We start from the raw sequence: 144,179 nt of genomic DNA on the forward strand, positions 1-144,179 counted from the left end.
ATTCAAGCTACAATTTATGATTCTATAATTATACTAAGCCTGAGGTATTTATAGGAGAGATTTTCTTATAAGGGAGTTAGTACCTTTTAGAAAAAGGTGTAACCTCTGCACCACTGAGTGAAACTATCCTGATTTGCATTTGTAAAGATCACAGTTTTGTCATTTACATGTCAAAGTCCCCTCATAGACCTAGGAGCAGGGGGGTCAACTGCCAACATTCTCAGGCTTGTAAAACTGCCAGAAACTGGAACCCCACGTCAGAAATTGACAGGGGCATTAACTGACAAAAATTCTTCTTTTCATGCAGTTTAACTCTCACCCCAACCGGTCAAGGCAAATGTCCACCCACATTGAGTGGGGTTCTGCTAGAATTTCGTCCAGTTAATGAGGGAGTCTGAATGTTCAGGATAATTGTAAACCAGTATTGGGGGTTATTTTATAAACTGCCGTCAAATAAGAGGTAAGGGAATCTGCAGTGGAGAATCCTGCAGGGGGCGCTGGATGTCAACAGATTTCTTTTTAAAAATCAATCCCACTGTGTCCATTGAATGTCGTTTCTGCCACGAACCAGTAACAATTTTTCATGTTTTCCTGGACTGTAAAAGACTTGAGTCTCTTTTTAAAACCTTAAAAACTGTGTTTTGAAACTGTAGTGAGAGTTGGTCTGAAACGGCTTTTATTTTTGGTGCTGGTTATTGTCGTGTTCTTTTTTCCTTAGGTAGAGAGGGTAGAGTCGGTCTGGTTCAAAAAAGTATTTATTTAGAAGCAATGAACAGCTACTACATAGCTATGGGCACTCAACGTACAACCCCAAGCTGCCTAATACCGACGGGGAAGTCAAGAGTCGCCCCGAGCGGACGACAGGTGCAATATTTATAATAATAGGTAGAACTTCAGCAGGAGGGGGAGTCACGTGGCTAGTGCACAGGCTGGTCCCAGCCTCAAGGCACTGGAATTCGCCGATGATGAGGAGCCGCTCCCAGTTTCGTCCCTCCTTTGACAGTAGCTGGGAAAATCTTCACATTCTGACAGTGTTTGGTTTGGTGTTTTAAAACAAGCCTTGAATCGGCTGACAGCTTGTGAGCTTTCAGTATGGCATGCGCATTTTCTAGACAAAACAACGCCTTTCCTATCTGTCCTTCAGACCCTAGTGGCCGCTGCTTGAATTCTTTCTAAGGGTATGTCACAGTTTTTAAGAAAACAGTGCATTCATGTATGTGTGATGTTTGAAATAAAGCTAATGGAGTTTATGCTGTAATATAGTAAGTTAGGTATGAGAACAAGTCAAAGTACAGTGTATTGTCTGCCACAGATGTACAGTCTTCTCAAACAGGCATTATCAGACAGGTGCAAGACTGAACTGCGATGTGACGCACACACACACACACAACAATCAACTTCAAGATTAAAACCAGCCAGCAACGGCTACTATCAGTCACTATGTGAAGGCCGCACATTTTCCCACATATTCAGCCCAAACTGCCCCTGCCCCCTGTCTAACACACTGCACTTGTTTAGAGTTCAGTTTCATTGCCATCTTCACAGACACATATTCAAAGGAAAACATAGATTTTAGTCTTAACAAATATTCAAAGAAAAACATAGATTTTAGTCTTAACATTATAAAAAAGAAATGTCAAGAAGTGGCAGCTGTTAAATTTTGTAGTGGGACAGGCCAAACTGTCAATTGAAAAAGCAAGAAAAAACAGGTAGAAAATGTTTCAGGTAAGGAGCTGCTCACAATGTTTAGTTCTTTGGTGAAAGCCAGAGTCAGAAAGAATTTTATATTTTAGTCTTTGATGAAAACTGAAGAAGAGTTTCTGTCTCTGTGCTGTTTCACCAAAGTTGTTTATACTGTGCTGTGTTTCTGTGGGTCCTTTTTAAAACTTTTGATGAATTTGAATTTCAATGTTGGGGCTTACGGACACTTGGATGACTCCACAAGAGCAGTATGGAGGCATTTCATGTTTATTTCAGTTTTTTTTTAAGTTTGAACAATCTGTCACTATACAGTATATTTCAATTGTATTGGATTTCGTTTTGTGGACTCAAACATGTTCAAGGCAGGCCAGAACAACCATCAGGCCATCAGGAAATGTTCCAGTCCTCCCAATGTGCAGTATAGTTGTAGTGTATGAATGTGTGTGTGAATGGGTGGATGGCAAAACTATACTGTAAAGTGATTTGAGTCTTCATCAAGACGTAAAAACGCTATATATAGAGAGAACATTTACAATATTCAACTTCACACATTTGGTAAGATTTTGTAAATTGTTTTGGGGAAGATGTAAAAGAAACTCTTATTTGGTTATTTTCATTCAGTCTGTCGACATGCTTATGTGGCATACTGTAGACCTACAATACATTGATACAGAATAAATTAATATTTATTTGATGTCAGTACAGGTTAGCTGCATTTTTTATTGTACTTCTACGTGAGTTTTTGTAGTGATGAGACTAGACAGGATAAGCCATTGGCTGCAGTACCAACTTTGGTCACTATAGGTGGTCGGCGATGTAGCCCAGTCACGGGTAGAAGTTGAAGTGAAGAAGAAAGTTGTTCGTCGTTGCTGCTTTGCTAAAGACGTAGGTAGGTCAGTGGTGAGCGTAGATTGTATATAGTGCAAAGCGAGTGTTGCTTAGAAACTATCAGACATGGACAACCGATGTCTGCACCGGGCTTCGTCAGAAAATCAGGAGCATCCTGTCTATACTGGCGGCTTTCTGGAGAACTCATACGTCGACAACAGGCACACGTCAGTGGCTCCTGAACCGACTCAGTGTTCTCCTTCGCTGGGACAACTACAGCCGGATCACGCCGCTCCTCTATGGACTCCTTCACCAAGATTTGTTGCTCGCAATTTTTTTGCACCGTCTACCACAGGAGAGGGTTTGGGAGGGTATCGCTTGGACCTTCCATATGCATTTGACCCCTCCGTCCCTCCGCCTTCCTTCGGCTGCCCTCCACCTAGACACTTGGTGAACATAGTGCCTTCCGCCACGTTAAACGCGTTTACCAGCCTCCCGCAGCTTAGAGTTGGCCCTCCGGCCAACTCTGATGGTTTCCAGTCAGTGTTAGTTTCCGATGAGAATCGGCAGCAGGAATATGAAGATTACCGTGACCGGGGCCGGGTCATGGTCCTGAGAATGAAAACGAAAACCGCCCTTCAGAGGAAGCAGGATACACAGTGGCTCAGGCGGTTCTGTCAGAGCAGGGCTAAACTGTCGAATGTCACACAGATCCAGCAGCAGCATCGGTCCCACCGCTGTGACCATGTCCTGAGAGAGTCTTTGTACGGAGCAGTTCAGCTAGTCTCAGCGATTGAAGAAATGCAGCATTCTTTGAAAGATAACGTGGAGAATGACTGTGTATGGACAGACTCACAATTGACTGTTTTAAAAATGAAAAGAGAGTTCCAGGACATAGTGAAACTCCTCAGTGACATAGACTGTTTAAAGAAATTTAAAGCTAAACTGAGTCGTGTTGCTCAGAGGAGAGCCCGGGGCCTGAGGGCTAGTAACCTGATGCAGCAGGAGGAGAGAGACCGGCGGGAAGACATTTCTGAGAAAGAGGCTGCTATAGATATATGGAGGATGAAGCAGATAAATCAAGTACAGGAAAAGATGAAGGTAAGATAACGTGTCAACATAACATTCAAAGATGTAGTCACCTCAACTCTACAGCAAGCTTGTGAGCAAAGATAGTTAAAGGCGGATGTCACCTCTTCATATCATTGCAAATGTATCTGTAATTGTACATAGTATGATCATATTGTGGCGACCTTGTGTGAGAATGAAGAGGCGTGCACAGAGAACTTTCTTCCAACACTGGATCCCATCACAGACACCACATCCCATAGTCCCGGTGGCTGCACAAATGAACTCGAACACAACACTAACCAACCAACAAACACAAATACACAAAACCCACATGAACCAATTATGAACATCAACCAAATATCAGCCAAAACAGCTACACACCAAAAAAACAGTCCCATGAGCCCCTGCAACATGCAAATCAGAGCGACAGGCTCACCGATCGCTATAGTATGAAAGATGTTTAAATATTGAATCCCCCTCTCATAAGCCTCACAGTGGTTTTGTCCAGTGGTGTTGTGGTCCCTGGAGAAGTTGGTATAATCTTAAGGTATGCCTCAAATTTTTTTAAAGCGGCCAGTCCAGCAAAGGATAAACGTTGCCTGTTATAAACAGGGACATTTAAAGATCCCATATTTTACACCATTTTACTAAGTTTATATAGATCTCTGAGATCCCCTGAACATGTCTCTGAAGTTTCCTACTTAAAATACCCTTCAGATGCTGCATTCAAGGATGTCTGAATTTCCTATTTCAGCTCTTCTCCGAATAGGCTGTTTCTGTGTTTGGCGATTTTAATGCAAATGAGAAAATTACTTTTCACCTTCCCTAGCAACTAAAAATGTTATCTGGCGACTTTACCCTATTTTCTCCATTTTCGTTGTTGAGCAACAGCGAAATCACGTTCAATGATTTGTAAATGCCGTCACTTTTGCCTTTCTTAGCATTTGAGTGTTCCCAATGTTAGATCTGTAATTGTACTTCCGTGTGGTCACAGCGGCTCACCTATGTAGAATGAGCCACTTTAACTACACGGGAGTACATCTACAGATATAACACACATCTCAGCGATGTGATTGGAGGGCAGTGTGCATTGCAGTCGGACACGGACCTGAAACCCATGATCCTATGATGCCTATCGCCGTGCTTGTGGCACTGTGCACTCAGTAGCTATGTCTGAAAAGTCCATTCATCCCCATGCACTATATAGAGAATGACTAGAGGTTGTTTACTATATAGGGGATGAATGGACATCAGACATAGCCCGTTTGTATGAACAGAGAAAATTGGGCATATGGGAAAACATACATATACTAATTATTTTAGGCTACTGTCCTGTAACTACGTCTAAGGTACCGACATGGCTCAGTAACCTTCATGCATGGGTTTGCAAAGAGAAAGAGTGGGAGTCTGTGCCGGAGTTTAAAGGATGGCTAAAGCCATTCTTAGGAGATGCCTCACGTGTCTGATCTGCAACAGGTAAAAAAACCTTCCCATGACGGACTACTCCTCAAGGATAAAAACAAAATGTTTATAGAGTTCAACGAATTCTCAACGAGACTGAAAGCTTTACATAAGTAAAATAAAATGAAAAATCGCACCAAAAACTGTTGGCGTACTTAGTCAATCGCCCAACCCTATTGTGATTCTCCACAAGCTTGTAAATGCAGTGTATAATACTGTTGCAAAACACAACAATACAGGTGTATTATAGGCCGACACACCTTCATTACTAGCTGCAGAGCCTTATTTGGTTTAAATACAGCCCCTCAGCTCGACTCTGCAGCTGGTCAGTACACCTTTGAGGTACTAGAAACTTAGCAGCTAGGTGCTAATCAAATTACTTTACCCGACACACAAACCACAAACATGTCACTTTCGCCGCTGACAGATTTGTCTGAGACCAGCTAGACAGCCCTCTTGTCTGTACTTATATTGTCCATGAGGCTAAAGTTCACGAGAGGTTTTAAGTCCTGGGGCTCATTTTTGGGCTCTTACAGTAGGTCCTGCATCCGTGTAGCAGCCAATAATTTAGTAACTTGCCAATAACGTAATAACATTTCTGAACCAATAACGTAATACATTTCTGCCCATAAATTAATAAGTTATTACATAATGTAATAAGATATTACATTATTGGCTGGTTGTTACATTATTGACCGGGTTTTATAAATAAATGAGCCAATAATGTAATAATATATTAATAACACTTAATTTAAGTTTGATTTATTGGCTATAGGTGTCACAATTCCATGACACTTACCCTTACTGTTGTCTCTTTCGCTCTCTCTCTTTTATTTTCTAGGCATTAAGACTGTTTGTTTAACTTGATGGTTAGAATTATCTGTCCACTCTAGTTCCACATGAAGTGGCAGCACATGTGTTTTCAAACACAGACAATTACACATATGTTGTATTATATGAAATATATGCCTCTTTAAAGATGTTGTGTTCTCAAATAATTATCCATAATTGACCACTAGATGGCCATTAATTGAGAGGTTATCCATTCATGTGACTGACATTACACTTTCCTCAGTTGTCTGCAGACTTCCCTGCACACATGTTAAAAGGTAATCAATGATCTATTTTACTTTACTAAGTAAATACAGTGATTTAGTTGAAATTTCTGCACATGCATTCACATAACTTATATATTTAGTGCAAGAGGATATACAAATATTTGAGAACGTATTAATAAGAACTGATTAGTAGGCTAACTGTAGGATAATTATTAGCATTATTAGCTATTTCTGACAGTTTGATAATTCTAGTAACATGTAAAATACTTACCTGAGCTTGAAGTCTTAGTTCTTACAGAGAAATTGATGAAAATCCCAATTAACCATTGTATAAGAGCCAGGTGTTGAAATATTGTTGTTTATTTTGTATTTGTCATTTCTACACATCGATAACAATATAGAGAATTGCTAAATAGAAAGAGATTGGTAAGATGTTTATATAAGATATCTATGTATTGCCCTTTAACTGAAACCCTCTTTTGTACATAGGCATATGTTAGGTCATGTAATATCCTTAGTGTAGAGTTCAAAGAAGGGAATAATGTAGCTTAAAGGGTTGTAGAATGTTTGGTGGCACTTTCGAGTTTGGGGGTAAAACTGAATACACATACTCTTATTAGAAAAGAGGGCATGCACCGTCTGTAGTTTATCAAGACAAGGAGTTGACACTACAGTAGGGATAAAAAAAAAAGAAAGATTAGGCTTAGTCTTTTAACACCATTGCATGTATTTTACAGATCTGGAAAAATGAGAATACTGCAAACAATCTTTGTCCGCTCCTGTATCATTTGGGGATGTATCATCAAGGAGGAGTTCACATCCGGAGGAGAAATCCTTGTTTACTTTCGTTTTCGGAGCAGCTCCACATGAGTTTCTGACACACACACACACACACACACACACACACACACAAACACACCCTCTCTTTGTCGCTCTCTTTTCCTATTTACCATTGTAAATGTAGCTGATAGTGTAATTCACCTATACTGAGAGGTAATATTATAATAAGGACATGAAGAATGTTTGCTTGAACCAGGTCACGTTAAGTTTTTCACAACTAGTCAATACATCGCACCCAATACAGATCAACTTCCGTCGGTGACCCTTCACAATAAAACTCCCAAACACATACACTGCTTATGATGACAGGAAACACAAATTCAGTGACCAACCTTCCACAATAAGGCAACTAAAATAGCTTACGTAAATTACTTTTAAATAGCCAAACGTTACACTATAATAACTAACTTGATATAGATGATGATAATAATAAACATTTTAGTTCATTAGCTATATATTGCTTGTTGTGTCTTTTTCCTTCTATAGTATCGATAATCGTGAAACCATGATATTTCCTCTAAGATTTCGTATTGTGACATCCCTACTCTTATATGAGAAGAGTTAAAGAACGAGCCTGAAGCTCCTCTGACAGAATACTTAGTTCACAGTGTCATACATGAGGCCAAGGTCACAAAGAAATTCAGGACTTTGAACACGATCTGATAAATATATTAAAATAATTTCTGTACATTTGCTTCTCTTTGTTGGACCTCATCCCATCAGAACGAGCATTCTTTAAGTGCTGCACAAGCGCTTCCAGTGATGTCTAAACAGCACGAACAGTCTGCAGGCTACTGGCTACCCAGTGTACATCCAAGACTCTGCTCATGCAAAGACGTTTTGAGCCTACTTCAGCTACTGCAACTACGAGTTCATGCAAATTTTAGTTTGACATGCTATGCAGAGAATATGGCTTCTGCATAGGGGTGTGCGATATATATCGTCTACAATAATATCCTAATTGTTGTTTTAATGAGGTGCTAGCTCACGTTATTGAGATAATGATGATCCATGCGCCAGGCATTCATGCTCTGCATGTCAATATATTTGGCCGATCAGATGGAGCCCTGCTGCTCTAGATGATAAATGAGAGACATTCAGATCATTGACGTGTTTTTACGTTTTTAAGTTGGAATTTTCCACCAGCTGACGTTATTGTGACTTTAATTACTATATATATATATACTCACATTAGCCTTTTTAATGCCTCCGGGCCGGCTACAGACAGTGGCCGGAGGCATTATTTCTTCGGATTGTCCGTCCATCCGCACGTAAGTCTGTCTGTCCCATTCTCATAAATTCAATATCTCAAGAATGCCTTGAGGGAATTTCTTCAAATTTGGTACAAATATTCACTTGGACTCAAGGATGAAGTGATTTGATTTTGGTGGTCAAAGTTCAAGGTTAAGTGGCCTCACAAAGCACATTTTTTGCCTTGTGAACCCCATTAAAGAGTCATTTTACATTTGGCACAAACATTTATTTGGACTCAAGGAATAAATGATTTGATTTTAATAGCCAAAGGTCAAGGTCATGGTGGCCTCATAAAATGTGTTTGTTTTTCTTAAATGTGATATCTTAAGATGAGCCAAAAGGAACGTCTTAAAATTTAGTGCAAACATTCACATGGACTCAAAAAATGAACTGATTTAGATTTTGGTGGTCGAAGGTCAAAAGGTGTAGGTCACATGACCTTTAGTTTTTTTTAATGCAATATATCAGGAAAACCCAAAGGGAATTTCTTCCCATGTGGCAAAAACTTCCACTTGGACTCAAGGATGACCTGATTAGAATTTGGTGATAAAAGACCAAAGGTCAAGGTCACTGCGACCTCACAAAGCACATTTTTTACCTTGTGTAAAATTTTTTAAAAAAAAAGAATATATATCTTGCTGATCTCCAATCAGTTACATATCTGAAGTGCAGTAAACTAAAGGAGAACAAATATCTGCCTCTACCACTTTAAAAATATTTAGTTAAATCAAAGTCGTAATATACGTAATAAACATGTGAAGTGTAATCCATCAATGGCAGGGATCAACATGTAACTGTTAAACATTGCCTCCTTCTTTGGATCCCCATCTTGTTAGGCACACTGAGTTATGAGGGTGTACTCAGGAAGTTTGATCTCCCTCTGGGCTTCAGTCATTGCTGCCTTCTTCTTCCAACTAGGGGAGAAGTGCCTCACAAGCTTCTTGCACAGCCCCTCAAACACGTTTTGCCTTGTGACTGTAATATTTCAGGAACATCTCAAGGGAATTATTTTTCAAATTTGGCACACATGTTAACTTGGACTCACTGATAAACCGATTCGATTTTGGTGGTCAAAGGTCAAGGTCACTGTGGCCTCAAAAACATGTTTTTGGCCTCTTGAATGTGAATCCCAACCATGACTTGAGGGAATTTCGTCAAATTTTTATCAGTTGTCACTTGGACTTACAGATAAAATGATTGCATTTCATTGGTCAAAGGTAAATGTCACAGTGACCTTATATGAATCTAATAAAAAAAAAAGCTGGAATATGTACATAGAAACTGCACTGGTTGGCGGGGGCATACAACCGCTGTGCAGTAATTCTAGTTCTGTCACAAAGATGATGAGGAGAATACAGGTTACTGTGTTTGTGTATCAGGAGCAGGAACTGAAGCTGACCGCAGACCTGGTCCTCTGTGAGGTGAGGAAAAAACAGGCAGATGTCAAGAGGATGCAGGACATTCTGAGATCTCTGGAGAAACTGCGCAGGCTAAGGAAAGAGGCAGCATCCAGGAAAGGTAAGGGGAACATCTATCCTGTCTTCATCCCCTCCAGTCCCTTCATCAGTCTGTTGTGATGGAGAGACAGAGAGTCAAAGTGTTACATTTCAGAGGGAGAAAATAGTTTTGTGTCGTCTCAGACTGCATTACTTGTGGAAAAATATATTTAATCATGAAATCTCATAGATAAAGTGTCTCAAAAGGCAGTCGTCTAATTGCACAGAAAAACAGAGACATCCCTGTGGAGCAGCCTGAAAAGTGTGTCTGTGTGTTTAAGGTATCATCTCAGAGCAAGAATGTGATAAGGCATTCAGCAGTCGACTGGAGTGGCTGAGGAGTGTGATGAAAAGACGGACAGTGGTTTACTCAGCAGAGGAAAAAGCTCTGATGGTGATGCTGGAAGGAGAGCAGGAGGAGGAGAGGAGGAGAAAGCAGGAGGGACGAGTGAAGGAGGAGAGCGAGACACAGTTAAAGAACAAACAGAGAGTGCATACCATTCTATTTGGAGGTAATATTTTACCAACGGCATGATTGAGTCACATGTGTGTGGTTATGGTTAATAATTTTTTTATTGTTTGATTCCTAGATGATGATGTTGATGCAGTCCTGCAGCCATTCAGAAAATATTATACCCAGGCTCAACGCTCACTGCACGCTTTATTACAAGTCAGGTGAGGCACATTAAATTGTTAATCCAATCTAATGCTGTTGTGTCATACTGCAGTAGGGTTAATTTTGTTTATGAATACTAAGAAATATATAATTGTCAATGACCATTTTTCCATGATTAAGAGCAGCAACACAACATGAACACACTGACAATAGTGTTAGACATAACCTAGCTTACACTGGCTGTAAGAGCTCAGAAAACATACACCGGAGGGAAAAATGCAAAAATACAGGACCTTTGGTCCCAATTTAATTATAATGACAGAACCTTGATTGTGTAGTTTTGTCAGAAGAAAAACCCTGAAGCAACAAAATCATTGGGAAACAAAACATAAAGAAACACCTTAAAGGGGTAGTTCACAGAAAATGTTAAGTCACTCATTATCTACTCACCACTATGGTGATGGAGGGGTGGGTGAAGTGTTTAAATCCACAAAACACTTTTGGAGTATTAGGGGTAAACGGCGTTGCAGCCAAATCCAATACAATTGAAGTAACTGGTGAGTGAAAAATAACAGAAAATAAACATAAAATGCTTCCACACTGCTGACCCCCTGTGGGGTCATCCAAGTGTCTGTAAGCCCCGACATTCAAATTTGTCTCCTCTCATATCTTTCTTCTGGAGCCACGTTCACATACCACACACCGCACACACTGCATACACTGCATACAAGCTCTCGCCCAAGGGTACGCGGTAGCATTGCTACTTCCACTAGAGGACATTTAGGCTTAAACATGGTCGTTTTGAGTCAAATCTGAATGTCTGGGCTTAAGGACACTTTTTATGTTTGAAGAATCGCTCACCAGTTGGGTGAACTATCTCTTTAAGGTACCACACAGAAACTGAGGAAATGCATTATTGGATTTGTTGTGATTTGAAGACGCAATTTGGTCAATATTGATCAAATTTCAGTCAGTGGGGCGGGGCCGTGTGTCTCCGGACTGAGTTAAACACGTCTTCTACGTCCTCAGATAAACTACAGCAGTGGTTGGCCTCACTAGATAATTTTGATAATTCAAAAATTTTTATTTCACCATATTGGATTGACGGACATTCACGAGTGCTGATATCCGTCTCCTTGGAAATTCAAAAAAGGCCTTTTTGCATTGATTACCCTTACCATCCCCTCCCATCTCTCTCTCCCCCAAACAGTCTGTCTGTCCCATTCTTGTGAACACAATATCTCAAGAATGCCTTAAAGGAATTCATTCAAATTTGGTACAAACTAGGGGTGCATGATATTAGGAAAACATGCGATAAAGATGTTGAATATTGCGTTGTTGAGTTTGAGTTTGTTGAGTTTTCACATTTAACATATTACAGAAATATACCCCACATCCCCTCCCAACTTCAAACCCAAGTTTCATGCCTGAGGGAATATCACATGGAGGTCTGGTTCATTACAAACAGATATATACATTAGAAAGAGAAGAAAAAATTTATAAAATAGAAAAGACATTGAATTAGAGAATAATTCGTTCATACAAAGTCTATTACTAGCAGAGGTCAAATGAGGGACAGATGATACACAAAACATAGCCCAAAACAAACAGACTTTAAAGTAAGAAAAATAAATAATTAATAACAGTAGTAATAGTAGTCATACTTTTATAATAATACCAAAGAAACATGACAAGGGAGTGCATTGCTAGCTTGACCTAAGGTTCTGAAAGTATTTCAGGAAAGGTCCCCACACCCTTTGGAACTTATTATTGGAGCTATAAACTGAGTAGCGGATCTTTTCAAGTTGAAGACATACCATGATGTCCCTCAACCACTGAGCGTCAGTGGATGGAACAGCATCCCTCCACCTAAGAAGAAGTATCGCTCCGCCTGGCTAGCAGGGAGGCAAAGGACAATGTGCGAGCCTTGGTTGGGGTCAGACATGTGTCGACATCTCCGGTTGTGCCGAAAAGTGCGACCAGAGGGTTAAGGGCCAGTTAAAGTTAAAAGTTGAGTTAAAAGATTAGGGACAGAGTTTGAAAAATGTCCCTCCAATATTTTCCTAGACTAGGACAAGTCCAGAACATGTGTATAAGGGAGGCCTCACCTGTTTTACATCTTTCACAGTAGGGGTTTGCATTAGGGTAGAAACGAGACAATTTGGCTTTGGACTGTGCACCACCTTTAACTGTAGTAGATAGGGATGCACCGATATGGAAATTCTTGGCTGATACCGATATTTAAAACAATAATCTAGCCGATACCGATATTTGTTTATTACTTGAATAATATGAAAAACAGAAAAAGTGACAAGTGTAACTTTCGATGCCATGTTGAAATCCTTGGTGGTATTACCCCCTCTTGAAATGTCGGCTGAACATGTCTTGCAAATTGCCAAACGGCGATCTTTCTCTGAGACAGTGAAGATATCCCACACAGCCGACCCTGCCGACATTGTCTCTGCTGTTTGTATGTAGTACCTGTTGTGCATGTGCACACCGGACCCGCATTTCTCTGCGCCGGTCAGCCCGCGATTCTCCGCTTGTTGTTGTATGTAACCCGTTCAATGTCGGGTGTCGGGGGTAAATGACGTATTCTCCAAGCAAGCCTTTAGCCCCCTCTCTCTCTTTTGATCTATATGACTGCTTGTGTGGCTGTAGTGGATGGGGAGAGGGGGACATTTAATTATGTGATTGGGAAAATTAAAACTCCAGGACAACAGAAGGGGAATACAAAGTATGGGATGCATATTTGATCATTTATATCATATAAAATATGTCATTTATATCGTTTAAAATCATTTTTCAGTCTGTTTCCTGGCGCGATACGCTCGCTCGCACGCCGAAACCATCGGTGAAGGGCGCTGGCGCGGCGCGGGCACATCGCAGCCCATGTGAACCGCACAAAGGTTTAACAGTGGGGTGGATGGGAGGCGCCTGGCTTTCCTTGGCGCTGCGCGGCGCGGCGCGGCGCGGCGCTTCAGCGCCCGGTGTAGACCCGGCGTCAGTGTACCATAATCTGGCTGCCAGATTGGCAGGCTGCAGAAAACATACCAATGAACATCGGCCAATGTTATCGGTGAAAGTCAAGTTTATTACCGATACGCCGATGGCAGTAAACGAGGCGAATATCGGCCGCTACCGATATACGGCCGATACATCGGTGCACCAATAGTAGTAGACAGTGACGGGCACAGAGGGATGTTGAATTAACCAGTTTGAGGATTGTGTCCCATACGTCTTTTGATATTGAAGAATTAAGGTCCTGCTCCCAGACGGTTAAAATTTATTTTTAGAGGAGCACTTCTTATATTTGTCAGCTTGTCGTATATAACTGAAATAAGACCTTTGCGCAATGGATGTAACCTAAGCAACACTGCAGCGGCGTTTGATTCAGGTGCCTCAGGGAAACTTGGCATCCTAGAGTTAAGAAAATGTCTGGTCTGCAGATATCTGAAGAAGTTAGTGTTCGGAAGGCCAAATTTTTCAGAAAGTTGCTTGAATGTTGCAAATCTTTTATTAATAAAAATATCCTTAAAACATGTGATAACCTTCCTCTGCCCCCCCCCCACCCCCACCCCACGAAACGCTGAGTCAAGTTATGACGGTTGGAAAAAGTGATAGGATAGAATAGGACTTGAGAGAGAAAAGAACATGAAAGCCAAAGTGTTTCCTGAACTGAGCCCACACTCTCGCAACTGGGTCCCCAAATAAGTTGTCTGGAGGAAGGGGGAGTGAGAATCCAACCAATGCTAAAATAGAAAGTCCCAGCTCGCTGTGAAAGTGTGACTAAAACATGATGGCTCATATTGTACATATTTCATATTTTATTATTTATTTTTGTTATTTTATATATTTTGTAAATCTTATATGCTTATATTTCTAATCTTGCATGGAGCTATTGGAACAAACACAATTTCCCCCTGGGATCAATAAAGTATTTCTGATTCTGATTGTGATTCTGATGCTAACTGCCCAGTAGTAAAAACTTGGGCAGCGACATACCTCCGTCACCCTTAGATTTTTGAAGATGGACTTTGTTCAACCGGGGGCGTTTGCCCTTCCAGATATAGGATGATATGAGTCTAGTGAGTGAAAAATTATTTAGGAATGAAAACTGGTATAGATTGGAAGACATTCAGAAATTTTGGAAGAATATTAATCTTAATAGATTGTTGATAGGGCCGACAACTGCGCCAGGCACTGTTTCACGTGGTGTAATAGGGAATGAAAATCTTCCCTAAAAAGACTCTTTTGTTTTCTTGTGACCGTAATGCCAAGGTAAGTGAAGGCTTTCTCCGCTATCTTAAAGGGAAGGGTGGTGTACTTCAACGCGAGAGACTCATCATTCACATGGAAAAGTTCACATTTATTCAGATTTAGTTTATATCCTGAAAACTGGCTGAATTGGGCGAGTATTGACAGCAACGAGGTAACTGGGCTAGATATGAAGAGCAAAAGATCGTACGCATAGAGGGACACTTTATGTTCAACTCCACTCCTCCAAATCCCTGAAATGTCTTGGTTACTGCGGAATGCGATTGCTAGCGGCTCTATGACCAAATCAAAAAGTAATGGGCTTAAGGGGCAGCCCTGACGAGTGCCTCGCTGGAGGTTGAAAGGCTGCGACTGCTGGGAGTTTGTGAGGATTGAAGCCTTAGGGCACATATTTAATAATTTTATCCAAGTGATGAAATTAGACCCAAAGTGGAATTTTTCCAAGATTGCAAAGAAGTACTTCCACTCCACACGGTCAAATGCCTTTTCAGCATCCAGGGAGTCCTCAACCTCTGAATTGCATCAGAGGTTGAGGACAGAATATCAAACAGGCGGCCTGTATTAAAGTATGAGTAGCGGTTTTTGACAAAGCCAGTTTGATCTTCTGATACAATTAATGGTTATACGTTCTCCAAACTGCAGGCCAAAACTTTAGCCAAATAAGAGGAGCACTCATTTGGGTCTTTGCAATGAGTGATACTTGCTTCTTAAAATGATGGTGGAAGTTTAGCTTGTTTAAATTAATCTGACAGCTAAACTTTGTGATGGAAATTTGACCTGGTAGTCCAGGCAAAGTAGCGTTTTACGACAGACTAATTGTAAAAAAAATATTTTGCAGCTTAGATCATTTCTATGAGGTGTCCAGAACAACATACTAAAAGTCCTAAGAAATCCTAGTTGAGGAAATATGTTAAATTCTCATCAATCCGAGATGTGTGCCAATAAGGCCAGGCAACAATACACCCCAATGGGGCTATTTTTTTCCTTTACTCCTATCAAAATGAAACTTTACACAATGAAAGTACCCATGAAAAGTAAATTTTTTTGTATTACAAGTTTCTTTTGAAATGAATTTGAATATGCACATGAGCTCCACACTTATTGAATATGTCCTAATTTGCATAGGCAGAAACACCATTCATATGTATGACAAATACATCGGCCCAATCTTCATCCAATCATCCTACTGCCAATGGGTGATGGCAATGCTGCTTTTAGACTGGCCTCTAACCTGAAAACTGCCTGGCTTGGTAGTACCTGCCAGGGGTATAACCCCCGCCGGCATAGTCTTCAGGGTCACGGAGGCACACAAGCCTCCCCACCACGACAAGGTAGCAACAACAGGGGAGGGTTTTTTTTGGTGTTTTTTATTTTATTTTATTCATTTATTTATTTTTTAAGTTTTTTTTAATGTTTTTTGTTTTTTTTTTAATCCAGCCTGGATCCTCGACCCCTTCTCTGTGGCTCTTGGTTCTGGCACCCCCTATATCAGTTCCTGGTTAGTTCTTCCCCTCTGGGTCATATTCATCTGATAAATCAGGCAACTGTGAGTTTGTGTAGCTAGTACCACGACATTCTCCGCAAATGGCAGTGCAAGGGAGTCCATGTTTTTTGCATGTGCATCTCTTTGTGCTGCAGTCTTTCTTGCAACTACAGCGGACTACATCTAGTATTTCTGGTGGTGCCGCAGGCTGATCGGTCATTATTGGCATAAATCTCCCATCCAAAACATGCCACCCCCAGTCTTTTGGGTCCATACGTTCACTTCCCCCTTTCCACTCCATCATTTGGTAAAAGACCTGAAGACTATGGAACTTTGCAGCTGTTGACGTTGGAGGGAGAGTTTGAGGTTCCACTGGAGATGAGTTCTGAGTTACTTTATCACAGAATCGCCTGTATCTCAGCATATCCAGTGATTCATCTTTTTCGCCCCCATACAGTGATACTAGAGCTTTTTCACCTGCTGCAATGATGATGCCTTTTCCCACATTTTCCTGTGACTGGCTGAACACCTTAGCTTGTTCGAGAAAGCTAGTGTCATTCTTTACTTTTTTCAGTACCATTCCCTTTCCTATGCCAAATGGACGAGACGTAGAATCACAGCCTAAAATGGCATGGATAAAGAGGAGATTGTCACACACCTTGGGACCAAGTAACTCCTTCGTCTGCTTTATGCACCATATCCGTCTTGTTTTTGTTGCTTTCTTTGGTTCTGGTGCCAGAAACATCTCCTGTGCATTCAGATCAGCATGATGCAACAAGAGTACTAACAAGTCTGTGTCATCACCTACTAAGACTGTGTCTTTTGTTCTGGCAGAGGCAATGGCAGTTTGGACAATGAGCACATCTGCATCGTGCTTTGCATGGTCTGTGATACACCCAGCCCTCTCAAGTTTATCACTGAGATAAACCAAGAACCGTTGTTTGTTTTCCTTATTGTTAAGGAACTGGTCCTTTTTGGATTGGATGATCATGTTGTGGTGGCAGTTTCTGTTTAATAATGATACTCTATTGTATAATAATACACACATCACATTGTCTCTCGGAAAGTTCAACTAAAACACCTGCAGGTGGGCTCACCCCACACAGCCACCTAGTGTGACGTGTATAGAATGAGCACAGAGCACAGGAGAATCACTTCACTTATACAATCAGAAGCCCCTCCCTGCGAGGAGCCAAAAGGTATTCTTCAGTCTCTTGATGTCTGACCAGGTTGGGCAGAGTTCCTGTCTCAGATCTCTGTCCCAGACCCCTGGTGTGACCTCTATCTTCATTTACAACATCAAAAGACCCCAGTCCTGTATACAATGCAGAGTTCCCCTCACCCATCTCTATCAGACACACTAAGTAACACCCCTGCAGTGAAGCATTTGCTAAGACACATGTGGGGGCCATAAACACTTATAGTCCCCTCTGCAACTTTTGTAAGTCACAGAAACACATTTGTTATCTACTTCTTCTAAATACATATCTGTTCTTCTATTAAACATTACACAAATGCAAAATCTGCCATTACAATGTCACCAGAGAAGTGTACAGTCACACCGGGAGTAACACCTGTTCGACGCAGTTGAGTGGCGTCTTTTATTGTTGGTTCTTCTTTGTAGCCATCAAAGACTATGACAGTAGCCGTACCATATTTCTGTGTGACATATCTGACATACATTTCACACACACTGTCATAAGTGGACCCTTGTGGCCATGGTAGACGATGTAGTAATGCACCCCCATCAAGGACATGCTGGACATCACTGCTGGGTTGTCTTTGCTGCTGCTCAATAGATTTCCAGAGGACATCGGCAAGAATTGCCTTGTTTGCCTGTAGGAGGAGGTAGGATGATTCAAACAAAGCAGGCGGGTGACTGCAGAGTTCATACTTGAACAGTGATGGCAAATCTTCACAACGGTCTCTCACTGCTACAAGCCGCTGGAATAACAGCTGTGGATCCACTACCACTGTCTCTCCTTTGATCTTGACAGTTGATCTAGATGCAAGTGTCACTGCTTGGTCAGCTTTCCTGAAGGTGAATTCCTCCACTGGTTTCCCTACCATAGAATCCAAAATCTTGCACCCAATTTCCCTTGATTTCTCAACATTGACTCCCTGCTGGGCTGTCATACCATTAGCAATGGTGTGCAGGGAAGGGTTCTCAGTGAATGGGTCTTTCTCTTTGAGTTAGGTGACCAGGGCAAGAGTGTCACTGACATCTCTAGTCTGCCTGGCCTTGGACAGGTCTTTATGTTGGTCGCTGGTCTCATATGAGACACCCGTGAAGAACTGCATAGCATTGTTGATGTTTCCACATGCTGGCATTGAGAGGACCCACACCAAGCGTTGAGTCTCTGTAAATCCTTTTCCTCTTGTTAAGCCTCCATGTGTTTTTACACTTCTCATGAGCACCTGCTCAATAATGAGATCAGTGGACAGTCCAGCCCAATACCTGTTGCTCCGCCTCACTACGTGAAATCCCTCCTCAAATTTCTTGTGGACATCTGGATGTGTTTCAGGTAGGCCTGTCATCATTTGCAGGTATACATAGGCTGACTTTGCATATAGTCTGTGTCCAGAAGCGGCAAAGTAGGGTAGCATATCATGAACACACTGAAGGTGCAATCTCCAGTTGCCTGTCCTCTCAGCTTTGATGAAGTTTCTCAGAATATCAATCATGTCCATGTACTGCAGCCAAAGCTGTGCTGTCCTCATGTGCATTGTTTCCTTCTTGTTGTTGAGTGCACTCTGGATTCTCTCCAAAACCTCAGCAGAACAAAGTTCTTCCATCGGCATATTAGAGGACATGACTTGGTCATATAGCTCACTTGCAATACTCAAGTCAGTTGTGACTGTTTCTTGGGTATCGGGAACTTCCTCATCTGGCTCAGTATCAGCGGCAGGCGTCATCTCAACTGGAGGTTGTTCTACTGTGTCTTTGGTTGGTAGTGGCACATTGTAAGCATCAGCCAGCAACATGGTGTTAAGTGCGGCATCCACTAGCATGTGACCACGAACTGCCCTGGACACAGCCTTGCCAGACATCATGTGGCACACTGTATTTCCAGCATACACCACCTCTAGTAGCTCCTCCAGTCCAGACCTTGCCATTAAATGTCCAATGCTACCCAAGAAGCTCATTTGCATGTGAAATCCCCCAAGCCTGAGGACTATTCGCTTGAGTTCATTGTTGCTTGGCTGAGACTGGATAATGGTCAAGGCTTTCCAGAAAAGGGGTTGGTCGAACGTCAGAACAGGGGTCACATCATACTGCAGAGCTTGAGTTTCCACAAACCTCAATGTTGAGTATATGCAGGATTCATCACTGGGATCATGATCAATCATTGGAAGGAATGTTACTGAAGCTCTCCCAGGGACTTCACCTAGATGCAGCATCTGCATCATACCAGACCATGATGGCCTTTGAGAGTGAAGGAGTAGGGCTGTCTTCCACAAAACATCCAGCTGTGATGTTTTGTTATCTGCTGGCAACAGAGCCAGTGGCTGATACACAATAGGTTCACGTATAGGAGGAATCTTAAAGTACTGAATGTTTATGCGACCAACCGCAGCAATATCTGCAGCAGTCACTTGGATCTTTGGAACAGGTTTGTTTTGTTGCATTCCTGGTGTAATATACCCATTCCATGGAACGTCCCAGTACCATCAATGGTTGCCACATTGTGGTCGACGTTATCTGCAACATATTGTATATGATGCTCTTCTGTGAATCCAGGGATCTCAGTCCCTTGTGCCACTGCTGCACTCTGTTCATATTTCATCACATCTGCATAGGAACAGGCAAAACCATGCTCATGGAGTGTGTTTACCAAAAAGCGTGACGCAAAATGGTGATGCATCTGGACCCCTAGGCCAAGCTGAAGAGGTGCAATCATCGTCCTTGGTCTTATTGCTTGCATGATGGACTGTCCGATTGATGCAACCTTTGTATCAATGTTTTTACCAGCAAACATATTCCTCAGTAGAACTTGTAGTGACTCTGGAACATAGCTTGCAGCAGCTGCAATGTCACTTGAGTCTGGGTAAGAATCGTTTAGGACTTCCAGAATTTGACATCACTTCCAATTAACTTTGCAGCGGTTTTAATTATATTCAGCTTCTCGTCTTCTGGATTCTTAGATTTTTGTTGCTTGTGAAATTCACGAAGAATTGAGTGGGCTGTGTCTCGCAAAGTGACCACACATTGATTTTCCAGGCCAGTCATTATTACTCTATCTCCAAATTGTTCCTTTATTTTAATTTTCATCCACTTTGCACAATATGGTTCACAACCTGTGTCTTGCAAGTACTCTGTCATCTTTACCATAAGGTCTTGAATAGTAATTTGTTCATCATCGTATTCTCCTAAAAAGTTTGCCACCTTTTAGGAATGCTGTTCTCTCATAATCTTCAGGTCTTCCGACTTTGAATCTTTTGGGTTTGTTGCCAGGGTTTGCAGAGAATTGACTCGGAATATTCTTCATATTTCGAAAGTTAGTGTTGCATATGTTGTGGTACATTGCATCGGCTGCATGAAGGTCATGGACAGATGATATTCTCCCCAAAACTGTATCAGACCATTCATCGTTCCTTAAGTGGCAAACCTGCACAATCCTTTCCTGGAAGTCTCCTGTTCTTACTGGGTAGATATCAATTTTCTCTCTCTGCTTATTTTTATTATCTATTTCAGTTGGTTGTCCACAGAACAAGCAATGCTCTTGAAAATTGAAGTTCTGTTCTGAGTGGAGATTATGTTTGATTTGTGGTTGTTGCAAAGATGGTATTACATTATCACGTACAATATTTTCTGCTTTACAATAGCTGCGGCGGCATTCGATGTGTACTCTGTCTCCAGGAATTGTCACTAAGCTACTTCCACGTTGAGCACTGGCACGGTTCACACCATTGCTGCCTTTTGCTCGTAGAACAACTGATGTGTTTTCATCACTGAATGACTCGTTACATATTTTACACTTCTTCATTTCTCCCTGTTTACATACATTACACACTGCATAAACAAAACAGAAAAGAAAACAGTGTTGTCTAGCAATGAAATTAGGCCCAATAGAATTTGCTAGTGCTAGCAAGCTAACGTTAGTTCGTTTCAGTAGGCTAGGCGATGCTACTTCAAGATGAAAAGTAGTTTTGGCCTTAAGCAAAATGTGTCTACAGTAAAATGTCTAGTTAGAAAGGAGTTGGTAACTTAAAATGTTCCGATTGGGTTACTGGCACACATCTTGGATTGATGAGAATTAAACATATTTCCTCAACTAGGATTTCTTAGGACTTTTAGTATGTTGTTCTGGACACCTCATAGAAATGATCTATGCTGAAAAAAATTCTTTTACAATTAGTTCTATTTTTGGCTCCAAAATGAGTTACTTTGCCTGGACTATGGTGAGACGTCGGAAATTAACAGGTTAGAGAGAATAATAGTCTTTTAAGTATACTTTATTCCTTGCAAGGAAGGTCAGACAATCATACAGCATGTGAAGAGCATTCTGCAGAGGGAATGACAAAGAAACAGTTGCAGGCGTGTGCTTTTTATGCAGATGCAGTGAAGAGATGTGTGTGTGTGTGTGTGAAGAGTTGAACTGTGTGTGTGTGTGAGAACTGTGTGTGTATGTATGTGAACTGTGTGTGTGTGTGTATGCATGTGAACTATGTGTGTGAACTGAGTGAATAGTAAAATCCCAGGAGATAAGACACAGACAAATGCTGAAGGCCTCCTGGCCAAGCCAAGACCCAGACACAGGTTGAAGGCCTCTTCGAGGTCTTGGTGGGGGGAGACGAGCACAGTCTCAGATTTGTGGCCCTGATGTCATCTTAGCAGTTACACAAGCAGAAATAGTATGCATAAGCAGAGATAATATATAGTGTGATATAATGGTAACATTTTCCATTACAACTTAGTTGAGGGGAAATCAGGAAAGAAAATAATTTAAAGAATTCTACAGGAAATCCATCGGGTCCCAGGTTCGGAGGCTGGACTGGTACCGGCTGGGTGGGGCTGAGAGAAGACTGCGATTCCAAGATGACATCATACAGAGAGAAAGTAAAAGAAAAAGTCCGCAGAGTGACTGTTTTCATACTTTGAGGGTACCTACTGACCCCTTTCAAGTAATAACAGATAGTAAAAGCCCAGAAATTGTTGGGCTTTAAGAAATCCTCCATCAAATTGTTTGTCATTGTGGAGTTCAGATGAGTCTGGAGTAGAAATTCCTGAATGTGTCATTAATTTCGGTGTGGTCAGAGGAGATGCTTCCATCCTCCCTTGCAATTTTTGTGGTGAACTGTTTTGCCCTAAATCCTCTCAGCTGATTAGCCAACAGTTTAGCAGATTTTTCATCATGGACGTAAAATAGACCCTTGCTCCTCAGAAGCTGGCGTTCAATTGGGTGTGTAGAGACGAGGTCAAATTCGGTTGGTAATTCCACTCGCTTTTTGTATAACTCTGGGTCTTTAGCATGAGCATAGTGCAGGTCTATTTCTTTAATTTGCTTTGTCAAATCAAGACGCTTATTATTGGCCTTCCTTTAGGTAGGAAATAATAAAAAAGGCTTTCAAAGTATCCCAAACAATCAAGCTGGAGGTTTCATGAGAAATGTTCGTGAGAAAAATTGTATCTGCTCTTCTATGAATTTCACAAAATCACTGTCCGGCAGTAGGGCAGAGTTAAAGTGCCAGTGTCTATTTGCTTTAGGAAGATCAGGGAAGCTCATTGCTAGTACTACAGGGCCATGGTCTGATATCACTATACTCTGATATTCGCAGGAGTAGGCAAATGTGAGCAAATCATTATCAATTAAGTAATCAATCCTGGAGAAGGTATGATGAACATGAGAGAAAAAGGAATACTCTCCTGCTTGGATGGAGTTAGCGCCACACGTCACAAATGCCATAATTGGATAGGAAGGACTTCAAGTTGCAGTGTATAGAATTTAATGACATAAAGTCACCACTTTATGTCAGTAAACTCTATACGTAACTTCACCAAGTTGTGTGTTGCAGCTGAACACCCCTCACCTCATTCTCCCCTTCCAAACATGACAGAGAACCTGTGGTAACCTCCAGTTGTCATAAAAACTCAAACGGTGTTTAGTTTGTCCAGTCTGGGCTACTACAAGATACATGGCGGCCTCCATAGAGAGGACCCCCCCTGATGTAAATATAAAGTATTTCAGTATAAAGGGTCCATTCTAGGGTAAACAAAACAACAATTTGTATAATTTAGCTGAAACACACTCGTGGAAACATCACTAGGATTATTTTATGTAAAATTTCTTTCAATAGATCCCGTTCTCCTAAATCTTACACACTGGACCTTTTTAATAAGTGAGGCAGATTTACTCAGAGTTCCAGGGTTAGGCGATGAAAGATCTAGCACTGGATCCAACCAGCAATTAAGATCACAGAATGAGAGAGTATGCGTTCAGATCAGGCATTAAAGAGAAGAGATGTTCAAAAAAGCGCACGTCGTCTGCATTGGGGGCGTACACCTTAGCGGGGAACCACCCTTGTATTATACAGTTTCCCCAAAACAATAACAAAACAACCGTTTATGTCCAATATCACACTGGGATGTTCAAAGGGAACATTTTGATTAATGAGGATTGAGACCCCCTTAGCCTTGGCCTGAAAGGTAGAGTGAAAGTGCTTCTAAGTCATAGAATGGATACATAAGGCAAGTATTAAATCTGGAGCAAACCATGGAAGACCAAGGCTTGTAAAGACCACCAGGACGGGGGAAAACACCCTAACATCCCGCAACAAGACAGCTGCCAAAAAAACCAGCAGCAAGCTCTTTAAACTCCCCATCGTATAGCAAAAATAAATCTTCCTGTCTCTCTACACATCATCTTCAGCTCTGTTGTTGTCATAATAAAAAAAAAACAACCCTAGGTTAACATTTCAGCTTTGCTGGGAACATAGCCTTACCAGGGAGGGAAAACTGCCATTTCACTGAGTCTGAAAGAGTATATACAATACAGTAGGAACATAAAGTTGACATTCACAGAATACAGTTAAACTCAACACTATTCACCGTCCGAGAGACGGGTGTGTGACCGTGATCCTCGCCCGTGAACTGGACTTGGTCAAATTTAGTTTCAAGCACATTGAAGGAGGTCCTGAAGTCTGCGGCCAGCGCCTCGCGGTGCTGGTCCAGTAGCGTGGAGATAGCCTCAACTGTTCAGCTAGCTAGCTGCCGCTCTTCGAAGTAATTTCGAGGCGCACATCTATAGTGTAGCCGAAAAGCTTTAAATAGGGAACACTTTGGTTGTGAAATGAAGGGATAAAGGGGTGAAACATGAAAGAAGGCAGGAGCACCCACTTGTTGCTTCTACTCCATGCGACTGGAATCTGGAAATCCCAACAACATGGTTTTATTGAAAGAAATCCACCTGGCTATGGACGCAGGGACCCCGGACAGCTCCACAGCCCAAGGGATGCACAGGTCCACTAAGGGCCTGATTTTATCCCAAATAGACTCCTAATTGCGTGTGCATTATAACAGATTGCATAATTGTTTTTTTTGGCGTTTTGGGGGGGATCTACTAAAACAAATTGCGTGAATGATAACAGGTGCAAACATGGTAGAGGCGGTAGCATTTAAATGAGCGTTTTGCGTGCGTTACTGGTTTCTGCCATGGATCATTACGAAGAGCAGTTACCGCAAGCGCAATGCGAAATTTAATGCCATGGAATTTGAGGTGTTAGTGGAAGAGGCAAACAAACGTGTTGTTGAGCTACAGCAAAGAAATATTACTATAACTCAAAGAAACGCGATATGGGAGAGTATCTGCTTGAAAGTAAAATGCTGTAGCTAAAACAAAAAGAACAACCAATGAAATTAAGAGAAGATAGCACTACATAAGAAGAAGAACAAAATGAAAAAATAGCTCATAATAAAACCTTGGCAAATCTTCTTCCATGCCATCTCCTCACCACAATAACTGCAGCCATCTGTGCGCAACGTTGTGCAGATTAGCACCTACCTTTCAAACATATTAAAAATAGACGCAGTCACAATCACCGCAATTATATTATTTATCTACTTATTTATCTGCACACTCGGGTAGAAATGCCCGATTTGCATATTCGTTAAGGCAAACGTACTAAATGAACAGTGTGTTATTTTGCACGCAATCCTCAGTGCGCACCGTTAGTAGATCAGCTTGCATGTTTTTTTTGCGGGTGAAATGAAGTTTGCACACGTTTTTACACGTGCAAACCATTAGTAAATCAGGCCCTACGTCCACTTACATATTTGGACCTTGAAAAAGTTATGTTTTACCATTTTTATTGGCTCTTGTAGGTGTTGATATCTGGATGTCAATTGGATAGTCTTTCTTAAACGTAACATTCCATAGCTTCCTCAGACTAGACAGGTGAGTGTCCAGCTAGACCTAATCAGTCTTTCCTTCGGGCACTCAGTTATTATTTTGGTAGGTGTTTCAGGGTCTCGGTCGGCGATGTTGCATTTCAAGATGCCTCGAGCCCGGCACGCTCCAGAAGATAGGTAGGTAAAGTTTTGATTAGGCAGGATCTGGGGATGTTTGCTGTTGTTAAGACCAGACTTAACGCTGATGTTTTCTGGTTGTTTGTGTGACATCCGTTTGTCACTGGAAGTAGTGAGTTGTTTGTGGCTGGGGAGCTAATTTGGCTAACAGAGTGATTTAGCTGTAGCATTAGCGCCGTTGCTAGCTGTGAGCTAGTTTTGCTGTGTGTTTTTTAATGGGTCAGTATGACAGCCTTTGATTTGAATGATTTTGTGACCAATCCCTCTCTGACTCAGTTTGATAAGTTTAAGAGTGATTTGCAGGAGATTGCAGTGTATTATATATTCCTGTTTCGAGTTTGCTCGCTAAAGGGGAAATCAAAGCTGTTCTATTAAAAAGTTTGTGTAGTAAGGGTGTTCTCAGTTTACTGGCACCTCTAGAGTCTCCAGGCTTGGAGGCCGCGGCTGTGGGAGGCGACCAAGCAGCAGCCTGTTAGTTTCACTCCGGCTGGGCAGAGCAGTGGGGTGGAAGCAAAGCCGCGCACATTGCCGCATTTCGGTCCCTTTCCTGTGGAGTCATCTCCTGGCTCCAGGTTTGATGCTCGATTAAAGGTGCGCCTGGCTCGTCTTCAGTTAGAGAAGGAAGAACAAGAGCAGGAGTGAGAGATTCAACTCCGGAGAGAGTTAGAGTTAGAGACTGGTTTTAAGATTCGTGAGTTAGGGCTGCAGTCAAATTCTGTTGCATCTCTGCTGGTACGCAGTTAACCAGCAGAGATCAGGTTCTAATGCTGCATTTGATGACAGTAAAAATATGTCTTTGGTCCCTATGTTCCGTGTGTCATATCGCAATTGCTTTGCATTGGCCAAGACGTGACAAGATGTGTGGGCCATACTACTTAAGTGTAAGTTGGTAGGTAAAGCTCAGGAAGCTTGCTATTCACTTTCAGTGGAAGATAGTCTTGTCTATAAAAAGGTTAAAAGCGCCATTATGCGAGCGTATGAGCCATTGCCAGCGGCTTACAGACACAGTTTTCCAGAGATAAAAGGATTATTTTTGATCGTTGGTGTAGGGCATGTAAGGCTAAAGATTTGGCCTCTGTGGTTGAGCTGATGATGTTGGAGGAATAAAAAAATTGTGTGCCTGAGCGTACTGTCATCAGAAAGTGACCACCCTGCAGCAGGCCGCTACTCTGGTGGATGAGTTTGCTCTCACGCACAGAAAAGTTTTTTCTATGCTTGATTCTCCTCAATGTGACTCTTACCAGAAAACCGGTGGCACAATCCAATGTCATAATCCTGGTCACTTGATTGCAGACTGCGCAGCCTGGAGGCAGAAGCACCAGGTGACAGTCCTTCATCCTTTCCAGTGCTCTGCCCTTTAGTGTATAGTCTGCCTGTGATGTGAGTGCAGTGGTGAGAGGTATTGAAATGTTTTTTTCTCGTGCACCTCTTCACCGTATTTATGTGCCGGCCAAACTGGTTTCTTCCCAGTGGCCATCCGCTCATGTTTTACTGTTGATGGTGTGGATTTCATCATGGGAAACAATATAGCAGGAGGTAAAGTTTATCCTGCCCCTGATGTTTTATGGATATTCTGACTCAAAATATGATGATCTGCCTCAGAGTTTTCCAGATGTATTTAAAGTTAGCGTTCTGACTAGAGCCCAGGTCCGTAAAAAGGCACAGGATGTTGATTTATCTGAATCTCTGTTTGCTTCTGTTTTGTTTTATCTCCCGCTGTTGGTTGGTAGGTGAACGGCACCTCAACAGACCCTAAAGGTGAAACCGAATCCATTACTGCTACTTCAGTGTCACTGCAACTGACCCGTGAGGTGCTCACCAGCGCCCAGAAAAGTGATCCATCTTGTGTTTTGCCGCTGCTGGTTTAGGACCTAATGAGTTTATTAAGAAGCAGTTTTTTCTTGTTGACAATGATGTGTTGATGCGCAAGTGGGTTGCACAGTCAAGTAAGGCAGCAGTTGATTGAGGTGAGGACTGGGATACAGTTTACCAGATAGTTATTCCTGTTGGTTGTCGCCAGCAAGTGCTAGCATTAGCACATGAGCATCTATGGTCTGGTCATCTAGGTGTCATTAAGAATGAAAGCTGATGTTGAGAGTTTCTGTAAGATCTGCAGCGCTTGCCAAGTTGTGGGCAAACCAAACCAGGTAGTGCCTCCAGCCCCTTTGCACCCTGTCCCTGCTGTTTGTGAGCAATTTGAGCATGTCATTGTTGACTGTGTTGGTCCGTTGCCCAGAACCAAGTCTGTAAATGTGTGTTTCTGCTCATTTTCCTGAGGCCACAACGATTGTAGTTAGCTGTTCCATTTGTGTGGACCAATGAGTGTTGTCATGCCTTTAATGCTGCTAAGTCTCTCCTCTGCAGTGCTCCAGTGTTGTCTGCTCCCAGCTTCTCGCTCCCATTAAGCTTGAAGTTGATGCTAGTGCTTCTGGAGCCGGTGCTGTGCTGTTGCAAAAGGGTGAGGGAGATGTGTGCCATCCTGTGTGCTACTCCTCTGAAGTTCATGCGCCAACAGCTGAACTATTCCACCATTCTCTCTGCTTTCTCTCCCCAGTGTCCATTCAGGTGCCACCCTTTTACCTGCAGCTGCAGTGTGTCAGTGTACACGGCTGGGCTCAATCACCAATCAAGGCCATGGTGGTTAAGAGGCAGAGAGAAGCAGACAGCCAGCCCCAGTGGGCCAAGTGGCAGCATTCAAGCTGTGTTTGTGTTGAATTTGGTGATATCCTCTGCTTAGGTCGTATGTGCTGGTGTTGATAGCGTGACCATTTAGTTTGTTTTAGGTTGTGGTTTTGAGTTCAAGTGTTACTGCTGCTAATCAGTGTTGATTTCCCTTTTTAGAAAGTTGTTTTTAGTTCATTATTATTGTTGGACCCTTGGACTTTACTCGAGGAACGTAACAACCGTCAAGGAATTTTATGCTTTTCCTGCCTTGCCTAGCCAACGTAATGTGGGTGCTGAACAAAACATACGGTCCAAGTCTTATTTTGATAACTTCAACCTGAGCTCTAGTGAACAGGGGCATGCATAGACCTTTTTGTAGTTGTAGTAGGTCATAGATATATTTTAGTGAAAAATGCAATGCTCTAGGTTTAATCCTAGTGGAAGTACACGTTCTTTATGCCATCTACCGTAATGAACGGCTTTCCATCCCTATTATTTGCAATATTTTTCTCCAAGAAAGGTTGCTGAACCATTCCCATAATGTGCTCGTCTTAGTATTCCAATTAGAATTATCTACATGCTCTTTTCCCAGTGTCTTCAATTTGTTCAATACTTTCTTGAGTCTTCCACCTCTATACAGGACCCCAAACATTAGCACGTGTGCTGCTCCTCCTCCTACGCTCTGTGCTGTGTAACTCTATTCCAGCCACACGATTGGTTCGGCACAGCGCTATGCTCATTATCATTGGCTGTTCGTGTTGTCTGTCAAAACATGGATTGGATGAGTTCTATCGACGTTTTATCGAAATGTCTATCGAAGAAAAGTTACATCGCAATAATTATCTATATATCGTTTTATTGCCCAGCCCTACTTGCAATCAAAGATTGATTCAGTATGGGCTAAATACGTATTGGCTTAACCTGTATGGTGGGTGCTTGTCATCAATTAGTGTAACAACACATAATCAATTAAACATGCTTAGCTGAATGAGTGCATTTCCTTTCGAGAGGGACTGTCTCTATGCCTGTTGTTAATTAGACATTTGTCAGAGGCTATGACTGTATTTAAGGTCATACACAGTGTCAAATGCTTGTCAAAGGTTTTTCTACAACCGTTTGTGTGAGAGAGCAAGAGAGAGAGAGGAAAAGAGCGAGCAGGACTACTGATGAATGCGAGTGCTGCTCTGAAAAAAGAATACAATTTTGATCATTATGTGATGATCAGTGTTGATATTGTGGCATCATGAGAGAGAGAGGGGGAGGGAGGTAGGTCTTACTTTCCCTCAGGTTCTGGTTCTATCATAAATAAGTTACGCAAATCTTTTATATAATCAACCGCTCATAGTGATGAATTTGACCCCGGACAAACATGATCACTAGAAGTTTCCACAGTAGAATTTAGTCTGGAGGAGGAAAAGCGAGATTTGAAGGAACCGCCGCGCAATTCTCTTATTGTCGGAAAAACCCTACAATGATCTGAATATCTTTAATTTATTATTTAGGGCAGCAGGACTCCATTTGATTGGCCCAATATATTGACATGCAGAACGTGAGTTCAAGCAGTCTTTTACGCTATGTATATTGCGGATGTTGATATTGAGGTGACGATAAACCTTCGATATATCGTGCATCGAAGAGTTAAGGATAAACTGATTCAAATTTGGGATCAAAGGTCAAGGTCACTCTGTGAAGATTCTCAGTCATCCAGGTCATGGTATCTTCAGAAGTTGTACAAGTGCACGTAGGCAACTGGACTTGTTTGGGTTTCTTGAAGACGTGTCACCTCTCATTCAAGAGGCTTCTTCAGTTCTAATTTCACCAATGGGAGTTTCAGGTATGTAACCTCTGTGGGTCTGTTTCTGTGTTGAGAGTAGTAGGCAGGTCGTTGATAGTGCAAAGTCATTGTAATATACATGTTACATGTAAACATGTGGATTGCACTTTTTAAACATGGTGTGAACTTTACTAGACAGTCTTTAAATAAAAATATAAAAAAATAAATACCTTACTGATCTCCAGTCAGTAACATATCAGAAAAACTAAATTGCAGAAAAATAAAGGAGAACAAATATCTGCCTCTACCACTTTGATAATAGTTTGTTAAATCAAAGTCGTAATAAACATAATATTAACATCTAATTAAATCTTAAAAGAAACCCTACATTAACATTAATATTAGGGCTGGGGCGACGTTATCGACATAATCGATTATGTAAATACATCGATTTACGTAACGTGCGTCGTAAGAAGAAGGAAGATGGCTGCGCCTGGGCAAAGCATGGATTCACTACAAGAGAAAGCTGAAGGGAATAATTGTTCTCTTCATGGAGATCCTCTCTCAGGCCAGCTGCATTGTTTTCCCCTGTGTGATCGTCTGGAAAGTAGGTAGTTTGAAGGCAGTGAGTGTTGAGGTCGAACTCTTCATTAATGAAAGGCACCGTAAGACTGATCGGGCTCCGCTGTACAGCTTGACCACATGCCAGTTGTAGTAGTGAAAAAATACTGTTTTCAGTTCCGCTGTGACCCTCTGCTTGCATTTTTATATGTAGCTCCGATATGGCAACCTGGCTAAAATATGTGCGGTAGGGCATGCTGTATCGCTTATCCAGTATATTAATGAAAGCCGTAAACCCTTTCCCTATGAACTCTGTTATTGCCTGAGCAATTTCCCTGTGCCATTTTGAACTGCGTTCATAGTTTCATAGACAGTTTCTGTGCTTGCGTTGTCGTTGTGTGTACCACTGAGAAGCTCTGTCTACTCCGTCTTGAATCGACATTTATCAAATCTACACTTATTTTTCGTACTTGACCAGGTAATATCCTAGCTTACAAAGGCAATCCCTGTAGCAAGGTGTCAGATCTCACCGACCAGATCTCGGGAACTTGAGTTTCAGACAGTTTGCGCTGCTACCTCTAACTGACTTAGTTAGAGGTAGCAGCTAGAATAAGTAATATTCTATTGTACAAACTAGGGCTGAACGATTTGGGAAAATAATCTAATTGCGATTTTTTTCCCCCAATATTGCGATTGCGATTTAATATGCGATTTTTTAATTTTATCCTCTTTTTTTCCCCAACAAAACGTAATGAATGATTTAAATATGACCAACACAATATTAGATACATTTAGTGTAAAATATTCTTTCCCACATTTTACATTTTTATTTAACTGCTCATTACAGAAACAAGAACAACAAATCGGTGGCTTTGCCACTGTGCATTTAAGTAATTTAAACAAAGTCATTGTAAGTATAAACACAAGGCATGCACTTTTTAAACACTGTGTGCAAAATTTACCATCTTAAGAAAAAAATTATTTAAAATTATAGGTGTCTTACTGCTCCCAAGTCAGTAACATTTCACACAACTGAAACATAGAATTTGCCTCTACTACTTTGAAAATATTTTGTAAAATAAAAGTAAATAAAGTTATAAATAAAAAACGGAGAAATGCACTTTGTAAATTAGACAATAAAAAAACAATTTGAATATTATAATATAGATCAACCTCACTTATCTGAAATACACAACAATAACACACCTCACAGACTAAATTTCACAATGAGTATGGCACTGCCAGCCATAATGATCCAACAGTTTTTTTCTCAGTGGCTCACAGGTTTTTTGCTAAGAAAACCAGCATATTAACTTTTGCTGGCTTCAACGATGAGCAAGTGCAAGTCACAATATTCCCTCCTGTGCTAAAAAGACGCTCTGAGGGAGCACTTGTGGCAGGTACACAAAGATACTTGCGGGCCATGGTGGACAATTGTGTGTAGCTGATCTCGTGCACCCTCCACCAAGCCAAGGGATCATCTTCTCCATCAATGGCAGGAGTCATCAGGTAACTGTTTACCTCTGCCTCTGCGACATCTTCAGGTTTTACAGGCAAAGACGGAGAGGCCGCACTGGTCTTGAAAAAACTGCCAAGAGACCTCTTCGCCTTTTCCCCCAAGGGCTGTGCACTTTGAGGAACAGTTTCAGTGCGAGACCTCTTATCCTATTAGATGAAAAAAACAGCCATTAGTTTTCCAGTTAGATTTTACAGAAAAACTGTGTTTTTGTGAAATACATAATTATCATTTACCCGATATGTACGTTTTGCTAAGTCTACCATCTCTGTCTTCAGTCGGGTCTTGATGGCAGGGATGTTGTCATTACTGATGAACTGTGTTTTGAACCTAGGGTCCAGGAAACAGGCAACATCCAAAAGCTCCTGGATGTTTGGGTCTCCATATTTGTTATTGAGGTATGCTAGGACTTTGGTTTTTATTGATTTAGTCAGGTCAGTGTCCTCAGCATCTTCAGCCAGGACTGATGTGGCAAAAAGGTGGAGAACTGGCTTCAGGTAGGAGATGCTCACATATTCCTCTCCAGAAAGAGCATCTGTAAATTCCAGTAGAGGATGCAGTGCCTTGTGAATTGACTCCAACGCGTCAATATCCTGCCAGGTTGGGATGAGGGAGCGTGCATATCGATCACCAGACAATACCTGAGAAATGGCTTTGGCCTGTTCAAGCACTCTGGCAATCATCATTTCTTTAGATCCCCATCTTGTTGAGCACTCAGTTATGAGGTTGTGCTCAGGGAGTTTGAGATCCCTCTGTGCCTCCGTCAGTGCTGCCTTCTTCTTCCAACTGTGGGAAAAGTGCCCCACCAGCTTCCTGCACAGTGCTGTTGCCCTTGACACTCTGTCATCTTTGAGTGCATTTTCTGAAAGAAATAAAAAGTAGTGTATTACAAACAATTTGACTTTTGTGATACAAGGCTATCACCATTACACACTCACATTCTCTGTCATTCTGAAATACACACATCCACACCCCTGTCCTCTCTCTATCTCACACACACACAACACATAAACAGTTTGTGTGTGTGTGTTTATTTCGAGCATGTAAAAAATAAAAAAAATAAAAATAAATGCAGGTGGGCATTCCACCACAGACAGACATATAAGCACATAAAATCAAAACACATAATATTTCAATTTACATATTCGAAAAGGAATGGGGGGAGTATGAATTTCTTTCATCCCACCCACTTTCCACAACTCAACATAATTTATATATTTGTATATTCAGCTTCCTGATTACTAATCAACACATTAGATTTTTATACTATAGGCCTACACTGATTTCTGTAAATTGGTGAATCTCTCTCTCTCTTGCACACACACACACACACACACACACACACGACATGATAACTTACCAATGGCAAGATGTAATCTGTGCCCAAAACACTGGAGCCTCGTCCATTCATTAAGCCGTGCAGCCAGCACCATATTTGACGCGTTGTCCGTCGTGATGCAGACGTGTTTCTCCTCGTGGAGATCCCAGCTGGCAAGCCCCTCTCTCAGGCCGGCTGCAATATTTTCCCCTGTGTGGTCGTCTGGGAAGTACGCAGCTTGTAGGCAGCGAGCTTTGAGGTTGAAATCTTCATCAATAAAATGGACTGTAAGACTCTGGTAAGGCTCAGATGTGCGGCTTGACCACATATCAGTAGTAGTAGCAAAAAACTCCACCGTTTTAAGCTCCGCGGCGACTTTCTCTTTGCACTTTTTGTACAGCTCCAGAATGGCAGTCTGACTGAAGTATGTACGGGAGGGTATACTGTACCGTTTATCAAGCGTAGTTATCAATGCCGTGAACCCAGGCTTGGTCACCGTGCTGAGAGGCACCATATCTTTAGCTATGAACTCGGTTATCGCCCGAGTGATTTCCCCGTGCCGTTTTGAATTGCGGTCATATGGAGTGACACTATCAAACATTTCGGTCAGTGATCCCTGTCTTGAGATACAGTGCCTTGCATAAGTATTCACCCCCCTTGGACTTTTTCCCATTATGTACTGTTACTAACTGGAATTCAAATAGACTTAAATAAACTTTTTCCCGTTTGATCAACAAAACATGCATAGTACTTTGGAGGTGCAAAATAAATTTTATTGTGACACAAACAATAATGAGAACAAAAAAGTTGACATCTGTTGGGTGCATAAGTATTCACCCCCCTGTGTCAATACTTGGTAGAACCCCCTTTCGCTGCAATTACAGCTGCAAGTCTTTTGGGGTATGTCTCTACCAGCTTTGCACATCTAGAGATGGAAATGTTTGTCCATTCTTCTTGGCAAAAAAGATGAAGCTCAGTCAGATTGGATGGAGACCGTCTGTGAACCGCAATCTTCAAGTCTTGCCATAGATTCTCTATTGGATTGAGGTCTGGGCTTTGACTGGGCCATTTTAAGACATTAACATTCTTTAATCCAAACCATTCCTTTGTAGCTCTGGCTGTATGTTTAGGGTCATTGTCCTGCTGGAAGATGAACCTCCGCCCCAGTCTCAAGTCTTTTGCAGACTGCATCAGATTTTCTTCAAGGATTTCCCTGTATTTGGCTCCATCCATCTTTCCCTCTATTCTGACCAGTTTCCCTGTACCTGCTGAAGAGAAGCATCCCCACAGCATGATGCTACCACCACCATATTTCACTGTTGGGATGGTGTGCTCAGGGTGATGGGCAGTGTTGGGTTTTCGCCACACATAGCGTTTTGCATTGAGGCCAAAAAGTTCAATTTTGGTCTCATCTGACCAGAGCACCTTCTTCCACATGTTTGCTGTGTCTCCCACATGGCTTCTGGCAAACTCCAAACGGGATTTTTTATGGATCCCTTTCAACAATGGCTTTCTTCTTGCCACTCTTCCATAAAGGCCAGATTTGTGGAGTAGACGACTAATAGTTGTCCTGTGGACAGATTCTCCCACCTCAGCTGTGGATCTCTGCAACTCCTCCAGAGTAACCATGGGCCTCCTGGTTGCTTCTCTGATTAATTTTCTCCTTGTCCGACTCTTCAGTTTGGGTGGACGGCCTCCTCTTGGTAGGTTTGCGGTTGTGCCATATTCTTTCCATTTTCTTATGATGGATTTTATGGTGCTCAGAGAGATGTTCAAAGCTCTGGATATTTTTTTATAACCTAACCCTGCTTCATATTTCTCCACAACTTTATCCCTGACCTGTTTGGTGAGCTCCTTGGTCTTCATGATGCTGTTTGTTCAGTAATGATCTCCAACAAACTCTGAGTCCGTCACAGAACAGGTGTATTTATACTGAGATTAAATTGCAGACAGGTGGACCCTATTTACTAATTATGTGACTTGCAAATGTGACTTGTGAATGCAATTGGTCGCACCAGATCTTTGTTAGGGGTTTCACAGTAAAGGGGGTGAATACATATGCACTCAACACTTTTCAGATTTTTATTTGTAAATAATTGTGAAATCCATGTAATATTTCCCCCCACTTCCAAATGATGCACTATTTTGTGTTGGTCCATTACATAAACTCACGATGAAATAAATTTTAATCTGTGGTTATACCATGACAAAATGTAGAAAAGTCCAAAGGGGGTGAATACTTATGCAAGGCACTGTATTTGGCTTGTCTGGCGCACTGGTGCTCTCCATTTTGGCCATACAACTTTCGTACATGGTTTTATGGTATTTTTTTAAGTGCTGAAACAAGTTTGTAGTGTTCCCCCGTGAAGTAGCAACGGTAGCACGGCATGCTCTGCACAACACCTGACACTGCGCAGCATCATCTTTTTTTAAGCCAAAATAATTCCACACCACCGACGTGCTGTTCCTCTTCTTGACTAAAGTCTCCGTTGAGTCAGTTTCTGACTGTTCCGTTGAGCCAGAGGCCATTGTAACAGGTTAAAGGGCAGCATGAAATGTTGATGCAGCCCAGTGCCCTACTCTCTTTCGCACGTTGTAATCGCGCACGTTGCGGTTAGAAAATCGCGTTTTATCATATCGCGATTTTATCGCAAATGCAATTAATCGTTCAGCCCTAGTACAAACTCAACCACTGTAGTAAAGCGTTAGATCTCATTGATCGGATCCCAGGATCGTAAATTTAGACAGTCTGTGCTGCTACCTGCCCCGACTGCTGCCACTAGCACCACTTCCGGCTAGCTAACCTCCGTCTCAATCCACCAACTACCAAGTATTCGCTTCTTTCTTGTACTCGAACAGGTAAGATCTCGGAATATAAACGCAATATTTGTAGCAAGACGTCAGATCTCACCGACCAGATCTCAGGATCTTAAGTTACAGCCTACATTACCTGCTCCGGCCGTTATCAAAAGCCTCCACTCAACGTCACTTCCGCCTGCTTAATGCGACAATCACATCCAGTCTACCTTGTATTTCTATACTTGACTACTAAGCTAACAAACCATCATGCCATCCCTGCCTTGCGACTGTATCTCACTTCAGAAAGCAAATAAAAAGATTGTTGACCTTAAGGATGACATCCGGCGGCTTTTGTATGAGCTGCGGAACAGAGACTCCATCTTGAGCAGCTTCATTGATGAGCAGACCAAAATACTCGAGGCAAACATCCCTGACACAGTTCTTTGGGAGCCCTCCACCTGTCCCCGGCTTTCATCCTGCTCCACTCCAAATCACCAGTTCCCTTGGGCTGAGGCCGTAGTCCGCGGGCGGAAGTGTGGCTCTGGTGAGGCTGTCTCACCACCCCCACTCAATCTTTCTAACCGCTTCACCGCCTTGTCTGATGACCCTCTGACACATCCAGAATATCTTTCTGAAGCATTTGATCTCCCCTCTCGGGATCATTCTTTGAAAACAGCACCTTTTGGCCTTGAGCTCATCCTCCCCCCAGTGGATATCAGTGTTCCTGTAACTAAGAGATCTACGTGAAAACAAACTCAGCGGCCCCAACCACGAGCAACATCCTCACACCATCCTAGGATGCTGAAAGAGGCTGTGCTCCGATGCTCTGGATCTCTTCGTCGCCCAGAATCGTGAAATAATCCTTCGTCCAAGTCAGAGGTCGCTCCCTCCTCATTTAGCTCACCTACACATTCACCACTTCATCAGTGAGTGGCAGTTTAGGCAGTCCTGCCAAGCGAACACACAGGAGGTTTCTCCTCGTCCTCCAATGACACGGCTGGTCAGCAGTCTGAGTTCACCAACAAGGATTTTGAACAGCTCTTCAACTTCTTGAAAACTTGTGGCAAATCTGTCTTTATCTACGGTCCTATCCCCACACTGGACCGCAGAGTTGGGTACTTTAGCAGAATCCTCAGTCTTAATAGCTGCTTCACTTGCTGCCCCATTATCACAGATACATTTTATAGTTTTGAGGCCACTATGGTCAAAATTTGCAGCAGCACTCAGTTCCGTTTTACTGCTCCTTGACCTCAGTGTTGCATTTTACACTATTGATCATAAAATTCTGATCAATAGACTAACGCAATGCGTCGGCATATCTGGAACTGCCATTAGTTGGTTCAAGTCATATCTCTCAGATAGACAAATGTCAGTTTCCATTGGAGATAACACCTCATCCTTGGCCACACTGCGGAGTGCCACAAGGTTCCATTCTTGGTCCCATACTATTTTCGCTCTACATGCTCCCATTAGGAAACGTCATCAGCCGTTTTAATGGGATATCATATCATTCCTATGCCGATGACCCAAATATACTTGTGCTTGGACTGTAATATGTTTTTTGTTTTTTTTAGGAGAGAGTGGGATGTGTTTACGGTTGCAGCGGATCATCCTGATGGTTCTCTGGTTCCTCAGAGCTGGATCCTCCCAGACCCCCCGTCACACCACGACTGGGCCTCCACTCTGCACACATAGTGAGACAGACTCACTGTATGTACTGTCAATAAGAGACAGAATTAAACTCACAGGTGTCAATCAAAGCTCCCACTCCTTATCCTTATACCTCCTATGGAGGACATGAAATTAAGACAAATCTACTTGCATCAGACTGGACCAGCACACTAAAACTGTATAAATATATACTAAGAATAATTCCAATTACTGTTAGATAAAGAGAGGCCTTGGTTTTCTTGAAATAATGACAAAATTGACAAAATAATGAACTTGTGACTTAAGATTTCATCTTTGAGTTTTCCATTTTGTACCAAATTTCTGTATTTCAGACCTAAAAAGTGATGATGTGATAACTGCAGTTAACTCACTGCAGCATGGTGAGGAGAAAAACAATGTTCATGTGACAACATGCACATATGTAATAAGGTCTAATGATGGCTCTGGACTACCTGATGAAATGCAGTATTAACGGAACCCAAGTGGAGACCAACTAATAGTGTCATTCTATTGTGATAGATTCTCTCATACAAAGCTAAAGCCATTCATATATAATTTTTATTTCACAAATGAACAGTTTAACTTTGGTTGTACCTCCCTAGTTCTTGTTAGTGTATTTAAACTCATCTTTACCGCCCTAATAAAATTGTATTGTAATTTTTAATGTCAGGTTGTCATTCACAGAATTGGAACAGTAATTAGTAGGTTATTTGTTTACTAGGGGGGTGTTAACCGGCATGGTTCCTGCCTTCAATTTATCCAGTAATCTGCCTTCCCTCCCTACTAAAATTGTTTTTTTTATAACTTTGTAACAAGTCTTTAAGTTACTAGTAAACACACCTTGCAGCAGTTTGTCTTAATTAAGGCGGGGTTCTCTCATGTTTACAATTACCTGACGACTCAGAAGTCTTTTAGCATATAAATTCTGACACAATGAACAATGGGCAAAATAGATAGAGAGCATGACCTGAAATGGGCAGTTAAAGTTTGTTGTTATAATTAGCCATTGCAATGAGATGTCTATAGGTCTATGCTTCATTACCTTGCATGCAACAGACTGTTCTTTTCTTCCCTGTGTGTGTGCCTGTGTGAACATGAGCAAAATAAAGATGGTTAAAGACTGACCAAGCTCCTTTATCCTCTTTTTTTCTTGTTTGGGTGTTGTAAAGAAATAACTGGATTTGCCAGTCTGCTCGCAGCGGATGTACCTGAGACGGCGTCGAGGGTCAACCAGGTGCCTTGTAGGAGTAACCTATTATTAGATAATAAAATAATGTTTAGCATTTATATATAGGCTTTTTGTCTCAGGATTTTGGAGGGGGCGGCAACCCAGCGCCCCGTATTAACCAGCCACCACTGCTTGGGAAGGTATCTCCAGATGATCAACTTTTGGAGCTGATCGGGGGGAGGGCTACACTGCTACAGTAGAGAACCGTATGTTTCGCTGCAAGAATACGCAGTCAAAGCAGTATCGACTGAGTTTATGCTGAATCCTGCCTGCCTGCTAAAGACTGAAATCTTGATGGATGGCCTCAAAACTCTGTCAAAGCAAGTCTTTGACCCCGATTAAAAATATCATGGAAAGATGTATAGAAAAATTCACCAAGAGTTAGGAAAAGAAAACTGGTGTAAAAGAAAATTGGACTGCAAGGACACTAGCTTTTTTTTAACCAACTCTATAACAGTGATAAGGCTAGTGCTTTATGCCTACAATGCAAGAAAGGTTTCCTGTCCAAAACAGGATCCCAATGAGAGTGGGGACAGGTTTAGGGGTTCGACAACTACGAAAGAAAGTTATTCCGGCCAGAGAATTGGTTCAATTTCCATATGCAGTGAATGTGTGTGATTCTAAAAATTAACAAAGAAAAGAACATCTTCCAACCCAACTGTTTACTATCATAAATTTCCAACCTGTCAATCTATCCGAGGATAGAGGAGGATAGATTGAAAATCAGCCAGAGTTTCCTTTTCAGAATCATGGAGTAGTCTATCCCATTTTTTAAAAATGGGAACTACTATCCCCGTCTTCCACTCGCAGTGTCCCCAACCTCCATGCATCATTGAAGAGGTGTGTCAGCCACGAAAGCACAACAACATCCAAAGCCTCCAGCATCTCAGGGCAAATCTCATCGACAACTGGCACCTTGCCACCAAGGATATGGGAAACGCCTCCTCTGAGTCTTCAGATTATCCCTCATCCTCAAAGGATATGTAGGGCGGGTTCAGGATCACCTCAGAGGGCTCCTTTCGCCACTCAACAATGTTCCTCTTATGGGTCAGCAGTTCTACTCCCCTATCATACTGCCAAGCCCTGCTTTCCCTTTATGAGCCATGGATGGTTTGCCAGAGCTTTGTTTGATGCAAACTGAAAGTCCTTCTCCATGGCCTCCTATGTACTGGACACTCTTCCCCCAAGTGTCCGGTACATATAACTGCAGATCTGATGATGCGACCACAAAGCCTATCATAGATTGTTCACCTTAGGTGTATAAAACACACTTATATATATACACTTATGAACTACCTTATATCCGAACAGGGTGTTTGTTTGGGCCAAACCATGACTAGCACAGAAGTTCAATTACAGAATACTACTCAGGTTCTAACGCAAGCCGTGTCCCAATCACGGCCTTCCAGGTCTCAACATCATTGACCATTCTCCTATCGGAGAAAATGTATATGATTTATTAATAATCAGTCTTAACCTTCTGGCCAAATGTACTGGTCAAAAGTTTGGGGTGACAGTTGAATGCCAATCGGGTTCACCACATATATCCAGAATAAACGGGACGGGAGGCTGATGATTCCAGAAATAGACAATTTATTCAAGTCTGACACATAATTTAAAAAGACTGATCAAACAGCACAGCATCATGTGCAAAGCAGGGAGTACTGGCATGTACTTGATATAAATAACAGATTAAAAAGAGAGAAGTTAAAGGTTCAAGACCCAATTTAACAAGGCTAAATTATAATGCGTAAAACGAGCACAGCACACTTTAAGAATCCTAACACTGGTGTGATTGCACCAGTGGATTATCACTGCAAGCGATATTATACAATGAAATAACAGAAGAGGGCCTCTAGTTTACAGAGCCAATAACTCACCAATATTCAAGCCATTACACCAGGATTGCACAGTACCCGTCAACCATATTTGCTGTAGTTTACCGAGTTTTTATCAAACCTAGTCCTAAAGACTGATAAAATTATTATTGTTGGTGACTTTAATATTCATGTTGACAATAATAATGATAGCCTTAGCGTAGCATTTATTTCAGTACTAGACTCAATTGGTTTCAGTCAGTGTGTACACCAACCTACTCATTGTTGTAACCACACCCTTGACCTTGTATTATCATACGTTGTCAAAATTGAACATCTAATAGTACTTCCGCGTAATCCAATTCCATCAGACCATAATTTAAAAACCTTCGATTTTTCATTATCAGAATATATGCCACTAATAAAAAACTAATTCTTTAAAATCCCTAGCTCCACTGAGATTGACCATCTTGTCGATAGCTCTGTAAAGTCATTACGATTAACATTAGACTCAATATCGCCTCTAAAAAAGAAACATGTAAAACATAGTAAATTAGCTCCGTGGTATAATTCCAAGACACATGAATTAAAACAAGCATCAAGAAAACTAGAAAGGAAGTGGCGCTCCAGCAACCGTGTTGAATATCTCCTAGCCTGGAAGAATAGTGTTAAAGCATATAAGAAGGCCCTCCACAAAGCAAGAGCTGCCTACTACTCAACATTAATAGAAACAAATAAAAACAACCCCAGGTTTCTCTTCAGCACTGTAGCCAGGCTGACAGAGAGTCACACCTCCACCGAACCCAGTATTCCTCGATCCCTGAATAGCAATATCTATATGAACTTCTTTAATGATAAAATTCTAACTATTAGAAATAAAATCAACCATCTCCTGCCCTCAGTTGACACTAATACACCATCAAGAACAGAAATCTCAGAAACTGCTGAGAATCTTAACAATTATTTAGACAGCTTCTCTCTGATCACCCTTGATCAGCTGACCACAGTAATCTCATGTTCTAAACCAACAACTTGTATCTTAGATCCCATTCCTACAAAATTACTTCAAGAAATTCTGCCCCTAATTAATAGTACATTAGTGAACACAATCAATCTGTCATTATCATCAGGATATGTACCACAGTCCTTTAAAATTGCTGTAATCAAACCCATCTCAAAAAACCCACCCTAGACCTGGAGGTTTTAGCCAACTACAGACCGATATCTTACCTCCCCTTCCTGTCTAAAATCCTTGAAAAAGTTGTAGCCAATCAGCTGTGCGAGTTTCTCCAGGAAAGTAATGTATATGAAGACTTTCAGTCAGGGTTTAGAGCCAATCACAGCACGGAGACAGCCTTGGCAAAAGTCACTAATGACCTTCTAATAGCTTCAGATCAGGGATTTGTGTCTGTCCTCGTTCTGTTAGATCTTAGTGCAGCATTCAACACTATTGACCATCAAATTTTATGACAGAGACTAGAACAGTTAATTAGCATTAAAGGAACTGCCCTAAACTGGTTTAAATCATATTTTTCAGATCAATTCCAATTCGTGCAAATTAATGAGTCATCTGTGCGCACCAAAGTTAACCACGGTGTTCCACAGGGCTCTGTGCTCGGCCCAATTTTATTCTCATTATATATGCTTCCACTAGGAAACATTATCAGGACACCCAGTTATATTTGTCAATAAAACCTGAACAGTGTAATCAATTAACTAAACTCCAAGCATGTTTCAAGGACATAAAAACCTGGATGACCCGCAATTTTCTCTTATTAAACTCAGATAAAACAGAGGTTCTAATACTTGGCCCTAAACACCTTAGAGATACATTATCTAATGATATAGCTGCGCTAGACGACATTGCCCTTGCTTCCAATGAAACAGTCAGGAACTTGGGAGTGATCTTCGATTCTGATTTGTCCTTTAATTCTCACTTAAAACAAATTTCTAGGACCGCCTTCTTTCACTTGCGTAATATCTAAAAAATGTCCTTTCTCAAAAAGATGCAGAAACACTAGTCCACGCCTTTGTTACATCCAGACTTGATTATTGTAATTCCTTATTATCAGGCTCCAGCAGTAAGTCGTTAAAGACTCTGCAGCTTGTCCAAAATGCTGCAGCACGTGTCCTGACAAGAACCAGGAAAAGAGACCACATTTCTCCTGTATTAGCTTCGCTACACTGGCTTCCGGTTAAATCTAGAATAGAATTTAAAATTCTCCTCCTCACCTTCAAGGCCCTTAATAATATGTCACCATTATACCTCAAAGAGCTGATAGTACCTTATCAACCCACTAGAGCACTGCGCTCCCAGAATTCAGGCTTACTTGTCGTCCCTAAAGTCTCTAAAAGTAGAGTAGGAGCCAGAGCTTTCAGCTATCAAGCTCCTCTCCTCTGGAATCATCTCCCACTTTCAGTAAACGTTGATTGGATGATTAGATTAGTATTCCAGCGTTTCCTCTATCTAGTGTGTTTGTGTTTATTAATTGCCTCGCAGGATCGGATCAAACAGTCTTGTCAGATGTTCCCCACCCCGGCTCTAATTGAACCTTTAAAAGCCAAACACTCATCTTGTATAATTACAAAATTATTGGGAAAATTACCAGCTGACCCGGGGCTTTAGACCTTCACACACTTGGGATAAGAAACCTTTAATAATTACATCAAGTAGGAACACTAAAATTGATTGAACAAAAGACAAGCTCAAACATAAAGTTAAACTGGGAATTAAATATTTGAATTGAATACAAATTATTATAAATAATTAATCCCCAAAAGTTAACCATCCTGTAAATCATTTAGAATGTCTTAATTTTCTCAGAAATTAAAGCAACAAAGGAGAACTTATTCACTGTCTGATTCCTAGAAATCACACTTGTAACAGAAATCATGGAAAGCATTAGGGATTTTTCTCAGGTAGAAACAGACATGGATGGCCTCACCCCCAGGGGTGAAGTCCTGCTATCTCCATTGTCTTCTCAGAAAGATTACTTTAAATTTACCTTTACCTATAAAATGTCCAATCAGTGTCAGGCTTTGGGTCAGGTATCTCATCAGCCACACTTATATACTTGGAGGTCTGTAATCAGCCTCATTATTAAATATGGGATTCAATATTTGAGAATGCATCAAACCCATTATATTTTAACTGATTCAGTCAAAGGTCTTCATCGTTTGTCTTTGCTCATAGGAACTCAGAGGTGCATGCTTTTAGTCAAGTCTGCTTTGTTAGTCTCTCGCCCCTTTTAACCATGTCAGTGTGATTGTCATCAGTCATTCTGCTTAGCAGTTCGTTTAGCTCTTTTTATTCTATTTGTTTGCACTTCGAATAGTGTTTATTGTGTGTGGAACATTTAGGTTACAAGAACAAGCTCTTCCTCTTGAGACCACTCATTAGGAGGAGGATGAAGAACCACTCCCTTTTTCCCTCTGCAACACCTCTCCATGGACATCTGGGGGAAGGGCTGGAATGCATCTTGAAGCGTGGATCCATTCTGTTTTACCTTGGACCCTAAGGGCTGTTCTGGTTGTTAACAGCACCTGGAATGGGCCTTTCCACCTATATGAGATAGAGACACTTTTCCAAATTTGATTAGTACATAATCTCCTTCATGAAAGGGATGAATGAGTTAATTTGAAGGCTTTGGCTGTCTGCTTGATACCTGTAAATTAATCAAGGTCTGGTTGTGTTTAGTTAGTTAGTTAGTTTTGATATATACTAATCAGTCCAAAGCAGAGTAGTTTTATTGGGTGTCACAGGTGGGCATGCACAAGGTGTGCTTTAAATGGAATAAAGCACAATAGGCAATGTATGTGGCCACTTCAAATCAGTGGTCATCGTCATTTTGGTCAGTGTTTCTTTTATTGTGGATGTCATTCTCTCAACCTGATCTGAGCTATTTATAGCTAAAGGCGTCCACTTAAAGGAATAGCTCATCCAAAAATGAAAATGTACTCATTATCTACTCACCACTATGCCAATAGGGGGGTGGGTGAAGTGTTTGAGTCCACAAAACACTCCTGGAGTCTCAGGGGTAAACTTTGTTAGAGCAGAATCCGATACAATTGAAGTCAATGATGAGTCCTTCTTCAGATGTAATAAAACAACAGAAAAACCATAAAATGCCTCCATACTGCTCCTATGTTGTCATCTAAGTGTCCGTAAGCCCTTAAATTTATATTACATTACATTACATGTCATTTAGCGGACGCTTTTAATCCAAAGCAACTTACAGTCAGTGTATTCAACTCAAAACAAGGTCATTAACATTGTGTTTTAAGCCTAAATGTCCTCTGATATCTTCCGACGAGGTGCAATCAGGGACCCTCGGAAATGCTAACGTCCGCTGGTTTAGCCACTTCTGTTTGACTTTTAAGCTTAAAACACAGTCTAACGCCGGGTTCAGACCAGAGGCGGAAGCGCCGCACTGCGCAGCGCCATTCTCGCGTGCGCAACTGCCTGGTCAGCCCAGGATTCTGCTTTCTCCGCTTGTTGTTGTATGCTCCGTTCAATGTAGGGGTTCGGGGGTAAATGATGATCTCTTATCTTTATAATTTACTCAAAACAACCCCAAAAGCATATCTAGAATCAGTGTAAATTGTTAGGTTTGGATTTTGTTTGGACCCAAAAGCAGAGACTGATACAGGTCAGTAGAAAAGTGTATTGCTCAACAAAAAGCAAAGAAGAGCAGGCAGTAGAGGCAGAGAGCAGGCTGGCTGGTAGAGTCCCAGGGACGGCACGAGGGCTGAGCACATGAAAGGAAAACTCTGGACCGAAGACACTGTAGATGAGCAGCAAGGCACACAGGATTACCTGAGCAATATGGAGAAAAATCACAGAAGATACACAGAGAACAAGCACGCAGAGCAACTACTATAAGCGAGACGGAATATCTGGCAGAGCAGTGGAGTGAAGACCTGGCTTTTATGGAGAAGCCAGCCACGCCGCCTGCCACACACATGCCCTGCAGGAGAAAGAACAGAAAGGGGAGGGGAAGAGAGAGCACACAAAAATCTACAAACAAAAATGGGGGGGCTGGTGGAAACTGGCTTAAGGAGTGACACATGAAAGTATGGGTGGACATTCAAAGAGGGGGGCAGCTCCAGTTTAACCAAACTTGGATTAATAATGCGTTCAATCTCATATGGGCCAATGTACCTGGGAGACAGTTTCCGGGATTCAGTTTGAAGTGGGAGGTCACAGGAGGATAGCCAGACCCTTTGGCCGGGCTGGTAATCTCTGTTTTTGAGCAGCAGTGTGGGTCAGAGCTGACCGGGAGGCCATGAAGGGGGACATACCTGTGGTGGAGCAAACAAGGGGGTGATGGGTGGATCAGGAATCTGGGTGACGAGAGGAAACACAACGAAGGGCTGTGCTCTGTCTGGCCGTTGGTTTGTGGGTTGTAACCTGATGACAGGCTGGCGACGTCCCCAAAGCCTGGCAAAAGGCTTTCCATACCTGGGAGAACTGCGGACCCTTGTCTGAAGAAATATCCTGTGGAATGCCATGCAGTCTGAAAACATGCTGGATGAGCAAAGAAGCAGTTTCAAGGGCAGAAGGTACTTTAGGCAGGGTAATGAAGTGCACAGCCTTAGAAAAATGGTCAGCTATAGTCAAAATAGTAGGTTTACCTTCTGAAGGATGTAGGCCAGTGACAAAATCCGCATCGATGTAAGACCAAGGCCAGTGAGGAATGGGAAGAGTATGAAGGAGGCCAGCAGGTGCACAGTGAGATGCCTTACTACAGGCGCAGACAGAACAGGCATAAACATACTTCTTAGTGTCTGCAGACATGGAGGGCCACCAGAAGCGTTGCTGTAGAAGAGCCATAGTCTGATTGAAACCTGGATGGCATGCAACCTTGGATTCGTGTCCCCACTGGAGCATTGGCAAACAGAGGCACAAACAGCCAGTCCGGTGGACAACCTTGAGGAGCTAGATGATCATTTTGTGCCTCCTGGACCACTCTTTCAATCTCCCACCTAGCTGCTCCCACCACACAGGAAGATGGCAGGATGGTTTCCTCAGACGAATCCTAAACCAGAGGGGCAAACTGATGTGAAAGGGCGTCAGGCTTGATGTTCTTGGAGCCTGGCCGGTAGGCGAGTGTGAAGTTGAACCGACCCAGGAATAGAGCCCACCGAGCCTTGCGTGAGTTGAGCCTGCGAGTGGAACGGAGGTAAGACAGGTTGTTATGGTCAATCCATTACACAAATGGGTGAGTGGAGCCCTCCAGCCAGTGCCTCCATTCTTGGAGGGCTAACACGACCGCCAGCAGCTCTTGGTTCGCCCCATCATAATTCCTCTCTGCTTGGGTGAGCCGGAGGGATAAGCATGCGCAGGGATGCTGCTGGTCGAAGTAGGATCGCTAGGAGAGGACCACCCCAATACCAGAATCCGAGGCGTCAACCTCCACCACAAACTGGGCTGCAGGATCAGGGTGAGTCAACACAGTGGAAGAACAAAACAAGCATTTCAACTTCATAACATTAGACTTGCATTTGATTGTCTGCAGGTGACCACACAAAAGGAACTTTCACAGATGTTAGCTTGGTTAGCGGTGTAGCAACTCAACTATAGTCACGGATAAACCTATGGTAGAAATTGGCAGACCCCAGAAACCTTTGAAGTTGCTTTCTTGTTGTAGGAGTGGGCCATTCGGCCACTGCCTGAACCTTGGCAGGGTTGGTTTGGATTTACCCTTTCTCCACTAAAAAAACCAGAAAACTGACAGAGGAAACATGAAACACACTTCTCAGCTTTAGCATTGAGTCTGTTCTCTTTTTGGAGTGTGCGGGAAAAGATTAAAATGTCATCCAGGTAAACAAACACAAATCTATTCAGCATGTCGCGCATAACATCATTAATGAGTGCCCGAAAAACAGCTGGTGCATTGGTTAAACCAAAAGGCATAACCAGGTACTCATAATGACCGAGGGGAGTGTTAAATGCAATCTTCCACTCATCCCCCTCCTTTATTCTAACCAGGTGGTAGGATTTGCGAAGGTCCAACTTAGAAAGGATGGTGGCTTGGTGAGAGTCGATGAGTGGAAGGGGAAATTTGTTCTGCAGAGTTATGTCATTCAAGCCCCTGTAGTCAATACAGGGGCAAAGAGTCTTGTCTTTTTTCTCGACAAAAAAGAACCCACCCACCCACCGGTGAAGAAGAGGTTACGAATGAGTCCAGCAGGAAGTTAGTCAGTGATGTAGGCTTCCATGGTCTCCTTTCGGGCTGGGAGAGATTATAGAGTTTACTGGAATGTAAGGGGGCGCCAGGGAGCGGGTCAATACAACAATCATAGGGTCTGTGAGGTGGAAGAGACAAAGCACAATCATTGTTAAATACCTCCTGGCGGTTATGATAATCAGTGGGTACAGAGGTGACATCAACATGTTTGGGTGGAACTGGTGTCATAGTTGCAGTGGTAGGGATGGCGGCGTGTAAACAGTGAGAATGACAGAACAGGCTCCAATTGGTAATGGAAGAGGTAGACCAATCTATGTGTGGGCTGTGGATCTTAAGCCAAGGGAGACCTAACACTAGCGGTGAAGTAGGCAATGGAATGATGTAGAGTGAAATAGTTTTGTTATGGTTACCAGAAAGTAGTAGTGACACTGGGACAGTACAGTGACTGACACGGGCAAGAAGCCTCCCGTCGAGGGCAAACAACTCCGTTCAGGAAGGGGCTCAGAGGGTAGGTGAGACTGCGAAATAAAGTCAGAGTCAATAAAGTTATCATCTGCACCGGAGTCTACTAGGACTAGAAGAGGAAGGGAAACTCGCGATCAGGACACAGTACCTTTAAGTTGAGTGCGATTGAGATTGAGAACAGATGAAAGGCTCACCAGCGCCCCCCCTGTGGCTGATGAGCCTGCTCTTTTGGCAGAGCGGGACAGTGGGCTAGAATGTGGCCAGCCTGGCCTTAGTAGTCTCAGAGCCTCTGGTGGAAACTGCGTTGCATCTGCAGGGGTGAGCCTCATCCTCCCCAGCTGCATGGGCTCCTCTTTGCTGAGGGGTGAAGAGGCTGTTGGGGGAGAGACACTGGAAGATGGTGGCCCTGAAGGTGGGAGAGGAGATGCAGGGGAAGAGGGGAAAAGGGAGACTCGGGCTGCCTGCTCTCTCACAAGAGAACATAGTTGAAGGAACTGACTGCTTGACCCTAACACTCCTGAATACCTGACAGGTCTTGGGATGAAGGGTTCCAGGGGATGGGTGAGACAAATGGACTCCGCAGAGACTGACAAGATCAAACAGGCTTTATCCTTTCAAGGAGCTTTTGTAGGGTAGCACAAAGAAGCCCTACAAAACCTGACCGAACCTCCAGTTCCTGTCACACGCTTGGGGGTCCGGCCGATGCCCCTTCCTGTACCTGTTCCACGTACGGGGGTCCGGCCGACTTCCCTTCCTTTTCCTGTTTACCCTGTGTCTGAGCTAACGTCCACCTGACCCCACGTGCACTGTCCCTGATTCCATCCTCTGTACCCCGCACCTCTTAACCGTCGCAGTGTTTCTTTTGGACCGTCTGGAATCCGGCCCTTGGGGGTTCTGTCATGACTCTGGACTAAATACCTGGACTTTGACTCTTTAATGAAGAGTGTTTTCGTTTTGATTATGTACTCCTTGTTTATTTTACCTATACCGTTGTTTTCCTTATGTTTGGATTTGTGTTCTCCCTGAGTTTTCAGTTTCCTATTTTATTTTGTAGTTTTTGCTCCTTGTGTGTTTCCAGCCTTTGTGATTGTCTGCACCTGTTCATCATGTGTTTCACCTGTGTCTAATTATCCCTGCCTCCCCTGTGTAGATAAGTCTGTGCTTCCTTTTGTCTTTGTTACTTCGTCGTCGTCTTACATGGCCGTCTCACCACCCTGTCGTCAGTTCTCCATCAGTCCCCTTCTCTCGTGAGTTTCTAGTGTCTCCTAGTGTCTTCCTTTGTTTTTGCTGTTAGATTTTTTGAGTTTATGGATTTGGGGATTTAGTTATTTCTCTGTAAGAACTTTGCCTTTCATTAAAGGACACTTTTTGTTTTACTACCTTTTTGCTCTGCATTTTTGGGTCCACCTACTTGACAAAACCTGACACCCTGCCCCCCAAAATGTCTGTGCACATTCCTGCATAGCAGCCAAAGATATTACACACTCTAAAAACTCATGTCTAGGCTCAGGATGTTCTCATCCAGGTTTTGTAGGAAATGCTACTAAATGCACTAGAATTCATATGAAATCCACGTAATCGTGAGTCGGGAGGCTGGTGACATGTCACCAATGCCCTTCTGTCTCTCTCCGTGAAAACAAAAAACATGGCGGACATTCATTTTATTGAATCCATCTTCGACTCCTCTTGCCAGGGCACTGATGGCCACACCAGATACAGCGCTGACCAGCTGCCTGGTGTGCATTACAATGGTCCGAGTGTCACGCCTGAGTGCTCGTGCCACAGAAAGTGAACTACACCAGCTGCTCAATAATGGTCAGAGGCATCTCTTCCACCGGCCACCCACCTGTTTTATTTGCCAAGGTTTTATTATGAGCTATTTTTTCTTTTGTTCTACTTCTTATGTTCTGCCATCTTCGCTGTATTTCATTGGTTTTTGTTTGAGCCACAGCATTTACTTTCTCCCAGATACTCTCCCATATCGCGTTTCTTTGAGTTATATTAATATTTCTTTGCTGTAGCTCAACAACATGTTTGTTTGCCTCTTCCACTAACACCTCCAATTATAGGCATTAAATCTCGCTTTGCACTTGTGGTCACTCTGATCTCCGTAATGCTCCATGGCGGAAACCAGTAAAAACACTAATTTAAATACTACTGCCTGTACCATATTTGCACCTGTTATCATTTGTGCAATTATTTTTAGTAGATCACCTGTAAAACGCCCAACAACCAAACATGCAATCTGTTATAATGCACATGCAATTTAGTACTCTTTATTTGAGATCTTAGTAGATCAGGCCCTTACAGTTCAGCTCATATTCCAACATCACTGACGGACACCGACTTTAACAATGTCAAACCGCAGCAACAACAACCATGTCCAGACATATTCATCACTTTTAAGTGTCCCCTGGTAACACTTCCGTTCTTGTTTTCTGTAATTGCAGCGCGTTTCTGTAATGTGTTGTGTTGTGTGTAATGTGTTGTGCGTAATGTGTTGTGTTGTTAAATTGATGATGTTTTCTTACTTTGCTTGTGTTTTGTCTACTTGCATGTGTTTTCTTGAGGTGCGTTGAGCTCTCAGGGCCACCGTAAATACTGATTACTAATCATAATAATAATTTCTAAAGAGATTACAAAGCTGTTGAAAACAAAAATTCTAAATAATTGAATTGATTACAATATAATTGACGATCTTCACTCAACTGGACATAAATGGAGCGACGCTTGCGAGCTAGTTCAGGCAGCCAACTCAAGCTGCGCTGCTCCAATCATGTGACATCATGTGACATACCTCACTCTCTACAATCATCTATAATACACACCCACATTATTAGGCGGTCTATTTAAGCATTTTATCACTCCCTTTGCTTGCCCCACTGCTGAGTCAGTTTAGCTGCCAGTTGCTTCAGCCCCTCCACCACCCCAGCATCCACCTGTAGTTTTCGACGAGGAGGTTACAACTATTTGCTCATCACTCCCATCATATCTACGTAATCATATCGGGGGTGACTAAGTCGGAGCCTAGACGCCAAACACCAACCTGTTCTACTGTTGCAATAAACATTTGAATGTGAGCTGTCTGACATACTGTAACTAAAGTCATGGCTCTCCCTACCATTATTCATCTTGTTTATTGTATAAATTGTTATTTTAAATGTTGATCTTGTGTTCATTACTGTTACAGCTAATGTTAACCTTGTTCTGTTTTTTCATTCAATTTTCTTTGAAAGGGTGTTTGTGTGACTTTTTGTCTAGTATATATTAGATTATTTTTGTTATTATTTTATCATAATGTTTAAATACACTGTGTTGTTGGTCATGCTTAAAAAATTGGTAGCTTACACTTCATCCAACACTTACTTTTCTTAATATGAAAAAATCATAGTCTTAGACTGTCATATTTAAGCAGTTGCATCAAAGCCTGTCTTGATCAGCGGTTGAGGGGAAGGAGAAGGAAGGTTTGAATTACTATAATATACAGTGATATGATTGACTTCCCTGGTCAGACATAGGTTAGATATGATCAACTATGGCCTAACGAGAGAGAGATTTGTTGCTCAAAACAAGATTCAGTCCCAGCCTGGAGGAAAAGGGGGTTTCATCCGTTAAAGAATTCAATGTTATTCAACTCTAACAAAAATATGCATTGTGTAAATCAGTAATCTCTACCTGTACCTCAAAGTAAGCAATTGATAGTCTGAAGAGTGTGCATCTCCCACCTCCAGGCACAGCATGTTCTTGTATGGCAAAGGCATACCAAGCTTTTTAATAAAGTCCATGCTATGGTCATTTCTAAGAATATGTGTGCAAAATTTACTTTTTCCTCAGATATTTAGTGAAAAATAAATATGAAAAATTGGGTTGTTGATGGACAAAATTGGCTCTAACTTGGTCCAAGGTGAAACATATGATTGTGTATAAAGCAAACATGCATATTTTGACCATGTCTGGCCATTAAAACACAATTTAAAACTTATTTGACAGATTTAATCCAGCTTGGACCTAAAAGGTGTCTCAGAAAAGTATACCTAAGAGGGCATGTGCTTGGAGCAAGGTGAAATAAAAATTTGTCGTACGACAAAAGCTAAGAAATTATCTTAAAGGTCTTGACCTCAGGAGTAACATATGTCAGTGTGAAAATTGTGGATGGCTCCTGCTCCTCAGGGATGAGCTTTGAACCTTGAACCTGAGTCAGTTTTGACGGCTTACAGGATGGAAGCAAAATGTGCAACAATGGGATGAAGTGTTTTGGAAAGGTCTTGAACTCCACTACCATAACCCAATGTAAACCAGTGGGGAGTGCCACTGAGTAGGGCAAAAACCTTGAAAAAACTTGATTTTACCCTTTTATCAATAAGAAAGACAAAATCTGACCAAACAGGTGTTTTCCTCACACCAAAAAACCTATAAGAAGCGTGCAAGGTTCCCGTGTGCAATTTCAGATAATAGTGAAAACACATTGGAACTACAAAAAATGGGAGCAACAAACACCTAGTGTGTGGGGCTTCTTGAGGATTACAACTGAGACAGATGTCGGCAATGCACCTTGACGTTGGTTGCAACCCGACAATAAACAGTACAAGACAGATGCTACTTGGTGTCTATTCAGATAACACTGTCAATATTAGATAAGATGATGTTAGATAATAAACGTGATAACCACAGTTTTGGTATAAACAGCAAGGTATTGTGATCAAAACACATTTCAAAATACATATCGCATCAGGCTGTAAAAACAGGATTAATGATGTATCCCCTACCAGCCTATGCACAAAAGTATATACACATACACAGATAATTACTTCCACTAAGGAGGTTATGTTTTCATCCACGTTTCTTTGTCTGTTAGATGGCAGGATTACGCAAAAACATCTCATGTGCATGACCTTGTCAAACATCTTTCTTTTACAAGGAAATCGATGCCATCTAGAAATGCATTCATAAAAATGTCATGCTTTAGTTCACAGTGGTTGAAGGGAAAAATAATTAATTAAATAAAACAGAATTTAAAATTAAAATAAATGGGAAAATCGACTAAAACATGAATGAACTACATAAAACATTTGGCCGTCAGTCTCTCACATCAGTTAAAAATACTTTATACATTATTTAAAAATAGTATTATCATCTCTTTTTCCTTATGACTCTTCTCTAAGCTTATTCACAAAAAGTTAAGGCAGGTGGTTTCAGCAAACAGATAAACAATGTATTTGCTAGCAAGTGTCTTTAGTCGTAGACTACAACAATAATAATCGTGCCGTGTCCATATTTCCCTGTTTAAGGATACAAACATTTTAGCCTGTAGAAAAGACTACACTGGCCATGACTGGTCTAAAATTCTGTCACAATGCTTGTCAAATCATCGAGACTACACACATTAGATAGTACACCTGCAGGCACCTGGAACACTCTCAATCAGAATCAGGACAAATAATAAAATGTGTAATATACCACTGGGCGGCAATAGCCAAGGAAATAAGTAGCCAGCTTTTAAAATGTGATCAACAGCACCAATTTGCTGTTGTGGGTGGACCATTTTGTCATGCTGGACCTCAAGCTGGTTCCTTTCCCTCCACATGCGGCTATGGATTACCAAGCATCCTGAGTTGGTGTCTGCGATACATTCCAAAAGACACATTCCAAAACATATTTAATATTCAATTTTTAAAACATTTTGAAAGATTTAATGTAAGTATAAGTGTATACCTGTTTGACTGTGAGTCTCTAGGCTCTGACTTTCCCTCTGAAGATTCCTTTGTGTCTGTGGGGAAAATAGATAATACAAATGTTATCTATTTATCAGTGAGATTGCAATGTGGCCTTCTTTTGTTCTAGTCCATGATCTGGACAGTCATCATAACTGTGCAGGCTATTACAAACAGACTAAATTTATTTTACAGCACATTGACATGAACCAAATACCATTCAGTACTTTTTTTCATCCCATCAATGCCTGTTGGTTTACATTGATACCTGTTTTTATGACTGTTTTAGTATCAGGTTGTGCTCACCTAACAAGTCAAATTAACAACAATGCAATCAGTGTATGTAATGCTATTGATTGATTATCCTTGATGTACAATATTAAGTCAGAAACTGCAACCAACCTCCTCTGCCCATAAACGTTTTATTATTGGCAGTCCTGGAGAGGAAGGAGTTGACCATTTCCACCTCCTCTCCCAAGGTGGAACCAGCTCCGTCCTGATTGCCTCCTCCCCCTTTTTTCTGTCATTTTAGGATGATACCGTGCAGCCCATTGGTATAAGGCATGCATTCAAATCTGATTATGGCTTCCTCCTTTAGGCATCTTTGAAAAAACTTTGGTTTGATGCGAGAAGTTGAATATTATATTGCAATACTTCATAACAATTACAAGCCATTTTCTTTCAGCAGATACTTTGTGCAACATGCTGCCAATTTGTTATATGGAACTTAACCACGTGAGTTTGATGAGGGGGACTAGGTAGTTTGGGCAATAATGTTCCCATCTTCATCACGTTGTCTCCACCAAAAAGGTTCAGCAGGTTGAGATTCTCTACTTTTTTCACCTAAGAAGGACCATATAATCTAAGTCAAGAATATAAAACCATATAGTATCCCTGAGCAAATAATTTAATGATAACAGATAAATGGAACATGGTATTAAAAGTGTTACAATACCAGGGTTTTGTTGCGATCGTTTATCAGAGTTTTTGCTTTTCTGCAATGTTTTCCGGTCCGCAACAGAGCAGCTGCCATACCACACTGAGATGCAGTTGGTGAGGATGCTCTCGATGGTGCAGCGGTAGAAATTTACCAGAATCTGAGGAGACAGATGGGCCTTCTTCAGTCTCCTCAGGAAGAAGAGACGCTGGTGTGCCTTCTTGACCAGGGTTGAGGTGTTGAGGGTCCAAGAGAGGTCCTCAGAGATGTGGACACCCAGGAACTTGAAGCTGGCGACACGCTCAACCTCCGTCCCGTTGATATGGATGGGGGTGTGTGCGCCACCTTTCTTCCTGAAGTCCACAATGAGCTCTTTGGTCTTCTTGGAGTTGAGAGCCAGGTTGTTGTCGTCGCACCACTCCGCCAGGTGCTGGACCTCTTCTCTGTAGGCCGACTCAACGTTGTCGCTGATGAGGCCAATCACCGTTGTGTCGTCTGCAAACTTAACAATGGTATTAGAACCATGTACAGGTGTGCAGTCGTAGGTGAAGAGGGAGTAGAGGAGAGGACTCAGCACACAGCCCTGTGGCACGCCGGTGGTCAGGATGAGGGTTGAGGAGGTGTGGTTCTCTAACCTAACAGACTGGGGTCTGTTGGATAGGAAGTCCAGTATCCAGTTGCAGAGGGAAGTGTTGATACCTAGGTCACTGAGTTTCGTGATCAGTTTGGAGGGGATGATGGTGTTGAAAGCTGAACTGAAGTCTATGAACAGCATTCTCACATAGCTGTTGTTATTGTCCAGGTGAGAAAGTGCGGAGTGTAGTGCCGTGGAGATGGCATCCTCCATACTCCTATTCTGGCGGTAGGCGAATTGGAAGGGGTCCAGTGTGGGTGGTAAACAGGTTTTGAGATGAGCCAGGACCATCCTCTCGAAGTGACAGGTTGAATATGTCAGTCAAGACCTCAGGTAGCTGCCCAGCACAGGCCCTGAGCACATGTCCGGGGATGCCATCAGGGCCAGCAGCCTTACATGCATTGATCCTGCTCAGTGCAGCACACACGTCGGTGGAGGAGAGTGTGAGGGGCTGGTGGTCTGTAGAGAGCACAGCCTTGATGGCCGCCTCCTGGTTGTCCCTGTCAAAGCGAGCATAAAAGCTGTTAAGCTCGTCGGGGAAGGAGGCATCGCTGTTTTGGGGGGTGGTGTTGGTGGGTTTGTAGTCCGTTATGGCCTGGATGCCTTGCCACATGCGTCTGGGGTCGGAGTTGTTCTTGAAGTGCTCCTCAATCCTTAGCGTGTGGCAGTGCTTGGCCTTCTTGATGCCCCTCTTCAGGTCAGCCCTGGATGAACTGTAGGCCTGAGCATCACCTGATCTGAAAGCGGTGACTCGTGCCTTCAGCAGTAGGCGGACCTCTCTGTTCATCCATGGCTTCTGATTAGGGAATGTAGTGATTCGTTTGAGGGTGGTGACACTGTTGATGTTGGTGTTGATGAAGTCCAGAACGGAAGAGGCATAGGAGTCGATGTCCGTGTGTGAGTCCAGTGTGGCCTGAATGGCAAACACCCTCCAGTCCGTGTGTTCGAACCGGAGCTGTAGTGCAGAGTCTGCTCCCTCTGGCCACACTTTAACTGTCCTCACTGTGGGTTTCACACGTTTGATGATTGGTGTGTACTTGGGGAGTAGGAACAAAGAGAGGTGGTCAGACTGACCTAGGTAGGGGAGGGGGACGGCTTTGTATGCACCAGCCATGCTGGTGTAAACATGGTCCAAAGTCTTGACTCCTCTCGTGGCGCAGGAGACATGTTGGTGGAATTTGGGGAGTACAGTCTTCAGGCTGGAGTGGTTGAAGTCACCCGCAACAATAAAGGCTGCCTCCGGGTGTGAAGTCTGTCGTTTGCTAATGGCAGCATGCAGTTCTTTCATTGCCAGTTTAGCATTAGCATCAGGGGGGATATAGGCTGCAGTCACAACAGTAGATGTGAACTCTCTGGGCAGATAGAAAGGTCTGCACTTAACCATGAGATATTCTAGGTTAGGGGAGCAGTGACTCTCGATGATGATGATAGTGTCCGTGCACCAACCAATAAGACAGGGAATTTAAGTAAGTGTGTCGTTTTAAAGCATCATGTCAGTTTTATCTACTGTATTTATAAATATAATTATAGCACTTCATCCCTTCCAGGTTGGTATCAGTTGTATTTACTTTTACCTAGATATAAAGTCCATCACAGTCAATATCAAGCTTTTTTTACTTCTTTTTTTGGTTTTGTATTTTTACCATGTAATACTGTAAAACTGTGCTTGGTAAATTCAATAATATTTTGTAACTTCTTGCATTGATTAGGATTGTTATTAGAAAAAGAGAAATAGGAGACTTATGAGGATGCTGAAAAAAGGATCATATGAATTTCGATCATGTATTGCATTCCTATGTCAAAGGTTCAGTATGTAAGATTTAGGTGAAAAGAATCTATTGACAGACATTGAATATAAAATAATTCTATTGATGTTTTCACTAGTGTGTTTCATCTAAATTGTACAAATCATTGTTTTCTTTACCCTAGAATAGGCCATTCATATTTAAATACTTTATATTCATATCAGGAGCAGGTCCTCTCTACGGAGGCCGCAGTGTTTTTTACATTAGTCCAGACTGGACAAACTAAACATTGTGAGTTTTTATGACAACTGAAGGTTTTCAAAGGTTCTCTTTCATGTTAGGAAGGGGAGGTACAGGTGAAGGGTATTCAGCTCTAATGTGGAACTTCACCACTAGATGTCACTAAATTCTACACACTGAACCTTTAAGCCATGTTTCCAGCTTTCTTTGAATTTACAACAACAGTTAAAAGACAAACAGAAGTAATACAGTTGACTTAATGTGTACTTTGATGGATTAACTATCTCCAGGATGTTTTGGTTACTTCAAACAGATTTCCATTAAAATATGTAACCAATGGCTGTCTGGAGATAGCCAAATCAATCAAAAATGTAGTAAATTGGCTCACAAACAACCAATATTATGGTTTTAAATTCAAAATACATAGACTTATATTACAAAAAGGCAGCAAATAATGCAGGGCATCGCTCCAGTAAGTCTTTGATTGCAGGGGCCTCAGAAATGATTTCTTGCCTATTCGAAGAGAGAATGTCGTGGACATTTTCTTGGCAACCACTTGGGAATTTCCCCTTTTTGTCAGTTCACATAAGAGGTTCACTCTCTTTATGTCCAACTAAATCAATACAATACAATTTAGAAGTGCTTAGATGCATTGCTTTTTTTGAATTTACGTGTAAATTAAATGATACTTGCCTTGAATGTCCTTATACTTTTTTCAGCCTGCAGGTCCTCTGACACAGTCTCAACTGTTTGAACTTGTCCAGGTATGTTAAGGGGACTTAAAATCCTGTTTTAAGTTGAAGAAAAATGTAGTTGTCAAGCCAATTTTATGAAGTGACTACAACTTTCATTTCAAATCAATTATTGCCGAAATTTAACATGAAATTACACACAATGTTAAGTTGATGTAATTATCAACAATATAATTCATCCTAACTCAACAGCATAATGTTTGAGGGTGTATTTAAATCAATAAATTCAAATTTTTGTTTTGCAGGCATGTATTTAATTAAGTGGTGCTAACAGTTCATTGTAGCAGCCGTGCACCTGATTCTGATAGTATTATAACAAGTCACCGGCGATATGGAAGGTCATGGTCAAAAGAAGGTGGAGCAGAGAGGGAGATAATTAGGAAAAGCTCTTGCCTCAGATTCAGCTAAATACTGCAATATAAGCAACATGTTCGCCAGGAAGGGACCAGGGGCCTCATTTATAACCATTGGTTACACACAAAACGGAGACTGAAAGATACCTACACCACTTCTTACGCAAACGAGAATGTGCACACTTCAAGACGCGAAAATTACGTTGCAGATGTTAGCTGCCAGATTATTGATCAAATTCTTCATTAACATTAAAAACCAAGTGTTATATATGCTCGAGCGACATAACTGTTCAATAAGGGTTAGGGTTAGGGTTAGGGTTAGGTAACCCTCAATTAAAAAAGATATAAGTTATTGTTTAACCCTTGTGTTGTCCCTGCTTCCCCCGGCTGTTGGCCCCCTCACATAGCCATCCCCATATTAGGACGCACACGTAGGGCAATAGACAAGTGAGCAGCCCTTGCAGATGTATTTGTTACACCCGCGGCACACGGTGTGAGTTTTACAGTCCTTTTCCTGGGGCATATCTGACACCTCTTCCTCTTACTCGCCCGAAGGGGCTGCTGCTAGGGCTATGGAGGAGGCCGGACACTCGGGTCGAGCGTCGTAGTCAAGAGCTCTCTGTGCGCGGCGGCGGCGGCTTTTACAGCCTTCACAACCGCGGCGGACGCGTCCGTGCGGGGGATGCGCTCCCTTCGTGCGATGAACGGAGTCACGAGAGCCTTTCCCAGCTGCTCTAGGAACACTCTCCGCTTGTTCCGCTTGCCCGGCATCCAGTCTGGGTTGATCTCTCTCCATACCACGAAGGCGTTGTAGGAAGAGACGTCGAGAATGTTGTGAAAGACGACCAGGGGCCAGCGCGCGGCCATCCTCCTGCAGCTGTACGTTCCGATCACCTTGTCTAGGTTGTCCACGCCACCTTTGTTGCGGTTGTAGTCCAGGACGATGACCGGTTTCCCGTCCTCGCGGTCGCTGATGTCGGCCTCGGGGTGCTGTGTGCTCAGGAGCACCACATTCCTGTTTTTCTTTGGGATGTAGGACACAAGAGTGGCGGTGGGCGTGAATGCGAACTTGGATGAGAACACCTCTCTTCCCTTGACCGCGAGCAGCCTGGTCGGGAGCTCGGGCTTGTTCTTCCGAACCGTGCCGACGACGGTGAGCTTCCTCTCCCTGGAGAGGAAGCTCACCGTCGTCGGCACTGTGGCGCGGCAGCTCCTGAAGTAATTGTCGCACGTGACGTTACGGCCGTGTAGTCCCTCCGTTACATCGAGCACTACCCCTGGTTCCGTTCTGGGCGTCCGCCGCTCGGCTTTCCGGTGTACACTTGCATCTTCCAAGCGTAGCTTGATTTCGCATCACAGGCCACCCACGACTTGATCCCGTATATTGGGCATGTACTGACGGAACGGACACCGGCCTAGGGAGAAAAACAGGAGGAGAAGAGATGAGAGGAGATGAGATGAGGACGAGGACTAGCAGCCGCTATCTACATAACATAACATAACATAACTAACATAACATAACATAATAATGTTAAAGCGCACCAGTCTGGAGTACGTGTGGAAGAGTTTTAGGGGCATCGTGGCACGAAATATCGCCCGGCCGCTCTCGGCGTCCCACAGGCTGGTGGCGGCCTCGCCCCGGGACCTGTACACGCCCGCTAAGATCAGCGGCCCTACGTAGGCGCGCAGGTCGGTCTCGTCCATCCCTTTCCATTCGTCGCCGTATTTTCGACGACCCTCCCGATTCATCATCTCCAGGATGATGTTCTCTACCGTCGGTGTGATGAACAGGCGGAACGTCGAGGCTAGGTCAACGGTGCGGGACGTCGCATGGATCTTGGGGCCCCGGGGGACCCCGCTTTGAGCCGCAGCAGAGGAGGAGGAAGAGGAGGAGGAGGAGCAGTGGCCCTCCTCTCGGCCGTACGCCCTCGAGGACCATGTTATTTCCCCGTTTCTTGACGGGAAGGTCTCTCTTTCCACGAGTCCGGTGGTGGTGGTGGTGGTGGTGGTGTCGCCGTGGTCTTGTCCTCCTTCTTCTTCTTCTTCCAAGGATGAAGAATCTGCAGAAGCATCACCCACTGGGTCGTAGTCTTCATCGCCGTCGCCGTCGTCTCCGTCGTCTCTGTCTTCTTCTCGGTCTGCTTTTCTGTCTGCTTCTCGGTCTGCTTCTCCATCTCCTTGTCCGTCCGCTTCTCGGCCTGGCTCTTTCGCGTCCTCTTCGGGTTCAGAGGATGGTTGCTGGGAGAATAGCTGTTGGAGAACCTGTTCTCTGGTGAAACGCTCCTGACGCGACATTGTGCCATGGTCCGTGAGAGAGTGGCACACTGAGACTTATATGTGGGTCTAATGTACCCCCCTTGATTTCAATTGGAACCAGGTGTGGGTCTAAATAACCCCACAGAGCACCACAGCGCCCTCTCTGGGGGTCTAAATGACCCCTCCCATGACAATCGAGAATGACAATCCATTGGTCTCAATTACCCCAGGAGAATTGGATAATGACAATCCTTGGGTCACCCTAACCCTAACCCTGACCGGCCAGGGCTTGCGTATGATCACACGCACGCACACACACACACACACACACACAGACACACACACACACAGACACACACACACACTCTGGGTCAATCCGACCCAGGAACAACACGAGGGATAAACGAGTTGCAGAGCAGAGTCATTAACAGTTTTTGATAATATCTTCTAACACTGTGCGTATATATTCAAGTACCACTGTGTGTAAAATCGCTGCAGTGAATGTGACTGTGCCATCAGGCACACAGAGGGCACAGAGCGCACTGGAGATCTCATTTTAAGTTTTTGTGCACATGTACACTTTGAGTATGAATCCTACACACTGTTTATAAATGAGGACCCTGGTCCATCAAGTGACTGTGCAAACCAGCCTCCACTCTGAAAAACTAATCCCCACTCATTTCACGGTGCACATTGTTCCTAAGCATTACGTTACCAGCATGTTAGAGTGGTTTCAAAATAAAAGCTGAAAAGATGGCAGAAGGGAGTGAGTTATTGCGTCTGCTACTTGTTTACTACTCAGGTAACCATTACATCAACAAATAGGGTGAGCCTACAACATTGCATTACATTACATAACATTTCATTTAGCTGATGCCTTTATCCAGAGCAACTTACAATAAGTGCATTCAACCATGAGGGTAAAAACCCAGAACAACAAGTATCAAGTAAGTACAATTTGTTTAAAAAAAGCCAAACCACAAGTTGGAAGAGATGTGTCTTTAGTCTGCGGCGGAAGATTTGTAGTCTTTTTGCTGTCCTACAAAATTAAAGGTCTGGTGCTTTGCAAGAAAAGAGTTGCCTGGAGAGGAGTCAAATTCAAAGCCTGAATTATTGAGTACAGATATTGATCTCATTAAATAGAGGTTCTACTGTTTGGACATTTCAGAGAAACCATGAGGACTTACCCACACACTGTTTAACAAAGCTAACTTAGATTACAGTAGTACAGAGTACTTTTAGTGATGTGTTCCCAATACATGAGCCCTACTCCAAAACTATGAATAATAATAAATATAGCTGCAAGCAGCAATGAGCGGGTTCAAGCCTTAATGCTCTCAATATGAGGAAGAAGCTCAATAAGAAGCCCAAAATATGTGGAAGAAATCCTATCAATTTGCCACCAGATTTTAGTTCCTAGTTGCCCCCAGAGCATTCGTACCGGATTTGGTGAAATTTGGTTCAGTAGTTATACTCCGCTACAGATTGTGGGATTTTTGGCGCCCCCTATTGGCGAAACTCTAAATGCTTTATTTTATTTTATTTCAAAGCTTAACGTTAGTGGTAGTACCGCCATTTTTGCACATTTGCCTACGAACACGCCTACACTGTAAACAATTGTCATGTAAATTAACTTATTCTCACAGTAAACTGCTGGCAGCAGGGTTGCCAGGGATTTACTGTTTTCTTACTGTAACCTTAATTTGATTGTGACAGATTTCTTCTGAATGACTCTCCCTGTCCTCTTGGAGACGAGTCCCCCAAACGGCTCTTGTTCCTCTTTCTGGGTTGATTCAAAAGAAGCATCTACAAAACACAGGAATCTGAGATTAGAGGTTGGATCGAAATAAAGCCTATGATATATGATGTCTATACAAGTGTTTATGAAGTTAGGGTTGAAAATAAATGTGAAAAATGTGAAATAAAAGAGAAAATGTCAGATAGGCAGCACAAGTCTTACCTTGTACAGGCAGCTCCCCAGTTAAAGATGTGAACACTGTAAACAGCAGGCCCTGTCACAAAGGTTGGGTGGATGCCCCCAGTATCCAACTGTCACAGGCACTTTTCCACCTGAAACATGAATCAAGGGTCATCTCAAAAAGCATCTTGACTTTTGCAAACATCTCTAATGGGAAGAAAATGCATGCTTTATTTATTATTAATACAGATAACTTTAAAAAAAAACCAATCTGATATGCAATATAAGATATGTTCTGAATACATACCGAGCAACACTACAGGAGGAGCCAAAAGTAGGTTGAGTGTCCTTTCGCCACCACTGTGGAAGATTGCTGTAAAGCACAGACATTCTCTGTGGTGAGAATATTAGCTTTAGATGAGGATTAAGATGGCAACAATTCATTGCAGTATAAATGAAACGAGAAGAGAAACAAACTAGACGAATGAGTCCATCTGAGGTCTTTGTAAAGTGGTTCCTTCAGCAGCTGGACAACATACTAATATTACACACTATTAGTTCAAGTTTAATACCCAATAAGATGTAACATTATCAAAGCTGTAGTGGAGTTGAAAATGTACAGAAGAAGACAAACTCACAATAATGCTCCTAGCTGCAAACCAACTGACCATACAAAAACCCATTAAGATTAACTTTTAAATACTATTTAGTATTGGCCGAACCTACAAAATAATAATTTAAAAAGTAGTTTTACTGCTGTACTCACATGTCACTGCATAGCTAATTCAGAGGACCACATACAAGCTAGCTAAGTTACAGTTCTAAATCAGTCTGAGTTTGTTTAAAAGACAGCAAAAGTAAGCAAAAAATGCAAGGCAGATAAAGTTTATTTCAACTTACCGAAGACTTGCTGATAAAATGCAGGATTCAGATGGATAATCCTCGAAAAAAGGTCCAGAGTTGGTTTCACGACTTTGTGTTCCACATGTGTCTTCTACAAATATAGTAGCATTCCGTTTTTGCAGGACCTCTCTGCTGTTGATTCTGACATCACCCCCAGAATGCAATGCTGTTTACAGTATATTACAATGTTTTAAGGAAAACAGCAAGCTGCTCATAAATATTTCCCAGAATGCATTGTTTTCTACAGCACAGTGCCATTTTAATGGAAGACAGAATGTTACTGTCAGAATTTGGCCGTTTTCTTACAGCAATTCGTTACAGTGTAGGGCAGGTGCTGGGGAGGGGCTCTCCGTCTATGCAGGTCGGTGAGAATGAGAGGGATCAGGGACAAAAGTCTGAACCTGGAAAAAAACTATCTGAAACCTGAAAAAAGGATCTGAAACTTAAACAAATATCTGTGACTGAAAATTGTATCTGAAATCTGAAAATATAAAATCTGCAACTGAAACTGGAAAAATAAATGATTTATTCCAAGAAATTCCAGAATTGTATAATAAAAAATGTTAACTGAAAACTCTTTCCTTTCACTTCAAAGTTTAAGATCGAAACTTAACTTTCATTTAAAAATGTTACTGTTTCAATTAAAACTTTTTTTTTTAAATGATCCCCACATTTGGCCTTGATTTGGCTCCACAAAAAACGGGTATTTTTCCCTCACTCTAGTCGAGTACAATGTACATGCAATACCGGAGGCTAACCAGGTGGCGGTAATGCACATGATTCATTGCTGTCTGTGAAGAGAACATTCACAATCACACCTTCGTTATTGCCAAAAGGCAGGCAACACATTGAAGTAAATAACATTGTAATGTTTAACAGATTGGCGTTTGACATCGTGTGGTCCTATTGCCACTGGCTGGAGTTAAAACGGAGGCTCTGTTATTTAGACGGTGAATCGGTGGGCGGTGTCAGATGCTTCGCGGAAGTGTGTGAAACCGAAGTCATATGACCAGGAAGCAGCAGTCGGAGAATGGTTCCGAGACAAGGATAAGGTCCTCTGTTCGCGGTGACTAACAGCCACAACCACCACGGTAATAGCACGGTTAAATCATATTTATACACGGCTAATTTATTTAATCACCAAGTCCTCACCCGAGTCTGTGTGTAGCAGATGTCCACTAACGTTCTCCACACACCAACTCTGATCGTGTCAGACAATTAATCTTTGACTGTCTCTTCTGTGTGTTTGTCTGTGACTTGATGTATTTAACGGATTGTGTCTGAACATCTCCGTAACTACCATTCTGTCGGTGACAGTTTTTTTTTACTGTCTTTTGTCACATGATGACACTACCGCTAATTAATGATTTTTCAGCAACAACTTAAAAACCAAAGATCAAACTTTCTGGACGTCTTGATGACCTGAAGTTACTTTGTTGAATATTTGTCCAATTTTATGTATAGTTTTTAATAGTTATTTATATGGGGTTTTATGTTGTTATTTGTATATTTAGTGTAGCAGTGTATATCTCTGTAATGAGGGAGATGTGGACAGTCAAAGTCCAGAGTGCCCCCAAAAAGTTTCCTTCGTTAGCCCTAATCTCCCTAATTAGGATAATAAATTATGTTACATTGGTTTCTTTTATGATCAAATCAGCATGCCAAATTTCATTAAGCTCTATGACGTTGCAGCCAAAAGTGTGATGATCTTACATGGAATTGTCTCTGACAGTCTCTGATTGTGTCTTTGCTTGTGTGTGTGTGTGTCTCTGTGGCTCTTAATGTCTGATGGTTTGTGACCGACTTCTGTTCTTTGTTTGTCATCGCCTTTCCGTCTCAGTCTGTTTGTCTTTGACTGTTTCTGATTGTATCTGTGACTGTCCGTCTTTTTCTCTGACTGTATGTCTGTGACTGTTTTTCTGTCTGTCTGTCTCTGACAGTTTGCCTTTGCCCTCTGTTAGTTGTTTTTCTGTTTCTGTTTTTCTCCAACTGTCTGTTTTTGACTGTCTCTTACAGTTTCGTCTCTGACTGACTGTGCCTGTTTGTCTGTAGGTTTTTGTCTCTCTCTTTGATTATCTTTTTGTTTCTGTCTCTCTCTGACAATGACTTTGTCTGTCCTTTCTCTGCTTTTGTCATCAGATGGAGGAGATCAAAGTTTCTCCTGACTACAACTGGTTCAGAAGCACAGTGCCCTTGAGGAGAGTAAGTATCTAATGATTTATAATGTCTAACAATTGTGATGCATGTAATAACTGAGCACACTGCAAGTACACATCAACACAATACTGAAAGGTTCAGTGTGTAATATTTAGATGAAAGGAATCTATTGGTAGGAAATGAATATAAAATAATCCTAGTAATCTTTTCACTAGTGTGTTTCATCTAAATTGTACGAATTGTTGTTTTCTTTACCCTAGAATGGGCGGGTCCTCTCTACAGAGGCCGCCATGTTTTTTACAGTAGCCCAGACTGGATAAACTAAACACCTTTTGAGTTTGTTGAGTATGACAACTGAAGGCTACCACAGGTTCTCTTTCATGTTTGGAAGGGGAGGGTGAGGTGAGGGGTATTCAGCTGCAACCTGCAACTAAACTAAACTGTATAGAAATATGAAAATATAGAAATATGAAAATAATTACGATGCAAATAATGGATATATTGATTGGAGAGCACCTCAGTGCCTCTCAAAATTATCAATTAATCAAGCAATCAAATTTTAGTTGAAAATTTACAGATCACAATTTGTCTCATAGTACTTAACAAGGTGCGACATCCTCTGTCCTTAACTCTCAAGAAGAGTAAGGAAAAACTCCCAAAAAAATGTAGAAACCTCAGAGCATAGTTCACTAACAGGCGGACCGCGGTCCGGGTCCGGACCCAGAAGCCGTCCCGTACGGACCCGGACCTACAGCCAAAACAGAAGGTTATGATTTAAAACCTGATGGGGCGCTTCTATTTGTAACCGGCGCAGCTTTTGTAGTCTTTACGGTAGTGGTTTAGCGGATGAGGAAACGCACAGACCAATTGCATGCGAGTTAAGCCATCCCACGTGATACTACTCAGCCAATCAAGTCTGTGCATTCCAGGCGGTAAACATTGCGACTCTACAGTGCAGACAGATGAGAGAGTTAGAGGCAAGTTACACATGAAAAGATGGTAGAAAGAAAAAGAAAGATAGAGATACAGGTAGAGAAAACAAAGGGAGAGATACAGAGGAGTGAGACGGAGAAAGGGAGAGAAACAGGAGTGAGACGGAGAAAGGGAGAGAAACAGGAGTGAGATGGAGAAACTTGTGAGACGGAGAAAGGGAGAGAAACAGAGGAGTGAGACGGAGAAAGGGAGAGAAACAGAGGAGTGAGACGGAGAAAGGGAGAGAAACAGGAGTGAGACAGAGAAACTTGTGAGACGGAGAAAGGGAGAGAAACAGGAGTGAGACGGAGGAAGGGAGAGAAACAGAGGAGTGAGACGGAGAAAGGGAGAGAAACAGGAGTGAGACGGAGGAAGGGAGAGAAACAGGAGTGAGACAGAGAAACTTGTGAGACGGAGAAAGGGAGAGAAACAGGAGTGAGACGGAGAAAGGGAGAGAAACAGGAGTGAGACAGAGAAACTTGTGAGACGGAGAAAGGGAGAGAAACAGAGGAGTGAGACGGAGAAAGGGAGAGAAACAGGAGTGAGACAGAGAAACTTGTGAGACGGAGGAAGGGAGAGAAACAGAGGAGTGAGACGGAGGAAGGGAGAGAAACAGAGGAGTGAGACGGAGGAAGGGAGAGAAACAGAGTAGTGAGATGGAGAAAGGGAGAGAAACAGGAGTGAGAGAGAAACTTGTGAGACGGAGGAAGGGAGAGAAACAGAGGAGTGAGACGGAGAAAGTTGAGAAACAGGAGTGAGACGGAGAAAGGGAGAGAAACAGACGAACAAAGTGGGGGAGTGGGATATAAGAGGGGAAGAAAGTGATTCTAAAACTGTTCAATTGTTAAGATGTGTTGAGATTTATTATCTGTAAAATTGGTTGAGACTTTTGAGTCAAGATGTGAAACAGAAAAAGGGAAATTCAAGCTTTTGCTCCCTTTATTTGATTTTTCTCAAGTTAAGCCCTTTATTTGAACATGCACAATTTTCACATTTTATTTATTTTGTCTTATTTTGAAATGCAGCCCTACTTTTATTTAGTTAATGAGAGAACATTATACATATCTGCGATCATACATATATGTTCAGTTCTATGTTACGTGACAATAAATATTGTCAAAAAGTTTTTGAATTGTACTGAATTCATTTGATTTGACAGTCAGGTATTTAGTACATGCAGATGTTGATACAACTACTAGGCTACTTAAATATATATCACACTAAATAGTTAGACATTATGATCTTCCGGACCTTTGCTTCAAGAAATTTTCTCTAACTGGACCTCTTTAAATTTTAGTTGAATACCCCTGCCTTAGAGAGAGCCACATGTTCGGAAACCCTCTCAGGAGGTTCAGAAAAGCAATAGATGCCGCATGTAGCTGAACACATCAACAAAATTATCAACACTGACCTTACATTATAACCACCATGAAGGAGGACTCATTGCAGGGGGGTCATAAAGGTCCAGTCGTGTCTATTTGAGGTGAATCTACAAGCTACAAGTAGACCTTTCCACAAGATATACCGTAGAATAGCTAGCCAGTGGGATAAAAGTAGCCAGCTATTTAATTGATTTTAAATGAAATGGTTTATATCATGGACGACTCTGCATCGATGCAGGTACGGTCGTTCTGTACTGTACGAGCCTCCTGTCAGAGTCTGCTTCCTCCTCACTCACCCGCTGACCTGCGCTCACCAAACCAATAAACACCATAACTGATCAGAAGTTATTAGGACATGTACAGGAATCGATAAATTACTTTTACATGTGAAGAGGGACAGAGACGGGCACACACCTAAACACACACGCACATTCTCCTCCAGAGAAGTTCTTCCCGCTGATTAGAAAAAGAGAGACCATATTACACCTGTGCTCCCTCCACTGGCTTCCTGTTCGTCACAGGATCGGATACAATTTTATTGTTAACTTTTAAATCTCTAAATGGACTGGCACTGCCTTACTTAGCTGAACTTCTCCATACTCACACTCCAGTTAGAGAGCTGAGATCAGCCAACTCCACGAGTTGAGAACGTTTTTATCCAAGCTGATTTTATTTTATTATTGTATATTCGGGCTGCACGATATATCAAAAATCTATTGTCATCGCTGTTGAGGAATTTTTGACCATCCTCACACATTACTGTATATGCTGCTATATATTATGTATATTGTATAATATATTATATGTGTACAAGAGAATAGTGCCTGTCTAAATTCCACAGATACTCCCTTCTCTCTCTTAGCAGTACCCAAGGTCAGGTTATAGATAAAGGGCCAACCAACAGTACATTGTAGTGTCTACGCTCATGGACTTTCATATCTAACTCAGATGCCCCAGACAGAGAGGCACCAACTTCAACTCTTTTGCGTACTTTATCAGTGGCAAGACGGAAGGACACAATGTGATTAAGGAATGCAAACTTAGGCTTAACTATCCAATAGGATGGGAACACCTACATGTAACATAGAGACTGACAGCAATTCTAGCCATTCATGGATTTGCTGTTAGAATGGGTGACGCAAGTAGAGGAAGATATGGTGATGATATATATACACTCAATGTATTTGGCGAATCAGATGGAGCCCTGCTGCCCTAGATGATAAATTAAAGACATTCAGATCATTGAAGGGGTTTTTCAGAGAATTTGAAAACAAGAGATTTGACGTCAAATCTCGCTCCGCCTCCTCCAACTAAACTCTGCTGTGGAAACTTCTAGTGATCACGTTTAAATTCGTCACTATGAGTGGTTGATTATAAAAATAATTGTGAAGCTTATTTATGACCCCAAAACCTGAAGGAAAAGTAAAAGCGCATAGACACACACAGAGTCCGCAAGTGTGTGTGTGTGAGTGTCTGTCTCTCTCTCTCTCTTTCAGCTGACGTCTCTGACTCGCTACAGTTGAAATGTTGATTTATTTCTCACCACAATATCAACACTGATCATCACATAATGATCGATACTTTTATTAATGAGTTAAATCTATATTCAGAGCAGCCCATTCATCAGCCGTACCGCTCTTTTCCTCTCTCTCTCTTCCTCTCTCTCACACACACACACACACGTGTAAACTCAGTCTGAATAAAAACAACAGATTTTGTAAACTTAGTAAATGTATGTAGAGCTGGAGGAGATGGCGGCGCACTCTGTTTGGTTTGACGCAGTTGGCGCAGTGCACAGCGCGAATGACAGAGACACAAGAGGATGTAAATTACTGACAGAGCTACTAAAGACTGTAAAAAAAATAACTTTTCACAGTCCATGTATGAAAAGACCCCAAATTAGTAGACTTAGTGGAGCTCTGCATGGCTCCCTAGTGTCTGCCCCAGACTTGATGTGCCCCTTCTCCTGGCCGTGGAACTGTCCTTGGCCAGGGACTGTTTATGTTTATTTATTGCAAATCATATCGTCATCGCGATATTCAACAACGATATCACATATCGCATCTTTTCCTAATATCTTGCAGCCCTATTGCATGTTCCATGCATTCTTGCTCTGCAATATATTTGGCCAAACAAATGAAGCTGACCGAGATGATAAATTAAAGGTATTCAGATCATTGACAGGTTTTTCCATTCATGAATCATTGTCGGAGCGAGAGAATAAGAAAAGAATAGAGAGAAAACAGATTATTTGAAAGCAGAGATTTGAGTGTGTGTTTCCATCTCTTTCTCTGTCTAAGTCTCCCTCTCTCAGCTGACGTCTCTGACTCGTTGATTTGCTTCTTACAATATCAACACTGATCATCACATAATGATTAATACTGTGTTATACTGCAGTGTTCAGCACTAGTGTAACACTGGCACAAACACACAGAGCCCCCCCACTCGTTACGCCGGGTTACACCGGACGCGGAAGCGCCGCTGCGAGGCAGCGCAGCGCCGTTCTCAAGCGTGCAGCCGCCTGGCTGTTCACACGGGACGTGCATTTCTCCGCTGGTCAGCCCCATAGACTGTATATATAAGGTCAGCCCACGATTCCGCTTTCTCCGCTTGTTGTTGTACCCGTTGAATGTCGAGGTTCGGGGGTAAATGATGGTCTTCCAGTGGGACATTTAGAACTGTAACGTTATGGTTTTCACAGAGAATTGTCTCAACCCCTCGATCCTGGACTCTGCCATTGTTCCCGAGGGGCTCTCCATTCATCACCAGGACCGGACAATAATGTCGATGTCACTGCTCCAGTCTGTATTCCCCACATGCTTCAAGGAGATCATCCTTGTCCCTGTTCCCAAGAAACCCCAAACCCTCTCCCACCTGGACCAGAGGGACACATGTGAGAATGCTGTTCATTGACTACAGTTCAGTGTTCAATGCCATCGTGCCCTTAAAACTCGTGACCAAGCTCAGAGACATTGGGCTCAGGCTGTGCGGATAGGCACCAACACATCCTCCACCCTGACTCTCAACACCGGCGCCCCCCAGGGCTGCATGCTCAGTCCTCTCCTGTACTCCCTGGTCACACATGACTGCGTGGCCACCCACAGCTCCAACACAATCATCAAATTTGCTGATGACAAGACCGTCATAGGCCTGATCACCGGCGACGATGAGAAAGCCTACAGAGAGGAGGTCAGAGCCCTGACATCTTGGTGCCAGGACAACAACCTCCACCTCAACGTCAGCAAAATGAAGGAGCTGATCGTGGACTACAGGGAGAAGAACAGCCCCATCCCCTCTCCATCAGCGGGACTACGGTGGAGAGAGTCAGCAGCTTCAGGTTCCTCTGGGTTCACATCAGTGATGACCTGACCTGGACTCACCACACAGACTCCATCAGAAAGACTGACAGACAACGTCTCTTTTTCCTCCGCAGGCTGCGGAGGCTCATGGATTCCAGGATTATCTGCAACTTCTACAGGTGCACCGTAGAGAGTATCCTCACTGGCTGCATCACTGCCTGGTAAGGCAGTTGATCCGCCCTGAACTGTAAGGCTCTACAGAGGGTGGTGAGGTCTGCTCAGCACATCACCAGGACGCAGCTGCCATCCATGGAGGACCTCTACACCCAGCGGTGTAGGAAGAAGGCCAACGGGATCATCAAAGACCCCTATCACCCCAGCCATAAACTGGCAACTGGCCGACAGTACCTCAGCATCCGGGCCCGCACTACCAGGCTCAGAGACAGCTTCAACCCCCAGGCCATATGACTTTTAAACTCCTCCAATCTGCCACTGGGCTGTCACTCCTATAAACTCTGCACCTTGCAATATTTGCACTAATCAGTATTACTTATTTCATTCATTCACTCAGTCTGCTCAGTAGAAATATACAAAATGTATATTTTATAATATTTTATTTCAATACTTTTTATATTCTGTTTTTTATTTAACTTTTTTGCTTGTGTAATATTTTTGAGCATGGCTATAAGGGAGCCTGTGACATTATTTTCATACTGGAAACTTTGTTTATTTAAGCAGACGGATCAGACCCAAGTGCAGACACAGACAACTCGGTTTCTGAGTGGAACAATAGAGCGTGTTTATGCACAAACGCTGCATCAAGAGTTGATCTCAGGTTGACTGGAGGTTTCCGTTCTTATCAAAAGCCTGGCTAGCTTCGGGAGTCCAACTGAAGGGAACCGCTGGGGAGGTTAATCCTGTGAGGGGTGCGGCCACATGACTGTAGTTCCGGATTAATATTCTGTAAAAGTTAGCACAGCCCAAAAACCTCTGAAGCTCTTTAGGACTCTTTGGCACAGGCCTCTCATCACGCTGATCGTATAGCCTACCTGGTAGAGCTGTCGCCCCAACGAGGAAAGCCCTCAACCCGCCTGGGTTCGATTCTGACCTGTGGCCATTTATGCATGTCCTCCTCCACTCTCTCTCTGTCCCCCTTTCACAATTTACGCACTGTCCTATCAAAAAATAAAGGCAATAAAAAGCCCTAAAAATATATTTTAAAAAAAATGCAACCCTGAAAAGACACCGTGTAAGAGTGGATTTCACGCCTTGACGTATAATTTGATTTCGAGTGGTCTCTGTAGAACCTGCTGCACGTGCTGTCTGTGCTCCTCCAAGTCCCTGGGAAAAAATCAAGATTTCATCGAGATAGACAAACACAGTGATGTTAAAGGAGACCTATTATGCTCGTTGTTGGTTTACAGGCTCCAATGTTCAAAAAAGTCTTTAGTTTCTTTATTCTATTCATTGCTGCAGCCACAGGAGAATTTCGCAGCCGGATTCAGCTCATGCACCCCCTCGCTAGAAAGCCCAGTATGATTGGCCAGCTGGTGATGAGTTCAGGAATGAGTCAGTACGAAAGGAAGATGTGAACAGACGATGCAGAAATTAAACACAACCCTTACCCTTTATTGAACACTTCAGCTAAGTGGTGGTATTCAACAAATACAAAGTAAACTTCAAGGATGCTGCATGTTAATACAGCACGATATAAGGATACCATGCTTCTAATTTGCATCTGCTGCAATCCTGAAGCAGCGGCAGCAATGATTTTGCAGCGGCGGGATGCTGTAGTGTCCCGGCATTTAGTTGATGTAACACTGACAGTTAGCAGTATTGTTTTTTTTCAGCTTCGGAGCACACAGACACAGAGCTACAATCCCAAATCTTTATTGTTACTTCAATAACACAGCGTAAATAAGTCTCACCACCGCCCAGATTTTGTGTGATCTCCGTGGACCTACAGTTGTCGTCTTTGTGACTTGTCAGTGTGTCTTGACAGTTACTGTGATTTTCACAGAGCCTCTCAGTCAGTCTCTCCTCACATCAGTCCAGCCACTACTGCATTTAAAGGAGAGCTTGATTAGACATCTCAACTCAACTCATCTCTCTAGAGTGAGAGCGGGAATAGGGCATGTGTGGCAGGGTTAGGGTTAGGGGGTATAGGGTGTATATGTATATAATTTTTCAATGTGTTAGAATATGTGCCTCATAAACATTCCAGCGAATCAAACAAACGCAAAGTAAACTTCAAGGACTGTAAGTGTCCTGATAACTTATGATTAATGTTGGTGTTTATTGTTAACGTTTAAAGTGAGCACAGGTCAGTTGGGGAATGAGGAGGGAGAACATGCGACAGGTTAATACACCATTGTATAAGGATTCCATGCATGTAATGTGCATCTGCCGCAATCCTGAAGCAGCAGCAGGAATAATTTTGCTGCAGTGGCCCACTGCAGTGTCCTGGCATTTACTTGAGTACATAGCCCAACTCTTATTTGAGGAAATACAGTTGTTATACAAGAAACCTCACACAGCGGTGCAACCAAGCACCTCTCACGCAGGCAGTGTGGCTCAGGTGTCATAAGGCAAGACAAAATGAGAGCCTCATTGCAAAACGAAACGTGGGATAATAATCAGTTCATGTTGACTATTCGGTTTTCATCATCCTAATTGAATTTCAATTAATTACCCAGCCCTAGTGTTGGGTTCCTGATGGTGACCATTTTAGTCTGCATCATGGTCTTTTTTCGCGGGGTATCTCTCCAGAGCAGGGGTCGGCAACCTTTTCGACAATAAGTGCCAATGTGAAGATTTCTTGTTACTTAGTGTGCCATATCAACATTTTTTTATATTAAGTTTTATTATTGAACCACAATATTTCCAACAGACATGTCATTTTATTCCATCCATATTGGCTATACATAGAACAACACTCTAAAGAAACATGTTTATCTCATTATGATTGCAGTAATAGGTTTGTCATTATTTGTCATATTCAGAATTGCAAAAGCTTGCTTCAGTTGCATGGTTTTTGGCAGTGGCAAAGACTTTGAGAGAGTTGGCTTCCCATACCTGGACACTGCACGTTTGATGGATTCTCCCTTGTCTGCCTGATCTTTGAAACTTCTTTCGTGCTTTGTCTCAAAGTGGCACTTAACACTGGACGTTCGGCACACAACATTTTCAGCACGGTCCTTATGAAAAACAAAGCCATAGTCTTCTGCCCATGAGGGCTGAAATGCCCGTGTCTTCGTTTTTTTAGCTAGCGGGCATGCCATCACCAATACACCTGAATGGCTGCACTTCACGGAGATTCATGTGGGGAAATGCGAGCAGCGCCGGCTGGGAGGCTTCTTATTATTATTATTTAATGGCGATTGGCATCAAGCCTATGGCGCATTACTGGCAACTAGTGGCTGGGTGGTGTAACATCAATCAAGCTAAATAATACAGGCTGCGTGACGGCAAAACCTTTGAACATTTCTTTAATAAGAAATCACCTGTGTGCCAATGATTAGGTTGCTGACCCCTGCTCCAGAGTAAGAGAGGGAACTGGAATAAGGCATGTGTGGCATATGTTCTCTGTTCAAGAGGGGTTAATGGTGTTAATGGTTTTGGGGTTTTTTATCAAGCAGCTGGTTGGCACCTTGTTTTTCTTCTGTTCACTGTATCCACTCTCATATGCTAGTAATCACCTCAGTATTATGATACAAATCATCTATTGCTAGTTGGTTAAGAATAGTGTCCTTGAATGTAAACGAAAAATGCTTACTATAACTCAAATCCCAACAAGCCCACGTTGCTTTTATACACAGACATATACAGACACTCGTGTGGTTGATACTTAATCTTTTTCTTTTCTTAATATTATAAGTTAAGCTATCTTCCTTCCTTAAGTTAATAGTTTTTTTCTACCAGAATATGGAGAAGTGAGAATGATGTGCTTATAGGCGGAAAATTATAGATTAAAAGTCAATTTATGTAATATCTACACTCTAAATATAGAGGATCCTGGCTTCTTTCATAAATTTATAAAATCAGTGGGGAGCATTGTTGATGGCTACACAATCATAGCTGGAGATTTTACAATTTAACAGTTTAATCCAAGAGGAACTTGACAATTTCTTCAAATGGAACAATGGCTTAATCGATAAAACTGGACAGTCCGGGAGGCCTACATGGCCAATGTAAGACGGAAATTATATCTTATTGTAGTTGGAAAAAAAAAAGAGAGCAGATACATGGAATAAGTGAACTTGAATCTCAATGTAAAGAATTAGAAAAAACACTGTCCAAGAAACATACTGATTTATTTTTTTAATAGATGGTGTGACCTGAACCTTAAATTAAACGAAACATACATTAAAAAGTAGAATACGCTCTATTCAGACTATTCTAACAGCTATGTATGAAGAATCCTTCTCATTGGGGAAACTACCAAAAACATACAACAAAGCTCCGTTATCCTTAATTGTTAAAAAGATAAAGAACCCACGATCCAAGAAGCTGATAAATAAAGACTGCAAAATTCTAACTATAAAACAATTTTGTCTATGAGACTAGAGTAGGATTCATAAAGGGAAGGTCATCTACTGACTGTCAGACGCCTGTTACATCTTATACAACGTAATAGGGATGAAAACGCAGTGATAGCTACCGACTCCTTGAATGCTCTAAAAGGCATTTGATAGAGTGGAGTGGGGCTTCCTACTGCATGCCCTAAACATATTTGTGTTTGGAGAAGTTTTTATGAAATGGGTAAATGTAATATATTCAGATCCAAGAGCTGCAGTAATAACAAATTGAATGATATCGCTCTTCTTTAACCTATAGCATGAGGGACCAAACAGGGAGACCCTCTCAGCCATCTACTCTTTACTAGGGCTACAACAACTTATCGATTTAATAATTTATAATGGATTATAAAAATAGTTGGCAACTAATTTAGTAATCGATTAGTCTGGTCTAACAATACATGGCACACACTGTGGCAGCATCTCCTGAGGTAGGGCCAGTAAACCAGCCAATCCCATGCTTTGTGTAATTTACGTGACGACGCGGTCTCATCTCAGGAGTAAACGTTTGAAAAATGGCTTAGACAACCACTGCTAACGAAACAGTGGAGACTAGTCGTCACAAGTGTGAGGACACTTTACATATAAGCCTCTAGATAAGATCAAAAGTTGCAGTCCTGTGAATCATTAGCCTGTACTTCAGAGATCACTTGTCCCATACGCCTGTTGAATGGGGCTGTGGTCCACGTGTAGAGTGGTTGTAGGTTCACCACATGGAAAACTCCAGCCTCTTCTCCGATGTCAACTTTGATGAGACTGTAGTTCACATCGGACATCCTCTTTTGAGATGCGGATGCGGTATGCGCCAATGTACAGTGGGGCTAGTTTGGCCGTGAAGTTGGTTAGAGCATCTGATTTAGGATGGGATTTCACTTTGACAAGGTCTCCGATCTCGTAGGATACTTAACAACGCCTCAAGTCGTAGTAGTTTTTCTGATGTTCAGAGAGGGACTAAGACCTGTACTCTCATAAGGTGCAATGCGGTGACATGTTTGTCTCTACATATGCTCGAATGGCAGTTTAGAGAGTACAATTGAAACTTTCAGTTGCATTTGTCTGTGGATGATACACAGTCGCGAGTCTGTGCTCAGTCCAAAGTGCTGACACAACATGCTCGAAAAGATCTGAAGTCGAAGTCATGCAGGCGAAGAGACCATCTACCTAGCCTGACGGTAGAATTAGGTTGTGACAGTAACCACCTAAGGCTGCTGTGGTCTGAGTAAATGGTCAAATGAATGGCCATACACTCTATCTCTGGAGCAGCATCTCTGTCTTGATTGTATTTTTGCATTAATGCGGCTCCCAGACCAGTGTCGCAGGTGTCTGCGTGGCTGAAGAAAGGACGTTTAAATTCTGGGAATCTCAAGACGGGCACTAAGGTTATGCAGCTTTTCAAGAAATCCATATTTGCTTGACATTTTCTGTCCCAGTTGTATGATTAATCTTTTATTGTGAAGGCAAACAGTGGTTCAGCATGCTGAGCATAGTCCTCAACAAACCTATAGTGGTAACCTGATAGGCTAAGGAACTGACACACTTGCTTCACTGACGTGGGCACCTTGAACTCTCTCACAGCTTTCACTTTGTCAGGGTCTGGGTGTATGCAAGGTAGCCCTGGAAGATGAGTTCACTGAGGCAGAACTGGAACTTGCTCAGTCTTAAGGAGGGGCCAGCTGATTTCAGTCAGGGTTAGACTTCCTCCAAGTCTGCCAGATGCTGGTCGAAGGTGGGCGATGCTAACACAATATCGTCAAGATACACAGCACAGTGCTAGTCAATAGCCTGCCCGACAATAAAATCTGGCATCAAACCTTCTCAAACTGAACAGTAAAGGCTCTGCTGCGGAAGGAGATCTCCTCCTCAACATCGACAGCTGCTCCATCTTCCCATCCCCCGAGGTCCGAAACCTGGGTGTCATTCTTGACTCCAACCTCTCCTTCCAATCCCACATCAAATCTGTCACCAAATCAGACTACTTTCACCTCAAAAACATCTCCAGACTCCAGCATTCACTCCCTGACTCCATGGCAGAAACCCTCACTCATGCCTCCATTACCTCCCCCTGGATTACTGTAATGGAGTCCTGTCGGGTGTACCAGACAACATCCTGAACAGACTTCAATATGTACAGAACTCCGCTGCCAGGGTTCTCACCTGCACTAAGCCCTGGCAGCACATCACCCCGACCCTCATTCACCTCGACTGGCTCATGATAAAGGCCCCTATAGGTTAGTTTAGGTTACTTTATTTGTACCCATAGGTAGATTTGTTTTGCAGCAATAAAAAGAGAAGGCATCCATCCAAAACAGTACATAATTATAACACACAGACAGAAGACAAGACCACAAAAACCATGACAAAAAGTGCTAAAATGCATTGCTATCAATAGAAAGCAGGGACAAATGTGCAAATTTGGCGATAACCCATTCATGCGAACAATTGCAGATGTAACAAAACTATTTCTGTAGCGTTTTGTTTTACCCCTTGAGGCTGTAAACCTTCGACCAGAGGGTAGAAGTTGAAATTCACCATGTAGAGGATGCGAGTCATCATTAGTAATGGAGCTGGCTATCCTCTGTAACTGTCTGGTGTACAGGGACTCTAGGCTCAACTGAGGCTCACCAATCAGCCGACTGGACCATTTCACTATCTGACTCAGTCTGTTTCTGTCCTGTTAAAGACAGGTTACCAAACCATGACACCAAAGAAAACACGCTCAATAAAAGCATGATAAAATAGTATCAGCATGGTTTTGTCAATATTAAAATAGGACATTTTCCTTAAACAGTACAAATGCTGGTAACCATTTTTGCACAAAGCTTCACTGTTTGCTTCAAAGTTCAGTTTGGAATCAACAATACTCCCAAGGTATTTATACGATTCCACACATTCCACAGTTTGACCTTTGATAAAAGTGTCTTCGTGTGTGGGCAAGTTTTTTCTAAAATCAATGACGATATCCTTGGTTTTTGAAATGTTAAGTTGGAGGAATGACTCCTCACACCACTCAACAACAGGTCCATGGCTGTTTTCATTTGCCTGAAGCAAACTCACAATCACTGAGTCATCTGCGTACTTTAAAATGATCCTATCTTTAAATGAAGGAGAGAGCACACACCCTTGTGGTGAGCCAGTGGAAGAGCAAACTTTATCTAATAAAAATCCATTCGCTCTCACTCTTTGTGTCCTGTTCGTTAGAAAATCTAAAATCCAGCCCACAAGATTAAAACTTAGGTTAAAATGTTCTAAAAGCCTACGGGTTAAATGTGAGGTTGAATTGTGTTAAATGCAGATGAGAAATCAATAAATAAAAGCCGAGCATGACAATCCTTTCCCTCTAAGTGTTTGAAAAGCAAATTGAGCAGAGTGAGTGAGGCGTCCTCCACTCCTCTCTGAGGTCTGTAGGCAAACTTCAGCGGGTCAAGGGTGTGCTCCGTGTGTCTTGAAATTACAGACTGCACAATGTTTTCAATTTTTTTTATTAAAATAGAAGTTATGGCCACAGGTCTGGAATCATTAAATGTTCTTGGAGTGTTTATTTTAGGTACAGGGACCATGACGGCATCTTTCCAGACCATGGGAACATGCTGTGTTTGTAAAGATTTATTAAAAATGAAATTAAAAACTGGGCTAAACTCTTTTTCACAATATTTTAAAATGCGACCACAGATATTGTCTGGCCCATGGCTCTTGTTCACCTTTGTAGAACGGAAAGCCTGTTCAACATGGTTTTGGTTCATAATGAAGTGTTGATTTTCTTGAAGTTTAATACTCAGTTCTTGAATCAAACATGTCAAAACGATTATAAATGCAATTAAGACCATTGGCAAAGGTAGTGTCTGAATTAAAACCGTTTAAAGTGACTTGAGTGCTTTTTGTTTTATTCTGGAGGCCTGCAATGGTTTTCATGCACGACTATGCTGAGCCAAGGTTGTTTGCAGCCATTTTCCTCTCCATATCGGATTTAAAATTTAGTTTTGCTATTAAAATTCCTATTTTAAGCTCTTTGGTAGCGATGTGCAGGTCAGACGTTTCCCCCATTTTAAAAGCAAGTTTCTTTCTCTTTAATGCAAATTTTACCATTTTGTTGACCCATGGTTTATTATTAGGGTACATTTTAACCCTCTTGCTTGGGATGATCGTGTCCCTGCAAAAAGCAACATAGGAGCATGTAACATCCACCAGTTCATCCAGATCATCACAGGACTGCTGAAATATCTCCCAGTCACTGCACTCATAACATTCCTGTAAAGACATCACAGATTCCTCGGTCCAGTCTTTTATCTCCCTAGTCTGCAGTTTTTCCCTCTTCAGAACAGTTTTGTAGATGGGCAGAAGATGAACACAGTTATGGTCTGCAGAGCCAGGAGGTGGAAGTGGGAGAGATTTAAAAGCATCCTTAACTGACCCATAACAAAGGTTTAAAGTCTTATCCTGCCTGGTAGGGCAGGAGACATACTAATAACACTTACTTCGAGTTTTTTTAAGAGATACGTGGTTAAAATCACCCAATATAAAGTTTGGAGCGTCAGGTGAAATTGACTGCAGATTTTGCACGACATTAAAAATTGTGCTGGAGGCAGAGGCTGCATTTGCCTTCAGGTCAATGTACACAGTAATGACAAAAAGTTGAGGAAACTCGCGGGGCAGGTAAAAAGGCCGCAACGACACAGATAAAAGTTCAACATCTGGTGTGCAAATGTGTGGAGTTCGTCCACTTTATTCCTCAGGGACTGGACGTTCCCCATTATGACAGAAGGCAGTGGAATCCTGGTGAGCCGCTGTTTCCTCATGCGCAGTCTTACACCACCTCGTTTCCCTCTCTTCCTTGTGCCGTCTAGTGACTTAAAGTGCCTTAGAATGAAGTCTGGCAGGTTCGATGTTGCATCTGTTAGGCAAGTTAAACTCGCGCAGTTTAGCTGCAGCAGTACGTCTGTTGAGTACGTATACTGTATGTACTCGCAGGATTGAAAGCTCCAATGCTAGCTCCACTGAAATCGCCAGTAAGTAAAAGACAATACAAAAGCCCACACAAGGCAAGATAAAAAGGATCCTTTTTAAAAATTGTATAGAGCACTTTGTATGAGTGAATCACTCTCTAATTCTATGTCTTTTCTTGTTTAAAAAAAAAATCTTTTTTTAAATTTGTCTTTTTTACTCTCTGTCTATTGTATATATATCTGTCTGTAATGATACTGAACCAGACGTCCGGCACCTTACTGCACCATTCCAGGATTGTGATATTCCCTCAGGAATAGCACTTGGTTTTGATGTTGGGAGGGGTTATGGGGTAAATATTATAAATATCTATAAATAGCAGTCAAGGTAGCTGTAGAGGTGAGATAAAACAAAACAAAAAGATCTGTATTCTCCTGTTTACTTTGGGATGCAGGTAAGATGTATTTTATTTGTTTTCTTTTATGATTTAGGTAAATTAGAATGGTTTAGTTTTGTTTATTGTTTTGGAATCTGTCCACCCAGTGCCTTTTCTACCCTGATGGAAAATTTATATATATTTTTTGGACTGCAATCTGCTTTGGCACTGGTTGTACTTGAAAGTGGGAAGGTAGGGGGAAGAAAATGTCATGCAAAGCTCCGTTTTATACCAAAGGCAGGGCCTAACACTAAAGGTTCTAAACCAAGGGTGTTATTGGAGCATTTGCCAATTCTGGTCAATCTGTTTCTTTAAGCATGGAAATTAGTTTGACACTGTTGCGTTTAGTATTTTTTACAGTTTAAAGAAAACCCAGGTGTTTCTGTTTTCTTTTCTACTCCAGTGATCACATTTGGCCAACCACAGGCAAGTTGGTTATACTGTGTTAATTTAGGAATTGTTAAATCTTTTTAGGGCCCAAGCACCAAGTGATGAAAGGAATGTTATTTGTCCTTTCTGTTGTGATTCTGTTTATAATATATTTATGATGCAAGTTAATATATGTTTGAAGACAATTTATCTCTTTGCACTAAAAGAGAAATGCAATTTTTTATATTTTCACTTAAATATTGTTCAGGAGTATCTTTGTCTGTTCTACCTGCTCTGTGTTTTCACTCCTGCTTCTTAGACAGCATCTTGTAATCCATTAACAAATGTTACTATTTTAGAAAGTAGAATCCATGACCCACCACCTACATGTGCATGATGCAGTTACACAACACAAAAGTCTGCTCCTTTGTAAAGAACCAAAAGGTATTAAAGGTTGTGAATTGTCTTTCTCTTTGGCATCAGCACGCTCCCTGATGTGCACAAAGGTGCAAGGGGCCTTCAATGCTGCTGGTAGCTCAAATTAACAGTTTTTTCTTTCTAATCTTCTCATAAATGCCTTGTGCATCACCCTTCTTGTGGAGATGAATACTTGTATGATTTGATTCGGGATGCCATGGCCATCCCGAATTCATCCTGTAAAAAGATGCATCACGCTTGGCTTGAAATTTGCACATTTCCAAAAAGTTGGTAAAAAAGGTTCTCCACCTCACTGTGTTCTTTTCTGTCTCCTATAGATTATTGTTGATGATGATGACAGTAAGGTGTGGTCGCTGTATGATGCAGGTCCAAAGAGCATCAGGTGTCCCATTATCTTCCTTCCTCCTGTCAGTGGGACAGCAGAGGTGTTCTTCCAGCAGTTATTGGCTCTGACAGGCTGGGGCTACAGAGTCATCTCGGTGAGTTCATAACTAAAATCTCATTGCAGCTTTGGTATGGGGCATGATTTCACACTTTCATTGTTTTGCAGTGCCCAAGCACTGACTGGTGCGAGGACCCTATTGTTTTGGCCTGACCACAAGGGTCCATTGTTGTTTTTTAGTTTTTTTTATTGGGTAATTTTGAATGATGGTGGTCTGTACAGCACTCTGCAGAGATGTTCACAGCAGCAACAAATCCTGTGCATTATTCTGGGGAGAAGTGGAGCAGCCGGGTGCAGCAGGCAGAGGCAGGAAGTAACTGCGGAGATCATGTGATCATGTCTACAGCACCCCGACACCGTCGTCAGTTCTTATCGTCACAAACTCTCTTGACATCTTGGTCGGTGTCTTCTATGTGTGTCTCCGCTTTTTCACCAAGAGATATTTGTTTTCTTTTTGTTTTTTCATTTTTGCATCTGTCGCGTGTCAGAAGCGTTATCAACCCCCCACTCGCTCATGGTGAATCCAGCGGGGGATCTCCTGCTGTGTTGTCACTTGAATTCTCATGAATTTCTACAGATTTATACTAGGAGTAGGGATGAAACGGTTACCGGTATTACAATTAACTACAGTAAAATTCCAGATGGTTAGTTTTACCGTGTGGAATTTACATTATCAATATAACCGCGGGTTAATTACCACAGTGTACAGCTTATGGTAAAAATTGTCCAGCATCCACCACAATGAACAACAGTCCCTCACACAGGCGCACAGGCTCAGCATGCGAATTGTTTTTTTTATTTGCATATGTGAAGTTTACTTTGTGTTTGTTTGATTCGCTCTAGAGTTTATGAGACACTTATTAAAACACACTGAAAATAGTCCAACATTTTGCACTCATGTAGTTCAGCTGCTACACACAACACAAGACTAGACGTGATGTGCACAGCCAGGACATCAGGGTTAAAGTGATCGGAATGATACGGATTCATTAACCGACATCATCGATTAGTAACTAAATATATGTGATCGTCATTTTGCGACAGAGAAAGACACACACACACTCCCGCAGACGGAAGGGAATTTTTCCCGCCAATTATGCCGCCACGCAGTCGTTTAACTTCATTGCTGCAGAATAAGCGACATCACGTTTATCCATGAACATAAATAGGAATTCAGCAGGTTTTTATGAAGATCAGTTCTATGTGTGAGTGATTAGAAAAGAGTAGAGGAGCAGAGTCGCTTGTTGGCCAGCGCAGAGGGATGTGCCTCAATGCGGTGGCGCTACCAATAGTGGTGCTACTAAGGGGGGTGCAGGGGGGCCACCCTAATACAGTTAAGGCTATAAGCATGAATTAATTAAAGGTCCAGTGTGTAAGATTTAGGTGAAAGGGATCTGTTGACAGAAATCTAATATAAAAAATCCTAGTGATGTTTTCACGTGTGTTTCATCTAAATTATACAAATCGAAGTTTACACTTAACGTAACAAGTTGTCGACCTTCGATAAACAATAAAAATACTATCTTTTTTTTTAATAATATCATAAAACATGGTGAAATTACTATATAGCTTGTGTACCAGAAACATACAAAATTTACAGCACATTTTAACAATACCATGATAATAGAAACTGCTGTGATGTAGCTTGAGGCCAGACCCTGGCACCCTGGCAAAGTGATCAGTAAATTCTCAACATCAATTCTAAAACGGATAGGGAGCCAATGGAGAGAAGCCAGGATCGGGGTGATGTGATGTTGCCTTCTAAGAACAGTGAGAAGCCTAGCTGTTGCATTCTTAACTAGTTGCCTTAAAGGTGGGAGTTAGAGTAGTCCAATCTAGAGAAGACTGTGTGAATAAAGTCTCCAATTTGTGGTTGGTTAAACAGAACTCCTAGGTTTCTGGCAACAATCTTTACATTGATCGAATAGGTAGCAAGGCTATGTTTGATATGATGGATGGGATTAGATAGATTAGATCAGATAGAACTTTATTTATCCACACATGGGGGAAATTTACATCAGCAGTTGGGTCAGAATGAGGCAGACAAGAGAATAAAGAAATATAAAGGACAATAGAATAAAAATAAAGAATTTAAAACTTAAAATAAAGAAATTAAAATAAAAAAATTAATTAAATGCTGAGTATGAACATTCTGTACACACAGGATGATTTGTACGACACACCGGATAAATGGTACGTGGCAAGAAAAAATATCTTTTGTACATAAGAGTGAGACGGTTGTACATAAAAACAAGTCTGCAAACAGTTTCTTCCTCTTAAAAGTAGTGCAAAATAGTACAACAAATTGTGCAAAAGAAAGAATTGTGCAAATAGTGTAAGTAAGCATGACCAAAGCAGCAATTATTTAACATTCTGGATGGTGTTGCACAGTCTAACAGCAGTGGGAATAAAGGACCTGTGGAAGCGTTCCTTCTTGCACAATGGGTGGAGCAGTCTGCTGCTGAAAGAGCTGCTAAGGGCCCCCACAGTGTCATGTAGGGGGTGAGAGGTGTTGTCCATGATTGAATTCACCTTTGCTAGCATCCTCCTCTCACCCACCTCCTCAGTGGGATCCAGAGGGCAATACAAGACCGAGCTGGCTCTCCTAACCAGTTTATTTAGTCTTTTCCTGTCCCTCTCAGTGCATCCACATCCCCAGCAGACAATGGCGTAGAATACTGCGGAAGCCACCATAGTGTCATAGAAAGTCCTTAGTAGTGTCCTGCACACTCCCAAGGACCTCAGTCTCCTCAGCAGATGGAGGCACCTCTGGCCCCTCTTGTACAGGAAGTCTGTGTGTGTGGACCAGTCCAGTTTGTTATTGAGGTAAACACCCAGGTATCTATAGTCCTCTATAGCGAGAACAGAATCAAGTTAGGAATCAAACCACCTGAGTGCAGTATCCTTGATGCCAACCTAGATATTAAAATGGCATGATCTACAGCAGGGGTTGGCAACTTTTTCGACAATAAGTGCCAATGTGAAATTTTCTTGTTAATTAGTGTGCTATATCAACATTTTTTTATATTAAGTTTTATTATTGACCTGTCATTTTATTCCATCCATATTGACTATCTATAGAACAACACTTTAAAGAAACATGATTATGTCATTATGATTGCAATAATAAGTTTGTCATTAACCCCACCAACCACACTCATATTCAGATTTGCGAAAGCTTGCTTCAGTCGCATGGTTTTTGGCAGTGGCAAAGACTTTGAGAGAGTTGACTTGCTTCTCATACCTGGACACTGCACGTTTGATTGATTCTCCCTTGTCTGCCTGATCCTTGAAACTTCTTTCGTGCTTTGTCTCAAAGTGGCGCTTAACACTGGACGTTCGGCACACAACATTTTCAAAACATAACATGCACACAGCACGGTCCTTATGAAAAACAAAACCATAGTCTTCTGCCCATGAGGGCTGAAAGTTTTAGCTAGCGGGCATGCCATCACCAATACACCTGAACGGCTGCACTTCACGGAGATTCATGTGGGAAAATGCGAGCGGCGCCGGCTGGGAGGCTTCTTCTTATTATTATTTAATGGCGATTGGCATCAAGCCTATGGCGCATTACTGGCACCTAGTGGCTGGGAGGTGTTAACATCAATCAAGCTAAATAATACAGGCTGCGTGACGGCAAAACCTTTGAACATTGCTTTAATAAGAAATCGCCTGTGTGCCAATGATTATGGCGCTGCGTGCCAATGATGGCACGCATGCCTTAGGTTGCTGACCCCTGACCTACAGAATCAAAGGCTGCACATTGGTTACTTGGGGAGGGCAGCTTCTGTACTGTGTAATGCTCTAAAATCTGAGTGACATTTCTCAGAGATGTTATTATGACACATAAAAGATAAAAGTTGGTTTGGAACCACTTTTTCTAAAACTGATCTAGAAGAGATCGGTCTAAAAATAGTTGAGAACAGAGGGATCAAGGCTAGGTTTCTTTTAAAGGTTGGACAACAGCATGTTTAAAACTGGAACGAAAGATTCCCTCTGCTAGGGATCTGTTAACAATCATTAAAATAGTGTTTATAGTAGTGTCAATAACCTCTTTAGGGAATTTCGTGGAAATGATATCAAGGCTGCATGTAGTAAGTTATGGACGTTTTCTGGAAGCTGGTGAAAGAAGAACTCAGGCAGCAGCTGATGTCTTATGTAGAAGATTTTAATGTAGACTTGATGCATCAAGGAGACCAAACGCCAACCGAGTAACGTGAGCAATTGTCACCCCCAGGTCTCAAGATGTCTCTCACAGCATTTCCATATTTCTCCCTCTACTTACGTCACCCATTCTAACAGCACATCCATGAATGGCTGGAATTGCTGTCACTCTCTATGATACAGCGTTAGACTTTACAATGTACTGCAACATACATCAACATTTCAACAAACATAAGTTATTTCAAACCCCAAATTACATTTAAGCCTCTATTATTCAATTCAGTTCTATTTGTAAAGGACCAAATCTTCCTTCTAATTCAGGGTTGGGACCCTTTTCTCATATCTGGGGTGTCTAGGGAGTGAAGCCTTTTACCTTGGCCATGCTCTCACACTTCCCCAAACACGGCAGACAGCTGCACTACGTCTCAAGTAGAGGAGACAGTCTCTCCGAAAATAATTTGATTTACAACTTCAATCAAAAACTGTATCACATTAACCATCATCATAATTAACACATTGTAGAGTCTTCAACCCATTTACTTCATGCACAGTAGAGGGTCACCACCATGGAGAGGTTACTAGCACATGCGATGCATGGCGATTACAACTTTTGCTAAATACAACTACAACATTTTTTTCATGATACAACATTTCTATGAAAATCAGATCCAGATAGACTTTAAATAGAATAATAAAATGACTCACTATACTCTTTTTTTTTTTTACATACAACGAAAACCTGAAATCATAATTTTCATATGTAATATTTACGCCAATTAACTAGACTTCTGTATTGAATGCACAACCTGACACAATGAGGTAAAATTTAAAGAAAAATACCTTATTCAACCACACATTTAATAATCGTATCTATTTGTTTAAGAGATAAAAATGAAATGTTGAGCTCTGTGGGCGTGGCTCAGTTGTCAGTCGTCCCTAACGCCGGGTTTACACAGGACGCGGAAGCGCCGCGCCAAGGAAAGCCAGGCGCCTCCTTTCCGCCCCCGTTACACAATTGTGCTGTTCACATGGGCTGCGCCGCGCAGCACCAAGGGTGCCCCTGCACCGATGGTTTCGGCATCGAGTCTATTTTTTTCGCTTGCCGCGAGCGTATCGCGCCAGGAAACACACTGAAAAATGATTTTAAACGATATAAATTACATATTTTTTATTATATAAATGATCAAATATGCATCCCATACTTTGGATGCCCCTTCTGTTGTCCTGGAGTTTCAATTTCCCCGATTTTCCCCTCACATTATAAATTTCCCCATCTGCCCATCCACTACAAGCACACAAGCAGACAGACAGAGAGAGAAAGAGGGGGGGTGGGGGGCTATGAAGACCATCATCATTTACCCCCGAACCCCTACATTGAACGGGTTACATACAACAACAACAACAAGCGGAGAAAACAGAATCGCGGGCTGACTGGCGCGGAGAAATGCGCGTCCGGTGTGAACAGCCAGGCGGCTGCGCGCTTGAGAATGGCGCGGCGCTTCCGCGTCCGGTGTAAACCCGGCGTAAGGCCACCTCAGCTCCACTCGGAGTCAGCACCGGCGCTGGGTGAAACGCCCACTGAGAGCCTCATTTTCACTCTTCAGAAACCAACGGCTGACGTCACGGACACATACAGTCTATGCTCCGAACGGAGATTTTTCAGACCCTCACTTCAAACGGAGGGGTACCCAGAATGCCTTGCGAATCACCGGCAAGATGGGAGAGAGACCCACAAATGTAGTATTTTCTCCATTAATAAGGATTTAAAAATTACGATAATGATTGTAATATCTTAGTTTAATAACCTTTCAATGTATTATGGTCACTTTTTTCAGAACAACCTTTAAAAAAAAGATTGCGCTAGCGTTAGCATGCTAGCGATCTTTTTTTGCATTATAATCCCGTATTTTCGCATCGATTACTGATGACGTGTCAGGTTTTCGCGACGATTACTGATGATGTAATGGCTTCTTGTAGGGCTGTCCCAATTCGTAGGGGAAGATTTCAACCACTACTCCTTGTGACTCCGTTTCAAGGGGCAAGATAACCCTCGAAAACAAGGGGTAGGGCCAAGGGGTGAAATGGGATTGGTCCTTAGACTTGTGTTTTGCAGATGCTTATGTACTTTCACTAATTTTAAAGGATCTAAATACTTAATTCAACACTTCATAGCACATGTCATTAATTCCCTCAAGCATATCACACATTATCTAATGTATCCTTGATGGATTTGTTCATTTGGTCAAGAGACTAAGCTCTGTCTCAGAGAAACAGTGATCACTTCAGCTATCAGTAGTGAATTCCCCAAAGGAACACTCGCATACAGGAATGTCAACACTTACATATTCAAACTTTACCGCCTATTTAGCATATTATTACGGAAGCGTATTGCATTCACTTTTCTGAGATAACTTTCTCGGGAATTTCCGAGATAAGTTTTCATTAAAAAAAAACTGATGGAATGTGTATTTTGTTTTATTCATTTTATTATTTTTAATTTTAATACTTTTATCAAGTACATTATCCTGGTGAAAAATACACAACAAATGTGTTGTTTTTAAATTGTTTTGTTATTAAAAAATTGTTACAAAAAACTGTACAAAAATTATTTGTTTTGATCGACTTGATATATTAGTCAAATTAAGATTGTTGAATATTTTTGGAACCGAAACTTAGTTTTATAAATTGTTAATTCACATTAATTTGAAAAATAAAAGACCTTTACTTATACATTCATTAAACCCTGCTTCAGCATCAGAGCTTCCACTGTTACATTTTGCTTTGCTACATCAGACGTGGCAAGCTTAAAGGATTTTGATCGAAAAAGTATTTCGCCTTGTGTACACACTCTTAAAACTATCGGCACCTAAACTCCGGGATCAGAAATCTGAACGGAGCCTCCACTTTTCCCAAAGGACACAAAGTAGATAATCCCTGTTATTGATTCAAATAAAATAGGCCTCTTTGCACTACTTCAAAAACGTCTTTTCTATATACATATAGTTTAAACCTCAGGTGGGTCCCTCTGTGTCCAGTGCAGCCCCTAAGCCGTCCCGGAAAACAACCCCTCCTTTTTGGGGCCGTGGTGTTCAACTAACACACCAAAGTCTTTTGGGGGTTTTTTTTCCGAAGGACTCAGGCACCCAGCCAAACTGCTGATTACACCAAGTTCAGGTTGTAACCAGGTTGGAACTATTAGCTGTGTCAGCCACAAACCAAAGTCGCCCCAGAAGCCAACCAACCACTGGTAAACAGATTTAGTCCAGACATAGCACACTAATTCAGTGCATTATGACATTAGAGATTTACATAATTCTCTATATATGTCAGTTCACTTTCTTTCATTTCTGCTTATTCAGTGTTGATTGAGATAGATCAATTTGGATTTGACTCTCGTTGGGCATGAGGCCAGTCGTCTAAGAAAAATGTGACAGGCCTGCACACACATACTGGCCTTTGATTGTTTTTTTTGTTTTTTATAGGCAAATAGCAGACATTTTGCATGTTTTCTTTATGATCTTGTCAAGCTCTGACACGGTAAGGCAAAAACAAAGAATAACTTTAAATTTGCAACTTACGTTGTAGCAGAAAGGAGAAAACTAAAAAGACAGAATGGCCCTTTACTCCTCAACAGGAAAAGGAGGGGTGAGGGAGATGATAAGTTGGACACACCTGTGAGCCAGAGAGAAGAGGGAAATTCAAACAAAGGCAGCATGGAGTGGAAGCATGTGAAGTGAGAGCAAATGTAGGAAGGAGATCATAAAAAGATAAAGTAGTTTCTGGAAAGTTGATCCAAGAACCGGCTGGATCTATTTCACAATCGTCCTGGACCATGAGGCAAGAAAGCTGATCCCTGGAGCCTGAAGTGGATTTAAAAAAAACATCTAACCTGCTCGGGTTGGAACGTGATTTCCTCTTTCCTGGATGAACCAAACAAGCTAAGTCTATTGAAACTCTCCTGGCTTCACCGAATTCCTTTGCCTCTAGAACAGGCCTATTCAACTAGCGGCCCCAGGGCCGGATACGGCCCGTTTGAATTTAACTATGGCCCGCAAGACTGCCTGCAAATCAGTATAGCTTGGTAAGAAAAAATAAAACTAACGGACATGCCTCTTATATACTTTGAGACATCTAACCCAGAGCCATTGAGTTTCACTGTTGCCTGTATGGTTACGTCTTTATGTTACACACCTGTGTTGGTTGCCGCAACCCACTCCTCACTTGCGCTCTGGTCTGGCTGCCCACTGAAACACCTGCACTAGCTGACGCTACCAATAAGCTGCGAAATGTCTCTCTCAAAGCCGAAGCGTCGTAAAGTTGACTGTGAAAACCGCCAATTCCAAAGTGAATGGACTGAAAAGTAGTTATTTACTTTGCCAGCCGTAATGAGCAATAAACCAATGTGTTTATTGTACAGCGAATCCATTGCTGTGATGAAAGAATACAATGTGAAGAGGCACTACAAGTCGAATCATGGCTCATTTTCGAACAGTTTTCCCGAGGGCTCGGATGAACGGAGGAGAAAAGTAAACGGACTGTTAGCATCTTTTCAACGAGGTCAGTGTGCCCTTAGTCGCTTTTGCACGGAACAAGAGAGAGCCATGATAGCATCTCTACGCGTAGCCTGGACACTAACCAGACAGAAGAGGCCCTTTACCGAGTCGGAGACTGTTAAAGACTGCATGCTTGCAGTTATTGATGAAATGATTGTTGACGAAAAAGTGAAGGAAAGCGTCACTTCATCCATTAAAAAAGTGCCTCTCTCGGACACATCAACTCTCCGCTGAGTGGAGCTACTGGCAACGGATGTCGCAGGGAAGCTTTTGGAAAACCTTCGAAAAGCAGAGTTTATGTCTATCGCTGTGGATGAATCGACTGACTGTACCGACATGGCCCAGCTGTGCATATATGTGAGGTTTTATGATGGAGTGCGCTTTCGGGAGGAACTACTGGGGCTCGTTCCGCTGGAGGGACACACTACAGGTGAAGTGATTTTTCAAAAGATTGTCACGTTTTTTAATGAGCATGAACTGGATTTACAAAAAGTCTGCTTGTTGGTGACGGATGGAGCTCCGGCTATGACCGATAGAGTGAAAGGGCTGGTTGGCAGCCGTAGCCCCGCATATGCAGTTTTTACACTGCATCATTCATCAGGCTGTACTGTGCGCAAAGCTCAGCAGCGATCTGAAAAACACCATGGACACTGTTATGAACATTGTGAATTTCATCTGCTCAACCTCCATCGCCTCTTCCGTATGTGGCTTGCTGACGCATCTGCAGAGCACACTGACTTGCTGGTTCATAGTGATGTCAGGTGGCTCAGCAAAGGAAAGGTTTTGGACGGTTTCTGTGAACTCCGCCAGGAGATTTTGTCTTTCCTTCGCATGTGTAAACACAAACGGGCAGCACACTTCTTGGAGCGCATGTTGGATGAACAGTTTATGGCAGAAGTCCACTTTCTGTGTGACATATTTGGACGCTTTGAATCTGGAAGTTCAGGGGCGGGAAAAGTCTATCGTTGATTTGGTTGAGAGGCTGTGCGCCTTCAAAACAAAATTAACGATTTTCACGTCAGACCTAATGGCAGAAAGGTTGCTGCACTTCTCACAACTCCGTGCATTCTTGAGTGCAGCACCTGGGGCACACATAATGCCAGTCATGACAAACTTTATGAGAAAACTGACTGATAACTTCACTGAGAGATTCCAAGGCTTCAGTATTCCTATTGAGGTACTGCAGTTTGCTCGTGACCCATTCTCCATCAAACCTGAGGCAGACTTCTGTGTAAAAGCAAAAGAGGTAATGTCTTGCATTGATGAGAGCATCCTTCAGATGGAAATGGTTGATGTCCAGTCCTCATTTGCTTTAAAGCAGCACTTGCTGTCTGAGGGTGCAGTGAACTTTTGGTGTAACCATGTTAGCCAATACCAGTACCCCACAATCAGAAAAGTGGCGCTGCTAATACTAACAATGTTTGGATCCACCTACACGTGTGAGTCTAGCTTTTCTCACATGAATGCAATTAAAACAAGGGCACGTTGCTCCATGACCAATGAAAAGCTACACGAGTGTCTCAGGGTTGCCCTTACTACTTATGAGCCAAACTATGTTGAAATTGCCAAATCAAGGCAATGTAATTTCTCTCACTGAGTCAAACAGGCTCAAAACAACAGAGGTCTGATAAGTAAGGTAGTTGTGTAGTAGTAAAATACCCTGACTGAGGCATGTGATGCTATCAAACTGAAAATGCACAGACTACAAATCTGTTTTATGGTTCAGCAGGCTCCCTTTTGGTTTGTCTGGAGTTTTAGTTTTTACCTTTAACAAATATGGACATGAACCTGCTATACGCACCTTATTTTTGGCTTGTTTATGATAATATCATGAGTTGGCCCATTTTTTGTTAATCTGGTGGATGCTGTTTTACCAGATTCATCTGGCTGTTTGTGTTTATGGATATGAACCTGCAAAGCACCTTATTTCTGCTTGGAAATGTTGTTGAAGGCTTATTTACTATTATTGTGATGGATACTGTTTCAAGATGTTCAGTTTACATCAGTTTACCTGCTGTAACTACCTAATTTCTGCTTGGAATTGTTTTTGATAGTTTCCTGAACAGGCTCATTTATTGTTAATCTGATATCTGAATACTATTGTACTATTTTCAAATTGTTAACTACATTTGTGGATATGGACATGTCAGAAAAACACTGTCTCATTTTTTGTTTATGTTTTTTATGTAACTTTTGCACTTCTGTATCAAAGCTTGATAGCCTTCCTGTGTTTTTCTTATTTGGCCCACTTGCTGCTGAAGTTGAATAGCCCTGCTCTAGAATATTCACCCCTCATCTTCCCTCTACCTGGAGATTAAAGGACCACCAAAAAACACACTTTTCCCTCACTTTACCTTTTTTATTGGACCCTAACTCCCCTCTCCAACAACCACACACACACACACACAATCCCTCTTTACTAATCAAATTATGAACTGAATGGAATATCATATACAAACAGTTTTTTTTTCTGAACACACTCCCACCACACAATCTCGCACTTCATCTGAACTTGGATGGTTAATTTCTCTTATTTGGAAATGATTTTGTTTGCTATTGATTAATGGATATTTTGGTGAATATGAGTTCTTTGTCTGTTTATTAGTCATACCTCTTTGATTTGATTGTTAACTTGATTGAATAATTCAATGGAATATATATTGATTAACAGAATTGATTGCTTGTGTTTTCCTTTTCTTTGATGCCTTTTGTAGTTAGGTAAATAAGCTATCCAGGTTAACTCTCTTACCGGGATCTATTAATTTGACAGGTGAAGAAGCACTGTCTGGCACCCAACTCTTTTATTTTTTTGTCACTTTAGAAAACCTACACTACAACCTTATCTTTGCTGTGTTGAGATCCTGATCGTGACGTCCATTTGAATTTTTCTGGAAACTGTCGAAAGCAGAACTCAGACAGCAGCTGATGTCTTATGCAGAAGATTTTCAAGTAGACTTGATGCATCAAGGAGACCAGAGGGTGGAACAATATACAAACGCTAACAAAGTGACAAGCAATTGTCACCCCCAGGTCTCAAGAGGTCTCCCACAGCATTCCCACATATCTCCCTCTACTTGCGTCACCCATTCTAACTCACATTGTGTCCTTACGTCTTGCCACTGGTGAAATATGCAAAAGAGTTGAAGTTGGTGAGAGTTGAAGTTGTTGCATCTGAATTAGATATGAAAGTCCCTAAGCCTAACACACTACAATGTAGTTAGTCCGCCCACCCCTACTGCTTGCTGCTCTTGACTACCCCACTGGAACAGACCAACAGTGAAAACTGCAGAAGGAAAAGAGATGTATGTATTACATTTGAAATACATATTTTTTTAAGTAAATATTTTGTATTCAAATGATTATCTACATACCCAAGCACCATTCAGTGTAATTGAAATGTCAGATATTGAATGGTTGAAAACATTGATTTCAGGTTCAGAAGACTATACAAAAGGTATGCCAGAAGATATTATGCCCTGATCACTGAAAAAACCTATGCATACATCTAAGAGCTGCAAGCAGGAGTTTTGGATCACAGAAACACAAGTGGAGTTGGGATGCTTTGTAATAGGAGCCTTCGTCCAGATGACCCCAGAGGGCTTGGTCTGGTACCCCCCCAGACCTGCACCATCCACATCAGAACTGGTGCAGACACAAGTCAGGAGAGGTCTAGGTAAATTAGTTGTTGCCTTTCTTGTGTCATATAAACCCTGTAAGTCATACTAGCATTGCTTTTACAAAACTTGATAAAAATTAAGATTAATATATTAATGAGGATTGCAACTGTTTTCAACAGGACCTCTATTCCTTTCAGCTGGCGATGTGGAATGATCCAGATGGGAGGTTACAATGCGTCCGTGAAAAGCATAGCTGAATCATGGTGCCTCGGAGGCACACCAACTTGTGTAAATAAATCTGTTTACGTATAAAATATATATATATACAAAATAAATACAGCAAATCAGTTTATTATTGCACTTTTCATTCCAGTGTAAACTTAATTGAACAAGTAGGAATTATGGGCAATATGAATATATTCATAAAAAGATTTAATTGCAAAGTAAATGTGTAAAAATAGTAATAGAAATACAATAATAAAGAAAATATGACAGAAATACTAATTATAATAGTAATGATAATCATAATGATATTCCTTTACCCCCCCATTTTATCCACTTATGTTTTATTGCTTGCCTTGATGCATTTTGTCCTGGTGTGTGAATACTTGTGGTACTGTATGAAAATTCCAGAGGGTCTGGAAGAAAACTCACAGACTAGGTATGAAATCTGTGCACTGTCCTTGTAGATCAGGGAACTTATCCATTATCCTCCAAACCCAGCAGCTGGGGATGTCAAGACGATTTCCTTGGCCTAAAGACCCATGTTGCCAATAAATAAAATGCAGATATGCTGCACAACAGTACTCCCTGTTGTCACCCTCCCCAAGCTCTCTAATATGGCCTAATACCGTAACACCCACCCTGTACTGCCTGGGAACATCAAGACAGTACTGGAACAAGTGCAATGGTATTCACACAGTTGTCAGCATTTCCTCTCCCGGTCTGTGGGTATGTTCCTACAGTTGCCACGAGTACACTATGGTACCCCTGGCACACCAGCTGAAAGGTAGGTCCCCATGCCTGCTCAGATGAATCATCAAGTCAGATCCCTGTGCTCTTCCAGACGCATCTCCTGAATAAGTCTCTTGCTAAAGTTAGCTCGCATTAGTATTCAAACAGCTACCTAACGTTATTAATAAAGCGCTGCCACAATGGGGCAGCGCTTTATTACATTCAAGAAAAGAACAAAACAAAAACACTTGTTATCATCAATAATCATTCACTGTTTACCCCGGTTTAGTTCTCCTTTAACTCAGTTAAGTATTCTTTAATGTAGTTCAGTCTTTAACTTTCACAAAAAAAATATATATATATATATATAACGTGGTAAACTCTATTAAATTCTAAATAAACCGTTTGATACATTACTCACGGAGCAGGGATCAGTTTCTTGAGTTTCTTGGTACAGCTAGTGTCTTTTCTTCATCTACTTTCATCCCAGCTGCACACACCACATGGTCAAGGAAGGTGACGCAAGATTTGAAGAAGTGACACTTCTTCATATTGGCATTCAATATGGATTCGAAATGGCGTCATTCACACCATGTTTTTAGCCTAAATGTCCATGTTGACATTTGCATGCACACACAAACACACACACAAGCTCTCGCCCAAGGGTATGCGTGGAATGCACGGTGGTATCGCTAGTTCCGGTAGCGGACATTTAGGCTAAAAACATGGTGTAAAAGACACCGTTTTGAGTCGAATTTGATTGCGGGGGCTTACGAACACTTGGATGAAACCACGGGAGCAGTATGGAGGCATTTTCAGATTTTTTTCTGTTTGATTACGTTTGAAAAAGGGGTCCCCAGTTACTTCAATTGTCATGGATTTGGCTGCAACGCTGTTTACCCCTGAAACTCCAAAACTGTTTTATATGGACTTTAAAACTTCACCCTTCCCCCAATTGGCATAGTGGTGAGTAGATGAGTGAATTTAAATTTTTCTGTTAACTATCCCTCTCCTATGTCGCCATAACCAAACGACAGAAACAATCTTTGATAAAAAATTATTTAATATGTATCTGTTAACAAGGTATTTTTTTTTTTATGAACATTACTGTAGCCAGCCACCAGGGGACAATCAAGATACTTTGACTTCACTTTTCGGGAGCCATCATGCCATCCATCTTTATATACAGTTTATGGTGCAGCCATTTAAACACACCACAGTTAGATTTTCATTGGTCAATTTTTTAAATTTTATATAGTATTCATTCATCATCATATCTTATCATTATTATTATCATCTAATTTTAGTCCTTTTTGGTTATTGTATTGTCTCTAGTCATGGAGAACGAGGTTCTTAGTAACCACATTGTCACTAGTTTTCACTAACAATTACTCCACAATGCAGTATGGAAGAAGTCCAGAGTAAAAGATACAATTTTTGCGGTTCATAATTTAAATAAAAAAAAGGTTTACACTCTCCAATGTTCAGAAAAAGTTTCTTTATTCTGTCCATTGCTGCAGCAGCTGGAGATGCTCTGACTCTCAAATGAGCTGATTCAGCTCCTTCCCAGCTCACTATAAGCCCAGTCTGCTCTGATTGGCCAGAAGGTGTAGTCTCTTGTGATTGTCAATCAATCAATCAATCAAATTTTATTTGTATAGCCCATATTCACAAATCACAATTTTTCTCATAGGGCTTTAACAAGGTGTGACATCCTCTGCCCTTAACCCTCAACAAGAGTAAGGAAATACTACTAAAAACCCTTTTAACAGGGTAAAAAGAAGGTAGAAACCTCAGAGAGCCACATGTGAGGGATCCCTCTCCCAGGACGGACAGAAGTGCAATAGATGTCAAGTGTAACTGAGAACATCAGAAAGATAAGGGTATTTGCAGCATTGATTAGAATAAACATTTTGAAGCATAACTGAAGGTCAATGAATTGAGGGATTATTGTCAGTAATGGTCGAGTATCTGAGGAGAAATACTATGTATCGAGCAGTCCTGCTGTAATCATAGTTCATGGTCAGCAGCCACCATGATCATGATCCACCATCAAGATCGGATGACACTATAGTCCACAGTCATTGTCCACTGCCGCCATCAGGATCCACCATCAGCTGCCACCTCGATCGTGGTCCACCACCATTATCAGATGCCAACACGATACAGAATCCGCCATACAGGATCCACCATTACGATCACGATCTCTGATACGTGATCCACCATCATAATCCACGATGTGGAGCGGCTCTAACTATAAGATTTATCGTAAAGGAATGTTTTAAGCCTACTCTTAAACGTACAGATGGTGTCTGCCTCCCGAACTGAAAGTGGGAGATGATTCCACAGGAGAGGTGCTTGATAGCTGAAAGCTCTGGCTCCTACTCTACTTTTAGAGACTTTAGGGACGACAAGTAAGCCTGAATTCTGGGAGCGCAGTGTTCTAGTGGGGTGATAAGGTACTATCAGCTCTTTGAGGTATAATGGTGCCATATTATTAAGGGCCTTGAAGGTGAGGAGGAGAATTTTTTATTCTATTCTAGATTTAACCGGAAGCCAGTGTAGCGAAGCTAATACAGGAGAAATATGGTCTCTTTTCTTGATTCTTGTCAGGACACGTGCTGCAGCATTTTGGACAAGCTGCAGAGTCTTTAACGACTTACTGCTGGAGCCTGATAATAAGGAATTACAAAAATCAAGTCTGGATGTAACAAAGGCGTGGACTAGTTTTTCTGCATCTATTACGCAAGTGGAAGAAGGCGGTCCTAGAAATTTGTTTTAAGTGAGAATTAAAGGACAAATCAGGATTGAAGATCACTCCCAAGTTCCTGACTGTTTCATTGGAAGCAAGGGCAATGTCGTGTAGCGCAGCTATATCGTTAGATAATGTATCTCTAAGGTGTTTAGGGCCAAGTATTAGAACCTCTGTTTTATCTGAGTTTAATAAGAGAAAATTTTATGTCCTTGAGACATGCTTGGAGTTTAGTTAATTGATTACATTGTTCAGGTTTTATTGACAAGTATAACTGGGTGTCATCCGCATAGCAGTGGAAATTTACAGAGTGTGTCCTGATAATGTTTCCTAGTGGAAGCATATATAATGAGAATATAATTGGGCCGAGCACAGAGCCCTGTGGAACACCGTGGTTAACTTTGGTGTGCACAGATGACTCATCATTAATCTGCACGAATTAGAATCGATCTGAAAAATAGGATTTAAACCAGTTTAGGGCGGTTCCTTTAATGCTAATTAACTGTTCTAGCCTCTGTAATAAAATTTGATGGTCAATTGTGTCAAATGCTGCACTAAGATCTAACAGAACGAGGACAGACACAAATCCCTGATCTGAAGCTATTAGAAGGTCATTAGTGACTTTTGCCAAGGCTGTCTCCGTGCTGTGATTAGCTCTAAACCCTGACTGAAAGTCTTCATATACATTACTTTCCTGGAGAAACTCGCACAGCTGATTGGCTATAACTTTTTCAAGGATTTTAGACAGGAAGAGGAGGTTGGATATCGGTCTGTAGTTGGCTAAAACCTCCGGGTCTAGGGTGGGTTTTTTGAGATGGGTTTGATTACAGCAATTTTAAAGGACTGTGGTACATATCCTGATGATAATGAGAGATTGATTGTGTTCACTAATGTACTATCAATTAGGGGCAGAATTTCTTTAAGTCATTTTGTAGGAATGGGATCTAAGATACAAGTTGTTGGTTTAAAACATGAGATTACTGTGGTCAGCTGATCAAGGGTGATCAGAGAGAAGCTGTCTAAATAATTGGTAAGATTCTCACTAGTTTCTGAGATTTCTGTTCTTGGTAGGGTATTAGTGCCAATTGAGGGCAGGAGATGGTTGATTTTATTTCTAATAGTTAGAATTTTATCATTAAAGAAGGTCATAAAGATATTGCTATTCAGGGATCGAGGAATACTGGGTTCGGTGGAGGTGTGACTCTCTGTCAGCCTGGCTACAGTGCTGAAGAGAAACCTGGGGTTGTTTTTATTGTCTTCTATGAATTTGGAGTAGTAGGCAGCTCTTGCTTTGTGGAGGGCCTTCTTATATGCTTTAACACTATTTTTCCAGGCTAGGAGATATTCAACACGGTTGCTGGAGCGCCACTTCCTTTCTAGTTTTCTTGACGCTTGTTTTAATTCATGTGTCTTGGAATTATACCAGGGAGCTAATTTACTATGTTTTACACGTTTCTTTTTTAGAGGCGCTATTGAGTCTAATGTTAATCGTAATGACTTTACAGAGCTATCGACAAGATGGTCAATCTCAGTGGAGCTAGGGTTTATAAAGAATTTCTTGGTTATATCTACGGATAATATGGGTTCAATATAATTGGAATTATTTCCTTAAATTTAGCTACAGCACTATCAGGTAGACATCTAGAAAGGGAGTTTTTTATTAGTTGCATATATTCTGATAATGAAAAATCAAAGGTTATTAAATTATGGTCTGATACAATTGGATTACGTGGAAGTACTATTAGATGTTCAATTTTGACAACGTATGATAATACAAGGTCAAGTGTGTGGTTACAACAGTGAGTAGGTTGGTGTACACACTGACTGAAACCAATTGAGTCTAGTACTGAAATAAATGCTACGCTAAGGCTATCATTATTATTTTCAACATGAATATTAAAGTCACCGACAATAATAATTTTATCGTTTTTTAGGACTAGGTTTGATAAAAACTCCTAAACTACAGCAAATATGATTGGCTGTTGGTATTTCTTGGATGGGTGTGGAAGATTAAGAACAAGACATTCAAATGAGTTGTAGCTTAGTTTAGGTTTAGGATTAATTGATAGACTGGAGTTAAAAATAGCAGCAACTCCACCTCCTCGGCCAAATTCTCGGGGAACGTGTGAATTTATATGACTGGGGGGGGAGTAGATTCATTTAGGCTGACATATTCATCGGGACGCAGCCACGTCTCAGTGAGGGACAATAAATCTATTTTTTGATCTGAGACTAGTTCATTTACTAAAATAGCCTTTGATGATAATGATCTTATGTCTAAAAGTCCACATTTAAAAGTCTTGTTGTTGCAGAGGTTGTGTTCATTTTTATTAGTTTTTTGTGTAGAATTCTCCCTCTGTTATTGTTTGATTTACGTCACTTAATGGGACGGTGGACAGACACAATCTCTATTGGTTTGTGGTTGTGTGACTGATCCAGAGGGAGCGCAGAGAAGTGTGTAGCACTGCAGCTCTGCTTCCTGGTCCCAACTCTGGGTTGTCATTTTATAGACTGGGTAATATTCCTAGATAAGAGAGCTGCTCCATCCCAAGTGGGATGAACGCCGTCTCTCCTAACAAGACCAGGTTTCCTCCAAAAAGTTTGCCAATTATCTACAAAGCCCACACCATTTACAGGACACCACCTCGAAAGCCAGCGGTTAAAAAAAAGATTTTGCGGTTCATAATTTAAATAAAAAAAGGTTTACACTCTAATGTTCAGAAAAAGTTTCTTTATTCTGTCCATTGCTGCAGCAGCTGGAGATGCTCTGACTCTCAAATGAGCTGATTCAGCTCCTTCCCAGCTCACTATAAGCCCAGTCTGCTCTGATTGGCCAGCAGGTGTAGTCTCATGTGATTGTCAACCGCTTCCATGGGTTATCGCAAGTTATTAGGCATGAGTGGAAGTCGGGTACAGGCTGGTGCCGGCTGAGCAGCCGAGCTTCTAAAGCTAAAAATACACATTGATAAACAACAATAGCGAATTTCGAACCGTACCAGTTTGACACTGACAGAAAGGAGACAGTAGTCCCGAAATACAACCAAGACTGGAGCAGGATGTTTCAGAGTGGTAAGTAACATTGTTACTGTGCAATATCTCTGCAGTTACATGCAATGGAGTAAAGCACAACTTTGTTGGTTTTATTAAATCACACTAATGTTGCTTGTGTTTGAAAACACTAGGAAAGTGATTGTGATTTGTGAGTTTGTTTGGATTCTTGACTTGAGCAATTTTACTGACAGTAGAGCAGATTTTTGTTGTAAATGTGAATTATACAGCAAAAAAATTGTATTACCAATTTGGCCGCAAAACAAATGATTCTTGTTTGATCAATATTTGTCATAGGCAGTTACATCGCCTCTTGAGATTGTTGTATTTCCACAAAAAAGAGAATGTTTGTAATTTCTTCATATTTATTAACCGCATAGCCTTTTATACTCTTTTTCATTTTGTATACCATACCTGCCTATATACTTATGCCAGTCTAATATCCATGTTTTATGTATACATTTATTTCAATATCTTTTGACAGTAATCCTTAAATATAATGTTCACCCTTGTGCACTCATTCTGTGCCTCTGCACATTAAGAACTTTTCTCTACAAACAATATTTGCATAGTTAAAGTTGTATATTATTTGCATATTCTCTGTATTTAAATTCTTATTCTAACAACTTTTTTATTCACTTGTCTATCTCAGTCTCACTATCTACTGCTGTAACAACTCAATTTCCCGAAATGTGATCAATAAAGTCTTATCTTAATACTTACATATGTGATGAGATACAACTGCAAAAATTTAAACAGCAATTATTTCATTATAACACAGGATGAGTTGAACTAATGAACAAATAAGAAATTGTTTTCCTCAAAATATCTTCTTCTAAATATCTTTATTTTTTCAAATGTAAGAAAATACAGGCATATATATACAAAAATATATCGGAAGGAAAGTTTTTATTAGCAACTGTCTTATTCTTTTTCCAGGCACCTCTGAAACCTCGCCTTCCACAGATTTTTCAACAGGTGCTGGGGGTATTTGTGTTGTCCTTCGGATCAGCCAGGAGTTTCTTGATCCGGTTGGCCAGTATGTTTTCTTCCTACTGCCCCTTGATTGAAGTGCCACTTGTGGAAACAACTTCCTCCTTTGAGGGTCTGTAACATTAGGATACCAGATTCATGGGGATGGCTATTTTTTTCAACTCCTCTACGTAATCTATAAAATATTTTATTCAAAGAATCATATTCTTGTGCTTTTCTGAATCAACCTATTATTTACTTTCACTTAAAATTATGCTCAAAATTATTTTTTTCAAGTTGTAGTAGTTAAAAAAAACTGTAAAAGCAACAATAAAAAAGTGTGTACAACTTTCTATATGTGGGCCCTCTTTTCCTACTTGCAGAACACAACTCTGTAGACTTGTTGTCCTGTGGATGTTTTTGATTGCTTGCAGTCTGCATTTTCATTGTAACGAACTATAAGATATTATAAAATAGATTATGAAGTATATTGCATGCACACCATTCCCATGAATGGGAAAACATTCTTTGGTGCGAAGTGAGAATCAGGCTGTGGAACGCCTCTAGCGAGGATGTTTTATGGTGGTGGCTCAGCTTCTCTACACCCTTGAGGACTCTCTTCATGTTCAGGATGTTCTCCACTCTGCGCAGTGCTACTGAATCTTGAGTAACATTAAAATCAACAGAATCTGTAAACTTATTCAATGTATGGAGAGCCCGTGGAGATGGTGGGAAGCGCTCGACTTGCAGTGTGCAGTGTCTATGATAGAGACACAGAGAGGAGCAGTTCATTACTGACCGAGACGCTAAAAACTGTAAAAAAAATTGCTTTTCACAGCCCAAACGTGTATAGAAAGACCCCAAATGACCAACTGTAAGTGGAATTGGTGGAGCTTGCATGGCTCCCTGGGTGTCTGGTCCTGATTTAGTGGTGCTGTCGCCTGGCTGTGTGCCCAAATCAGAAAGACTTGTTTATCTTTATTTATCGCAAGTCATATCATCATCGCAATATTTAACAAGGTTATCGCATATTGTATGTTTTCCTATTATCATGCAGCCCTAGTATGTAATGTTATTTAGAATCATAAATCTGGTTTCATTCTACAAGGTTTCATTGTAAAGTGGCACTACAGTTGATTGAACTTAACAAACACGCTTCACAATAACATTAGCCGAGGGCTAATCGCAGTGCAAAGGTAAATTTACAGATTTTACAGTCATAAATCCCCCTCCACACTGTTCAATATTCTGAGATCAATCGCCATATTTCCCCACAAGATCATGCTAAAGTGGCCCTACAGCTGATTAAAGTAAGCAACTAGGGCCGCGAAGCAGCACTGTGCGGGCCAGAGTACTTTTAAACTTGGGATCTGATGCGGCGAGTAAAAAAAAAACAATGAGTAAATATTGTCATAAGGAGCTGTTCAGGCTTGGACTATGATCATGTGACAAAATTTTGGTGGTGATTGGACAACGCACAGTGGAGTTATGACAACATCGTCTCCTTTGGCGAAGGATGAACCTTTGCCACACCTCAATCTTTACACGGTTTGAGGAAATGTCACAGTTCTGACCATAGTCGTATGACTTGTCTGAGCTCATTTGAGCTGTATATTGTAAAGCAGTCAGGAGCAGTTCATTAAAGTATAAAACATGTCACTTCCTTTCACCACCAGGTGGCGCTGTAACGAGTCAATATTAACATATATATATGATCAGGGCGGGACTGTGAATGTGTGAAAGAGGTTTGAGGCTGATTGGACAATGCACAGAGGAGTTATAACAAATCCCTCTTTTTTGGCGAATCATCAAATTTTTATGCCACGGCACACCGTGTGTCAGTCTGAAGCTTTTAACAACTTTTAATCTCCATAGAGTTGAGATGACACTCACTCAATTTAAAGTTGATCTGATGAAAGCTCTAGGAGGAGTTTGTTCAAATACAACATGTGTAAATGGTCAAAAATGACCACTTAATTCAAATTGGCCGACAACCTCTATGTTCTAGCATATCGTTCCAAGTGGGTTTTTTGTTTGTTATGTAATGACACACGTCCCTACCGACTAATGTAGATGTCAGTAAATCGTGGTGCCAGGGCTGCACTTTAGGGGGAGCTATTCAGTTATTTGGCCACGCCCATTCCTTAAAACCATATGAATGTCTTCAGGGGGGGGGGCTGTTGTTACAACAATGAAGTTTGAGGGATATTGAACAAAGTAAACTGAAGTTACAGCAATTTTGTGTATCATGGCGACACGTTGAAATTCGACGCCACGCCTCTAACACGGTGTTAAACGAAAACTCACAGTTTCCACATGACTGCATCATCAATGCCTTGAGACCTTTCTGACATGGTTGCGGTCAATGGACGAGGAGGGGTACACCGACGTGTAAGACGTGCAAAAAACAAGACATTTCCTGTTGCCACAAGGGGGCGCTTTGATTTTAGGTCATGATTTCTGTTTAAATGTCATAAGGCCGAGACTCTTGTCATACATGTCAAGTTTGGAGTGGATTGGACCTTGTATGTCCGAGATACAACAACCTCGTGTTTGGATGGCGAGTAATCAATATTTGACGCCACGCCACGGTCACACCGTGTGACAAAAACTCACAATTTGACCTAATTTGAATCTCCATGTTGTTGAGATGACAACCACATAATTTGAAGTTGATCTGATGAAAGCTCAAGGAGGAGTTCGTTCAAATACAACATGTGTAAAACAGCCAAAATGGCCACTAAATCCAAAATGGCCGACTTACTCTTGTGTTTTTCATAATGCTCCAGGGACTTTTTTGTTCGTCTGGTCATGATACACTTGTGTACCGATTTTCGTGAAGATCTGTGAAACCTAACTTAGGGGCTTTTCCTTAGATGGGGCTTTTGAGCCATTTGGCGACGCCCATTTCAAATTATTACTATGAAAGTTACAGGGGCCACAATTTCAGTTATATGCCATGGAAAGGTCTGTAGTCTACATTTAGTCTACATTTTTACACCTGGCCAACCTCTTGCAGCATGGTTTTGTGGGCAGGTGAGCTGTGAAGAGAGGCGGTTACATGAGGTAACATCACCAGTTGAACCAGGATTACTTAACAAAATCTGGCTTATTTTCATGACATCAGTTACCATGTAAATAATCCAGTCATGTGACCTGACCAGTGTGAGTTTTACAAATTAACCAGTGTTAATTGTGTTTCCAGCTGCAGTATCCTGTCTACTGGGATCTCATGGAGTTCTGTGACGGCTTTAGGAGGCTTCTGGATCACCTGCAACTTGATAAAGTAAGAGTGCCTTTCTCTCTGTAAGCCAGCATTTATGTGTGTTTTTGTGTGTACATTAGAAGGTAAATTATACAATTAACCACATTCTCTACACAGGAATGATTTCATGAATCAAATAAAAAAACTTATCAACCAATACAAAATTAATCACACACATTCAGGGGTTTCACTGTCAGCGCTACAAACAAAATAAATGGAAAAACACTGCTGAGATTTCTCTACCACCCTGGAAGAGAAAACTATGGTGGCTCTGAGGGTCACAACAATTATTGGGATTGCTCTGATTATTATTCGGGCAGGTGCAGCAACAGCTGTGAGAACCCTATTGGGATTGCTCCGTATCTCCGTAATCTTAGTCCCTACTCCCCTGACTGACGGTTTCACACAAAGAAAACAAAGAAAAGCGGTCTAACGAAACTAAACTGTCTTTCATAAAAGAACAAAATACATACAGTCCGCCACCCATAAGAGCTAGTGAATTAGATATCTTATATAAACATATTAACAATCTCTTTCTATGTAGCAATTCTCTATATTGTTATTGATGTGTAGAAATTACAAATAGAAAATAACAATTTCTGGCTCTAACACGATGTTTAATTGGGATTGAGTTTGGGGCTCCAACCCTAACCCTTAACCAACTGGGGAAGAGAAATCTATGGTCTAACGCAGTCCTCAAACAAATCAATCTTTTTCAAAAACAATAAGTCCGATCTGTGAAATAAAAACACTGTGAGGATCCCAAGACGTTGCCTAACACAGTGGTTCCCAAACTGAAGAAATGTCCTCCTCATTCAAACACTTATCGTTGGAGGTGAAAACCAGTGGCGGCTGGTGATAAAATTTATTGGGGGGGCGCAGTGTTGGGGGGGACAAGCAAACATAAGCTAAATGAGTTTGGCAACTTTCATGCCGTTTGCATTTTTCAAAGATATTTTTTAGGTCTTGCCCCCTCGTCATCATCCACAGTAGCTCCGTGCTGACAATTTGAAACAGCAACAAGGGGAAGCAATAAAAGGCATTACTTACACCACATCCAGTTTGCCAACTCTATCTCATAACAAGAGTAGGAGAAGCCCTGGGTGTGAGCTCGTCCTCATCACTTGCCGGCTGCTGAATCTGTAAATCGGGTTGGTCCAGTCCAAGCTCCTTTATCCTCTTTTCTTGTGAAAGGGTGTTTTTGTAAAGAAATTACTGGATTTGCCGCAGTTCCCCTTAAAGTCGCCATATCTTAGACAGTCAGCTTGCAGCGGAAGTTACTCAGTGACAGCGGATGTACCTGAGACGGCATTGAGGGTCGACAAATCACATTAGATTAAAGAAATTGAAAAACTATACCAATTCACTGTAAATTAAAGTGGGAGTGGAAAATCTGCAATAACCAATTTAAGAGCAGCCTCAGGTCCTCTGGTTGCCGAAAGTTTAAGGAAGCAAACTATTATTATATAATTTACTTATGTTTAACATGTTTAAATTGCGTTTTTTTTCTCAGGATGTAAAGGGGGCCACATCTGGTGAACTGTAAATCACCCTTCGAGGCTTCTTTTCCTATTTTATTGTTTGCTATCTAACTTCCTACATTGATTTGAAAGTCTAAACTGTCCAAAAAAAGAGGTTTACATTGCAAATAAGCCGAACCATGGTTCAGTTTGATCTGGACCAAGATCACCTATTTAGGTTGGTCTAAATTTTGGTGTGTTGGTCTGGACCATAGTCCAAGGTTGGTATGAAAATCCCTGTGCCCCACACTGGCTGTGGAAGGGCTGCGGAACGGTTTGCTTTTCCTGACAAATTTTTCCACGTTTGGCGTGTGATTCACAGCAGAATACACAGTGAAAATTAACTTTCACTACAGTTTCACAAAATAAAAGCACTCCAGTGTTTCTGAATCAATCCAGTCATAGTCTCTATCTTGCTCTCTCTATCGCCCACTCTCTCTCACACACTTCATCACTTGTAGCTCAAACAACCTCAGGTAATGTGGAGGTAAACTGTCCTAAAGAAAAGTAGTACAAATAGATAATAAAGGTGTAACAAAAATATGTGACGTGTAACATTAAACAATTACATTAAACATTACATTCTTCTGTGCCAATAGTGGAATTTATTTAAAAACAATGCACATAGAGGCTCACCGTCCATTAGGGTGACACATGTGATGGGCCCAACCCTGGCTTGGCTGTAAGTCTTCTAAATATTGGGCCATAAATTCTGTGGGTCACAAACTCTCACATCCAGGCTTCACCTGGAGCGTGTTTACAAACCTTCATACATTTTGCTCAAAGATTTCACTGCAGTAGAAAGCACATCATAAGCTTGAGGGCTAGTTAGCTGGTTTTAATGCTCCTTAGCCAAGTGCTCCAGGTACAAAATACTCCCACCTTGACTCTTTCAAATAATGATAAATGTGTGTCTGGTGATGATAACAACCCTCTCCTGTCATTTGAACTTCAAGGTCCATCTTTTCGGGGCGTCCTTAGGAGGATTCTTGGCTCAGAAGTTTACAGAGTGCACACACAAGTCTCCCCGAGTACACTCACTGATCCTGTGTAATTCATTCAGCGACACCTCCATCTTTAACCAGATGTGGACAGCTAACAGGTGGTGCTTGATGACTATTTCACACAGATTGCTTCTGCATGTTTAGATTCGTCATTAATGTTTTATTTCCACATTCCTCCTCAGCTTTTGGTTGATGCCAGCTTTCATGTTGAAGAAGATTGTGCTGGGGAATTTTGCTAAAGGACCTGTGGATCCTAAAATGGCAGATGCAATTGACTTCATGGTTGACAGGGTAAGTGGAAATTAATGTCGTTTTAAACTACTGTGTCGCTACAGTTTGCAGAAACATTAAGCTACATATTAGCATAACCCATGGAAAATGATATTCAATCAGAACTGCAGAATATTTAATGTGGGCAAACATGCCTCTGATTCAGGCTGCTTCAAGCTTTCATGTATCCTCATTAGAAGTATGTGTTAATGTGTATGGTGTTGTGATTATTATACCTGAAGCGTGACATCATTAAATGGTGTGCCTTTGGGCATTCAATAAATTTGGTTATCAGAAAGATATTTAATATTAATATTAAAAATATTTATATTAAATAATAACTTAAATTGACCACCCTTCAAAGGAAGGGAAAAGATAGCCAATTTATAGATTAAGTCTACACCATGTGTCTGAGATCACATGTGTGTGTTAAGTTTTGGGAGATGAGTCTGTGAGGTGTTGGTGCCAGGTTAGAGAAAGTAGTTTGTTGCATGCAAAGAAAGACTGTGAAGAGCATAACATAACTAACATTAGCTTTCAAACACCTTACTTCCAAAATATCACAGCAACACAAATCAAACTTACAAACATCACATGAATAGAATTGAACAGTTTTGCTTAGCCTAGTGTAATTATTAGGCCCAGTTGTGTTACCCGTCCATAAAAATGGGGAAATGTCCTTTTTGATCTGCTGTTTGAAGTCTAGTGAAGTGGTCTTGGTGGTTTGTGGCTCCTGTTGTGGTTCTGCTGGCAAGAGGTTGTCGAAGCAGCTCGTGATGAAGTTCTTAGGTAGGCTCTCGTGTCGCTGCCTTTTTGAAGGTTTCAGCAGTCTGCTCCAGGCAGGCCTGCTTGAAGGTTGGTAGAGCTTGGGTAGGGAGGAAGTTTCCCTGGCTGGGTGAGCTGGAGAGCTACACCTCTCCTCCAGGAGAAGTGAGTAGAAAGAGAGAGAAGAGAGGGAACTGGGCTTATATTGGCCTTGTGACCTCATGGATCATGGGGCCCAGAGTGACCAATGGTGGTAGAAAGTTGTGTCCAAATAACAATGAGAGACTGATACCTGTTGAGGAAAAGCAGTAAAAACCTTGGACATGGAGTCCCCCATCGCAGATGTGGTCCCCCCTATTCTGAGCTCCTCTGATGCTGTAAGGGCTGAGGTGGGCATCACCCAATAGTGGCTGTGGCATCTAATTTATGGCTAAAACATTCATATTTAGAGATTTCCTTCTATTTAAAACACACACTGTAGTGACTATCGATTCGATTCAAATGTTCCAACATAGTCACTTGCATAGGTGAAAAAGAATGTTCTTGACGCATATCCAGTGAGTGAATGTCCAAACAATTCCATAACTTTGGGTGATGTTCCCGTTTATTGCAGACTGATGTTACAGACCCAAATAATTACCGTGATGAGATGAACGCGAAGTGATCAAGATGCTTCGTTGTTTTAACAGAGTTACTAGATTTGTATTTGCTGGTTTCGATTACGCTCACGTTTACATTTACGGTAAACACCGTATGTTCCCCGCCACCTATGCTCTGATTTCTTCCTGTTCAACTATGACCTTTAAACACCTGACCCACATCACCTGACCCGTGTTACCTCAGAATCAGCTTTATTGGGCTCAATGTACAGAAATAGACAAATAACAGGACAACCAAGCTGAACAAGGTTCAGCAAACATTTACCTATGTACAAGTAGAAATATATATATATATAGAAATAAGACACAACAGAAATGACAATAATTTGCATATATACATATGTGTGTATATATATACCTTTGCATATGTCCCTGGGGAGTCAAGTTCATACTACCATCTAGTGGTCAAAATGTTAATCTACAAACATATACACTATTTACATACACTTCACATTTCATTAGAGGCTACTTAATACTCCACTCAATACTCCAAAATACGCCACGTCCTTGTTTGGCTGTTCCGATTGCTGCTGTTGGGATGTGACAGAGAAGAATGAATAAAGGCTCAGGTTTATTAGGTCAGTGGGTTAGAGAGGCCTCACACATACCTCATATTATCATCCTTATTAACAGTAAATGTATTGTGGTGACTGCCTGCTCCCGGTACATGGCCATGAACCAGCGGCGTATTTCTCTCGCTGTATTGGACCCCACGTTGGGCACCACTGTGGCAGATGATGTTGCCACCGGGGTCTCCCAACAACAGCCAGAGACAAACCATTCGCTTTTTAACATGCTTTATGTTATGTGGCCGTAAAATCTGTTGTAGGAAACTTTCACCTTTAATCTGTCAGATATTTTCATGACAACTCCTTTGCCTGGTTGATCATTGGAAAAGAGGGGAGAGAAGAGAGAGAAATAGGGGGGAGGGGGAGAGAGAGGAGATAGAGACCTGGAAGAGTTATGTACCATTATGTTTCAGCTCTGACAGACTAGTTGTTATAATGAAAACAATAATAGTGGTAATTATGAATGAGCAGGCCCTTGCCATGTGACATTGGGGAAGTAACGCGACCGCGCCAACATGCCCACCAAGACGCACTGGCTTGGAACTCAACGGGAAGGATGTTAGTGCGTCCCATTCCAGGTTATTCCATTGAAATTTGAAACAAAGGGACTACTTCCAGTTTACAGAAGGTAGCATTTATGTAGTGTCTCTCATTGTACATGTCAAGTTTGAGGCAGATTTGAGCATGTGCAGTGACGTTACAACCAATCCTGTTTGTTGGCATTTCATCAAAGGTCATGCCATCGCCGTTCAAAGTAAAGGCTTAAGTGTCACAACATGGCGTCACCAGTGTCTCAAGGCTTCCCTGACCAATTGTGAGGTGGATCAAATGAAAAAGCTAGGCGTAGCATGTCAAAGTATAAAACATGGTACTTCCTGTCACAGCTAGGGCACGCTGTGACTATTGTTGTATATTTGCAGAAAGATGTATTCAAGGTGGGACCTTTATCACACATGCGGAGTTTGACAGTGATTGGAGCAAAAACATGTAAGTTACAGCTACTTGAAGTTGCATGGCAAGATATCGAATTTCTCCGCCATGCCATGGACACACCCCTCATGAAAACTGACAAGTTTCATTGAGTGAAATCATCAACTTTTTTAGGCTGTCATGACCAAATTTCACATGCATCGGGTAAACGGAGTGGGAAGAGGATTTTTTTGTGGGTTTTGCCATGATTCACATTCCTCTAGAAACATTAAAACTCAGGTGTAAGATAATTTTCTCTGTGTATTCTGCTGTGAACCACAATGTTTATCTTTCTATGTCACAAATGTATTTCCAACACTTCCAAAGTAGTAAAAGCACTCCAGCGTTTTACTTTCTGAATCCATTCATTTGTTCTAACGGGGCTTCGATTGTTATGGCACAACCAGAAGATGCATGTCTTCATACTGTAGTGTCCTGCTGTTAATTTTAGTCCATAATTTGACTTATATTGAAGGAAAAGGCAGTAGATATACCAGCCACTCCTCTGCCAGTAGCAAACACACTGCCAGTGTGAACAACAGACAACCGACACACAGCTGGTCTGCGGCGCAACCACAGAGTTGCTGGGATCGACAGAGAAGTTGGCAACTACTGCTCTAGGCCAGGGGTCGGCAACCCGCATGCGGCTCTTCAGCCCCTCTGCAGTGGCTCCCTATACAGTGTTCTGCATGTCGCGCATATTTTGCGCGAACGGTGAACTTAACGAATCAGTTTTCATACGATGAACGTGAGTGAACATCACGATGACCGTGAGTGAACGTCACGTTCACGTTCATTTTTTAAATCGTCATCGTATCAGGCCATCATGAAATGTGGGGGAGTGGGCGGGCGTGCGTGCGTGCATGTGTGCTCCCAGACAGCACACACAGGCCCCGGGGGCTCCGCCCACTCGCTCAGAGAGACACACACCCAGTGAGATCAGAGCTCGTTCACGTGAAGCGGCTGGTCAGGGACTTACCGGCTGCTTCTTAACAGTGGAAAGAGTGAAAACACAGAGTTTCTCTGGTCACAGCTGCTCAGAGATCAGAGCCGCAGCTTCTTGATCAGAGCAGAAGCTGCAGTTGGTTTGTACCGAGCTTCAGTTTCTGTGTCCACCTCCAGTCTGGCCGTCTCTCACTTTTTGTTTTAATATTTCGTCAACTAAAATATATCTTTTTAAGCTATTAGACTGCAGCTATATGTTTGTATTTATTTCAAAATAGGGTACTTCTTATTTTATACATTTTCCACATATATGGGGAGGACTCAAATAGGCCTGCATAGTTCTGTGTTTAATTTATTTCAAAGTAGGCCTACACATGCCAGTGTATTTTGTTCTCCTCTTCATAAGAGTTTGGTGTTTTCCTTTGTTGTAACAGGTAAAAAAAAAGCAATAAAATGTCAACAGTTTTCTTTATTGTCGTTCTATAATTTCATAAATGCTGATGAAAAAGAGAAGTGCTCAGTGCATGATGGGAGTTCTCTCAGCAGTCTAGGCCTACAGCAGCATAACTAAGGGATGGTTAGCATAACTAAGGGACTCTATGTTTTATATATAAAATGTCATCCCAGTGAGGGCAAGCAGCAAAAGGTCTGCACTGTTAGAAAGCAGGGAGTGTACACACATTTCCAGGTGAAATTGGTACACCATTTGCGGCTTCGGTGTGCATATACTTTTTGTATGAATCCTAAGCACTGTTTTATAAATGAGGCCCCCGTTCAGGCAATTTGAGTGCAACAAACATTCCACATAAGGCAAGGTGTATGTATTTATCATCCACAAGTGGTGATCATCAAATACGAGTGAATGAACTGAATTTTGCTTTTAATGTAAATTATATTGTCTAACTATTTCATAGATTATATTTAGGTGAAAGGATGTAGCAGCTTCTCGCAATGTAGTCATCAGTGAGTCTTTTAGTGAGTTGGAGGACACAGACGTCATCACCTGGATGCACCTGAGTGGGTTCAGTTTTACAGTGAAAGAGAAAAAAGCTGTGAAGTCATGACTTAGAAGGCTGAATTGGCTTATACATACAAGTTGACATATACATACATAAAAACATGTTTGACTGCATTTAGATTATTTTGTAAACCCATCACACTTCAGGATCTCTCTCTTTCTCGGTGTGTGTTGTAGTTGGAGAGTCTGAACCAAAGTGAGTTAGCATCACGGCTAACACTCAACTGTCAAAACTCTTATGTGGAGCCTCACAAAATAAAAGAAGTTGCCGTCACCATTATAGATGTAAGTAAAATGAAGTACAAGTTCAGGTCTGTTTCTACAACTATAACCTGATTTATACTTTTTCTCTGTGAATGTTGTTCAGGTGTTTGATCAGAGCGCTCTGTCTCTGGAGGCCAAGGAGGAGATGTATAAACTGTATCCCAATGCCAGACGAGCTCATCTGAAAACGGGAGGAAACTTCCCGTACCTGTGTAGGAGCGCCGAGGTCAACCTCTACATACAGGTCGAGTCAATTCCCTTCAACATACAAGTTGAGACAGTTCCTCTATACATATATTTCCTTTATCATAAAAATATATCAGGATGCTTGGTGTTTTATTTAAAGAATTAAAGAAATACATGTGAATGCAGCCCATTTTCAGCAGTAGTCGATTCAGCAGGGTGATATATTTTTTTCCGTCTTAAATCCCATGTTTAGATCCAAAGTTGTGACACTTCTGTACAAAACTGGGACTCAGATGCAGAAGGAAGCAATAAAACTTTACTTTAATAATCCAGACGTCATACACGGGAAGGCAGTCAGAGAAGCAACCAAATCCATTCAGGGAAAAAGCACAAAATCCAAAGTCCGTAATCCAGGCAGAGTCAAAAACCAGGCAAGCAAACACAAGGAAATTAAGACTTGAGAGCATGTGCACATGAAGGAGACGATGACAATCTGGCAGAGGGTGAGTGGAAACACAGGGTATAAATAGGGCAAGCTTAATTACAAACAAGGTACAGGTGTGTGGGGAAACCTACAGGAAGTAAAACAAGACACCATACACAAGAACCGTGACGACAAAATAAAACAGGAAGTGAACACAATAGAAAACAAACTGAACAGATTATCACAAAAGTAACAGTGAATGCATTTACTAACCAAAACTGTGTGTCTACATAGCCTCATTCGGGTTTGAGGCCTGAAGGGCCAGAACCCTACTGTTTTTACTGCGGTTTGTAATTAGGTTTGTGGCCTGAATTTTTCCAATTATTCAGTGTCTGCCGCCTCGGCGCAAATTCCCGTGAGATGGAATGAGCTAGAAACACGAAACTTGGCACAATAAGTGGAATTTGTGTTCATCAACTTTCTGTGAAACATTAGCTCAATCGGCCTCATGATGGCGCTGTAATTAGGCATCAAAAAGACAAATTTTGGCAAGCTACGCCCCTCATACCCTAAGTCCAATTGACTTAAAAGTCCAGCTTAATGCGTTCTACAAAAAAAGCCTCTTGGACCATAAAAGTCCATAGTGATAATTTGTTTGCTAATTTGCATAAATTGAAAAACAATAATGTGAATCTTCCTTTTGGTATTTAATCTTATCAACACCAAACTTAGTAGACAGCATTGTGAGACTAACTTTCACATTTCAATTATACATGTGCAGGATTGGTAAAAAAAAAAGACTGTTATTTACCAAAAACTTTTTGTAAAGGGAAGAGCTTAACAGGACATTGGCCATAACTCATCAACATTTGGTCCAATCATCATAAAACTTTATATATAAGTTTGTATTGTGTCCGAAAACAGGCAGAGCAAAGCATGTCGAGTTTTGCCCATAGGGGGCGCTAAAATCTCCCAATATCTATAGCGCAATAGCCACAGAACCAAATTTCCCCAAATTTGGTAAGAATGCTCTAGGGGCAACTAAGAATTAAATCCTAAAGTGCTGAATTGATTGGCAGAAGTGGGCGTGGCCTATCAAACGTTTGCATATTTTGCAGGATTTCTTCGACACATTTTAAGCTAGAAACATAAAAAATGGTACATCCATTGGGAATGATGTAAAATTAATGCCCAACAAATTTGCCACATGGTGGCGCTATTACATTTGACAGGCCACGCCCCTCACATAGTTTCTCCGATTGACTTGAAATTTCACTAACAAGTCCAGCTCAATGTCTTCTACAAAAAAGCCTCTTGGAGCATAACTGTCCGCCATAATGGATTTTAGCTAATTTGCATGAATTGAAAAACATCTACACTACCGTTCAAAAGTTTGGGGTCACTGAGAAATTTCCTTATTTTTCAAAGAAAAGCACTGTTTTTTTCAATGAAGATAACATTAAATTAATCAGAAATACACTCTATACATTGTTAATGTGGTAAATGACTATTCTAGGTGGAAACGTCTGTTTTTTAATGAAATATCTACATAGGTGTATAGAGGCCCATTTCCAGCAACTATCACTCCAGTGTTCTAATGGTACATTGTGTTTGCTAATCGCCTTAGAAGACTAATGGATGATTAGAAAACCCTTGAAAACCCTTGTGCAATTATGTTAGCACAGCTGAAAACTGTTTTGCTGGTGAGAGAAGCTATAAAACTGGCCTTCCTTTGAGCTAGTTGAGTATCTGGAGCATCACATTTGTGGGTTCGATTATACTCTCAAAATGGCCAGAAAAAGAGAACTTTCATGTGAAACTCGCCAGTCTATTCTTGTTCTTAGAAATGAAGGCTATTCCATGCGAGAAATTGCGAAGAAACTGAAAATTTCCTACAACGGTGTGTACTACTCCCTTCAGAGAACAGCACAAACGGGCTCTAACCAGAGTAGAAAGAGAAGTGGGAGGCCCCGGTGCACAACTCAGCAAGAAGACAAGTATATTAGAGTCTCTAGTTTGAGAAATAGACGCCTCACAGGTCCTCAACTGGCAGCTTCTTTAAATGGTACCCGCAAAACGCCAGTGTCAACGTCTACAGTGAAGAGGCGACTCCGGGATGCTGGCCTTCTAGGCAGAGTGGCAAAGAAAAAGCCATATCTGAGACTGGCCAATAAAAAGAAAAGATTGATATGGGCAAAAGAACACAGACATTGGACAGAGGAAGATTGGAAAAAAGTGTTATGGACAGACGAATCAAAGTTTGAGGTGTTTGGATCACACAGAAGAACATTTGTGAGACGCAGAACAGGTGAAAAGATGCTGGAAGAGTGCCTGACGCCATCTGTCAAGCATGGTGGAGGTAATGTGATGGTCTGGGGCTGCTTTGGTGCTGGTAAAGTGGGAGATTTGTACAAGGTAAAAGGATTTTAAATAAGGAAGGCTATCACTCCATTTTGCAACGCCATGCCATACCCTGTGGACAGCGCTTGATTGGAGCCAATTTCCTCCTACAACAGGACAATGACCCAAAGCACACCTCCAAATTATGCAAGAACTATTTAGGGAAGAAGCAGGCAGCTGGTATGCTGTCTGTAATGGAGTGGCCAGCGCAGTCACCAGATCTCAACCCCATTGAGCTGTTGTGGGAGCAGCTTGACCGTATGGTACGCAAGAAGTGCCCATCAAGCCAATCCAACTTGTGGGAGGTGCTTCAGGAAGCGTGGGGTGAAATTTCTACAGATTACCTCAACAAATTAACAGCTAGAATGCCAAAGGTCTGCAATGCTGTAATTGCTGCAAATGGAGCATTCTTTGACGAAAGCAAAGTTTGAAGAACAAAATTAATATTTCAAATAAAAATCATTATTTCTAACCTTGTCAATGTCTTGACTATATTTTCTATTCATTTTGCAACTCATTTGATAAATAAAAGTGAGTTTTCATGGAAAACACGAAATTGTCTGGGTGACCCCAAACTTTTGAACGGTAGTGTACATTCAGATTTTTTTTATCCAATCAACACCAAATTCAGTATAATGCATTGTGAGACTGAGATACACATTTCTATTATAATTGATCAGAAATAGTCAAAAAACAAGGCCGTTATCAACCATAAACTTTTCCCAAGGGCGGGGCTTACCAGAAATTGGCCATAACTCTTTAAATATTTGTGAAACTAATTATGTATCTTTATATCGTATTGTAGAATAGGCGTGTTGAAGCATTTTGAGTTTCACCCATACGGAGCACCAAAAATACAAAAAAAGTTCCTATTGAGCTGCTTCCTCCATTTGACCTTCTTCTTCTTCTTATTGAGCTGCTTACTGTAATTCAACAGCTTTCTGTGGTCGACTGTGGCTGAGGGGGTAGAGTGATTGTCCTCTGACCAGATCGTCAAGGGGTTCATATCCCAGCCCATGCCAGCCCATTAATTTTCATGAACACACTTTTAGTGCGCTTAGTTATGGTATGAAAGGCAGAAGTTGAGCTGACCAGAGTGTGAACTGGAAAAACCATTTGATTTGAAAAGTGAACTGCACTCATTTGAACTACCTGTGTGTAACAATAATAATGAAATGACCAAAGTATTCTTCACCAGTTTGAGCATCTGTGTTCTTCAGTAGAAATGGTAATTGGTCTGCATTTATATAGCTCCATTCTAGTCTTGATCACCACTCTAAGCGCTTTACAGTGCAGTTCTGCCATTCACACACACACACACTTATTTATACAGTGCATCTATGTGCAGCACTTTCTCTGTCTCATATCACACACTAGTGGCACTGCTGTTAGGGATAGGTTGGGGTTCAGTATCATGCCCAAAAATGTTTAGGCATACCGAATGGAGACTGAAACCGCCACCCTTTTGGTTTGTGGATTCAATTCAATTTAATTTAATTTGTATAGTGCCAAATCATAATATACATTATCTCAAGGCACTTTACATAGAAGGTCAAGACCTTAAAATGTATAGATAAACCCAACAGTTGCCACAATGAGCAGCACTTTGGCGACTGTGGAGAGAAAAAACACCTCTAGGAGAACCAGACTCATTATTATCTGCCTCGACCAGTTGGGGTGATCAGGGAAAATGGGGAGGAGAGGAGAGATGGGTGTAAAAGAGGGGAGAGGGAGAGAGGAGAGATGAGAGATGGACCAGGAACACTTGTGCACAATCAGGTTTTAGCTCTGACTACTAATAATGAAAACAATAAGAGTGTAAAGATGTTATTAATGATAGCAGCAACAATTCATATAATAATTAATTAGTATTATTGTTAATAATAATAATAATATTAATAATAATTGTTGTTATCCTACAGCTCTGGGTACTAGTCATGAAATGAAATATAGTGCTCTTGTCCTGATCACAGATGAGTGGAAGTTTTTTAAAGTACAGTGACAATAGTTTGTTCAAAAAATCCACAGATAATGATGGTAAAAAGATCATACAGAAAAAAAGTAACTACTTGCACCCATCCCTAGCACTTGCATGCTGAAGAGTTGTCAGGTGCTGCATTGAGCCCTGACAAACTGTTACTAGATTATTTCCAACAAAGATTAACTCTTTGAATCACTGAATTATAAAGAATCCTGACTCTTAACTTTTTTTTCTTCCTCAAATATTCTGATTGACCCTTCCTGGCTCATTGATACTGTAGCACTTTCTGTGTAGTATGAGATATTGTTTTAACTTTTTAAATGATATCACTTGTTTATGTTCAGATTCACCTTCGTCAGTTCCACGGGACAAGATATGCTGCTATCAGTCCTGAAATGGTGAGCGCTGAGGAGCTGGAGGTGCAGGAGAGTCACCTGAGCAGTATCCAGGACTCTGAAGATGTCCAATGAGACGTTTACCTGATGGTTTTTTCATTATAAATATTTTCATAAATTTCTGTCTTTATTCACAGATTGTTCTCCAGATTTTCTACAGAACTCAATATTTAACCATCAAGTCAAATGAGAATATTATTATTTGACTGATGAAGCATATTTTGATAATGAGTACTTGCCTTATGTGGACTTACACTTGTATTCATATATTGCCTGAACTGGTTTGTGTGTTAAACACATAATGCGGTTAACACTGCCAACAGTGAAACGGTTTAAGATAAATGAACAACATTTAAAATGCAGATATGTATATCTGAAGGTCTGTTTAAATCAGTGAGACAATTTTTTTCCCATTCATTTTGCACCTTAACAGTAAAAATCTGTGTTTCACATGTGCAGTTGTTAATTCCACAGAGATGAGCTGACTTATGTTTGTCAAACTGGTTGTTATTATGAAAATAAATAATGTGATTCAGATGTAATGTTATTGATGATAGCAGCACTAGTTGGTTTTAGTGATAATGATCTAATTTTATTTGTATAGCCCATATTCACAAATTACAGTTTGCCTCCAAGGCTCCGCGTTGCACATGTAATGTGCACCGCTGGAAAGATAAACGCGTCACTTCCTGGGTCCGTCACGCAGCGCTGGACCAAGCCCACTAATCACGCATTACGATCCACGCAATTTTATGTAAATCGAATTAAAGTTGTAAAATGAGGCTTACTTCTTGTTGCCAGTAGATGGCGCTATCAATAACTGTAGATACAGACTCATAGATATGTTCAGGCCGGGACTCTGATCAAGCGTGAGCAATTTGGGGCTGATTGAACAATGTACAGTGGAGTTACAACAACTACATTTCCATGCTGTTCAGTAGGTGGCGCTATGACCCTGAGTTAATATTGACATATGGAGCTGTTCAGGCCTGGACTCTGATCATGTGGGACAACTTTGGGACTGATTGGACAATGCACAGTGGAGTTATGATGACTGTCTCCTTTGGCGAAGGATCAACCTTCGCTGCACCTCAATGTTTACACAGTTTGAGGAAATGTCACAATTCTTACCATGAAGTATCATGAAGGTCTTATGTCTTGTCTGAGCTCATTTGAGCTGTATATTGTAAAGCAGCCAGGAACAGTGCATTAAAGTATAAAACATGTCTCTTCCTGTCGCCAGCAGGTGGCGCTGTAATGATGAGTCAATATTGACACATAGATCTGATCAGGCCAGGACTGTGATCGTGTGAAAGAAGTTTGAGGCTGATTGGACAATGCACAGAGGAGTAATAACAAATACCCTCTTTTTTGGCAAATCATCAACATTTTACACCATGCCGAAGTCACACCATGTGACGTACACTAAAACTAAGACTTACTTTGAATCTCCATGTTGTTAAGATGACACTCACTGAATTTGAAGTGGATCAGATGAAAGCTCTAGGAGGAGTTCTTTAAAAAATACCTCATGTATAAATCGTCAAAAATGGCCACTTAATTCAAAATGGCTGACTTCCTGTTTGGTGTACCATATCGATCCAAAATATTTTTTGTTCGTAATGGAATGACACATGTTCCTACTAGTTTTGTACATTTCAGTCAATCGTGGTGCTTTAGGGGACGCTATTCCTTAAAATATATGAATGTTTTCAGCGGGGGGCTGTCGTTACACATGTAGTTTGAGGAGATTAAACAAAGTACACTGAAGTTACAGCAATTACGTGTGTCACAGCGACTCCCTGAACTTTGATGCCACGCCACTAATATGGTGTTTGAAGAAAACTCACAGTTTTCATAAGACTTCATTATCAATGTCTTGAGGCCCTTCTCAAAAAGTTTGACATGGTTGTGGTCAATGGACGAGGAGGGAAACATTAATGTGTAAGACATGCAAAAAAGCTGATCAGAACAGGCACTGTGATTTTATGTGATGATTTCTGTGTAGATGTCATCAGGCTGGGACCCTTGTCATAGCTGTCATTTTATATGTCAAATGACCACCATTGTCACTACTATGGTTGGGCATCCAAATTTCTGTATTCCAAAGGAAATCGTTAAGAAATGTAAATAATAGGGTTAATAGAGTAACTAATTTAAATTTATATGATACCCAGTCCTTATCACGACTCGGTTCAGTGACTCATAACCAGCTCTTAAGGCCATGACAAAATGGTAGACACACCACTGTTAAATGTTAACAAAAGTATATTTATTAAGCCAAATGTGAACATAATGTGTCAGTGAATATTAACTAAAAGGTAATAATGCAAGTAAAGACAACTAAGGCTGCGACAGTTGGCCCTGATGCTCCTAGCTCCTCCCACCATGAAATCCACATACAAACAACACACAGGACAAACTGAGAGGGAGGAGCAGGAGTCATCACCCCCACATGTATGACATGTACAGCTGCACGTCATCCCTTCACCACTGGCTGTCGAGGTGGTGTCCACAAAACAATGTGGGCTTTGTAGATAATTGGCAAAGTTTTTGGAGAAAACCTGATTAGAAGAAATTTTCCATCCATCCCACTTTGGATGGATTGGCTCTTATATCTAGAAATATGACAACGTTTACTAAACAGTCTACACCGTGACAATCCAGAGTTGAGACCAGGAGGCAGAGTTGCAGTCTCTTCTTTGCACTTCTAATAGATCAGTCACCCTCACAATATACCTCACAATATCCTATAGAAACGGTGTCTGCCCCCTGACCACCGAAATTCATTAAATCAAAAGTAAGCAGGAGAGGAGTAACACATTCAGAAATGGCGTACGCAAATGAAAAATTAGATTTATAAAACTGTGCACGCACACCTGAAGTCAATGTTCACTTTATAAATCACAGTCCACCCGCCCTCTACACTCCCACTTATAAATGGTCAATCAAAAGCACCACATGAATATGAAATTATCCTGCTGTCCAATGGGTTTCCACGGTGAGTCATGACAGAGTCACGGCGTGTAGCGATAAGAAGAGGAAGCGAAACTTTCTGACACATCGAGGTGTTTGTTAGTGAGGTGGAGGTGAAGAGCGATTTTATGGGACAGCAGTGATGTGATTAATAAAGAAAATACACTGATACACTGCTGCTGCTGCGGATAATACAGTGAGTGAGAGTGAAGACGATAGAAAGAACGGAGCATGAAATAAAATACAAATTTAATTCAAAGGTGGAGGCACAAAAAGAATCGCTTCACACTGTTATAATATGAGGGAACTTGTTTTATCGCATGTTCGTGTTTTAATCATCCAAAACTGCAGGATTATTAAATTCAGAGACAACTGTGATGTCCCCAATCTATAGAATTTGCCAGAATTATTATTATGTGCTTGTGTTTCTGCTGGGATGGTTCGGTTCCTTCAGTAGATCTGTGTGATACTGGACTCAGTTCAGCACAAAGATCACAGATCTATAGAATCTATATCAGCTGATCATTCATCATCATGGGACAAAAAAATCTTTGTGATCGCTGAACCCTCGTTTCCTCCTCATCCTTCCATTCGCATGCATCCATCACGCAGCATTACGCAGTGTCACGGCAGTATTTATTTACTTAGAGCAATCGGACCGATTACCTCACATCAGTGGATCCTCAACTCCACTCTGGGATATTAGTTGGATAGTGAATAGTTTTTCTTTACTTTTAGTGAGTGATCTCCAGTACGCTCTGTGCGCCTGATGGCACAGTCACGTTCACTGCAGCGATTTGATGATACACGCACAGTGTTGGAAAATGAGACCCCAGGTCACTCAATCCAATCCCTAATCATTAATGATCTGATTATTGACCATCAGATCGATTTACTATGTCTAACTGAAACCTGGCTGCAAAAAGATGAATATGTAGGTTTAAATGAGGCGATCCCCCCACTCATATTAATACTCATATTCCTCGAAGCACAGGCAGAAGTTTAGGGGGTTGAAGCAATCTTTAAATCTGACTTATCAACCCTCGACCTAAAGACAGTTATAACTCGTTTGAAAGTCTCATCATCACCCTCGTACATCCAAGCCTAAATTCACATGAACCAGTTCATCTAGTTCTCAGATATCGTCCACCTGCCCCTTACTCTGAATTTGTATCTGAATTCTCAGATTTTTTTTCTGAGCTCGTTCCTGGGACAGATAAAATCATAATAGTAGGTGATTTCAACATTCATGTTGATGTTGCCAACGACAGCCTTAGTTCAGCATTTAACTCATGAATAGACTCAATCGATTTACTCAACATGTGAATAAACCCACTCAGTTTAAGTAACACACTTGATCTTCTTCTGACATGTGGTGTAGACCAGGGGTCGGCAGCCTTTTTGACAATAAGTGCCAATGTGAAAATTTCTTGTTAATTAGTGTGCCATATCAACATTTTTTTTAATATTAACTTTTATTATTGAACCACATTAATATTTCCAACAGACTTGTCATTTTATTCAATCCATATTGGCTATATATAGAACAACACTCTAAAGAAACATGTTTATCTCATTATGATTGCAATAATAAGTTTGTCATCAACCCCACCAACCACACTCATATTCAGATTTGCGAAAGCTTGCTTCAGTCGCATTGGTTTTTGGCAGTGGCAAAGACTTTGAGAGAGTTGGCTTGCTTCCCATACCTGGACACTGCACGTTTCTCCCTTGTCTGCCTGATCTTTGAAACTTCTTTTCGTGCCATGTTTCAAAGTGGCGCTTAACACTGGACGTTCGGCACACAACACTTTCAAAACATAACGTGCACACAGCACGGTCCTTATCAAATCAATCAATCAATCAAATTTTATTTGTATAGCCCATATTCACAAATCACAATTTGTCTCATAGGGCTTTAACAGGGTGTGACATCCTCTGTCCTTAACCCTCAACAAGAGTAAGGAAAAACTACTAAAAAACCCTTTTAACAGAGTAAAAAGAACATAGAAACCTCAGAGAGAGCCACATGTGAGGGATCCCTCTCCCAGGACGGACACAAGTGCAATAGATGTCAAGTGTAAAGGAGAACATCAGCAAGATAAAGGTTTTAGCAGCATTGATAAGGGTAAACCTTTTGAAGCATAACTGAAGGTCAATGAATTGATGGATTATTGTCAGTAATGGTCGAGTATCTGAGGAGACATACTATGTATCGAGCAGTCCTGCTGCAATCATAGTCTATGGTCAGCAGCCACCACGATCATGATCCACCATCAAGATCGGATGCCACTATAGTCCACAGTCATTGTCCACTGCCGCCATCAGGATCCACCATCAGCTGCCACCTCGATCGTGGTCCACCCCCATTACCAGATGCCAACACGATAAAGGATCCGCCATTATTATCACGATCAGCCAGCACGGTACAGAATCCGTCATACTGGATCCACCATTACGATCTCTGATACGCGATCCACAGATCATAATCCACGATGTGGCCACAGCCGCGGCCCTGGATCTGCGGACGATAAGGCAAAGGGACTCCGGGGGAGAAGTCAAGTCAGTAACATGCATTGACGAGATATGAATTTCTTTGATGTGATAACGGTTGAGAAGAGGAAGGAGAAGCTGGAAAGAGAAGCTCCGAGTGTCATGTGTCCCCCGACCTTCTAGACCTATAGCAGCCTAACTAAGAGCAGGTCTAGGACAAGCCTGGACCAGCTCTAACTATAAGCTTTATCAAAAAGGAAGGTTTTAAGCCTACTCTTAAACGTACAGATGGTGTCTGCCTCCCGAACTGAAAGTGGGAGATGATTCCAGAGGAGAGGGGCTTGATAGCTGAAAGCTCTGGCTCCTACTCTACTTTTAGAGACTTTAGGGACGACAAGTAAGCCTGAATTCTGGGAGCGCTGTGCTCTAGTGGGTTGATAAGGTACTAACAGCTCCTTAAGGTATAATGGTGCCATATTATTAAGGGCCTTGAAGGTGAGGAGGAGAATTTTAAATTCTATTCTAGATTTAACAGTGTAGCGAAGCTAATACTGTAGAAATGTGGTCTCTTTTCTTGGTTCTTGTCAGGACACGTGCTGCAGCATTTTGGACAAGCTGCAGAGTCTTTAACGACTTACTGCTGGAGCCTGATAATAAGGAATTACAATAATCAAGTCTGGATGTAACAAAAGCGTGGACTAGTGTTTCTGCATCTTTTTGAGAAAGGACATGTAAGATTTTTGAGATGTTACGCAAGTGGAAAAAGGCGGTTCTAGAAATTTGTTTTAAGTGAGAATTAAGGGACAAATCGGGATCGAAGATCCCCGTCTGTTTCACTGGAAGCAAGGGCAATGTCGTCTAGCACAGCTATATCATTAGATAATGTATCTCTAAGGTGTTTAGGGCCAAGTATTAGAACCTCTGTTTTATCTGAGTTTAATAAGAGAAAATCGCGGGTCATCCACTTTTTGCAGTCCCTGGGCTGCCAGGACCACCTCTTCAATTCTTTTTTTCCCCTCAATATTTGTATTGAAAATATGGCACAAGGGAAACATAGAAATGACATTTTAGCAGCAAGAATCCCATGCCTATAGGAATAATGATAGTACAATCAAAGTTACAGCGAGTCTCAGTCTTTTTTTTTACAGATGTCCTGGAACTATACAGCAAATTAATTACTAAGAACAGGAAAAATTATCATAGTAATAATAAAATCAAGAATTAACACAAAATAATAATAAAAAACAAACAACAACAACATAAGGAAGAGGGGTGGGGTAGAATGGGGCCCATCAATCAGGATACAGAGAAGGAAGACAGTTGAAGAATGTTAAGAAAGATTGCCACTTGTTAAAGAACTTACAGTATCAGTATTACCTTGCAATGAATATTTAATCTTCTCTAGTTTTAGAAAAGACATTTGCGTAACATCTAAAAAATCAGACATGTCCTTTCTCAAAAAGATGCAGAAAAACTAGTCCACGCCTTTGTTACATCCAGACTTGATTATTGTAATTCCTTATTATCAGGCTCCAGCAGTAAGTCGTTAAAGACTCTGCAGCTTGTCCAAAATGCTGCAGCACGTGTCCTGACAAGAACCAAGAAAAGAGACCACATTTCTACAGTATTAGCTTCACTACACTGGCTTCCGGTTAAATCTAGAATAGAATTTAAAATTCTCCTCCTCACCTTCAAGGCCCTTAATAATATGGCACCATTATACCTTAAGGAGCTGTTAGTACCTTATCAACCCACTAGAGCACTGCGCTCCCATTCAGGCTTACTTGTCTTCCCTAAAGTCTCTAAAAGTAGAGTAGGAGCCAGAGCTTTCAGCTATCAAGCTCCTCTCCTCTGGAATCATCTCCCACTTTCAGTTTGGGAGGCAGACACCATCTGTACGTTTAAGAGTAGGCTTAAAACATTCCTTTACGATAAATCTTATAGTTAGAGCCGCTCCAACAAGACTGCTTGATATACAATATTTCTCCTCAAACTATAGGATAGTAGTTTGTTATAAACCTTCGAAATTAAGGATTTTTGGAGGGGATCAGAGCAGAGAAATTCATTCCACAATTGATTCTGAGGTGAGGAAGGAAAAGTTGGAAACAAAGATTTTAACAGTGTCGGATTTGAAAATAAAGAAAGAGATGAGAGGGAGGGAGGTAAAATTCACATGACAGGTCTACAAAGCTAAGAAAAATACCATCCCTATAGAGCTCTTGGCGTCACGTGACTCGTTTTGTTTACACCGCCATGTTGGCAAGAAAAGCCTGAGTCAAAATGAATAGCGCCAGCGTTGATTTCAAGCCATCAGAGTTCACTCTGCACTTTAGTTCCAAGGATATTGAACGATATATCACAAAACTTGATCGATTAAACATTACTGACCCGTACAATGCCCCCGGGGTGTTTTTCACGAGTATTGAAACAGCCGCAACGGACAATGTTCCCGCATTGCAGTATCCAGACATCTATTACTACCTGATTAACTTCCCATCGTCCTACTCTGGAGAGACTTTGAAAGCTTACAAAAGCCTGGAGGGGTACAAATGGACGAAATCTGGATGTGTGATGAATATTCAGCTTTGGAGTCTACCGGCTAAAGATAGCTTCGTCATCACTGGATGGGTAAGTGTCACTTCATCATAGTTACTGTTAGCATAAGCAATGGACAGTGTGATGTAACTGGGTTAATCGGTTTGCAAACTTGTATATTAACTAGTCTGTATCTTCGATTTTCCAAGAGTCAACTACCTTAGCACTATGTGAATGAATTTCAATAGCACCACCTCATACATTAAATGATACGTATGATATGATAAACAGCAGGTTTCACTGCCATGTGCCATGAAATTTGTATTACAGGTGAATCATTCCCAAATACTGGATGATCCTCAGTTAAAGCCATGGGTGGTGGTCAGGAATGCTGGGGTTGTGTTAGGAGTACAGCTGGACTTGGTGAGAGCTGCTTCCATGTGTCAGCTGTGTGATTCAGGGTATGGCAGCATAACCATGGAAGAGAGGAAGAGATAGCAGTAACATCTAAAAAGTGCAAGTGGGCCACACCAAGTGAGCAGTCTTTGAAAAGAGTGGAATAACACACAGCAAAAAAGAGAGATCTTCCAAAGGCCACTCTGCCATTCCACCAGCTTTCCCACCACTGACCCCTACTGAGCAAGCCCAACTCTACAACAACCTCTCCAAAAGCTGTACACAAGAGGGACATATCATAAAGCCAGTGGTCCTCTCCGTTGTCATAGAGTATGCATCATCCTTTGTGCCAAAAGCTGTCATGCTAGATCTACCAGAACCCCTCACAAATCTTTATGATAAGCAGGCAAGAGATGTCAGCCTAGCAGAGTTTTCAAGATCGAGCAGAAACACTGTTTGAACACATAACTGTAACCAAAGAAAAGGTAAATCATTATTTAGGATTATTGTTGTTTCAAATAAAGCCAAGAGCTGATCATAGTTAAATCTAACATGAAACATGTACTGTATGTGTTGTCAGTGTAAAAATCAGAGGTGCATTTGCTGACTTAAATTTTTTATCATTGTCATATTGTAGAGGAGTCTCGAGCACAGTCCAAGTCCAAAATATGGTTTGATCAGAGAAGTGGTAGGATAACAACATCTACCTTCAGAGCAGCCACAAAGACAGACATCAAAAGGCCCTCAGTGTCCCTGATAAGAAAAATATGCTACCCAAAGTCTCATAGCTTCATCACTGAGGCTACCAGGTATTTATACACAAAAGTTTTAAAAGTTGGGCTTGTGTGCTAATTTCAAATTCCAACAACAAATTCCACCAAACCTCCACTCTGTTCTATAACAAGGTTTATCACATAAAAGCCTCTGTTCTGTGAGATGAGTGTTTATGTTAAAACATTGCTGTTTGGAATTAGTACTGTCTAAAAGATATCTAAACAAATTTGATTGTTTTCCAGATGGGGTTGCAAGCATGAGGAGTTGGCAAGAAAATACTATGAAACGCAGCATCGCCTCTCACACTCAGATGTCCTGATAGAAACAGCTGGATTCAGGATTTCACCCTTACGCCCATTTATCGGAGCCTCACCTGATGGATATGTGTCCTGCAGCTGCTGTGGTTCAGGTGTCATAGAAATAAAGTGCCCATTGTGTGCCAAGGACCTCTCTGTAAATGAGGTGGCAAACTCTGTTGGAAACCTTTGCCTTGAAAAAGATGAGCAAGAAAACATCCGACTGGAGCAGGACCATGCATACTACTACCAAGTACAAATGCAGCTATTTGTTACTGACAAACCATATTGTGATTTTATCCTTTGGACTGAAAGGGAAAGTACTTCACTTTTTATGGAACGTGTGACACCAGATGTGGCATTTTTTAAGATAGAACTGGAATGTGCTTAAGACTTTTCAAAGAAATCTATCATTCCAGAGCTGCTTGCCAAGTATTTTTCTGCTCCAAAACCAGCAGGAGCATTTGCTAATCATGTTCAACAGACTACTAGAAAAGTAAACAATTCACAAAAAAAATCTCACAAACTAATCAGTGGTAAGAACATTTAGAAAGGAGTTAATGGCCCTCTTATCTAATGCTACCATATCAATAAAACCAATAAAACACATCAATTTCTCTTCAAAAGGAATTTGTCACAAGCAACACGAACTGAGAGAAAAACGGGTTTATTTACAGTTAACTGACTGAATTCAGTTAAAAGGCAAAATATACAGAGGTCTAATGTCCACACATCTATTATTATTATTCAGTCCACAAGTTAATGTCTAAGGATTGTATGGTGGCCACATATGTTGGGAGTTAAATGACATCACATCTGTAATGAGTTAAATTACATCACATCTGTTATGAGTTACATAAAAGTTGTTACATAACAATGTATCTGACAACAGTATCTGTTATGTTATGTTATATCTCGTTGGATCACTGAAAGGGTACAACAGAAGCAGAGACATTTGTAAGAGCACAACATACTTTTACAATTTTGTCGAGGTATGTCACATCATTTTCTCTGTCAATGTCAGTGAAACCTATAGGCACATTGCTTTGCAAAACAGTCTATTTTTGATGGAGAACTCCAATGACTCTTTCAATGTGTATCCTAAGAGATGCTAGGCATCTAGTGTTCTCCAAGTCAACAGGATCTAAGTGTTACTTGCCACGAGTGAATGCTGGAAGTTTCAGCTTGGTAAGAATATATGGACTCTCTGACATTGAAACCTCGGTCTGCCAAAACTAGGTCCCCTGGGAGCAAATTAGATAAAAAAAATGACTTTGCTCTGTGATGAACTTATCACTTGTGCGGCCTCCCCATCCGTTGGAAATGAAACAAATGGAACCTTGTGGGCAAATGGCAATTCAATATTTCATTGTATGGTGTGACTTGTATGTTGGATAACATTGGGCACTGGCTAACAAGTTACTTGGTTTCTCAATGAATACTTCAAAACAATCAATAATGCAAACAGTTTTTTAAAAGGTACTGTTCCTGAATGCATATGGAAGATATTTTCTTAATGATTCCCTGTCAGGCCATATAACTAGACTTGGCACCAGTCTACAATACATGACACTACTACAGTGTCTGAAAAGCTTTGAATCAGTGGTCGAATAAATGCCAAAATAAAAGACCAGAAAGTCAAAAGACAAATTCATTCTGAGCTTAATTAAAGCTAGCATATACTGTTGAAATAATGTTAGGCCAGACTTATGTTTGAGATAGGGAGCTACAAAATTAAAGACTACCATCAGTAGTGAATATGTAGGTAAACCAGTTATTGATGATTTAATACCAGAATATTAACCTTTTTATTATTGTTTTGCAGAATCATCTCATTGAGTGCAGTTCTATAATTTTTTTCTTTTAACAACATATTTTCAGTTACCAGAGCTTGGCATTCCAACTCAAGGGATTTAATGTGTTTCTTACAGTTTTCACTTGAACATGGAGTGGCTGGATCATCATTATCATCAGGAATAGGCTGGCAATCATTTTCTGCTCTTTGTGGGTAGAGAATCTGGTCTGCAGTAGGATGCTTGCTGCTGTCTTGGGGTAGTCTGTTGGAGTGATAACTGCTGCAGCTGATGAACTCTTTCCTTGCGCTCTTCTTCGGAGTTTTACCTTCTGTCTTCTGTTGAAAACATCTAACTGCATTGTTCTTCTTCTCTTCTCCAGGGATGGCACATGTTTGAAGATGGATGGGACGTAGTCGGGTGACAGAGGGTTATAATTTTTTTCCCTAAAACATAAGTAAATGCACATGTAGTTAAAGGTTTATTAGATGTAGATGTATCAAAGTCTGGCTCGTACATGAATTTTATTGCTAAATTCATCACATATTGCTCTCTTCCTCACTGCAAATACAGTAACTAACAAAAATGCAGACAGTAGACTTCCAGGCATAACCTTAATACCAGACTTTTTCATATGGAAGATTTTAACACTGATAATTCTAGCAATATACCTAATTTGTTAACACACATTTGTTTCGCATTGTGAGTCACTACACAAGCGGAATCCGTTGCTTGTGGGGTCCCATCGCTCAGTTTTCTTCTGCTCGCTTCTAGCACATTTTATGGCAGTAATCCATTTCTGTCGTCTTTGAGGATCTTTAGGAATCCGATAGAATGCTCTCCCCTTTCCTTCCAAACGACTGTTCTGGCATCCCGGCGCACAACAGCTATCCACCATGTTCACTTTGTAAAAATATACCAACAAACTTGAAGAGACTACCTGCTAGAAGTTGTTTGACCAGCAACTCGCGCTTTCCTGCCAATATGGCGGTGTTTTGATTTCGACTGTTGCATGATGGGATTGCGTGACATCAACTCTCGGAGCTCTATACAGGTCTTTAAACAATTTCAGGCCTTTAGCGTGCCATACAGAAAAGGAGGAGTCTGTGAATGTGGGTTGGAATAAATGATTCTTTAGTAAGGGAGCTAGAGTTGAAGCTGAAGTAAATTTGAACTTTCTTCTGAATTGGTACCAGATCTTGAGGGTGGAAATTACCACTTGGTTATTTGTAAAGCCAGAAGGGCTGGTTGGAAAGGAGGAGGTAAGTAAAGCTGACAGAGAAGACAAGAAACAAGACTGTGCCTCTAACTTACTCCATGGTGGATCTCTGAAGTTGAACCAGAATGACATCTTTCCTATAACGATTTGCGGAATCTGGGTGCCTTTCCACACCATAAGAAATAAGAAATAGTTTGATCAATAGTTTTGAAAAAGCATTTTGGCAAGAATAAGGGGAGACAATGGAACAAAAACTGAAATTTGGGCATGATGTTCATTGTCACTGCATTAATTCTTACAATCAACTACAAAGGTAAACTTCTCCATCTTTGAAGGTCAGATTTGATTTTGGACAGTAAAGGGGAGAGGTTGGCAGAAAAAAGAGACGTTAGTGTTCTGGTCACATTGATCCCTAGATACTTGAAGCCAGATGTGCTTAATTTAAAAGGGATATCAGTCTGATTAAGTTGTAGGGCCGAAGCATTAATAGGATAGCATTCAGTCTTATATAAATATAATAAAATATTTACTTTATACCCTGAGAATGAACCAAATGTCTGCAGGAAGGATAGAATAGCAGGTATAGAATGATCTGGATCTGACAGATGACGCCCTACTTTGAATTTGGACCACTTTTCTTCAATTAATCTTTCTGAACTGACCATTATAAATCGAGTTTGTTCCACTGAAACAATAGTTGGGAGAATATTTTTCAAGCAATGTGCCAGATTCTTAAAAAGGATCTTAGCATCCACATTTATTAAGAAGAGAGGTCTGTACGAGCTGCAGAGATTTGCGTCTTTATCTTTTTGAGGTGGTCGGATTGAAAGTCTTCAAAGAAAACAGCGGAATGGTGCCACTAGCAGACCCTGACCACTGTGCGAGAGACTGTAACAGAACAAGCCTGAAAAGGGGATCCACTGACCTCCTTTTCACTTGTCCCAGAGACTGCACAGAGGATGAGGCATGACTTGCGGCAGAGGTGGAGGAGACTACAGATACAGGTGAACGTACCCCCAACACCACATACACGTACACACACACATTACAAAGAAGTGTTTAACATGACAAAAAATAAGTGGATCTGAAGTTTTACCTGAAATGACTCTACAGGTAGCAGGCAAAAATATCACATATCTGGTTGGTTCTGGGGCGATAAAACAAAGTTTAACAAAAACTATCTTCCAAAATTGAGTGGTAGATATATTTACACCGATGGGGCATCAGGCACCACGATAAAATAATCATTTACCACACCACTGTCTGTAACCACAACAGATGAGGATATTAAAAAAAAGTCAATGTTGACCTGTAAATTTGTTAGCAAGAGACCTAATGTTTGTTTTAGGCTTGATTTTTGCATTGTACAGAGGATGGGGTTAAAGTCAACAGAACATCAGATATCCCAGGTCAATATCTACAACCAGAACATACTAAGCCACTGTACATATACCAATGGAACCTGCTACCCTCGGGGCCCAGGTCCATAAACTCAGATCGGCTTGAAATAGCGCACACACACACATGACATCACAGCACATGTTCATGCAAGCATCTGACTTACACTGCACAGCCACAGTTAGTGAAGGACCAGACACAGTTTGAAAAAAACTGGTTCCAGGAAGATAAAGAAAGTGATTTTATTATTAGTGATGGGGTGTATTACAATAATAGAATGTGCGCATTGACTGTTGTGTTGACCCCCGCAGTAGCCAAATTCTTTAATAGACATAACTCATCACCACATGTGTCTCTAGCCAAAGAAAATGATGTGCAGTGGGAAAATTTGGCACCCTGGGTCACTCGGTGTTCACAAGATTGTACATGGGAAGATAGGGGAGAAGGAATTCAATATTCACCCAGAATGCAAACATACAGATGCCCATTTCAGAGCACTTTTGGGGGGAAAATGAACTGTACATTTAGCACAAACTGATAAATTTAAACAAAAGGGTTGGGGACATTTTTCTCAGTTAACCATTGACTCATCAGAGTTACAAGAAGTGCCACAAAAGTTATGGGCTAAGATAAGTATGATTTGGGATTAGTTAAAGGGACTGAACCTCTCCATGTGACAACAAAGAGCACATACAGGTATTATATGCAAGTCTTGAGGACTTGGAGTTACCAGCAGGGAGCGCGCTGATACAGTATGTTGATGACTTGATGATTTGTTCACCAACAAAACAGGCCTGTAAAGTCGACACAGTAGCATTGCTAAAATATATTGCAGACCAGGGCCTCAAGGCCAGCCTGGCTAAGCTGCAATTTGTCCAGAAAAGTGGAACTTTCCTAGGACATGAAATTTCTAGCAGCGGTAAAACATTGAGCTCAAAACAAGTGGAAGATTCCTCAAGATTCCAAAACCGCATACCAAAACACATTTAATGTAATTTTTAGGGATGAAAGGCTACTGTAGACAGTGGATCTGTGATTATGCATCCATGGAGGCTCCACTCTTGTCTATTATGCATGGCCAAGGACTGAGACCAATAGACAACCTGACGTGGACGACAGACTCTGACACAGCATTTACTCAGCTACAACAGACTTCTACACCTACACTGGGACTACCAGATAAAACTACCAGACTGTAAATGAGAAAGGGGGTTTCATGACAACAGTATAGTTACAAGAACATGGTGGAAAACGTATTTCTCCTAAAAATTAGACAGCGTAGCATTGGGTCAGCCTCTCTGTCTAAGAGCAGTAGCCGCAGCAGAAAAGCCGATAAACGCCTCATGTGACATTGTAGGATATCAAGAGGTCACATCGTTAGTGCCACATTCTGTATCTTCTATTCTGCTAGAGCAGAGGTCACTAACAGGCGGACCGCGGTCCGGGTCCGGACCCAGAAGCCGTCCCGTACGGACCCGGACCTACAGCCAAAACAGAAGGTTATGATTTAAAACCTGACGGGGCGCTTCTATTTGTAATCAGCGCAGCTTTTGTAGTCTTTACGGTAGTGGTTTAGCGGATGAGAAACGCACAGACCAATTGCATGCGAGTTAAGCCATCCCACGTGATACTACTCAGCCAATCAAGTCTGTGCATTCCAGGCGGTAAACATTGCGACTCTACAGTGCAGACAGATGAGAGAGTTAGAGGCAAGTTACACATGAAAAGACGGTAGAAAGAAAAAGAAAGATAGAGATACTGGTAGAGAAAACAAAGGGAGAGATACAGAGGAGTGAGACGGAGAAAGGGAGAGAAACAGAGGAGTGAGACGGAGAAAGTGGAGAAACAGGAGTGAGACGGAGAAAGTGGAGAAACAGAGGAGTGAGACGGAGAAAGTTGAGAAACAGAGGAGTGAGACGGAGAAACAGGAGTGAGACGGAGAAAGGGAGAGAAACAGGAGTGAGACGGAGAAAGGGAGAGAAACAGGAGTGAGACGGAGAAACAGGAGTGAGACGGAGAAAGGGAGAGAAACAGGAGTGAGACGGAGAAAGGGAGAGAAACAGGAGTGAGACAGAGAAAGGGAGAGAAACAGAGGAGTGAGACGGAGAAAGTGGAGAAACAGGAGTGAGACAGAGAAAGGGAGAGAAACAGAGGAGTGAGACGGAGAAAGTGGAGAAACAGGAGTGAGACGGAGAAAGTGGAGAAACAGGAGTGAGACGGAGAAAGTGGAGAAACAGAGGAGTGAGACGGAGAAAGGGAGAGAAACAGACAAACAAAGTGGGGGAGTGGGATATAAGAGGGGAAGAAAGTGATTCTAAAACTGTTCAATTGTTAAGATGTGTTGAGATTTATTATCTGTAAAATTGGTTGAGACTTTTGAGTCAAGATGTGAAACAGAAAAAGGGAAATTCAAGCTTTTGCTCCCTTTATTAAATTGTTCTGAAGTTAAGCCCTTTATTTGAACATGCACAATTTTCACATTTTATTTATTTTCTCTTATTTTGAAATGCAGCCCTACTTTTATTTAGTTAATGAGAGAACATTATACATATCTGCAATCATACATATATGTTCAGTTCTATGTTACATGACAATAAATAAGTTTTTGAATCGTACTGAATTCATTTGATTTGACAGTCAGGTATTTAGTACATGCAGATGTTGATACAACTACTAGGCTACTTAAATATATATCACACTAAATAGTTAGACATTATGATCTTCCGGACCTTTGCTTCAAGAAATTTTCTCTAACTGGACCTCTTTAAATTTTAGTTGAATACCCCTGTGCTAGAGCAACAACCTAATGCCTAATATCAAAGTCAAACTGTGGAAAGCACTAAATCCTGCTACAATACTCCCCACCATAGATGATGGTGAGCCACAATCTATTAACAGCCATTTTACTCCCTACAGCGATATCTGTCTGTAAGTGTGAAGCTCATACTAAAGGTGATTCTGTTTCAACAGGTAATGCTCAAGCAAATACAGCAGCAAAGGAAGTGGCACAACAAACCAACATACTGTAAATGTCACAATTGATTGATACTCCTCTTGCCTCTCTCATAGATTTAGCAGAAGCACAGAGCCATGCTAACAACATAGAGAAAGCAGCCTGGAAAAGGGCTGGATGTACATATGTTAATAATGTATGGCAAACTGAGGACAGACGTCCCTGTCTGCTTAAATGTTTATTTATTTGTTTGGTCTGTTTTTTTATTAAAAAATTGTGGGGTACCCAAATTACTAAATGTTTAATTTGTCTTACAAGCAACACTACAAGAGGCCAGGACATAAAAGCCTCAAGCCACCCTCCCCCTGGCCAACCGTTTGATCACTTGCAAATGGGTTTCATTGAACTAACACCATGTGAAGGAAAGAAATATTGTCTTGTGGCTGTTGACATGTTTTCCCTACAGGTAAAGCAGATGCCTCTGCAGTGGCAAAGGTGTTAGTACGAGAAATCATTCCCCCATGGGGAATCCCACATAAAATCACCAGTGATAACGGAACTCATTTTGTAAATAATGCAATTAATCAACTTTCAACATTTTTAGGTATCAATCTGAAACAGCAATGCAGCTATCATTGTGGTGGAGCAGTTGAAAAAAAAAAATGAAACAATTAAAAACAAACTGCTCAAATGCTGTGATGACACAGGACTTTCATGGATAAAAGCACTACCACTAGTGTTAATAGCCATGAGAGGGAGGGGAAGGGCCAGAACAGGTCTGTCACCATTTGAAATTCTTACAGGCAGACCATGAATACTGGGATGGCCCTCGCCTGAGAAAATCAAGTCCTCAACTCAGACCTCCTAGAAGATGTGATGCTTAGTTACTGTGTGCACTTAGCCAAAATGTTGAGCCTTATACACACACAGGTGAAAACAGCACTCCTGTAGCCAGCAGAGGGATGGTTGCATAACCTGAAACCAGGAGACTGGGTGCTGATAAAAGACCTAAAGAGGAAACACTGGAGAAAAGAGGTCGAGCCTTCAGTTACCAGGCTCCTCTCCTGTGGAACCAGTTCCCACTCTTGGTTCAGGAGTCAGACACCATCCCTACATATAAGGTTAAACTTAAAACGTTCCTTTTTGACAATGCCTATAGTTAGGGCTGGATCAGGTGAGTCCTGAACCATCCCTTAGTCAGATTCTAATCGGATGATTAGGGGTTATGCTGGAGTATGTTGGAGAACCCTGGAGGAGACAAGAGTCCAAGTTCAGAGGTCAAAGCAGAGCAATTTTATTTTCCTTTCATTTCTTGGTAACAAAAATAGTGTGCATTGGTAAGTAAAAAAGGGAAGCACAAAATAAATGAGGAATTCGACTTACAGGACGCACACCGCATGGCTGAGGTGAAAAAGACAGAACAAATGGAGAAGGGCAGTATTTAATGCCTGTGATTAGGCTGAAGTGATTCCACCTGAGGGGGGCCTGTCCTTCCCACGCAGGAGTGCTTCTTCCGTTCTTCCCCTTCTCAGGTGAAGTCTTGTGATCCTCACTGAGATCCCTGCTGGGTTCAGTGCACGGGCGAGCGGATCTTTCCACTACCCGGTGCGGCGGTGGTTCATGCGGCACCGCTGCGCTCATAGTCTGCTGAGCAGTGCGCTTTGCTCGGCGGTTGCGCGGCACAATTCGGAAGGCCAGAACGAGCGTCAGGCCACCTAGACTCCCGGTGCTCCCGATGGCCAGTCTGCGCCCTTTTCAGCTCAGCGCATCTTCCTCAGAAATTGGTGCCACAGTCAGCCAAGATTTCATAGGGTTTACCCCTCCTTGCCACAAAACGCCGGAAGGCCATAAGGAATGCATCCGAGTCCAGACTTTCCAACATGTCCAGATGAACACATATTGTTGTCATACACTTGAAGATAATTCCCCAGTGCTTTTCAGACCTCCTGCCTACTTTGACAGAGAATGGTCCAAAGCAATCAACAACAGCACTGTGGTGGAATCACTCCAAAAAGTGGTCTTGTGTATTTGCAGGGTGATCTCATTTGTTACTCTCGTGGCCAACTGTGCACCGCTTAGGGCAGCACACAGTTCCAACCGTGGTATGGAGATTTGTTTATTTGTTGCCACTCGGGATCTGGCCATGACAAAGGCGATTGATACTTGACCATGCTGGTCCTCAGAACGAAGGTAAGTAACTGCACCATAAACTCTCTCATAGGCATCGGAAAACACTAACCGAGAATTGCAGTTTAAGAGAAGATGGTTCATAACACCTGGGTATCATCACCTACGAGGGTGTGATGATTTCAGCCTCCCAGGCAATCCAGCATCCTGCAAGGCTATCAGGTTTGATGGGATCATCCCAGCCTCTTTCAGTCCTTCACAGATTCTGTACCAGTATTTTTGCCCTGGTGGTGAAGGGAAGAATGTAGCCAATGGGATCATACTGACTTGCAAGTGTTCTGTAGATCTTTCTTAGAGTGGGAGCTATAGTCTGACAGTCAAGGGTCCCAGTGTAGGCTCTTGGGGGTCACTAGTGCTGTGTGAGAGCCATAATTTACAGGACTCAGGCCGGGCTGAAGTGGGCAGATGTTTCATTACAGATGGAATGTTTCTTGTCCATTGCAGGATTTCAAATCCTCCAGTAGCCACGAAGCGACAGGCAACATCGGCAGATGCAAAACTTTGCAGGTAATTATCAACATAGAAGGACTGTTTTTCGGATGTCATCATCCTCTCCAAGCTGATCCCTGGCCTGGCGCTGTACAGCATAAATGGCACAGCAAGGGCTACAGGTTGTGCCAAAAGGTAAGACTTGAAACTTGTGTACATTGGGCTCCTCCTGCGAGTGAGATCTCCAAAGAAAATGGAGAAGGGGCTTGTCTTTTGGAAGTTAGGGTCAGGAATAGGATCAGGTAGGAAGTTATCGTTCAAGCTCTGACATTGATGCTGCTAAGAACAGTTGAACACAAGCCTGTGTTTTGCTCTTTGCTGTCAGACCACATGATGGGGGATAAACCAGGTCTCGGCAGTGTTATGGTCAGAGCCTGGCTCTAGCTGGGTGACATAACCAGCATCAACTAGTTTGCGAAGAGGGAGAGCAGATGCTTTGGTAGCATACAGAGAATTGAAATTGAGATGATGGAGCAGAGGAGTGGCATAACGCATCTGACCATCAATGTTGACTCTTTCTTCAAGGGAGTCCCAAAGGTGAAGGACATACTGGTCAAATTTGGATTGGGTTAGTTCCTTTTCATTCCGATGGGGGAAGGTATCCAACTGCCACAACTTTATATGTTCTTCATGAGCTCACTTGATGCTGTTGAGGAAGGGGTAGCAGCAAAGTAGACCTTGTGTGGTAGGCCGGATCAGCCCTGAAGTCCCTTGCATAGCCCATCCAAGGGCTGTACAGACTCCATGTGGGGCACCTGGAGGCCAGACACGAACAGGTTCAGTGGGAATGAGAAGATGAGGATGATCAGAGCCAAGGAGAACATGTGGCTGAACCTTGTCAAGCTGAGGAAAGGATAAATCCTTGAGGTGTGTATAACGTAGCTGGAGGGCATCAGCTGGACAAGAATGCTCAATGAACTCAGTTCATTGGCAGTGAATGCGTTATTCAACTGATATTTGGTTGACAGGTCCCCCACTGTTGATATTTATAAAGTTGCTGTGGCTCCTTTTACCAGCAGAGCATCTTGCCGGAAGGTTTGAAGACTGAGGACCTCAGGTACACCCTTAAGGGCAAGATGTTTGGCAGAAGCCGGTAGGATAATTGACCTTTCGGAGCCATCATCTAAGATGGCATATGTCTGTCGTTTCTTGGTTTCGACTGTGCAGCACAATTGGAACAACCTTCAAGATGACTCGAGGAGATTTGTTAGGATGGTCTAGATTAGGGGTCGGCAACCTTTTTGACAATAAGTGCCAATGTGAAATTTTCTTGTTAATTAGTGTCATTTTATTCCATCCATATTGGCTATATATAGAACAACACTTTAAAGAAACATGTTTATCTCATTATGATTGCAATAATAAGTTTGTCATTAACCCCACCAACCACACTCATATTCAGAATTGCGAAAGCTTGCTTCAGTCGCATGGTTTTTGGCAGTGGCAAAGACTTTGAGAGAGTTGACTTGCTTCCCATACCTGGACACTGCACGTTTGATTGATTCTCCCTTGTCTGCCTGATCTTTGAAACTTCTTTCGTGCTTTCTCAAAGTGGCGCTTAACACTGGACGTTCGGCACACAACATTTTCAAAACATAACGTGAACACAGCATGGTCCTTATGAAAAACAAAGCCATAGTCTTCTGCCCATGAGGGCTGAAATGCCCGTGTCTTCGTTTTTTTTGCTAGCGGGGTTGCCATCACCAATACACCTGAACGACTGCACTTCACGGAGATTCATGTGGGAAAATGCGAGCAGCGCCGGCTGGGAGGCTTCTTCTTATTATTATTTAATGGCGATTGGCATCCAGCCTATGGCGCATTACTGGCACCTAGTGGCTGGGAGGTGTTAACATCAATCAAGCTAAATAATACAGGCTGCGTGACGGCAAAACCTTTGAACATTTCTTTAATAAGAAATCGTCCGTGTGCCAATGATTATGGCGCCGCATGCCAATGATGGCACGCGTGCCTTAGGTTGCTGACCCCTGGTCTAGATAGAGTTTGGGAGCTGGTGAACTGACCATCATGCATGTGCTGTCAGTTGAGGGAATGGTGTGATGGAGAATGGTTATGTGGATCTTGTTACAAACAAGGTTTCGAATGAGTCATACAACACCGCTTATTGTCCTTTATCCACTTAAATTTCTCTGCAATGTTAAGCTTGTTGAAGTCACTGCAGCCAATGAGAAAGTGTTATTGCAGATTGGAAGCAGTATTGGTCTCCAGGTGAATTTGTGAGTCCTGTGCAAGATACACTGTGGCCTTCTTAATATTTTCCTTTGGGGGCTGCCCAGACCTGCTCTTTGAGATTTCTCTCCTTTCAGAATATGTGGGGGTCAGGATGGCCTTCTGAGCAAGGTGCCGGGCATTCGCTTTGGCCTGTAGCCATATTGAAAAGTCTTCAAGTGTGTAAGTTTGTTGGACACCATCACCAAGAATGCCCCGCTGCAAGCAGTGTTCAATGAACGAATCACAGTAGGTACCAGGTAACTGTGAACTGCATTTTATTTCAGTGCCATTCCTTCCTTCTGTGGACTTAAGCAAACCAACAAAGGACTGGACATACAAGGAAAAGCCCTCAAAGGCATCGACAGCTCCTATTCTCACTGGTTGGGAGTTGAGGATAAGGCTGATTTCCCTCTGGATGAGTTGACGTGGCTGGCCATATCTAAAGTATAGAGCCCTCATAGCAGAGGTGTATGGTTGGTCGTCATAAACTTAAGCTCTGCCAAGTTTGTAAGCATTTGGATATTTCAGACACCCAAGAAAGATCTGGTATTTGTAGTGTTCAGAGAGATGGGGCTGGTTATTAAGCAAACTATTAAAGGCCATCTTTAAGAGAAGAAAATAACTCTCCTTACCAGAGTAAAAGTATGGCAGACATGGCTTTGGGACACCAAAGGAAGAAGAAACTAGCAACTCTGTTAGGTTTGGCCTGATATTAGGTGGAGGAAGAACCCTCTGGGGTTGTTGTGGTGAGTACTTCGTGGGTGAGGCCAGGACCCACGAGGTTGCTGCAGAGGAGCTGAAGTAGACAGGGCCTGCTTTAAGGAGGGTGAAGCACAGCAGAATCAGAAGCTGATATGTCAACAGGAATGGGAGGAATGCTCGGCGGCCACAAGAGACCTGGAGGACATATCTGAGACTCTGGTTGTGAGGGTTGAGGGGCAGTAAAAGTCATGGCACCAAGCAAATGAGAAGAGAGGGGCACCTGGGATGAGCTAGCACTCGCTTGGATCTCCCTCATCAAGTCAGGACATTCATCTTGAAGTAAAGAAGAAACAAGTTTGGCTTCTTCCAGCTCTTGCTTAGCTTGTCTGAGCCTCCTTACCCTTGACATATGGTTGGTTAGAGACTCCCTGGTGTGGACAGCTTCCCGGGCCTGGTCATCAAAACTCTGATAATATTTTTAGGCCTCCTCTTCCTCATGCTGCTGCTGGCTGAGCTCATTCAGTTCCGTACGTCTCAGATGTTCCTCCAAAGTTGCTGATTGTGCAGGAATGAGCGCCTCTCTCAATGCTTGACTGGATCTCGTGTGTGAGCCGATGAAAAACTGCTGACTGAAGCCTCCTTATCCCAGTTCATGGTGCTTCATGCTATAGCCAACTAAATAATCTTTCAGTCGGGTTGGAGGTCTCCTTTACCTTGTGCTGCTCCCCCACTGGGGTTTGACCTGGGCACCCTAGGTCTGGGTCTTGGGTCGAGCTCCAGGGTCAAGTAGAGTCGTGCTGCAGTGGCTCCCTTCACTGCTTCTACTCCATACTGTAACTGAAGCTCAGCCATAATGCCAGGCTGTTGAAGAGCCTCGGATTCAGATTTTCAGTTTTATGGAATGAGCTGTATGTTAGGTCTTAGTGTTCCCTAAACTACAATATCAATGTTATTGTCTGTTGTCTTAAGCATATAAAAATAGGCATTGGGTGAATTTGAATAGCGGGCTAAACTGGACATCAGCGAGTGAAAGTTGTAATCTAAAACTTTTTACCTATTTACATTGTTGTAGCTTATGTTCAATCTCTCTCTCTCTCTCTCTCTCTCTCTCTCTCTCTCTCTCTCTCTCTCTCTCTCTTTCTCTGTGTGTGTGTGTGTGTGTGTGTGTGTGTGTGTGTGTGTGTTTGTGTGAAGTCTTTGATACTTTTGATATGCTTGATTCTTGAAAATAAATATAAATATTTGAGCTTTATGTGCTATAATAGTATGATTGGTGAATTCCTAATCAGTTTTTGAGGGTTCATCCATAGCTATAGTATACCTTGAAATCTGGAAAATTTCCTCCCAGATGAACATAGAGGCCAAATTCATAACTAGTCTGGTACCCGTTACATCAACAAATAGGTGTAGCCTACAGGATTAGTGGTCTGGTGGTTTAAGTGAACAGGGTGGCAGTGGCCTGTGATGGAGTCAAATTCCTGGCCTTAATTATTGTTTCAGTCCACCACTGGCTGCAGGTACCGCCTCATGCTTCCAGAGGAATCAGTCAGAAAGGATAAGGAGAGAGCAATTGTCTGTGGCCACCACATGCAAAATCATTCCATTTTGGGAGTTGTCTTGCTTTTGCCTCTCCATTGCACCTGTTGCCACTTTCATTTGCACCAAAGCAGGTGAAATTGATTCACAATCACTTATGCTTTCTGAATGGACAGATTGATATTTCTGAAGTTTAACTGACTTGGTGTTATACTGTAACGATTAAGTGTTCACACTTTTATTGAGTAGTGTATATACACCACATACACAACATTAAACCTAGACACACAGAGCTCAAGGGAAAACCCACATTACCCACACTGTCCCACCCTCAGCAACTGGATCCAATTAAGAAATAAAGGGATAGTTCACCGAAAAATGAAAATTCACTCATTATTTACTCACCACTATGCTGATGGAGGGGTGGGT

The 144,179-nt window shown here is 41.7% G+C and overlaps 3 protein-coding genes across 4 annotated transcripts; all 3 read left to right on the forward strand.

The window, feature by feature from the left end:
* The first annotated feature begins 2,540 nt into the window (after positions 1 to 2,540).
* pdcd7 (programmed cell death 7) lies at positions 2,541 to 39,039 on the forward strand. The gene is made up of 5 exons (XM_035163714.1): positions 2,541 to 3,630; positions 9,593 to 9,731; positions 9,991 to 10,221; positions 10,300 to 10,384; positions 37,819 to 39,039. Exons 1-5 carry the CDS (start codon positions 2,656 to 2,658, stop codon positions 37,937 to 37,939), a joined length of 1,551 nt encoding a protein of 516 aa, XP_035019605.1. The 5' UTR covers positions 2,541 to 2,655; the 3' UTR covers positions 37,940 to 39,039.
* Positions 39,040 to 65,025: 25,986 nt separating this feature from the next.
* spg21 (SPG21 abhydrolase domain containing, maspardin) lies at positions 65,026 to 120,308 on the forward strand. Of its 2 annotated transcripts, XM_035163781.2 has the most exons (9): positions 65,026 to 65,155; positions 66,204 to 66,266; positions 82,950 to 83,111; positions 106,343 to 106,423; positions 108,879 to 109,024; positions 109,109 to 109,217; positions 114,299 to 114,406; positions 114,489 to 114,629; positions 119,721 to 120,308. In XM_035163781.2, the coding sequence occupies exons 2-9, from the start codon at positions 66,204 to 66,206 to the stop codon at positions 119,844 to 119,846; spliced, it is 936 nt and encodes a 311-aa protein (XP_035019672.1). In that variant the 5' UTR covers positions 65,026 to 65,155; the 3' UTR covers positions 119,847 to 120,308. The 2 variants fall into 2 exon arrangements, with proteins under 2 accessions (XP_035019672.1, XP_035019681.1); XM_035163790.2 differs by lacking the exon at positions 114,299 to 114,406.
* Positions 89,061 to 95,737, forward strand: LOC118113778 (SCAN domain-containing protein 3-like). Its single transcript, XM_035163767.2, has 3 exons — positions 89,061 to 95,096; positions 95,228 to 95,467; positions 95,591 to 95,737. The coding sequence occupies exon 1, from the start codon at positions 92,366 to 92,368 to the stop codon at positions 93,389 to 93,391; it is 1,026 nt and encodes a 341-aa protein (XP_035019658.1). The 5' UTR covers positions 89,061 to 92,365; the 3' UTR covers positions 93,392 to 95,096; positions 95,228 to 95,467; positions 95,591 to 95,737.
* Positions 120,309 to 144,179: the final 23,871 nt, after the last annotated feature.

The sequence above is a fragment of the Hippoglossus stenolepis genome, chromosome 1, assembly GCF_022539355.2.
Source record: "Hippoglossus stenolepis isolate QCI-W04-F060 chromosome 1, HSTE1.2, whole genome shotgun sequence".
NCBI classification, from domain to species: domain Eukaryota; kingdom Metazoa; phylum Chordata; class Actinopteri; order Pleuronectiformes; family Pleuronectidae; genus Hippoglossus; species Hippoglossus stenolepis.

What these genes read in the sequence shown, in the direction of transcription:
- pdcd7 (XM_035163714.1), top strand. Translation starts at nt 2,656, where the DNA reads ATGGACAACCGATGTCTGCACCGGGCTTCGTCAGAAAATCAGGAGCAT. An exon ending in AAGTACAGGAAAAGATGAAG is followed by an intron (nt 3,631 to 9,592) that starts GTAAGATAACGT and finishes TTTGTGTATCAG; the next exon opens with GAGCAGGAACTGAAGCTGAC. An exon ending in AGAGGCAGCATCCAGGAAAG is followed by an intron (nt 9,732 to 9,990) that starts GTAAGGGGAACA and finishes TGTGTGTTTAAG; the next exon opens with GTATCATCTCAGAGCAAGAA.
- spg21 (XM_035163781.2), top strand. Translation starts at nt 66,204, where the DNA reads ATGGAGGAGATCAAAGTTTCTCCTGACTACAACTGGTTCAGAAGCACA. An exon ending in GCACAGTGCCCTTGAGGAGA is followed by an intron (nt 66,267 to 82,949) that starts GTAAGTATCTAA and finishes TGTCTCCTATAG; the next exon opens with ATTATTGTTGATGATGATGA. An exon ending in TTGACTTCATGGTTGACAGG is followed by an intron (nt 109,218 to 114,298) that starts GTAAGTGGAAAT and finishes TGTGTGTTGTAG; the next exon opens with TTGGAGAGTCTGAACCAAAG.
- LOC118113778 (XM_035163767.2), top strand. Translation starts at nt 92,366, where the DNA reads ATGCAGTTTTTACACTGCATCATTCATCAGGCTGTACTGTGCGCAAAG.